Raw genomic sequence first — 124041 nt, 5'->3', positions numbered from 1 at the left:
GGGTTTGGCTCCTGGACGTTCCTTCGAGTACCTACCGCATTTATGGATGTGGATATCTGAGAGGACAACCCTGAGCAACACAGGAAAGAGTTAACATCATCCAGGAAGTGTGAGAGTACCTGGTGATCCCACATGAAGGAGAAGCGGAGGACGTTGTTTGAGAAGAAGTAGCCGTTGTTCTGCTCGCCCTCCTCGCCTTGACCTGAATAAGAAGTAAAACAAATAGACTAACGGATAGTTCTACTGCGGCTGACAAGCATATCACACAATTACCTTGTTTAGTATTTACTGAGCATGTTGCTGAAGTTCATTACACTTTGAGGAAAGTAACTCTTAGATCTCTGATCTGATACTTTTTGACAACTCATTTTTGACAACAACTCATTGTTGCAGATTAATACTATTAACAACAAAAGTCTGTAATGAAAGGTTTTACATGTTACGAGTTTAACACTTAAGCAGTTCCCTCACTTCCAGAAAGAAATCCTCTACTTCCCAGGAAGCAATGTCCCCACGTGTCTTTGTTGTTACAGAAGTATTTAGTTGGTGATTTGCAAATGTCTTGAAACTGGTAGAAATGTGGTTGAAAAGTAAAATATTTTGTCTCAACAGCATTTCAGTGAACATGTTTGTAGTGAGGACCAGCGTCATTGAAGTGCTGTTCAATCAATGGTTACATGCAGGCTAGATGTCTACAAAAGGTTCACTGTTCACCAACACATCGAGACATAAACCTACGAATCACCAAATCAACTCTTGCTGGGTATTTAGGCTAAATTTAGCAAAGAAATGTCTTGATTTTGATCTCTGTTAAAATAAAGCAAAGAATAAAATAAACAGCGGGACAGATTTTCTGTTTTCTAAGAAGCCAGTGGTTAACTTCTCCTGAGGCTACAAGGCTGATGGCAGAGCACTTTCTGCACACCCACTCTCTTTCTTTATCCCCATTCCTGTCCCTTTGATCAAATGAATGCCTATGTCTAACAGGGTATTGTACATTTAACAGAGGTAATCTAGATTCTAATTAATCTTGCCCACTAGAAATGCCACAAGACAAAAAAGGCCCTGCCAAAGGTTACTTCAATTATTGTTCACACTTAAAAGCATTTAGAGGGTTCTCTCACCCAGTGTGACTGAGTGTAAGTGAGACGTCTCAGGCGGGATTCATACGTGGCTGGGACTTTTCTCCAATAAACACTTAATACCTTTTATTGAGACGACACAAAGCCCTCTGCATTGCCAAACAGTGGCTCACTGTGATGTTTTTTTTCCTATGAGCATTATTTCACCAGGAATGTCTCCTGAGGTCAGTGTATGTGTAGCTCTTTTTCAAGTACTTCCTGGCCAAAACAGTAGTCTGCAGGCGGTTTACATAGCACACCGATAGAAAACAGCAAAGACACAGTAAAACAACTTCTTCACACTGTGGCTTTACACCAAAGAAGTCTGCAAACCACAGCTAAAACAGTTCCTGCCTAGGAAAGCCTAAAGGTATGATGCAAGAAATAGAAAAGAGAGAAATAAATGCTCCAGATACACGTTTGGTTTTGTGCTTGGTGTACTGTAAACCAATGATCTATTTATATAACAGCTAAATGTTTACAGTGCGCTGTACGCTGTTATCAGAGCATGACGATCCTGATTGTAGCCTATTATTTACAAGCAGGTCATGTGACCCTCACGCTATTATATGCATAGGTCTATAACTTTTGGCAATAACCTGTAACTTGTAGTCTAGTTTATTTTGAACAAATACGCAGTTTGCTACTTAAATGTACTGTGATACCTTCATGCTACTGTTTAGATTTACCCAGTGGCTGTGCGTATAATATATTCTATTCATTTCTAGGAGCAGACAGGAGTTCTGCTGGTTCTGTGGATGTTTGAAGAGGATTAAAACACTCATTTAAATAACAATACATAAGGAGACAGAATTGTAGAGAAGCCCTGCAATACATAAGCAAGTGAGCGTGGTCAATTATTACTCAAGCAATTTAGAGAAGGAACTTTATAATAAATTACAGACGAAGCACTTTTATCCGGAATGGGTTTCATATGTGCCTCATGGAGCGAACACAGTGAGCTATTCTGATCTGTTTCTTTCATACAGACTTCTACACACATACAAACACACCATGTGTCACATATCCAATCTGTGCTCCGTTCCTTCACCAGTCCAGCCTCAGAAAACTCATCACCATGAGCCGTGTGTGTGTGTGTGTGTGTGTGTGTGTGTGTGTGTGTGTGGGTGTGTGTGTGTGTGTGTGTGTGCGTGTGTGTGTGTGTGTGTGTGTGTTCCTGATGGAATGACTCATGGTGTCTCTGTTCCTGCTGTGACTTCATCTAACTTTTTTTAGATTAGGGAATCTAATGAGTCAATAAGTATGTTCTGGATTTGCTGCACTGACATTAAAGTCCTCACTGATACGACAGCTGCTCAGGACCACAACGCTTCTGGCTGTTGAATATCTTTGCTGGGGACAAATAGAAAGATCTTCTTTTTTTTAAACTGAACCAACACCACTGTGATGCTTACACACACATTAAATGATTATTGTCAAAGCTGTGAACCTGGCTGGATTATTAATTGGATTAAATAACAGGTAACCTTCAAGGCAAAGTGAAAAATGTAATAAATAAGTTAAGAAGCCTTTGCCAAGGATAATGTATAACTATAATGAAATGGTAATTATGCAGAAAAAATATAAATCGGAGAAATGCAAAATCTATCTTTTTGCAAAGCAAAATTAAAATCAGAATGAACCAATATCAAGCAAAAGACAGTACCAAGTCAATCCATCCTAAAATGCTGGTAGAATAGTAGATAGTGAGTTAATGTTGATCAAAAGCATTACTACAACAATATGGATGTCACTTTATTCCCATTTAAGGCCATGGAGCAGGGTTCCTAGAGCTAAAGGAAAGTTAGATTTCAGGCTTTATTACTTACTTATATTACTTACTTATATTCACTATTTTAAAGCCGCTCGGCTCACTCAGTATCAGACATGGCTGAGGTGCTGGATTTATAGGCTATCTAACTTAACCCCCTGAGACCCCCCGGGATTGCCAGCGGCCCCAGCCGACTTTGCTGTCTTTAAGAGGCAGTAGCGGGCTCGTCTCGAAAGCTGAAGATACTGGTATCCTATGAAACTAGAAGAAAAAAAACTACCATTGGCACCGGCCGTGTCATGCAAGCTTGTCGGGAAGAACGTTACATATCGCTCCAAAGTTAGGCTAAATTCTGCCAAGGGGAAAACTGTCATGCACATATTCGCAGGGTCCCTCCCCTCCAGATGTCTGAATAGCAATTGGTTTTATGGATACCCACAAGTCTCCCCTTTTCAGACATGACCACTATGATAACCCTATGCCATTTTGGACAACAAATCATGCAGTTCTTTGCATGTAGTATTATTGTGTTATTTTTGCCTATTCTAAAAATGATGTCTGCATGCTGGGGTTCCTAATCAGTCTTGGAAGCTGAGACTCTTGTGGATTTAATGAGCCCAATTGTATTCATGTGTGATGATGTTAGTCCCCTCTAGGATAATCACAGCCTCATGAATCTTTACAAGCACCAACTAGAGACTCGAAGGATCTATGGCTTTTCTAGGTCTATTGACAATAAGGCGGTGTCGGAGCCGTTTCCAGGACAGAAGTGCTCATCATCCAATCTCCAAATAATGCAATTATTGGAGAAATGTCAAAATGTCAAATGTTTTTAAAACCAAATCACAGCGTGAATCTCTATATGGTGTTTTAAAGGCATTTTGATCAATTCTTGAGTGATCAAATGTATTTAAAATCTTGCACCAAAGCATGGGAATGGGCATTATATATTTATATTATAATGTTGTAAGCCCTTATACACAGTACACTTTTTACATTTTAATATAACCAAAACACAATGTCTATAACACATTTATGACAAGAAGAAGAATTGACACAGTGCTGAGCCACATCTCAACTTCATCTTCAGGTTCCTAGCTTTCAGACGACATACATCACTTCTATGGGCCTATACTCCCCACCTTATACAAGACAAAAAGGGTCTATGTAGGTCTCTAAGGGTTAATGAAAAAGAGCATCCGCACACTCAAGTCTGTGCAAAAATCTTTTCAGAGAGAAACCTTTCGGTCAGACCACTTGGATTGACATTCAAGACCAATTTTAGAATAAACCCCCGAAGCCGCTCTGAGCTCTCCAGCCCGGAGGTGTTGGTTCCGCTATAGCAGACTTGCGTGATGAGGAATTATTAAAAAAAATAGATGTTACCAATTATTTTGAGATTTTACTATCCAACGTCAGAAAAAGAAAGGTTAATAAAATCCTACTTCCCCTGTCTTAGCATTTCTAAGACATTTAAAAGAATGATTGATTCTTTCAAATGCTGAAATGATGATGACATTTTAATACCAATTAAGGCCTTATTTTAAGAATAATGAAATGCCTCTAAAGACTTTGCAGGGACCCTGTGGACGCTAAAGCCTTTCCCAGCATGTATTGGCAAAAGGCAGGCAACACCCAGGACAAGTCGCTGGTCCATTAAACACAGACAATCCAACACTTTCACATTAAGACTCACACCTATGAGCAGCTTAAAGTGTGCAGCTCAGTTTCCTCCCACAGTCCAAAGACGAGTTAACTGGCATCTCTAAACTGCCTGCTTTGAGATTCTTGCATAGTCTTTCAAATATAGTGACTGTCACTGACATATAGAGACAACATCATCACTGCATGTGTGTAGTGAGAGCAGTGTGGAGAACAACCTTTACAGGTGGACTAGTATTTACAGTACCACCACTACTATGCTGGACTGGAGAACAAAACAATTCTGTACAATAGTCGGCAAAAGTTAAAAAGGTTATTTTGTCCGTCAAGATGATTCAAAGTTCCTGCATGCCTCGAGAAGATAAAATGAGATATGATATCCACTATCTAAAACAAAAACTTAAAACTAGTACTAAAGATGGTAGAAGTTGTTCAGAGGTTTCATCTTCTATACAGACTCAGGTGACTGGTTTTATTGGACTATAGAAAAATCTTCTTAATAACACCACGAAGTCAGGATCAAAGTCAAATAAGAGTTTTAATCTATATTCCTGCAAGAAGGAGCTTGAGTTTATACATACAAAGGATGATCAAACTCACACGCACAGGTTGTAATGCTGTCGTGTTGCTCAGAGAAGCAACTGTCCCTGCTTCAGTATATATATATATATATATATATATATATATATATATATATATATATATATATATATACAGAGATTAAAGGTTTATTGCTTGTTTACAGTAAGTAACAGACGTGCTGATCAATCACCTGAGGAACGTTCTTTGATTGATCTATAGTTCATCAGCAGTTCACCCTCCTGTCCCCTGCTGTGCTAAGTACTCAGTATCTGTATTTTCCCATCAACCGTCCTCACACGCTACGTTCAAGTTACAAACCAACATGTTGTTTTTCAAAGTAAATGTAGGAGCCAGTAGATAAGATGCACTCAGCACTACAGCAGCTTCAGGACAGAAAGAAAATAAAAGGTCTTCTCAGGCAGTCACGTGAAGCTGCTCCTGCTGGCTCAGTAGCCCACGGCACTGACATACATAGACGTTTCTAAAAAAAACTTTAGTCCAAAATATTGGACTATTCTTTTTGTTATAGTGGTGTGTTATTATTTTCACCTGTCACTTAATGACAGGAAAACTGCTAAATAGATCCAGAAATGCAAAGGTTACAAAAACATTTTTCATAAATATTTTCATTTATGACTATATTCATTTTATAATTTGCTGAGCAGCAGAAGAAACCCGGGCTTAGCTGTGCAGACAAAGAGGTACAGGTGCGTTCTGACCGAAATGACACAAATAAGATTGCAATTAAAATGACAAAAGCCTCCTGGTTTGCAGCATTTCAAGCATTTGGGAGCAGACATGCTGTTGGATTCTTCCATGGACCAACATCATAGGACTCTATTATATTTTACTTATTTAGTTGGTTGCTCTGTGTTACAGAAACCAACTAAATATGTATTGTCCTGAAGTTTAAGGTGTTTTTTGTGCAGTTTTCTGTGTGTCTGATTGCTGGCTGGGCCGCGAGTGCTGCTGCTGTAAGATAAGATAGGAAGAGATAAAAAGTGGGAAGAGTGAAAATATAAATGTCAAATATAAAAGTCTAAGATAACAAGTGTGGATAAAGTCCAGTCTATTCCACTACAGACACCCTGTCTTCATCCAGATACACTTAATTGACTGAGGATAGATAATCTATTACTTTAGTAGAAAAGTACTGCAAAACAAAAATATCACCATACAGTACCTGAGTCTGGGCTAAGCCCCAGAGGTCACTCGCTGACAATACGCAAAGCAGGAAGAAATATGCTGCCTACTCCTTTCGTCATTTCTCATAAGAGCTGTGCTTTTCATTCTGCATGATGACCTTCATCCTATGGTGAATTGCACTGCCTAGAGAAGTGATGTGTTTCTAGATTGATTGCAGCTTTTCAACATGTTGCAATAGCCCAGAATAGGTTTGGCAGAAAGTGTCAGCGACTTCATTTGTATGCTGCAACAATCACAATCCACACTGAAATATTTCAGAGGAGGTTGTGATGGTATCTGAGATAGCTTTGCCTGCTGACAGCACCAGAAGCCTTCACTATATTGACATTTCCTGTACTCTTATCACGCCTGGTGAATTGCCCTCATAAATCACACAATCCTCCAGCTCCTATATTTGGTCAATCATATGTCTGCCAAGCTCGCTGCTCACAGACTGAGAGCGTACAGTACGCACAGTTTCTCCGGACAACAACCAAATGTGAGGCATCTGTGTTCTGTGACTCGTCGTGTGTTTAACACTCAGTCAACACTTGTTTAACACTCACTCAGTGCAGAGACAAGAGCTTCACAGTTGGAGACTGACGCCTATCTACAAACTATACACGCACACAAAAGCTCTCATGATCACTCTTTCCATTTAAATTCAATTTGTATTTGAATATAATAATAAATCACAGCATTTCAAATGACAGGTTGTTGCTCCAGTGGAAAACAAATGACTAAATCTACAGTGGCAGTCAGAGCCACACATTCAGGAAACAAAAAGGTGTCAAGCACCTGATTGATCCCAAAAGGAAACTTAATCTCAGCAGAAACAAAGAAAAGAAAGCAGATACATTTGCAGCAGAGAACACTGAAGATTAAAGACGGATTCATTATACTACCCTTTGCTTGTACTAGATTGAAATAAATGTTCTTATGCTGACTAATGCCTTCTTTTGTAGATTATCAAATGCTTTCTGTTCACATATTTGCATTGTAATGATGTACGTACATAAACTACACACATATGCATCACTGGCTCTCTTTATTATGTGCAAACTTACTTATTAAAGTAACATATAAAGCTTCTTTAGTGATGACATTACTCAATTTAATGCATATAACTTCCCTTTTCAAAAGCACACACATCTGACCAGGCTTTGCTCCTGGCAACAATAATGATCTGATGGGAGCTATTCCATGTTTTTGTTTGCCCCCACAAATAGATCTGTTTAAGCCCTGAGTGAGAGCTGTGAGGATATTTTCCAGTTTGAATAAAACCCTTTGGGCTGTTGCCAATCCACACAGCGAAGCAAAGACAGAGCTCAGCTTGTTTAAGACGAGTTCAGGAAGAGGTGAGCAGGAATACCGGTAGTTCCCATGTGTAGCCTTCTCTCTTCAGCTTCCCCATCCATAGCATGATGTGAAACATGAATACTGCAGTAATTGTAACATATTGACATAAACAGTTGTACTTCTAATGCAATGAGGCATAACACTACTATCGCAGCATTACCCAGCCGACCTGCACATTCTTACCTTAGTGGCATCGACAATTCTGTCACATGTCAGTAAGTTAAGTTAGCGCTTACATCACCCAATTATTGCCTAGTCAATTGTGACAAGGAATATATATTTATTTAGTTGTTTTATGGAATTGATCAGCAGAGTGTGATTCAGCTCTAAGGGCTGGCTTTCTGCTTGGCGAGCTGGCTGACATCCATATTCAGTCATGTACTGAAGACAGTCTGCCAAACCACAGACAGCAGGAAACAATAATGTTAGAGGTAAATAATCTTCAGTCCAAATGTCCATGACTTTTAACAGCTGGAGATCAATATATTTGGGGCATGTTCGACTGGGAGGAGACCCCCAGAGCAGACAAAGAACCCAGTGGAGGGACAACATTTCCCATCTGGCCTGGGTGGGATCCCTAGGAGGAGCTGGAGTACGTGGCTGGGGGAAAAGGAAAGGGAGGCATTGCCTACTCTGCTCAGCCTGCTGCCACTTCTACATGGATCAGATAAGAACTAACAGATGAATGGATGGAGGTCTTTATGCACACTCATGAAGTTAAACAGCCATGCCTTAAATGACAGCAGCAGCAGCAGCGAGAATAATAATGTAGTATAAAGTCACTACATATGGGTAGTTAAGTAGCATGTAAACGCTACACTGCTGACACTGCTAATACAAGTGTAAGAACCTCACACAGAGCTAATAAACAGTTAACTTTTTACACGTCCAGCAGACACGTTTGCATTAATTTGAAGTTGTGTTTCTGTCCATCTGATTAATGAAAGTCAGGAGAAAAATGTATAAGATATATAAAAATATCGTTAGCTGCAAAATGCTCCACTTATTTCACCAGCTAGCTAGCTACCTATGATTGTCGTACAGACACACCAAACAATACTTTCATAAGTAATCTGATGATACGGCTTTAATATCTCTGTTAAGTAACTCTGACAACCCTGGGCTGCACCAACATAGCACAAACAACGTGGTCGAGTGAAGAGATAATAACGCTATCAGCTAAAATAATCTGCTAACCTTGAAAGACCACATTGAATATGTCTGCAAAAGGACAACACAAAGAAATGATTTTCTACACCACCTTAGGTCTGATGGAGCGAGTACTCAAATTCTTCTTCTGTGATTATGAGTGTTGTACAGTAATATAATACTACATGGTCCAAGAGTCCATGAATCCGCCTACCATAATAACTTATTAAAGCTGGCCAACATCGTTGTCTCTGACCCCAACCATGTCCGGAACAGCGAATATGAATTGTTACCATCAAATCGGAGATAGATGGGTTCCAAGATTGAACAAGGTTAGACTGAATAACTCTATTGTGCACCAGTCACTCCTAAAATATAAATACAGAATATATAAATATAGAGCTACATCCAGATCAAATGTTGACGAGTCTTGAATGTATTATCTTTGGTTATTGTGATGTTATGTTGAATGTATGTTTCCTTGTTTGTGGTCTTTAATGTTTGTCTTTGCTGTGATGCAAGAACAATTTCAGACTTGATCTGACACTGAAGCCTAATCCCCATCATCATTACAAGCAACTCCTTATAGTTACAAGCTTTCTTCTGATTCATGATGAGTGGTGTTTTTAACTAATCAAATGATACAGTATGTTCCCACTGTACCTCTGAAACCTCTTGGACCCTGAGAGCCTAACAATGTGAGGATGAGGTGTGCTTTTCATTGTATTTCCCTCTGACTGACTGACCAGAGCCAGGAAACAGCTTTGATCACTGAAAATGTGCAGAACAAACAGTTCATATAGCAATAACCTTCCATGCTCTGTTACATTGTGTTATAGATGTACTTTATACGAGACATTGAGTGCAGAAATCATCACACACCTGTGCATCACACGATCTTTGTAATACACATGTGGCGTCAAAAGCTTTTCAGTTTCAGGGTCAATAAACAAATCTCTCACCTAGAGCTGATTTAAGTGTCACACGTCTTTATTTCAGTCCGTCTTTGTGATGGATAATAATCAGCTCAGTGTGATTCAGCTCACAGGACGACCTGGCTTCATTCCAGCTAACCTGTCTGTGTTCACTCATCAATCAAACACTCTGCCTCAACAGCACACTGCAGACCACAGGACATAAAGGTTACAGGGAAATATGCTTTACCTGATACCCACCAATGATCCCCTGAACACATGCGCACACATGCACCAGTAACATCCACAGATTTAAGAAGTGAGTAGTCAGAAGAGTTTCAATCTCAATCTTTACCTTAATTGGTTTTTATTCACCACTTGGTGACATCTGCAAGGTTTATATTTTTTTGGTCTTCTCTTTCTCTCTAAATGTTTCATTTCCAACAAATGTGTTAGAAGAGAAAGATCCTAGTGAACATGATCAAGTTCTGATGTCATTACCAATACACCCTGTTTACACTAAAGCAGTGCATTACTTCTTATTTTAAATCAAATCAATTATAATCTAGTGAAGAAGCGTAATTACATTCACATCACTTATAAGTGCGGGACTATTGGAAACCAACATTTATGTTTATACCAAAACTTGGTCATCAGTGCGCATATTTATAACCAACAACTAGTAGTAAACACAATAAACATATCTTCTCAGTACTCTTTCAGCTTGCCATCTTTTCAACAGTGCAGCCAATACCAACATCCCACTTTACAGCCTTAAGATGTCACTAGAACTGATTCAACACCTAAACAACTACGGTCATGTTTCATTCTGGTTCAGGTGCGGTTTATTGTGAGATTTTAGTGCTGTGTGCTTTTCACATTAAAAAAAGAGTTAAAAGCATGAATTTTAAGTGGAATATCTTCTTTTTTATAAGGTCAACATCAATACTGTCAGTTTAGCCACCTGGGAAATGTAGTCATCTGAATAAAACTGGTTGTTAACAAAAAAAAGAAGATGATACACAGAAGATAGTGAAGGCCTAAATCTTTAAAATGATATTTTAATTGCTTTTGATGGTGCTATACTTTTGCATGGACTGTTCCCCTTTATTCACGGAGTTGAGAAACACACCATATGACAGCTGAGCCTGAGGAGAGAAAGAATGATCCAGGACACACAGCAGGCAATTAGCACATATCTCTTCTAATCGCTCTGCACCCCAAACGCATTTCAACACTCATTATTGAGACAGATTTTCTATGATTCATCGCAATGCTGTGTGATTTACCACCAGTGAATTGTCAGGCGAGAATTCAGTACGCCATTAGAATGCAAATCCTCCTTAGAAAATAAAGCATCAATATGCACACATTGTTAGACGGACATTTGGTTAATTGAGTCACTTTGTTTAAAGAGGGAATTAGCATGAGCTAATCAAGGTCATTCCCCATACAGTAGCACCTGTCGCACACAGCGGCGGCACTCGCAGAAAAACAATGCTGCAGCCAGACACTTCTGGGGGATAATGTCACTTTTTAGCCAGTTGCATTTTTGAACCAGATGATAAGTGACAGAAGTGAGTGAGCAAAATTAATGAAGTGAACTTCCAAAACACAAGAGGTCAGGTGTGTTTGTCTGTTGACAGCACATTTGTGTTGCTGGCTTGTAGTCACAGCTGAGCTCCACTGATGCTTCAAGTGAGGTGAAAAATGACTGGACAAATAAGCATCAATACAGCTGGAGCAGAAACATTAAGATTACAAACACGAGGTGATTGCTTTTATTACACTGTATCAATTATTTACCACTTTATTGTATCGGGAAAATCTTATTAGCATTGAAGCGTAAATTAGTTTATGTATCCACCAGATTCAGATCCGCTCCAAAATGTAAATGGTTCATGTCACACCCTTTCACCACGTTTCATGAAAATCAGGCCAGTAGATTTTGCATAATCCTACTGACAGACAAACCGAGTCATAAACATAACCTCCTTGGCTGGAGTAATCATATTATATAATATAATATAGAAGATTGAATATAAAACAACAAAAGCGTGAAATATCCACGGCATCCACATTTCACAATGACCAATAAAGCTCTCTGTCTCTGCAGTATGGCACTGGACAAGGATGTTCATTGTGTTCTAATTTGGTTTGGGCTGTTGATGTCATTTTCAGCAATTTCCTCTTTGGCATAGGCAGCTTAACATTTGGCTCCTGCTCCCCTCAAATCTGTTGGTTTGAATGCAGTCATATACAGACAGAGAGGCGAAGCTGCACCCGCATTCACACTGGCATCTGGACGAACAGGAACACACATAAACACATGTGGGAGCGGGCAGTTTGTCACACGCACACACACACACACACACACACACACTACATCCAGTTTTGCATGAGAGGCCCACTTCAAAGATGCCTGTTAGGTCTCATGTAAAGCCCCATTCAGCAGAAACTGGTGCTGACAGGACGGTTAAAATCCAACATAATAACCTACTAACTAGAGACCATCTTGCAAGGAGAACACACCAGCCACGATGCCTAATCGGGTGTAAAGTGGGGGTGCCCTTCTTCCTACCCCCCTACTTCCGAGGCCCTTGCTCGGATGACACCCGTCTTCGCACTCGACCTTCATTTTGAACTAAAATACATACCTGCAAAGGTTTGTGACAAAATCTGTCCATAGACATACAGACAGAAAGACAGACTATCATAGATATGAATATCACAAATGATACATTTGTCTCAGTGTGCTTTACAGACTGTACAGGATTACGACACCCTCTGTCCTTAGACCCTCGCACAAGTGAAACCTTCCTAAAAGAAACCCCATAATTAAAGGGGGAAAATGGAAGAAACCTCAGGGAGAGCAACTGAGGAGGGATCCCTCTCCCAGGACGGACAGACGTGCAATAGATGTCGTATGTACAGGATAAACAACATAGTACAAATACAACATTTGAAAGAAAATGATGTTGTGTTGAAAAAGAGAAAGTTTGGATGAATCCAGGAAAATGTCAAAAAGGCTTCCCGGTGTCCAGCAGGACCAGGGCAGCAGGCGCAGCCACGATTCCTGATCCTGACGTAAACTTTATCAGTGGCAACCTGCCACATGAGACACAGACACTCCGGGATGATGAGTTAGTAACATACATTTACATAAATGCATACAGATAGAGAGGGAGAAGAAGAGAGAGGGAGGGGAGAAGAGAGGAAGAGAAGGAAGAGAGCAGGGAGGTGTCCCCCGGCAGTCTAAGCCTATGAACACCAAGATTCCTTACAGTGGTGCTGGAGTCCAAATTAATGCCATCCAGAGCTTCTATGTCATTAGAAAATGCGTTTCGGAGACGTTTGGGGCCAAGTATAATAACTTCAGTTTTGTCTGTTTAACATCAAGAAGTTGCTAGACATCCAAGTTTTTATGTCCTTAAGGCATGCTTGAAGTTTAACCAATTGATTGGTTTCGTCTGGTTTAATTGATAGATATAATTAAGATTAACACCTGGCAAAGTACTCAAAACCTCTTCTGTGGTACTTGCCGCTGCAGCAGGTGTCTCTGGGAGTACATTTGGCCATGATGGATGTTTGTGCCAAATTTAAAGAAATTCCCTCAAGGTGTTCCTGAGATATCTTGTTCACGAGAGGGACGTAGGGACAGATGGACGGACAACCCAGAGTCGCCGGCGCGGAGGGTTGTTATGAAAAATGAATAAAAGATCAATCAAAAGAATATATTAAATAATCCAATTGCTGTCCCTCTGATATGCTTAACATAAGAAAACTCCTCTGATTTTTGGAAAATGAGCACGATATCATCCTATTGTCACAATACAATCCCACAGACAACAAATACACAAGAGATCCGATCAAAGGCTCAATGGAGAAAAGCCACGTCAGCCCGGAGGGTGCTGGGTTACAGATGGACACCGACAGGATGAGTTGAGGAATGGACGACTGCAAGGAGAGCAGACTCTCTGGACATCTGGCCCAAAATTATAGATGCACATGAACACGCACGCATGCACGCACGCACACGCACGCACACGGGAAGAAGAGGCATGAAGCTGCTGGTGTTGCAGAGCAGTGTGCCTTTATTTCCTCCACACAAATTCTTACAAATAACCTCCTCCAACACATTGACCAGCCATGTTAAAGAACCATTATCACTTTCACATACCCTTGAGTTTTGGGCACATTATTATTAGGCTCGCATTCAGACATCACCTTCAAAAATAAATGAACAAATCATCCCAGAGTCCGAGTGCTGAGCGGAAGCTGAGAGCAGCAGGACACATGGACTTGCAGCTAAAAAATGGATGAGAAAGCCTCTGGAACAAGAGCAGGGAAACATCACCAGCTACAGCTTTTCTCCAACAGTCTCCATCGGGGCTTAGGGGGACTCACTGCTTTTCTGAGGACCAAAGAGCCCAGCAACATATCCACCTGTGAGTATTAGGGGGACGTTGTGGGCACATGTCCAGATTGTAATTGATATATCCTGTTAAAAGGAAAAAGGTAGGCCTCCAGAGAGTTATCTTGGACTACAAACTTAATCAAAATAGAAGCCAAAAAATATATCCTTTGTTTTTAAATTGCATTTTACACTGCAGCAAATTCAGTAATGAACTAAAGCCATTTAATTCTCCGTCTGTTTGTTTGGGCAAAGTCACAGTGTGTGTGTGTGTGTGTGTGTGTGTGTGTGTGTGTGTGTGTGTGTGTGTGTGTGTGTGTGTGTGTGTTTTTAGCTTCACATATGTTTTAGCTGAATGCTAATTAAGAGGGTTTGGGGCTTGGGATCCAGTTCTTCATGTGTGGGATAAAAAAATAAAATGTGTTTGTGTGATATATACTTGTATGAACAGAATTACTAAAATGTACAAAAGACAACACAATGTGATGTTGTCCCCTTTCTGTTTCTCCATCAGTCGTCCTACAAAGCATGCACACTCCTTCTGTTGGAAAACAATTACTGTAATCTTTTCTGTTACAGTTGGTCTTAATTATTAATTATTTGTCTCTGGTGTTAAGGGAGGAGTGCTGGAGGACAATAAAAACACATTTCTCATTCAAAAACTATCACTGCATGGATTCATATTATCAAACATTCATCTGACACTTCTGGGGACGGCGGTGTGCGCCCAGAAAAATGTGCAGATGATAAAGCCATATTGTGTAACCGTGTCGTGCACTAGTAAGGGACAACAAGAGAGAATAGTGAGGCCAGCAACATGTGATGCTCGTCTCTCCTTTGTCCTGTGTTTTACTTAATACTTTTGACCCGGACAGACTTTTATTCCTTAGACTTGTACTTCAATGGCCTCAATGCAAAACAAATGCTTAATCTCTAGACTTTCTTTGACAAGGTTAAAGAGACATTTATATATTTACTGAATGGTAAAAGAAGCTATTGCATAACCTATGAAATATTTGATCAGACATTTGGTCTAAATGTGTCGTATAGAGCCGAGTTGATAAATACAGTAAAAAGCACCACTGAGTTTATTCATCATTTACATATTCTGGTCATTTGGCTAAAGTGCAGCGGTTAGATAAGCGCACCAAACATTGCAAACATACAACAGTGCAGATGTCAGAGTTATGGGGCAATGATCATTTTGAATTCTTCACACATATTTTTCATTATTCCACTGTGGACAGAAATAACACATTAAAAAAATGTGTTCCTCATGCCATTAACACGTCACCCTTCCCTAAACACAGACAGGAAAAAGGCCTTGTTACATTTCCCAAATGGGCTGATACTTATTTTTGTTGTGCTGTGTTGTGCTGTGTGTACTCTTCTAAGGCAGTGACAGACATTAAATGATTGGTGACAGACATTAATATTTCAGTGAACCAAGACAAGACAGAATTAACAACAGATGGTAAAACATGCATCAAGTACCGTGTGAAAGAAAAATCAAAAGGTGCGATCCAAGGGTGTGGGGTGTGCATACTACAGAAGGTTCAGGTGCGTGTGCATGCATCGTTCTATTTATTTACATATTCATTTTTTTATGTATTCTTTTTCTTATCAGGACATCGGGCCAACCCAGCCAAGGGAAGAGAGAGAGAAAACAATAATGATGATAACGATTAAAACATATATATATATATAAACACATACAGTACACATGAGTATATACTTTATGTTCACTTCTAGGTGTTTTGTAAAACACTGTCTGAAAATGTTTTTGAAGTGGGACTTCAACATCTAATGAGGCAAAAGACCTAATAAATAAATAAATAAATCCTGGCCTACGATGCCCTAGCATCTCTGCAACCTGTTACCCAGTGTTCCCTGGGGCACTAGAGCCATTACCCATCATCCCCTAGGGCCTTCTCCCCCTTTCCAGGGAAGATTTCTCTCCCGAGTCGTGCAACCTGCTCCTGGCATTTATCTCACTACACAAGCTCGGAAGTAGAAATACCTGTGTGTAATAAAGTCAATTTCCTTTTACATTTATTTACTTAAGGAGACACAATTATTATTATTATTATTATTATTATTATTATTATTATAATAATAATAATAATAATTATTATTATTATTAGGATAGAAACAGAAGTAGACTATTATAGAACAGAGTAAAAATATATCGTTTTGTGCAGCTTAGCCATCCAGCGACTGTCCCACGGAGGCAGCCAAGCAGTGTTGTTTTAATGCTTCATTATTTATGGATTTCTTTAATAGAACTGGAAAATCATTTTGTGTGAGACTTCCTATAACTACTTCAAATCAAACCATCAAAAACATTGTCCATACAAAATAAGCCGACATTACATTTATCAGAATAGACCATTTCAAATAAGTTTCAAAATATATTTTTTGAAGCATCCAGCGTTGCATTTCGGAAACAATGAAGTGCAATGTACGTTTATCCATTGAGGGTTTGACAGAATTAGGATGTCGAGTGCGAGAGTAGTTAAGTAAGTTACATGAACCAATTATATCTAAAACTGGAACAAACCTCACCACCGTTAAAGACGCCGTTTAAAGTAATCAGAGAACTTGTAGACCCGTGTTTTCACTTCAGCAGATGTGAATGGTTTATGCCTCCACCGCTCTGCCCCCAGCTGTGTGTGCCATATGACTTTGTGATACAGAAAACCCAAGCAAAGCTCAAACCTACAAAGATTTCCAGGGGAGGCAGAGCACTCCGCTACCTTATGGACAAAGAAATATTTTGATAATACAATTTGAATTTGCAGTCACAGTATGAAACAGTTTGTGCCTTACCCAGATATGACGCTATTGTTAAAATGAGATAATACAAGTCCTCTCTACAATGTGTATTCTATGGGATTTGTAATTCTATATTGCAATCACGACTTATTAGAATTTACTGCATTAACATATTTCTACACTACAACAGTATCAACATTTAAAAAAGTAATGGCAGCTGCTGTACTGCATCTCCTTTGTACCTCACCTCTGCCTCCTAACAATACGATGTCTTCCAGAAATACAGTAGGACACGTGTTCCTTAATGCACCTGTGTGCTCATATGAAATTCACAAATGCCAAGCAGATTACTCCACATACATTTATTATAGTGCAATATCCCCCCACACCTGCAGTTTCTCCCAACAGGGAGTCACCGCAACATTGGACATCGTAAAAAAAATAATCAAAACAGACTTGACATCTTGATTTACATTCAAATAAAACAAATACAAATGGACTTAAACATTTAATTAAAATGTACTTTACATCTGGATTCACTACAATATCAGTAAAGGCTTTTGACACGACCATCACTACCCATGATGCTTTTCTTCATACTCATGCCTTATTCTGGTTGGTGGCTGAATGTAGATCATACATTTGGATTCATATTTTAAATGTGCTGCACATTTGCAGTTGATTTATCTTTGTGCCCAGTGTTTTCCCTGTTGAACTAAGAGCTGGAAGATGCTTTGACATAATGATAGGATGCTTGACATTGGCTATATGATGATCACGCTTCTGTGTAACTGCTTTCTTGAACTGCAATTATATTTTTATATTTTACTTTATTATATTAGAACTACTGATAACTTTTTATTTTACCATGTTATCCATCTATAATTTAGCTCAAATATGTCGATATGTTGTCATCTTTTTTATATAAAGTTATAAAAAATATATTGTGATGTTTTTGAGACATTGTCCACTTGTGTTCCCTTATCTACAGCAAACCTGTCAGAACTATCTGTCAAAAGCTGCAATATTGTCAACCATCCCAGCTCAGAGCACTTAAACCAAGCAGAGCTGACCCTGTCTGGACTCTGCAACCGAGCAAAACACCCACAAAGAGAGCAGCAAGAAGCTGGACTCTCCCAGTGGAGACGCAGCCTCAATGTCTTTCTCTCACTGCTCGAGTTCTCACCACTGAGTGAAAACAACCACTGTCCTAATGATTAGCAAAGGTGTCTGGGAAAGTGCTGCTCGCACAGATGACATGAAGAGCAGAGCTACTCTTAATATTCTAATCATGTCCTGAGCTGTACAGCTGCCTAACTAGAAGCTGGATCATAACCAAATGTCAGAAATGATGATGATGAAACCATACCCAGGATCAACTTTAACAGTGTAAACCTTCCCAAGTGCTGCCAGATGGTTTAAAAGATCAAAGCCATTGACATTTATAATAATGACCCAATCAAAAAAAGAGGGACTTATCAAAGATCTATGTACATAAAGGAAGCAAGAGAAGCACTCAAAGTGAACGTGAAGGGGAATGTCTAGGAAATGAGATTAGTGGAATTAAATCGGACAGCTTTTGGCTGATCTTGAAGCTCAAGCCAATAAAATGAAAGATCCAAATGGAAGAGAAATGAAAAGAGGGAAGAAAAGGTTTAAGTGAGAAAGAGGGCAGCTCGGGACATTAAAAAAGCTGCCTGGCCAGGATCTGGAGAGGATTGGAATAAAAACATTGAACTCTAGTTTTTTTTTTGTTATTATTGTTTTTTCTATGGATTGGTCCTCTTTCGTTCTCTTTCTCTCTCCCTCACATCTTTCAACATCCTGAAATATCTTTGGTTTTGTTGCGTCGTTGGAAGCGTGTGTCGGTGGGGTCAAAACCTTGCTCATTGGCTCCGAACAGAGCCCAGTTGGGAGTCTTGGCCATGTAGTCCAAGGCTGAGAAGCCCTGCTGTCCCCCACTCTCCTCGTGAGCCTGGACCAGCTCCTGGAAACGCTCGTAGTCAATCCATGTCCACCACTCGCCATCCACCTTGAACTGAAAGCACAAACAAAGAAGAGAGAGAGACACAAGGAGGTAGATGAGATAGCAGCAGTAATCCAAGCAGTGCTTATGGATCTGTAGGTGTGGCCATTAAGACTTTTTTCAAAGACCATAACCAATCCGACTGGAGGTGCCAGTAATGTAACACAAAGTAACACAATGGAAAGATACCACTCTGGTTTTATTCTCCAATTACATTTTGCTACAACTAAAAGTAATTTCTGCACTGATTAACCAACTTATTGTTTTTTCTATCTATAAATGATTTGAAACATATCCACTTCTCGCCATGACCCACAATGTGGTCTTAAAGCAGAAAAGTCATGACCTCTGTCTAATGTCTAATGTGATGTATTCATCTGTTGAGGAATGATGGGGAAATGTATTTGAAACATTGGGAGAATTTTGTAGCCTGAAATGTAGATCATTTCATTTGACACACTTTAGATCAGGGGTCGGGAACCTATGGCTCGCGAGCCATATATGGCTCTTTCGATAACGCGATATGGCTCGCAGACAATTTTGAGCTGACATTTTTTAACTTAACAAGTAATAAATAATTATACTTGTGTCATTTTAAAGTAAAACATTTAGCAGCGGATTTGTTTTTAGTTCTCCCCTCTCCTTTCCTCCGCTGTGTGTGTGTGTGTGTGTGCGTGTGTGTGTGTGTAGGGGGCGGAGCCCCGCCCGTCGCGACACTGCGCAAAGCAAGCAGTAGACCGGGGGGGGGGGTCAAACTCATTCACAGAGGGCCAACATTAAAAACTGGGACTACGTCGAGGGCCAAACACGGTCCACATTTATTGAACAGGGTACACATAAAGTGCAAAAAGATATGGAACATATTTAAGTCAACTGCAAACGGGATTGCTGAGCAGTTCAATTAAAATATCTGAGCAGCAAAGTCGGCAAATGCTCTCAGTGCATCAGCATAATGCTGTCGGGAACACAGAGGTGCAGATGTTTGTCAGTGTTTGGAAACACGTAGTGACCAAAGTTTCCTTCTGCATTAGAGTCTCTCACAGGCAGCTTGGCATCACACATGTCCGTGATCACACGGCCCTGAAGCTGCAGGTTTAACAGTGAGATGCTTCGTTATGTCGCACAAACAGTCCAGCTCACATCGTCCCAGAGATCTGTGGTGTGTTTCCCTTTGCTTTCCACAAACTTTCATTTCATTCACACATTTAGATTATTCCTCAAATGTCTTTTCCCGTAGTGCCATACATTGATTTAATTACCAAAACTGGCGGGCCAGTTATGACATATATTTTCTCGCTGGTCGGATATAATTGCCTTGAGTTTGACACCCGTGCAGTAAACACTGAAACGTGCACATAAATGAGATAAATAACGTAAGCGTTTAGTTTATTTAATAAAAGAGCACCTGTTCAATGCAACACTGATACCTCTATTAGTACTCGGAGACGTGTTATTCTTAAAAAATGCACGCATAAAGTTGCATTCAAATTTATATGGCTCTCAAGGAAATACATAAAAATTTTTTGGGGCTTTTATGACTCTCCCAGCCAAAAAGGTTCCCGACCCCTGCTTTAGAAGGACCTGCACATTTCATACAAATGGAAGCAAATGCTCAGACACAGAGAAATAAATAAATGGACAATCACTGAGGGAAGTAAGTAACGCTCATGTAGAAACGTGTTCGGAATTTACACAACAAAGTATTTCTTCACACATCTCGCCCTTTATCAATAACTGCTACTCCTCCACCCAACTCTACATCTTACTGAAGAGAAGCAAAACATGAAACAAATGGACAGAAGGAGAGCGAGGAGCCGAAAAATAGTGTGTGTGTGTGTGTGTGTGTGTGTGTGTGTGTGTGTGTGTGTGTGTGTGTGTGTGCGCAGAACAGATTGAGTGTTTGACAGTGAGTGAAACGCCTCTGACGACATTCGGCCTCTCTAATCCTGCTTGTTTTCCCAAACCAACGCACGGTGTGAAAAGTGTGACCTCTACTTTCCCAGCATGCAACAGTGCTCCCCAGTTGATACACTACCATGTTTGCTTTGTGGTCTGCAAAGGTGGAACAGACTCCGAAGAAACAGAGAGCAAGCGAAGCGGGAACTACACAACCTTTTCTCTGAAGGTTGATGGCAGCGTGCAGAACATTCTCATCTTTAAAATGGTCCTTCAACTCACTCTTGGGTTTTGTTTAGATGAGCTGTGACTGGATGCAAAATGGTGCATAGTTGTCACTGGGGACGACTGTTGCGCTTTTAGCTCTCAACATTTAGCATTTAAAAGCTCTTTCAGGTTCATGGCTGCTTTGGCCAGACCCCCGTGTGTGCACCGCAGCTTGCTTCTTTTAAATTCTCCAGACTTACTGTAGAGCATCTACAACTGTTGTAAATCACACGGGAGGGGAACAAGCGTTTAGCATTACATCACTGACTTTCTTAGAAAAACAGCAACTCAAAATGTACTCATGAAGGACTAACATTTATTTGCCAAGTTAAAGACTTTCCTGCCAGAGATGATGGCCCACTGAGGAACTCACAGCATTAGGCGCTTGAGCGTTAGCCTTAAGATGGCGTGCGCCTGCCTAAGCCATTAGAGGAAAGCTACCCACCATATTGCTAATGAGGCCTGAGAAACGGGGGAGAAATGAAAGCAACGTCTATTGGGAGTTAATGTTTCTGGTAATGAGAAGGAACGATATTTGTTCAGCCGGCATCTCGGCAAACAATTTCAGTCTCTAAGCAACAAAGCTGTGCTGTCTGGGATCAGAACAAGACGGCCTGTTGTTTTTACTAACAGCGTCTTTGCTGAGGATCACTGAGGACAGCTAATTCACTGAGCCCTACAGGAGGTGCCTTCATGTATGTGCACATGCCAATGGGCTGTGCAGTACTTTCACACACATTCACAGAGAACTAATGGAGGATCATCACATCTTATCTCTGTCCTCAGAACATTAAATGAAAGACATTCCACTGTGGTATCTGTTCTGTAAAGCAGATTTCCCAACCTCTCCAGTGATGATAAAATAGTGCCAAAAAGGGAGAATTTTATATTTAAGCATATCAAATAATTAGACTTTAAACTGCAACCCAACATGTTTTTCAAGACAATTCCTTCTTCTTATAGAAAGAAACAGGCTATAAGCGTTGAGCAGGGACATATGCTGTGTTGACCATTGGCTTTCTGAACCGGCCACAAAACAGACATCCACCCGGGAAGAAATGCTGCCTTCCTGCCATGTTGTACAGACGTGTGAAAAGCTCTTCACATATGCCATCTAGTTGTAATTACATGTCAGGGGAGAATATTCTGACGGCTACAATTTCTCCCACTTGATAAAAAGGACGTACACAACTGTCAGCAAAGTGGTGACTAAATGGCAGCAAAACCACACAATTAAATGAATGAGAAGCAGCTATACACTGTAACTGGTTTCACTAGTCAACAAACCACTATACATATTGTAGGTCTCATGATAAAAACAGCACATTTAGGCTTCATTTTCATATCTGATGCGACTATGAAGATAAAAGCAATCATCTTAAAATAATGCATGTATGATCCTCTTTGTGATGACGAGAGACCTTCCTGCTTTCCCATTCTACTGACATGGTGCAGCTAAAAGTGCAGATGCTCTTGTGGGGTGTAGCACAGCTTAAAACTCAGTGTCATGATCTGTCAGCTAGAAGAGTGTTTCTGATGCATCTTTAAAGACATGTTCCTTGTGGTAAGAACATTGATAGATCTGACGGGATGTTTGATAGCAAAAAGAGTTGACTTCACTTCACACAAACACAACAGGTCTACGGATTTGTGAGCAAACAGAAGGATTATTTCTGGGAGGATTGTGACTGTGCTGCTTTCATTACAGCGTCCTCAGAGAGAAATGGGACTGAGATGGATGGAAGAGGATGGAGAATAAGGGAAATACAGATGGGGAACAAAGACGGGAGATTAAAGAGAGAAAAAGGCTGGCAGAGAAAGTAGAACGAGGGGTGAGAGAGGTAGAGGAATGCCCATCAATGGGAAGATCCCAGGGGTTGAAAAGGAACTAATGATGATGTGCAGGGAGGATCTATCGCTACTTGCTGCTAAAGAGTGATCTCACTCACATACCCACACACACACCCTCACACACACCCTCACACACAGCTCTGATGTCTTTTAAAGGACTACATCAAACAGTGATATCATCCAACTGGAACTCGAAGATCTGAGGACTGTGCAGTAAGCATGCATATGCACACACACACACACACACACACACACACACAAAATGAGACTGATGTGCTTTCCTGTGATGTATTTTAAACTCTGCTGTTATGTAAGTTAACAAAAAACTAAGAGGACTTCGTATTCTGGATCCTCCATCTACTGGGACTGTGCTGCACGAAGACATTCAGGACGTGCAACAGTTTACACGAGGAACCTGAAACTGTGTGTTTGAAACTGAAGCTCCTCTGATCTGGTTCCTCTCGAACAAGCTTTTTTTGGATTCTAAAAAGGCCTCAAAAGATGCAGTGAGTGCAAAACGCTGTTCACTCTTCTCACGGAGGCTCAGCCAGAGCTACTAGTTAACAGATGGAGATAATACTGCGATCTGCGTGACTGAAGGCAGGAAGTGGGAATATGTGAAGAGAGAGTGTGCATGTTAAGAAAAACTGACGGTAGTAGGCGAGGAGGTGCAAATTAATTAAGGTGTCTAAAGCAGTTGTACGAATGGCCTATGGTTATATTTGTGTCAGTGAGAGAAGGACAGAGATGGAAAAGGAAGCGAAAGAGGAGAGAGAGAGAGAGAGAGGGGTGGAGGAAGAGAGGAAGGTGGTAATCAATTCTGTGAAATATTGATTGTGTCCTTGCTGGCGTGTGAGGAATGAAAGGAGTTAAGTCAACACCTGGGTTTTTAAACACTTCTTTTGTCTTCTGGCGAGTTTGTGTGTCGTCACAAAGAAGGTAATAATAGTGATGATGATCTTTGTTTGCGTTTATACATCGACCTGCATGTCATTGTATCCTTGTAACCAGAACTGAATTTCTAAATTGCATTTTAGAATGAAAACCTTACAGGACGTGAGTGCATCATTATTAACAGAGCTGGCAGCTGTATTGAAAGCTAATGTCGGCGTGCTAACATGCTCACAATGACTATGTTAAGCAGGTGTAATGTTTAGTTTAGTCGGTCAGCATGACTGTTTTGCAGGTATTGAACCAAAGTATTGGACAAATGAAAATGTTGACCGTAAGGGGATGCTAGATAAAAAGTCAGACGATCACGAAAGTTGTGACAATTCATCCTGAGAGACATGAATGTCTACTCGTCGCTGAGACCAATTACAGCCTGCATTAACTGAAAAGGAGTTGTGCATTATAATATTTATACTCATAACATGTGATTTGTTTTATTTTGTGCTCAGACACATTTCCAGTCTCCACATTTTAGATTGTTTTTGTTCAAGAGGTATTTACTCAAGTTTCATTAGTGTGTCTTTACTCAAGAGGCTTAAACTCTCTCTCTATATCCAGCAGAGAGCGACTCCTCTGGTCTCAAGAAATAAGTCAGATTGTATAGAAGTCAATGAGAAAATTACCTTATTTCTCAGTTTGATTTCTTACCACAGTAAACATTGTCCTGCTGAGTTTATGGTCTCAATCGCTAGTTTCAAGTCTTTTTCGTTACAGCACATGTTCATTTTGTAAATGGCCGTGCCGTTTAGAGTGAAGTAGACGATAAAGCAGGGCGTGCTTTAGGGTGGAGCTACCTTGGGATTGACTGGGACGTTACCACGGTGTTGTCCGGTCTGGGAGTGCTCCGTAGTTTTCGTCTTAAGATTTCAACCCTTTCACAGTGTGTTCAGTGGATGAAAGTTAATTGTAACATTTTGGTCTTACTCTGCGTTCCATTGTACTTTGCTCGACCCTCTTGTGTCACTTATGGTTGCAAAAACTAAGCAAAATGAAAATTCAGATCCAGATTTCTTGAACAACTTCCCTCTGTCGCAGCCATCAAAGGACACCTAAAACTTCATATGACTTGTGCCGTCAACATCCTGTTTGAAATGACTTTTTGTTTCTCATAGAAGTAACTTTCTCTTCCCTGCTATCGCTCCAGGCACTGAGGACAGACAGACGCCACAGAAGTAAATACATCTGTAAGAAGTCCCATGAAAACAAAGGAGGATTAGGAGTTTGGGTACTTAAATAAACTGTGATTATTAAATATCTAAGCACGCTGTGGGTGCGTGGTTGGCTGGCTTGGCTTTCAACACAGAAAGCCAAGATGGCAATTAATCATCATTCATTCATTATTGCTTTATTGCTTTGGCAGAACCCACCACTGACTGATACTCTCAGAATAAACTACTCAGATGGTTTCAAGTTTTGAAAGGAAAGCAGATGGGAGACTAAATTAAATGCATTAAAATGAAAAATGAAAAATAATATATGTATAAATAATAAAACAAGACTAAATTAAAACACCAATTTAAAAACTAGGAAGCTGCAGTGAGTTTCTGAGTCGTCTGGAAAGCTACTTTGGAAGAAAGTGGAGATGAAGAATGTGCGTTTGTGTCTGGAGAGAACTGCTGCAGAATCCCAACAGATGCAAAGCAGGTCACCAGGAACACATTATTCATTAGTAGGGACTCTAATGCAGCATCCACTCATAATGTTGATCATTAAAAATTGCTAATATGCAAAAAACAGCAGTAGCCAGTAAGTGTATAGATCTAACAGACTATTGCACTTGTGTGTATTACTTGCAAGACACATTAATTGCATTAATTTATACGTCCACACCAGGGCTGCAACTAACGATTATTTCATTAGGAATAACCTGTTGATTATGTTCTTGCTTAATTATTTGGTCTTTAAAATGTGAGAAAATAGTGTAAAAGGCCAATCACTATATCAGTCTCAGAGTCCAATATGACAACTTCAACTTACGAGCATAGAGGCCCAAACAAATCAGAAAATATTTACATTTGAGAAGCCGGAACCAATACATTTGTTGCACTTATAAATGTGCTGGACGAGAAAAAGTCTTGTAATTTAATAAACTAATGCTTCATGCCAAAGAAAATGTTATGGAGGATGTAACACCCAACAGAGGAATGTTTAAGCGCTACGTTGTGACCTGAACAAGTGTTCCAGATCAGTTTTCAGTACGTGCAAGAGCTACAATTTGAGGGCTCACTGCGTTTAATTAGTTCAGGCAGCATATTTGTTACGTTGAGTTATGGATGACCTTGTGAAGCAGAGTTCTTACCTTGGTGTGTGCGATGAGCAAACAGTTGGAGTGCTCGTGTTCGCAGGCGATCTCATACTGAGGCAACATGTCAGCCAGCTGCTGGACGAAGGCGACCACTTCCTGGTGCCAGGGGACGTTAGCCATGGTGAGAGTGCTAGCAGCGCTTTCCCCGCAGTACGTCACTCCCTGCACACACGATCAGAAACAAAAGCACAGAAAAGATCAGGCTTTACAATTCATTCAACCATGGAAAAGAGAAACCCTGCAAGTACTAGGCCTGACCTATACTGGACCTTTGGGGCTAACACCAACATATATAACATTACTACTTGAAGTGCTTATTTTTACTATGAAAGATAACGGTAATCAAAATAGCAGTTATTGAACAGTGTTGGTGCCTCGTCATCAAGCTTAATTTTTCTTTGAATGTAAAACACAATGTTTAGGTCCAGCGACTGACAGAAAGTTATTTTGCACTTCATTGCTCTCGAGGGTTTTATAGCTCACTCCGAGATACAGCATGGTGATTATTTGGTCTGCTATCTGACGTAACCTTCCATAAATATTTATGGAAGGCTAACAGGCCACTGCAGCATGATGAGGGTAAATGAATGAAATGATCGAATCAGGTCAACTGATTTGCTTTCATGAGACCATGAGACTACCTCTACAGTAAAATATATATATTTTTTTCTAGTCTGGAGTGTATGATTGAAAGAAAAGAAAAAAAGGCTTCATGCACAGCAGCAACTGCTGACAATCCAGTAAGTATTTTCCGTACGTTTTCCCATTCAGCGGGTGTGGGAAATAGAGTAGGAAGCGCCAGAAAAATAAATCAAAAACAGCAGGCTGGACGCTGTGTCTTATCAATAGTGGGAAATGTGTGTTATAGTTACAAGAGATGAGGAGGGAGAAGTTCTGAGAGGACAACAACAGAGACAAACTATCGACGAGGTGTGAGGGAGCCAGTAAGAGAGCTCCTCTTTGATGCTCATTCTGCACTGAGGGGAATTTGCATCAGGACCCTCCAATACAGGATCTGCATCAGTAATCAGATTGATCGATCCAAGAGTATTTGAAGTTCTAATGATCAGTTTCTAAAGTAGAATTACAGCCTCACGGTGGTATTCATCCGCCAACCAGTCAAGTTGCATTTTACATCCATGTCTTTTTTATCCTGTTGGACATGGCCATGTTTTTGAGGTTACAGTGACCTTGACCTTTGACCACTAAATCTAATCTAAGTTTATCAAAATTGAAGTAATTCCCTCCAGGCGTTCCTGAGTAATTGCGTTCACAAAAATGGGACTGCGGACGTGCGCATGAACCACCCGAAAACATAATGCCTCCGTCCTCGGCATGTTGGAGATACAACCCGTACGGACCTTAGTGTTAATAAATCGCTCTCATTGGCGGAGCTCTTTATTATTATATCAAATATATCGTAGAAGTAACAGATGCAACTCATTTGGCATCTGCAGAAGTAGAATGCATTTACTTTTTTAGTACTTCTGTGAGCATCAACATTGAATCAGCCTCAGAATCTCCTAACCCTGGGAGGAGCAACTACGGAGGGTAATGGAGAGCAGGACAGAGGGAGACATCAGCAGTACTTAGGCCTTCAGGAGTGTTAAGTAATAATTATGAGGCAGATGAGGGCAGAGGACACACACCTTTTTGAAAATACCAAAAAGGGGTTCTTACGGATGCATCACAGCAGTTTCCCTTCCCCCCCCCCCCCATTTCATTTTTGTCTCGACAATGTTCAGTGATGAGAAAGACGCTAACATTTAGGAACCCGTGAGAAGTATGACATGCGAGCACATGTGTACCTTTACAAACACAAGATGGTCCCTGAAACTCTTCAACTAAAAATGGTTTTGAATGGAGGTAAAACCAAGAACGTAAAGCATATCCAATAGAGCTGGGGAAATCTCTCCACAAAGTGTTGGATTTGCTACAGAGAACTCTTAAATTCACAAAATGTATGACACCAGACTAACCGTGGAGAAATACGTTTCTTAAGAATTACACTGAAGTATTAAAAGTTAGTTCATATATATTGCTTTCTGCAATATAGACTACTCTACTACTAATTATAGTGGGCTTCTTCCGGCTCAAAGTTTCCCTACATAACAACAACAACAATAGGGTCTGACCTTGTAGACCAGGCAGCATTGCAGTCGTCTCATCAGCATGTTTTGTTTGGGGTTTTTAGTCACACTGTCCTATCACATCCCGTTGGTGCAAACATGCTGAATTTAAATGATTCAAAATTGTTTTAATCTTTACACACACACACACACACACACACACACACACACACACACACACACACACACACACACACACACACACACACACACACACACACACACACACACACACACACACACACACACACACACACACACACACACACACACACACACACTGTGTGTCAGTGTGCTGTATAAAGCCCAGGCAGCAGCTGCTACAGTGCGGTCTGAAGCTCACCCAGGAATCTCATGGACGAAAAACTAGTGTAATCGTCTGTGCGTGTGTTTATGTGTGTGTCTGTATGTTTGAGGAAGAACATGTTTGTGAGAATGTTAAAAATGAAGTTGAATATTGAGCCATTCTCCCTGACTTTATGGTAAAGTTATAGTCGGTGAGCAGAGTAGATGCTGACCCCACCTGTTACACCCGTTGGTTAACCTTCTGATTCATCACCAGGCCTTGGCATGTAGTTTATATTATTACATAAGGAATTGGACATTCTCATCCCCAGCCATATGGGGTGTTCTTCCTGTGGATGCTTTAAATTCTGAGGATGTTGGAGTTTACTATTGCAAGATTTTGTGCAAGGAAGTTTGTATTATGAGCCAGGTCTCTGGAAGGCAGCAGAGATTCATTGACACAGTTGGGCTTCCAACCTGGTGGGCCAAGCTGCAGAAGCACAGAACTCGTTGGTTCAGAATAGGAGCGCACAGTCTGTTCATGTTCAGTGGATTTCTTTGAGCCTCTCACAAATGGCTGTATTTCAAATTCACTGTGGACTTCAGGATGCATTGGCCCCTGATTCACTGGCTTTTCTGTTAGATAGTTGTAGTTCATTGGAAAAGTGTATAAAATGTAAAAATATATTGGGTTCATTATGAAACGGTGGCAGGCCTATTAGACTGTAAGTAATTAAATCGGAAACACAGGTTTAGTTTTGGAAAATAAGAACAGTGAAAGTTTTCCTTTTGTATCAAGCAGGAACAAAGTTGTAGCACGATGTGTTCGAGAAAATTTGTTGACATTGCACGATGCTGAACCTATGTATCGTAAAGACCTACTGTCCAGTCAGCAGCCGTAGGGGATTTGTGCCTCCAGTTTCTTAAGTAATGTAACCACATACATCTTGTAGGGCTGCTTGAGAATTCACCGCACAAAGAAAACTGACAGAAACTGAACAGTACCTTTAGGGCCTTAGTGAGGGAAAGGGTGCTGCTGGGGGGCAAGGCAAGGCAAGGCAGGGGCGATGGACATAACTGATGAGGGACCTTGCTGTTATCAGCTTTGCCTGGAGGCCCACTGAATAAAGATGAACTATACAGGACTCAGTATAAATCACCAGGAATGGGCCAGTCATGAGGAGGGAGTAATAGGAGAAGATGGGAAAAGATCTTTGAGATATACAAAGGGAATGAATGAACTGTATCATTGAAGTTATGAGAGTTGTGGAGGGAAAAAGGGAGAGCACTTCGCCCTTTAATGGGAATCATAAATGCTGATGCTCAAGACCCCCCTAACTATACGTATAACTGTGTGCGTTAGACCAAATGTATCTCTGAACATTCACACCCTTGCCCAATCTCTCTCTCCTCTCTCAGTCATCCATTTAAGTGTTATTGATGCAACACCGAGATATAAATCACACATTGGACAACAATTGGACAGTGGACAGTAAATTGCACATGCAGAATGTGTTGCACCGCATAAGATGATGGACTAATAATTAATGAGTCAATCACAAAGGTCCTGCTGATAGCAAAGGTGGACACATAAACCCCCCCCCCCCCCCCATGCAATACATAACTTTTAAAGATCCACGCTTCATCTTGTTTTACAACACTCATATGGCGGTAGGTATGCCGGTCGGTCGATAGATAGACGTTTGACAAATCGAAGGAAAAACCTGAATAAATGAGCGGAAAACATTGCAAATTCAAATGCTTCCATATAAGTGAGAAGCATTTCCCTGGCTTGCTTTGTGTATATCTGTCACCTTAGAGGGTGATTTGATGATTTATACTTCCAATGAAACATTTCAATCCTCAAGGGAAAGGTCTCTTCCAGGAGGAGCATGCCTGCATCAACAGGGCGGGAGGGCTCACTGAATAGTTTGAGTGTGAAAATAATGTGAATCATGAGTCATCAGAGCAGGTATCAGGAAAGTGCTCTCCACCGACATCTTTAAAACAAAAATGAGGTAATATCTTTTGGAAGAATGTTATTTATCAATCCATAGTTCAGGAGACTTGGAGAATGTATGGCAATGAACACTGACGCTATTCTGGTGGCCCAACATCTTACTAAGACACTTTATGTAGGTTTTCCTACATCTGTATATACAGAGTTAGTTGCTTTCATCTCCAGATAAATTAAACCCAGCAGATAGACTTAACTACACCAATGAAAGAAAGATCACAGCCCCTCCATTTTAGCATTCCTGCATTAGCTTCGGGGGGATTTTCTAATTGTTTTTAAATCCTTCTTTATAAACATATATTTGTCCCACTTCTAATTAAATGACTGAGCGTCTTTGTCCCTAATCTTTTTTCCCTAGAGTTAGACTAAAGACCAAGACGTCTGTGAATTTAAAGTTCCAGACCCAAATTCCTGGAATACACAATGCTTGAATACCTTCCCATTTGAGATTCATTACCATAACTGGGCCTTTCCTAATTGCCAAGTGTATCGTTTAACTCGTCTGATCTTTTGTGTTTCCGAAGCACTTCTAAAGCACTATTAAAACCTGTCGCTATTGCTCTGGTGGTTCGAGAGCTGTTGATATGATAGAGCAGCTCCCTCCATCATGCTGCCACCAGTCCATCCTGGGGTGCAGTAATTACTGAGCTCATGATGCTGCAGTTGATAGCTCGCCCAAAGCTCAGCAGCCAGAGGGGTTCATCTCTTCAGTGAAGGACAAAGTGCTGCTCAAAGGCAGGAGTACTGGAAGTGGGGAGCAGAGAGACGGAGGACATCATTTAGAGATGAAAGACAAGAGAGAGACGAGGGAGAGAGGGAGAGTTCACACCGACAGGTGACCCTTTCCCTGTTCCCAGCGAGCATGGTTAAATAATTGATTGGCAGGATCAGGGGAATATTTGACTGTGATTTCCATTGTCTTGAAGGTCAAAAGAGGAAATGGTTTGAGGAAATTAAACACTTAATACAATTCATAAAGATAGGGAGATTAATCATTACCAACTGTAGACATAGGTTTTGGACAAATGCCAGGTCAAAGGTCGGTAGGAAATATGAAAATCAAATACATTGCCAAAACCACCACCAACTTATCATTTGTGAGGGAGCATCGCTTAAACTAATGCTGTTATACAATTGTGTCTATAAAATGTAAAGAAAATTGTAAAAAGAAAAACAAAGGTTAAATTCTCAAATCGTTTTTCTCCAACAAACAGTGCAGACTCCAGAAACATTCACAATGATGTACGAACAGGGAAGCAGTAACCAGAGGATCCGATTCATCACCATTAGTTGGTTATCTCAATTGTTGTCGAAGCTATTGGTCTCTAACAAAAGTGTCTACAGTATGTGACATTCATAGATGTTTTTGTGTGCGTTTGCATATTGGCATCAATCTTCATATCCTCCAGACAGACAGAATAGAGCTGAACTTATGTTTTCTGATTTAGTGCTCTTTGTGACAAAAGGAAGCAGTGCACGCACAAAGTGGGAAGTCTGAGTCTCTCTCCCTCCCTGTCTCTCTCTCCCTCCCTGTCTCTCTCTCCCTCCCTGTCTCTCCCTATCTGTCTCTCCCTGTCTCTCCCTCGCCTCTCTCCCTCTCCCTTCCTCTCACCCTCTTCCTTCCTCTCACCCTCTTCCTCTCGCCCTCTCCCTTCCTCTCACCCTCTCCCTTCCTCTCCCCCTCTCCCTTCCTCTCGCCCTCTTCCTCTCGCCCTCTTCCTTCCTCTCGCCCTCTTCCTCTCCCCCTCTCCCTCCCTCTCGCCCTCTCCTCCCTCCCTCTCCTCCCTCTTGCCCTCTTCCTCTCCCTCCCTCCCTCTCACTTTCTCCCTCTCTCTCTCTCTCCCTCTCTCCCTCTCTCTCCCTCCCTGTCCAATGCTCCCTGCTGTCTTGTGATCTCTGATATAATGAAATGCCATGTAGTGGTGGATCAATACACACTCCTACGTGAAACCATTAATAGAAAATCAAACCTACTCTCAGGGGACAAGTTAGATTCAGAAGTGTGTTTTCACTCATTAACAGCACATCATAAACCCCGTCATGAAGCCAAGACTTGCTTGAAGCAAGTTGCTGATTCATTAGCAGCAATAGCACATGCTATGTAAGTAGGAAAGACCATCTTAATGTAGAGTAAATAAAGAGAGGAGATATAGATGGGGGATTCTTTAACTGTCACACAGCTGGTCAAATTCAGTTGTGCACAAATTGCAAAATAATTGCTTTGACATTTATGTCACATGACACATTTGACTGAATTGAACACTATGAACAGAATCAAAAGAGAAAAAGATGGAGGGAAGCAGGGACCAGGTACCACAAATGAAAAAATAAAGGATAAAAAAAACAAACAATAGTAAATAATAACTAAGAGGAAACTCTTTGGAGAGTCTGGATGTACTTGAGGACTGACGAGGATACATGTGTGTTTCTGAGCCTGCATACTGTACAATGTCTATGGTTTGTATGCTGACAACACAGTGAGTCTGGTTGCATCCTGCTGCTCCCTCGCAGCAGTACTGTACATGACTAGAGTTTAAAAGATGCTGAGAAGGCTCAAAGACAAAGGCTGAATTAGCCTGTCAGACTGACAACCTATAAAATCATAAAAAATATGAAGACATGCTTTTAAAGATTATTTTAAATTGCCAGCTTGCCTCTTGTTTACAGCAACTCATTGCAGATATTGTGTCACTAGTGTCTCTGTGCCATACACTGCCCAACCTGAGCCCCAAATCAAAATGTAATATACAATTTAAATTGCATCTCCAGGCTGCACACATACAAACCTTTGTGTAGGTTTGCAGAGACATTTATGAATATCTCCCAGAAGCATAATTCCAGTTTGAACTGTCACAGGAGTTTTGTGTTACTTGAATGAGTGCAAAGATATTTCACTAGCAGGACAATGGGCGGAAGATGACAAGACGAACAGAAGAGGCAAACACAGAGCGTCTCGGTACACACAAGAGGCACAAGGGGGAGGATTGATGGGAGGAGTGTGAGCTTCTTATGCTTCTACACCAGTGACAGCTGACGAGAGCATTGTGAACGCAATATCTCAGGAACGCATTGAGGGAATCTCTTCAGATTTGTGAGAACTTGGACTCAAGGATGGATTGATTGGAATCAAAAAGGTCAAGGTCACTGTGACCTCAAAAGACACATGTTGGTTATAATGCAAAAGTTCATATGCTTATTATGACAATTTAACAGAAATGTCTAAAAGAATAAAACTAGAGACCATCTTGCGATGGAATCACATCAGCTTTCCCTGTCTTGGATCACGACTATCTTCAAACTCAACCTTCTCTCCTGGTAATCATGAAGTGATGACACTTTGGATGAACATGGATGTAAACTGGTTGGTGGGGGAATACAACTGCACGGCGACGATATTAGTTTTAATATTGAAACAGGCTGCAGGCCAGCAAGATTCCAAAAAACACTTCATTAGGGGGAAAATGAAAAGCACCTTTTCACATAACCCGCCACACGCAACCACAAACACAAACACATTTCCGTAGCCCGTCGACCCTTCAGAAAGTTTAGTTTGGTTTCCACACCACATGCTTCAACCCTCCAACTGAGCAACCCCTCATTACAGCACCGGCTTACGCATCTCATTATTTTGAGTAGGAGACCTGTGTACTGCAGTAGTTTTCCAGCAACAGCCACCACAGAAGGCCTCCTCTCAAGTCATCCTATTGGACAATGGGAAAAAACTCCAATGACGTGGGGAGCTTTTTCGCTCTGAGTTGAAGTTTTTTTGAACTCGAGGCATTCAGGGTGCTCCTGCTGTGAGTAAAACCCTTCGCTCTTATTGAAAACAATTCCAAAAAGCCACCCTGATCAGGGACTTACAGATACTTAGTGATTGGCAATTATGTTGCATATTGTTATTAACGTAAGTGCAAAAGTACAACGTGTTATTTAAACATGCTAACAGTAAGCCACAACAGTTACAGTTTCAGTTGTTAAAAACATTAGTTCCAAAATAATCGAAAACAAAAAAGTTCCTGTTCTGATTAAAGACGAAGAAAACCCTGCTCTGATGCTTTAAAACACGTTTTATCAGTGTGAACTGATTGCTAAAGTGGGCATCACTAGCTTGAGGGGAGTGTGATCCATCTTCATTGGTCTGCCTTTCTGTTTACAGTTCTGCAAGGTTTACTAAGTTGGCAGATACTAAAAGTGTCTAGTGTGAAAAGTTTAATCAATAGGCTGCCCGAGGCAACAACATTATTACTTCCAGTCTTGGATGCGCCTGCTCATTTTTAAACACAATAAGTTGGCTCATAACTAATTCTGCTGTGCTCTTATTTCTGCACCATCAGCACAATGATGCAACACCAGAGGAAAATAACATAGATAGGGAGAGTACATGAACACGTTTCATCTGATGCTTCACAGAAGAAACTGTCGCCCAATTAAAAACATATTTTCAATGGAAATATTGTGTAACTACATTTCATCATTATTCTCTCTCTGCCACGCAGAGATGATGAGACGTGAGGAACATAGCAAATGTAAATGCTTCCATACATGGCACAAGGGAATGATTTCATGAGTGTGAAAACGATGAACTGTGCCCTATACAATCACCACATCTCAAACTGACTTAACTACTATTGAACAATTTGGACTGCTGTGTTAAGCAGAGCTCTCCCCCACAATTATCAAAACACCAAATGAAGAAAGTATTTTGTCTTCCCTCCTGATGTTGTTTTTTATTTGTCACTGATCTGAGATAAGGTAATGTTGGCTGAACATATCAGCCACACTGATGGATCATTTGGACTCCACTGCTCCCCCTCATTCCTCTGTGTTAGGTTGTCTACAGCACTTAACACTGAAATGCTCCTTTCTGCAGCTGGATAGACTGTGTTTGCACTGGGCAGTGTGAGCGGGCTGCTGAAAAAGACCATTCAGCTTGGTACATAACTGCAGCAGCTGAGAGCAGTGGGATCCCAATGGAGACTGGTCAGTGATGGAACTCTGTAACGAGGAACAAGATCTGGATTATGAATGAGCGGATGTGGGGAGGTATTCCCATGTGGTGGCTCCATGAGGGAAAAGATGCTTCATGAATGCTAAGTTTGTCCATAGGAAGCTTTTTGTCTGTTATTTTGTCTTTATATCTGGCTGTTTAGGATGAAGGACGCATGCAATGGAACACACAAGGGAGTAGATGACATGTGTATCAGTATGAGTATCATGTGTGTGTGTGTGGGGGGGAGGCAGCGTGAGGCCTGACAAGGGAACAGATCACCTGTTCAAACCAATTAGCTTGCACCCCTGCAGTGCAATACAACCAGAAATCCCAACTTCAGTGGACTTCAAAGGTCAGGGCTCTCTCTTATCTCTGCTATCTGAGGTGGAGACAATTAATTGTGCTGGCCTATTTTTATAGAGTCTAGGCACTGTTTAAAAGGAACAGAGAATAAAATGCACCCCACAGCAAATTCAAGTGCATTTCTACTGTGAGGAGGCAGAATACATCATCAAAATAAAAAACTAAAGTTCATAGTCTGACTGTTTCCCTAGAACAGTGTGTAATGCTTAAAGGCAACATAAACTAAAAATGGGAATGAAGTGTACAATATGCAATAATAAAGAAAAGCACCCTAAACAAAGGGTTACCAAGTGCTTTAAAAAAAGAAGAAGTTAATTGATCAACAGACTTAGTAGCTATATAGGAAGAGATGCACTGCTGAGTCCCTTAATGCCCACAGCTCATGTAGCCAAGCTCATCATTATTGAACAAAACATGTTGAACCCACAACAAACAAATTAATATTCACATTAAAGCATGATGAGCCACGAGAGACGGAGAAGAAAACACTGACACATACGCAGTATGGCTACTTAAATTAGATTTTTGTGTTCTTGAATAATCTATTTCATGTAACACATGAAGCCACGTACTCTGCGAGTGGCGAATCAAAAAACAAGCAGGAGAGGAGATCACCACAGAGAGCCATGAATAAAAACAACAAAACTGGGAAAGTCACCACAGCGGGGCTACTGCTGAAAATCCAGCCACTGAGGAAACCGCAAACAAATACAGACAGAATGGAAAACAACGCTCCGTGAAGGTTATGCCTGTAAACGACAAAACCTCCTCTGCAGCCGGAGGAACTACTTCCGATCTAGACGACGATAGTAAGGCACTAAATTTCTCTAGAAACGATATGCTTAACGATTCAGTTACATCATCAATTGCAAGCGAACTCACTTGTCAGGTATGTGAAATTGTATTCTCTGATCCAAAAGATAAATTAATGTCCTGTGAGCGATGTGAGACATTGTGGTGTACAAAATGTATTACTTTCTCGGACAAAAAATATGAAGTCATGAAATCTAGCCCAGATCTACATTGGTTCCGTTTGTCCTGCGATACCAAAGTCCTCAGTACTATTACCACTGAGAAACTCATAGAAGATAGATGTAAGTTCTATTTTGGACAGTTCCGCTCTGAGATTGAGGACATAAACAAGAAGATTGATACCAAAGTCGACAAAAGCGACATTAGCAAATTACACAAAGAAGTGTCCAAACTGAAAAATGATCTAACGACACAGACAGCTGAGTGTATTAAACTTTACGAAGACTTGAATAAACAAAAAACATCAGCCAGCCGCCAATTCAGCATCTCTAAAAAGTGAGATAGAAACTTCCATCACCCGATCGCTATCGAATCGAATAATTTGCGAAAGATCTCGATGAGTGTGGCTTCAGAGACAACAACGTCATTGTGTTCAATCTCGAGGAAAGCGCCCATAACGTTTCACAGGAAAGTAAAGACGATGACCACACTAGGTTTTTACACGTCTGGGAATCTGTCCGGATCTTCTACAAGATTTCGTAGGATGCGATAAAGCCACGTCCATTGAGAAACTTAATTCATCAGAACAGAGAGAACTACTGAAACTAGCACCACGACTTTCGGTTTCCGACAACGACTCAGCAAAAAACTTGTACTTGAAGCGGGACTTGACACCACTTCAACAATCTGTCGACAAGCAACTCAGAGACGAGGCGAGAAGAAGGAACGCCCAGGCGGAGGCTCAGGGCGAGGATGCCCGCTGGCAGGTGAGAAGGTGGGAGGTGGTTCGACGCCCTACCCGAGCGGCCGAGCCAGTCAACATCCAGTAAATAGGAGCCTGAAAGATGTAAATAGTGTAAATAAATTAACTTGTATGTATACGAACGAAGACTGTCTGGAGCGTCAGGAATTCCATACTACGGTGACAATTCATCAGCCCTTGATAATTTGTGTAACGGAGGTATTACCAAAAAACTGTAGATATAAAGTCACACAAAATGAGCTTGAAATTTATTCAAATATCTACACCCTGTATACAAATGTTGGAAATAATAGTACGAGGAATATGCGTTAACGTTCATCAATCTTTAACATCTACCGAGACAACAGTCAAACTTGTCCAAGTAAATAAGTTCTCCGAAATGATCTGGCTAGAAATAAACAATACGCTATTGTTTGGTTGCATCTACAGAAGCCCTCATAGCGACGACGAAAACAACACAAATTTGTGCTCATTGATGAGTCATCTTGGAGACATTACAAACAAGCAAATCCTTATATGCTGTGATTTTAACTTCAAAGAAATTAACTGGTGTACAAACACATGCACAGGCGACACTGAAGGCGCCCCGGCCCGTTTCCTGCAAAGCGTGAATGACGCTTTTTTGAAACAGTATGTTACAGAACCAACTTGACATTGTCAAGGACAAAAGGAGAATATCTTAGACCTAATTTTGACTGACGACGACTCTTAGGTAGAAAACATACATATTCTGTCATCACTGGGCAAGAGTGACCACGTAGTTATCATCTACGACGTTAGCCTACACAACGATAAAAGGTATGACATACCGACACAGAAGAGACAATATTATAGAGGAGACTATGATAAAATGAGAGATGACGTTGACTTGGACTGGACATTGATCTTCAATGACACATCGATTGACGAGTGTTGGACGACACTAAGGGATCACATAATTTCAACTGTCCAAAGAAACATACCTCTGAGTAAATCCGGCCCTCAAAAGAAGCTGAAACCTTTGTGGATGAATCAGCAAGCCCTACAAAAAGTTAAAAAGAAACATCGTGCATGGCAAAAGTATCTGAAAACCAGACAGGGAGCTGATTATGAAAAATTCGCCAAAGCTAGAAACCAAGCAAAATGGGCCACTAGAAAAGCTGTTCGGGACTTTGAGAGGAACCTAGCCCAAGAAACGGCAGTGAACCTTAAAGCTTTCTGGAGGTATACCAAGACCAAAGCCATGTTCTAACCATATACCAGATTTAGAGACTCGTCTTCCAGACGGCACAACTATTATGGCAAAGACAGAAAAGGACAAAGGGAACACCCTGAATGCCAGATTTGGAGATGTTTTCACTGTGGAAAAGGACAATATTCCTGACATTCCCCGACTAGATAATGTCCTTGACATGCAACCACTGAAGATAGACAGAGAGACGGTGCTGAAATTGTTGAAGAATACGCAGCCCAACAAATCGCAAGGTCCGGACGGGATACACCAGAGAATACTCAATGAACTCTGCAATGAACTTGCAACACCACTACATATGATATACCAAAAAATCGGTCGACAATGGTGAAGTTCCCGAAGACTGGAAAGTTGGAACTATCAGTCCTATCTACAAGAAGGGCGGCAAATTTGAACCACTGAACTACCGACCAGTAAACCTCACATCTGTGGCATGCAAGATCCTGGAGACTATTATCTGTGACCACATCATGTCTCACCTCTCCCAGTATGATATAATAACACCACACCAACATGGTTTTGTACCGGGACGCTCAACATCGACACACCTACTGGAGACATTAAATGCATGGACTGACATCATAGACCAGGGATCACGTATTGATGCAATTTTACTAGACTTTCAAAAGGCCTTTGACAAAGTGCCGCATCAGCGTCTAGTCAAGAAAATGGAAAGCTATGGTATTACAGGACAGTGGGTGACATCATTCCTGAGAGATAGGAAACAGAGAGTTTCTGTAAATGGTACTCTCTCAAACTGGATAGAGGTGACTAGCGGTGTGCCTCAGGGCAGTGTCATCGGTCCGCTATTGCTTGTGATCTTCATAAACGACCTACCACTTGCTTTAAAAAGCCAGATCCAGATTTACGTGGACGACACCATCATCTACAGAAAGATTGTATCGATGAACGACTGCAGAGAGCTACAGAATGACCTCGACAACCTGGACAAGTGGGCCCACCAGTGGCAAATGAAATTTCACCGGCAGAAATGTATACTCATCCGGTTAGGCACAGGACATCCAGACTTCACCTATCATATGACAGACGACACTGGCAGTGTAGTCAAACTACTCGAAAAGGACGAAGAACGAGTCCTCGGTGTCATCATCAACAAAAACCTCAACTTCAAGGCACACGTCGACAATATTGCACAGAAGGCTAACAAAGTCCTTGGGATAATGCGACGATCTTTTACGCATCTGGAAAAAAAAACCCTCGTATTGCTATACAAGAGCCTTGTCCGACCAATTTTGGAGTATGCGGAACCAGTTTGGAATCCAAGCAAGCAGTACCAGATAAACGCCTTGGAACAGGTCCAACGTAGAGCCACACGACTGATACCTGACCTCGCAGACAAAGACTACTCGCTTCGATTGAAGTTGCTAGGCTTGCCATCACTAAAATACAGACGCCGCAGTGGAGACATGATTGTCACGTATCAACTCCTGAACAACAAATACAAGGTGGACACGGATACGTTACTCCCCAGATACAGCAGTGACAGGACTCGAAGACACTCTCTGAAGTTGATCAAACCCAGAGCAAACAGATAGATAAGACAACAGTTCTTTAGTAACCGAATCATAAACGACTGGAACTCTCTACCAAACCACGTTGTGACAGCACCGTCCCCTGACGCTTTTAAATCTGGACTAGACAAACACTGGAGGGACTATCTCTACAACTACTAGCGTACACCCAAAAATCTATGTTAAGACCAGTAGTATACATAGGCATCTTGCCTTCACACTACTGTAACCATGATGATGATGATGATGATGATGATGATGATGATGATGAAGTGTCAAATAAGATGAAGAAAAACATGTGAGGTGAAATAATAAATGAATATGACAGGACCCAAAGAGAGCGCCACTTTCCAGAGCATTCCAATGTGACTTACATTAAAAACAAAGCAATGTAATGTTCCAACAGCCAATTAAAAACACATCTATGATAAACTTGAGCTCAAATTTAAGAACTTGAACAGTTTAAAAGGTAATTTTTCACTTGAGCCACACATGACTATACAACAGAGTCGGGTCGAATATCAGTGTCAACACATGTAGATAGACAGGAAAGATTAGGATAAGACTGTGTTACTGTCAAACACTCTCACTGTCATTCACAAAACTAGCTAAAACCTCCTTTGTTATGCAGGTGCTGCAATGGATGTGTTTGGTTTTGCACTTTATTCCCTATCGTCATGCATCATGTCAGGCATGATGCTTACTTGCTGCAGGTTATGAACCCTTTAGTTTGGGTATAACCAAGACAATGGCTCTCTGAAGGGCCCCCAAAAGTGTAATATAATAAAATCTAAGTGAATTAGATGAAGATGGTTCCGTCACTTACAGGCAGGAAAGGCTGGCTCTACCACTGCTGTCACAGCTGTCACTGCTACAACTACCACTGCTCCTGTCCTTATTACTGGGATCACGCCTTGATGTGAGACACTGAATAATGACCACAGGCTGAGGCGACAACAGCTCAGACTGCCACCAGGAGCCCCTTCCCGTACTATTAATACATCTGCCAGATGTGACAAGGTTGATGTGGTACATGTGAATTATGACATCTATCTACGTATATGGACACACATACTGGCTACATAAATCCTGCAGGGGTGTTAGCATAACAGCAGTGTTTGACAGAAAATAACTGTAGATGTCATTGTGATCAATGTTCTTCTTCAAAGCTGAATAATCAGGTTTGAACTCATTTACTAGGTGTAAAACTAACTCTGTTTCAAAGTTAGTTTTTGCTCGCAATCTAACTAAATCAATGGCAAACTCAGACTAAATCCCTCACCGACAAAAGGCACCCAGAAACACATAAAACAGACCATTTACTGACAACGTCAATAATTCATAAAGTTAGACAAACCTAAATTTGCTTGCACGCAAAAGGACCCTGAAGTTATTAAATAATAAAAGCTTTACGTTACTAACAAAAGTCTTTTTTGGCTCTTAGTGAGAGTAATTATGATATTTAAAAAGGATCAGTTGTGGCTCTTTCATTTTTACAAAAATTGCAAATGATACATGACTTGAAGAAAGTTCAGCTTTCAGTTTGAATGTCAGGTTGTTTGTTCAGCCCGTTTCCTTGATGTATGAATTGGTGGCGTGCCAGAGAGACGAGCGAGGGAAATGGAAGGAGGAGATGCTGATATTCATTTCAAATATTTAGGTACATCTGGGGCTGTTGAACTTATTCAGTACAACTGTTTCCCATTAAATTGCCATATAATTCTACTGGTTTACTTTCAACAAGAATTTAAGGGCAGTCCCTTAAAGGTTGTCCTAACTTGGTAGACTTAAGGGATCGCAGATGATGTGTATATTGTAAGAGATATCAAAAATAATTGTTTCTTCAAAAACCAGCCTTGTGGCCAGTGATACTTGCTTTTCGAAAACCCCATTAATGACGAGCAGTGTGAAATGCTTTGCTATCACAAGGGTTTAAATCCAGACATGCATCAAACCTCAGGTCAAGAAAAAATAATGTGAAAACAGAAACACCAACAGGGAAACAAACTGATAAATAAGACATCAACTGAGAGGGGAAATAGAAGATATAAAGCACATGCTGCTGAACCCTACCTTGACCTCAATAAAGTCTGGCTGGCCCAGAGAAATGAGCTCCGAGTAGGCCTGCATCTCCTCCACGTTCCAGGCCTTCACCAGCGTCAGTCTGTACACCGTCCTCTGTCTCTGAAAGGACAAACGGGGGTTGGGTATTGATGAAAAAGGGTTAAAAGTGAGATTGTTGTAGTAATAGTGTGTTTTTCTATGCTCCTCTTATTCAACCACATTCAGCAGAGACATTTCATTTATTTATTAAGCAAATTGGTCACCAATTATGTACACAAACACCCTAATGCAAGTAGTGTTCAACAGCTTGGTATTGCTCGACAGAGTGTGAGCCAACAACACGCCTCATCTTTAAAACTGAATTCACAGTTTACTGGTCACTGTTATAAAACACAATTAGATTGGGTGTTAAAAAAAGCGAGTGCTTCCATAAGCTAGGTGTTTGTTTGCTGGATGAGGTGGTCTGGTCAACTGTAACAATTCAACACACTGAGCGTAGAAACAAAATTCATAACACACTTGATTGACGCTCATACTCTGCTTGGAAAGGAAAAAGGTCAAAAAGCATCTCACTAAAATGGAAGTCTGAAATGCCTGTATGTATGTCTGTCCTTCGATTGTCTCGACAACTGTTCATCCAATCCACTTCACACTTGGCGGGTATAATACCGAGGACCCAATGACGTGCACTGTCGAGTGTGAGAGAGAGCGAGAGAGAGAGGTGAAACTCTGACAGCGAACAGCTGTTAGGGAAAGTAGGAGCAGGTGAAAACCTGCGGTCCAGGGCACATTATGTATTGTGAGATATTTTATTCATACAGATTTGTATCGAGGTCATGGTAAAAAATAAAAAAATAAAAACATGATCTGGAAATCACCCTTATACTTGCTCAGTTAACTTTCCCTGGGTAAATAAAGGACTGCACAAAAGCCCTGCTCACAGTTCATGGGTGTAGATTCAGGCTATTGTTGTTGCTGTATAGCAGGAGAAAGAGGATTATTGAGAATGTGATGGAGAGGAAGAAAGACACGGAAAGACTGAGAGATAAAAAAAGAGGAATAGTGAGGACTTAGGACTTGGGAAACAGATAATACAAAGAAACAAGTAATTGACAATGGCAGAAGAGGGAGCACTCTTATCCTCACGCTCTCCCTCTCTCACTGGGAAGTTATCTATAACACTAGGTCCTTTATGCCTAGTAGAGAAGGGGATAATTGGCCAGTGGAAGCAGGGAGGTGGGGTATTTCAAGCTTCCCCTTTTCCAAATCCGACAGTAAGGCACAACTCTATCAATTTCCCAGTGCCCTGTCAGGGGGGGCCAGGTAGAGGAGAAAAGAGAGGGATGAGCACTAAAGAAGGATGAAGATAGAGTCCACCATGAAAGGGGGACTTAGAATTTTATGGAGCTGAGACAGGGAGACGGGGAGACGGGGGGGGTGAAAGAGAGTTTATTTTTGGAAACTGGGCACACTGCACACAGGCAAACCATATCGTCACTGATGTATATGTGCAAACACACCGGGGCAGTTCAAAATAATACCAATATAAATATAAATATAAATATATATATATAGTATATATATATATATATATATATATATATATATATATATATATATATATATATATATATATATATATATATATATATATATATATATATATATACTGAGTCAGGAAACCTTCATTAGACTTTTGTTTGACACCAATTATAAAAGGAATCCTTCAGATTGATGCTCTTTAAACTGTCTTTAACTGTCAGGCTGTGAAGCAGTATTAGAAATAATGAGATTCCAGTGCATGAATGTACCAGTGGTGCAAAAGTGCCAGCGTCTGGTCCAGCAGGACTTTGCCATCTGCCGTCACCCATCTGCCCTACACTGGATTAATCTTTAGTCACTTAGCGGGTGGGAAACCAGTGATACCATTATGTCCATAATCACCAGAACCCTATATGAGATAGTGTGTCTGGTGTCCACAGGTTGTTGGTTTGAATGAAGGTTTTTCATAATACGGTCAGATAGAGAACTTGACCAAGTAAAACAAAATGCCAAACACTGTAAGGTGTTGGCTTTGAATTTATTCAGTGTTTAAAAATGTCACTAGACATCTTATAGTGTGATAATAGTCCAGCTTGAGGAGGCTGTGTGTGGATGTATGCAAACACTTCAGGGGTCTATAACATGTGATGACTGGATCCCTTAGTGTAATGATCTTAAAAATGACCAAGACGTGACAGTTATTCAATTCCAAGATGTTGCCTGTTATTTTGCCCACCCCTGCAGTTAACTCACAATGATACTTGTTTGTTGGCGTGCAGAATGAAGATGTTGATCTAGATACCATCAGTGCGCAGTGATCCATCGCCAGTGATTTGCCTCGAGCAGTGCGTTCACCAGCACCTCAAATAAAGTGTTAATTTATTTGTTTGCATTTCGATTTGGAAGTTCGGTCCATTAAGATGAGGCGTAATAGAGGCTGCCTATGAGAAACTGCACAGCCTATATCTTTCAATAAGTCATTATGCTGATGCACCAAAGCACCATTTCTTCCCCCTCACATTGAACAGGGAGGATCAATATACACAAGGGGTCTGTGTGGTGGCTGACGCAGGATGTGAGAATGGACTTTCCCTCTGCTCAGGAATGCTGAAAAGGTGTGCAAGGTTTTGGGATGCACTTTTTGTGGACATTGATCACACATTTAATAGAAGTGTACATTCTTTCATTCTTACAGTGATGGCAGTGGCATTAAAAAGCCAAAGTGTTAAAAGTCTCAGGAATCAATAAGAAATTACTATTCCCCACTTGAGTGAAGCGTTAAAAGGTTTGAAGTGCTCTCTATCATTTACTGCCATCTTGCTGTGCTTGCAAAGGAATTTAGTAAAAATAGAGGACATCTCAACCTGGGGTTTCTGAGAGGACTCAGGCTTTTCATCAGCTGCTCCGATTCACTCAAAACTAAGAAGATGAGCCTGCACAGGAGGTACGAATCTGACACTTCCAATAGTCTAACAGTTTGTTGGAGATAAGAGATTACTTTTGTTAAAAATCACCACATATTTTTGCTCACAGTTTACCAAGAAATTAAATTGTGTCGTCAAGATCTTCAGTTGTCGTGGAGCTTCAGTACGTTTGAAATATAATCTCTGTGCATTCATAGAGTTGATTCAGGTTTTTTTGTTTTACGTCCGACAAGCACTTCGATGAGAAACTGGTGGTGATGAGCAGCATGCCTCGTCTGCTTATCAACCACCATATACAACACAATCCCTCTAACAAAGACATTCTCTGTGATTCTCCTAAACGTACATTTCCCTAACGGCAATCATGCGATTAGACATTTACTTGATCAATTTTATGGAATGTTTTAATCAAACGAAACCATCAAATTCATAAAATACAATTAACGCAAGTAATGAAGCGGGGACACATTTCCAGGGGATAATTAGCTATACACTTTTAATTATAGACAAAACATTGTGTGTACTTGTGATGCAGAATTACTATGGCATAGTAATTAACCTTGTCATATTCTGCCTGCAGACTTTATTGTCTTTCAGAGGGTGCAGCCGGCATGAACACTCAGTGAAGGTATCAAAACTTGACAACCTAAGTAATCCATTGGTATTGGTAATCTATTTCATGATAGCTTGTCGCTATTAGGCAAAATGTTGCGATAGAAAAACTGGCACGGCCATATGGTCAGAGGTCCCTTGAACTCTAACCTCAAGATATCTGAATGAAAATGTTTTCTATGGCTAAGTCTCCCCTTCACAGTGAATGCCCACTTTATGCTAATCCCTCGCAATTCGGGGCAGAAAACCAGGTTGTTTCTTTACATGCAGTACAAATGTGTTATTTATAGGTGGTATTCTAAAACAGTGTATTTGAATATTTCTCCTTAAACAGTCTTGGAATTGAATACATTGGATATGACTGGAAAGCTGAGACTCTTGAGGATCAAATGAGCTCAATTGTATTCATGTGTGATGAAGTTAGTCCCCATAGTAGACATTTCATTGTAGTGAAACTTGACCACACTGTATAAAATGAGCTGTTTTTCACTGACTCATGAAACTTTACAACCTTAAACTACAGTCTGAGAGCATTTAGAGGATATATGGCTTTCTATCTACATTGATAACACAGGGGTTTCTGAGCAGTATCCAGAACAGCAGTGCTCGCCATCCACAGATGCCAAATCACAGCATAGATTTTTATACTGTATATAAAGTGTTGGTGTTTTAATTTGATATTTTTGACCATTTGTATTACTTCTCCAGTGGTAATATCTTTTCAAATTTAGCACCAAATCTGTGTAACCAATGGTCTCAACCCGACAAACAACTTATGAGACATAATAGAGCATGGTAATGTTCATTATATACTATCATCATAATGTGCAAAGCCCTTATACATTACAAACTTTCAAATTTGAATAGGCGCTAACCAAAACAATTTTATTACAGATTTATGACTAGACAATCTTGACACACAATGCTGAGCTGCATCTCCCAGCTTTCAGATGATGTATATCACTTCTATGTGGCATATACTGTTGACTTTCTACCTACCAATGAGTATCGCCTGTCCCCCAACCCTACCCTTCTAGAACAAAGTAAAGAAACTGATCAAGCTTGAAGTATTAAGCTGATGTGATCAGGGAGAACAAGTTTCATTGGCACTAAAAACAATCACTGCGTTCTTATTTATAGCGATGTTGACGTTAGTTTGTAACATTACCGCCATTCAGGAAAAATAGTTATTATTAGCTTGTACAGTGCTAAGCTGCCAATGACCATCACAAGTGCGCTAACAGCGAGAGAGGTAACAAAACCTTCAAACTCTCATCTCATCTCGTCCTGTAAATATTCAGACCTGCGTTTTGCACCAAATTTCCCAGCTACCTCTACCGGACACAAGAACAACAAATGCTGTATGTTTACATTTTTATGCAAATTGGGCCAACTCTGAGGGGGATTGAGTAATGTATGAACAATCTATTTCAAACTCTTAATCCAAGCCAAGTCCAATGCTATTATAAAAACCTGCTGATAAAACATTGTTTGTATATTATTAATTATGATTGTGAAGCCAACCGCAAACGTATAGAAATCCAATGAGCAATTTAACTTGTGGAGAATGTGTGCAGTTGCAAAGTGTGAATATATCCACACCCTACAGTACAGGCAACACGGGTTTGTTGAACACAATGCAGCATAATCAGGGAGTATAGGGCGGGTCCGGACGCCCGGGTAAGATCTCTGTTCGTCCCAACCACATTTTCTATCATACCCGAGACGACGGGACGTCGTTAGTCTCGAGTACCAGCATCTTACTTCACAGTAACTTTCAAAAAGCTCACCCCTTACACTCTCTGGCTGGAAAACAAACTAGCTCAATGGGCAGCTTACCTTCTCTCCCAGGGCCCTGAGACTGCCCAGGAAGCGAGGCCAGAAGTCCTTGAAAAGTGGTCGGTCAATCTTCTTCAGACTGTCTTTGGTGCTGGCGTCCACACTAACATACAGCTGGGTAACTGGCACCAGGCTCCTGGAAATGATAGAAAATATGGAGGAGAAATGAGCATAAGAATGATCCAGTTTGAGACTGAAAGAGTCTGATAAGAAAAGTAGTACAAAACCTCGGGGGCATTTGAAAAGAAACAACAAAACAAAACAAATATATTTAAATTATAATTCAAGAAGTTAGTCCCCCTTAATGTCATCAAACCTTTAAATATTACCAAAACAGATGAGCGTATAACTCTCAGCACAGAGTTGTAGTTGACATAAATGCAACAACATGAAGTCAAACACTCCGTGTAGCTGTGCTAAACGCAACACATTCATTGCACAGGCAAAATGAGGGGGCAGAGGAGGAAGACGCTGTGAAAAACTAGAAGTGCTTCTCATTAATATTAAATGAGGAAAGACATTAACTTGTGTGTATGTAGCTGCATTGAGGCACAATCAGCAAGAGCAGGAGGACGTACCACAGTATTAAACAGAACCAGAAATCTAAAAAGATTCCCAGGACTGAAACAAGAAGAGCACTATTCTTTCATGTGTTTTCATTTAGATGGGAGTGCTGTGCATTAAGAGAGGCAATTATGTAAAGATGCAAAAACAACCAATTAGCCAAACGAGCAATGAGACAGAAAGTCAGCTCTTTCTACGTTGGGTTCATTTCACAAAGTAGAAAGCAGAACTGGAATAGAGAGTCAATAAACTGCAACAGCTCACCTACAACCAGGCGGCTCTGACAGGCAGGAAATAAATGGCTGATGTCTGATGTCCTTGCAATCAACCTGCTCGATGAGTTTATGATAACTCCGCAGCATGTGACGGGCAAGTTAGCCAATATATTATGGGCTATGTCAGTGTACGTCTGACAACCTGCAAGGCTTCAGGACAGAGTGGCCGCTCAAGATTTGAGGTCAAAGAGTATGTGGAGACAGAAACCAAGGCAAACACCTCAACATGTTTGTTTCAAACAGGCTAATGCAGTCTAGGTTATTTTGTGTTCGTCAATATGTTTCTATATTATTTTTGCCACTTAATATTTATGTGGAGCACATGCATGAAACCACAATTCATCCCAGATAGTTTAATTTATACATTTTTGTCTATATCAATCAAATACATTTTTATAATATAAAGATAGTTCACTAGGCTACTAGAAGAAATTGCACTTTGCAATGTATTGTAGGGTTAGGGTCTATTGTATTGTCTTCACAGATATATTGCACACATTGTTTTTCAGATTTGTACAGTAATTTTCTTCTATTCTATAGTTATGTTTTTTTGATTTTTGTACTTTTTTAATTAATTAATTAATTTTACTATGTTTAAAACTACTTAATAATAAACCGGATTCGGATTAAATTGAATCCAAAACGCCAAAACTCAGACATAATTACCTCGTCTGTGTGGAAGTGAGTTCAATAAAATGAAAGCACATAAAATGTCATTCTGTACGTGTTGATCTGCAGAAAACAAAACACGTTTTTAGAATGATTTAACGCACAATTAATTCCTGATGAAACCTAAGTGCAAAGTATTCATTTGTGTCAGCGAACATCATCAATAATACAATAGATGTCCGCTTGTTGTTTATTGGTGCCTGGCAATGTTGCCTCGAAAACGCATTTGCCAAGTTCTTCTTGCACGTCACACTATAAACTGTACATGTGATGAAGGCTTTGTTTTATTGTTTCAAACAAAGGGACGTCAGAGGGTACAGTGCTGTGTTAAACGAGTGCTGAGTAAAAGCCGTGGTGCAGGGAGTCATGACACTCTGAGGTCACTTCAGTACGTAAAACTTATCCTGTTGATGCTCATAAACCCTGCTGCATCTAAAGTACAAAGCAAAGAAATGTGTGTGTGTGTGAATTATTTATCGGTTGAAAATAAAACCATCGGAGGTTAACTTTTCATAGAGTTGCTGTAGGTGCATAGCATGCGTGTCTCTAGGAACTGTGCCTGTGGTGAAGTCCTGCAGAAGGTGGAGACCTGCACTGTCGTCACAAAAGAGAAGTCATTCTGGGCATTGTTTACCTAACAAACAGCATCACCTGCAGGTTCGCTCTTGGTTAGAGGTTCCCCGGGCTTCTTGTGGGAAAAGTGTACATTATGAAATATATATTTCCCAATTCCGTAAGTACAGTAAGAGCCTTTGTGGAGCCAGAAGCAAGTGGTCCTTAAAGGAAATGCATGTTTCAGTACTCAAGCAAAGGCTTCATCGTTCATTATGATAGTTTTAAAAAGGGCCAGAAGAAGCTCACTTTATCCTCAGTGGCATCTGGTCATGCAGACAGTTTCAGTTTGATGCACAAAGGTTTTGATATGCCCGCTTCTGAAACTTCTCATAATACAACGGAAGTTAATGGAATTTTTTTTGTACCAATTTCTTTAATGTTTTGAGCAAACCTCTCCATTCAACACAACTGTATTGGACCCTCCTTGTTAAAGAACACACAGCACTCATTATTGTGGAGACCAAAGCTTTGATCCTCTCTGCTCGAGAACAATATAACTGCTGCGACACACTCCTGCTGCTCCCTACAGATTCATCCCCCCAGACTTCAAAAGAGCTTGGCAAGGCAGGAAATACAAATATACCGTAGGAACATAATGAGCCAAAGCAGATTGGCTGGAATGTTTATTTTGAGAGAAGTAAATAGTAACACCCACACAAACAACAAAGTGTGTGTCCGTGTTGCCCCTACCCGATTTCCTTTGGGAACTGTGCATTGGTAACCAGGAAGCTGGAGATGTGGTGGGAGTGGAGGAGGCGGATGAAGGTGTTGATTTCGGGGTACATGATTGGCTCACCCACCAAGGAGAGGGCACAGTGCTTGACTGCCAAGCCCTCCTCGTACCGCTCGGGCTTCACTCCAGGGACACCTGGAGGGAGAGAGGGCAGAGGTTGAACAGACGATAGTTTTTATGTCGTCACATGTGGAAGCATTAATCAAAACAGGGGGAGATAACAGCATGAGGTCATTCTTTGAAGTGCGGTCCAACTGAGTAATTACTAAAAGGCACAAGAGAGACGTGTGGTACTCTTGAAAAATGAGCAGAAGAGAGGAGAGACGGGGAAAGTTGGAGCTTTGGGAGTCGGGCGCGAAGCCCAGTCTAACTCTCTCCCACTCCCCCTCTCCTTCTTCCCACTGGGTGGTCTTGGACTCTCCCAATGTTCAGTGGATCTACCAGCACAGACTACAGGGTGCTGTAAGAATATGCTCAACATAGGTTTCTGAGAGGATAAATGTTATAAAGATTAATAGACGAGTGCCATTAAACTTTAAGATGACTACATACAATAAAATGACTTTAAGAGTGACACTCATGTCTTTGTTTCCATTGGGTAAAGGAAATGATGATTTTGGGGTTTGGAGGGGAGTGGGGGAGGTAGAGCGTGTCAAGTAAAGTAACAGCAACGGATCATATAATCCAGCCGTCTGAAGAAAGTATAAAGTATTAAATGTGGCAACATTTAAGGGAGAAAGGGAATAAACAAATAGTAAAAGCTTAGAGGGAAAGAGTTTCATACACTGTCGTGGGGATTTAATGCAATAATGCTAAAGCTACAGCAGATGCCATTTAATTTAGGAGTACATGCAGTGAATCTTAATTAAATAAAGGTTGGGACAGTTGCCGTCATATGCTGTATAGCACCATCTATGAATTATTGATAATTTTGAAACATTGTGTAGAGTTGAACTACAGAAAGCAACCGTTAGCGTGCCACCCTTCAAGGACAAATCACATCTCGCAACAGCTGCTAAGACAAAACCACAAACTGTGCTTTCAGAGAAATCCTCTGAAAGTACTGAAGGATGGCGCACGTGTGTGAAACCTCATTAAATGCATATATCTTATGTTATTAGTAATGTGAAATTCCATTACATTCTCACATAATCCCCTCCCTTGGGGTCATTTGAGGGGGCTCTCTGTTTCTGAGGTGGATCACTACGATGAAATGAAGCCTTTCAGCGAGGACGTGGGGATCTATTACACATTGATATAATTAAGCAGCATAATTGAATACGACTATTATCAAAGACCTTCGATGTGCTCTCGACTATCCTGCCATTATCTTTGTTTCAAGACTCACTGAAGGTGGTCAAGAAGTCATTGTGGTGGTGGTCTCGTGATTAGGCTTCCAAAATTGAACTCCTGGTATTGTGAGTTCAATACCAGGGTGTCACCATTGTGCCCCTGAGCAAGGCACTTTACCCAGAGTTGCTCCGGGGGGCCCTGTCATTACTCACTGTAAGTCGCTCTGGATAAGAGCGTCTGCTAAATGACGTGTAATTATCCTTTGCTCGGCACACTTCTTCTCACTGTTTAATGTGTTTATGCCGTGTGAGTAAGGAAACACACTGAACACTCTCTGGTGGTAATGTTTGATGTCTACTAGAATGTAACAAGGACATGGGTGCTTGGATGGAAGGGCGCAGTGTACAAGTACAGTATGCATCACTAGAGCGAGTCGTTTTAAAAATTAAAAGTGCAGAGTTGTTGTAGCTAAGAAAATCAGAGAACAAAATATTTAATTCATAAGTTGACTCAGCGAAAGTTCTTCTTCCTGTACATATGCAAATGTACTGACATAAAAGTAGACTCATGCTCATGTGGATTTTAACATATTGCCTCGAGCACACACACAAGCAGGACAGTTAGAGTTAGCTGCCAACCAAAGAGCATAATACTGCATCATATTTAGAACAACTGATGAATGTAAAATATAAGATCAAATAAACAAACCAATCGAACCGAAACATATTTATAATCATTCCTACAGTGTTGCATCCCGCCACAACATCATGTCAACACAAGTTCAATCACAATAAAGTAGAATACGTTTTCGTGTTAACAAAAAACACTGACAAGAAGACACATCGACTTGTCTTTGCATGTTGAGCCCAACATCAGGCCTGGCCCCCGAGCTCCTTCCCCTCAGGTAGCAGGATTCCAATGTTTATTTATACTGTCTGCCATCAAGATCCCCCTTCTCTCTGTAAATACTTAAAGTGACAGCTGGCGGGGCAATAAACTGCATTTGTTTTCCTTCATTTAAAGCGTGACTAATAACTTCTCATTATAAACGCCTGCATGCCGTTTAAAACTGCTATTTGATGACACATTTTACGCTGTAGATCAGGTAGTCAGAGTAGAAACCAACCTGTTTAAATCACCGTGTAGGTTTTCAGAGTGTCTGGATAGTTCATCGCGCTACACATTAAGAAACAGCTCACGTCAATGGTAAATGAAATTGAAGGCTGCTTAATGTCATTTTGTGGTGCAACCGGAAAGAAAATGATGGATAATAATGACAATTAAGGCTTGCGCTTTGCTCTAGTATGTTTCTCATTAGAAATGCAAAGCATCTGAAGATGTGCTTATCTCTATTTTCAGGACAAAGCGGCGAAACTGTAATCTCTTTTTACTTCAAGTGAACTAAGAAGCCGTCAACGTAAGCTTGTATACACTATTGTACCATTATATTAACATCAGGTATTTACATTCTCTATGGTGACATGCATCATAATACATCATGAATAACTGCTGAGAATGATATTAGTTATAAAGTAGCCCTCTGAAGAAGACACATCTCAAAAGCTTTCAGCATTTGGCATCAATATCATATCCTGAGTACAATTGCGTCTCTGTTTTATAATGGGATCAGCAGTGGCTTTGAGGTTAGAGAGGCAGCCTTCTGAGTGTGCGATCGCAGGATGAAGCCAGGCCTTGGCTGGAGATACAATCATACACGTCAGCTAGGAAATCTTTGATGTAATGTACTGTACATTTTGTTCAAGCTAAGAATCTGCATTATAGGGGAAATCTTTAAAGTAGGCCACAGTGCCTGCCAGTGTAAACTATGGATGGTGGTTCTGGCTTCTTTAAGAGTTGAGAGTGGAAAAGAAGTCAGACTGAGTTTGGGCTTGAGGGGAATTGTGTGCGTGCGTGTGTGTGTGTGTGTGTGTGTGTGTGTGTGTGTGTGTGTGTGTGTGTGTGTGTGTGTGTGTAGCTGTGCTAATAGGGGGTCTGCAGGATACATTAGTTCAGAATCTCAACAGGCTGCACAGCCACTGTCTTGTCACAAAAGTAAAGCGTTAACTTTGCAGCATACCTGTGAAATAATGAACAAGATGTAGTTTGGGCTGGAGCAGTGCAAGAGCGAACTGCTGCACTGCAGCTGATCCTCAAGTGACAGAATCTCAAAATACAACACTGCTATGAAAGCAAATTGTGTGTGGTTACTAATTATGGCTTTTACACTATCAGTGACCCTTTGTGCAGGTCACAACAAAACATCAAAATGCACACAACAAAGACTTAGGTGAAGAACAACCATTTAGTGTTGAAAGGATCAGACAATTGACAAATAAATAAATCATCAAAAGTTACAGATCACACGAAAATACTACATATTTGTATGTAACGGCTTCAATTGTGAGGATTTACAGCTTTTTCTATTTTGGATCATTGTTAATTGAATGTCTTTGGCAAAAAAAATGCGACGTGAAGACATTGCATGAGTTTGGTGAAGACCTTTTATAGCTTAAATGTTGTTTAACTGAAAACCTTAGAACAATACTATAAACATAAGCTAATAAACCTTTACAACACGTGTTCCAATCAGTACTTGTGATGCGCCACCACCATGTGTTGACATCATCTCTCAGAAAACCTTCTCAGGGAATATTCACAGGACGATCACAAAATTAATGTTTTGACTGAGCTTTGGGCGTCCGACTAGCCGTCCTCAGCCAATGCTGGTAGCAGCCAGAGAATTAATTATAATAAGAAGTATTAGTAATAGTAACACAAATGGAGCCCAGAAACGTGGGAGCAGAGCATATTACAAAACATTATATACTTCTAATTCCAATTTAGCTGCTATTCTTTAATGTGTTTTGGTTAAAAGTTTGTCCATTTAATTGAATTGTAACTGCAGTTCATTCAGCAGTGCACTCTTCTATCACATGTACAGCCCACACACATTACTGCACTACATGCTTGATTATATTACTGGAGTTTATACATTAAAAAAAATATTTCAGCTAACAAGAAGGTAGCCTAAAGCAAAGTACACCGTTTATAACTTCTTAACACCTTTTGCTAGTTTTAGCTACCCAGCTGTTGCCACGTTGGGAGTAACTTGATGGAGCATGCTCATTTAGGAATTTCAATGAATCTATTTCTATTAACTCTTTATAGTAAAACATGTCTTTTATAAATGAGTTGTTCAATTTAAAACCTAAGTTTGCACACACACCATATAGTCGGCTCAAATTTTCAAAGTACCTTTAATGGATTTATTTGGCACATTAATGAATTATGTCTGCTTATGATATGTATGTAAACGGTTAGTTTTCCTATCTGCATATGACATGGTGAATAAACAGATAACACTTGGGTGTGAGGAAACATCAGCATTTTGAGTTTCACTACGCTTCACTACACATAGGTTTACAAAAGGTCACATGAGCGGTAAAATAAAGAGGCCAAGTGTGCATGACGAAGACGTTGTGTTGTATATGCTACAGTGTCTGTGTTTATTTCTAGAAGAGGGATTACATTAATATTAATGCTGTGTACTTTTGTACTTTGATGCTTCGGCAACACTGTTTCCAGAAACTCAACAGTGCAACTGATGGATGGATAAACAAATAGCCAGACAGACTGCGAGAGAAACAAGTTATACCAAGAGACGGAACCGGAGAGATACGCTCATGTTTGCATGTGCTGCTGCAGTACGAACCTCGGAACTGTCGAATCATGCTCTGGTGGTTCTCCAAGGCATCCAGCAGGATCTTCTCAGCGGGGTCCATCTTCCAGCGCCACTCTGTGCCCACAGGGTTGGTGTGGTGTCTGTTAGTGGGGCACAAAGATAAGCATAAGAAATAACAGCAGACGACTCAGTTAGGAATGCTACTTTACTAGATGTCAGCTGATTGGCCGTGACCGGTGAACAGCCAATTGGTCTCTTAACGTTTTGCTGGTCAAATATACACACGTGCCACATGACGGTTTTACTTTGCACACACACACAGTAACGTCGCAGCCACACACACAACATGCATGTCGGCACACAGGGGTAGCAGCGGCACTCATTCTAGCCACACACACACACACACACACTCACACACACACACACACACACACACACACACTGTTGTCGGTGTGCAAGTTCTTCTGTGTGAGTGAAAAAGACATACAACATTTTTACACAAGTCTGAAATAAGCTGTAGGGGCAACATCCTTGATTGGAAACTTTGTAGCCGGCTTTGCAATGCGGGTGGTATGTGCAAATGAACAATGTTTAGCTTCCCTCCGTGCGTCGAGGGCCGACAGATGACGTGAAATGTGCGTCAAATCACTCACATTGCAACTATGCAAAGCTGGTTGAATTTTTATTTATTTAATAATTGCAATAGGTGCACTATCCAGTATCCAGCCAGTATCCCTGCAAGGCATTACTCTGCTTTAGAACAGGGGTCGGGAACCTATGGCTCGCGAGCCATATATGGCTCTTTCGATAACGCGATATGGCTCACAGACAATTTTGAGCTGACATTTTTTAACTTAACAAGTAATAAATAATTATACGGTGTCATTTTAAAGTAAAACATTTAGCAGCGGATTTGTTTTTAGTTCTCCCCTCTCTATTCCTCCGCTGTGTGTGTGTGTGTGTGTGTGTGTGTGTGTGTGTGTGTGTGTGTGTGTGTGTGTGTGTAGGGGGCGGAGCCCCGCCCGTCGCGAAGCTGCGCAAAGCAAGCAGTAGACCGCGGGGGGGGGGGGGGGGGGTCAAACTCATTCACAGAGGGCCAACATTAAAAACTGGGACTACGTCAAGGGCCAAACATGGTCCACATTTATTGAACAGGGTACACATAAAGTGCAAAAAGATATGGAACATATTTAAGTCAACTGCAAACGGATTGCTGAGCAGTTCAATTAAAATATCTGAGCAGCAAAGTCGGCACATGCTCTCAGTTGATCAGCAGAATGCTGTCGGGAACACAGCGGTGGAGATGTTTGTCAGTGTTTGGAAACACGTAGTGACCAAAGTTTCCTTCTGCATTAGAGTCTCCCACAGGCAGCTCGGCATCACACATGTCCGTGATCACACGGCCCTGAAGCTGCAGGTTTAACAGTGAGATGCTTCGTTATGTCGCACAAACAGTCCAGCTCACATCGTCCCAGAGATCTGTGGTGTGGTTCCCTTTGCTTTCCACAAACTTTCATTTCATTCACACATTTAGATTCTTCCTCAAATGTCTTTTCCCGTGGTGTGCCATAGCATTGATGCAATTACCAAAACCATGCGGGCCAGTTATGACGGACATATGATATTTTCTCGCTGGTCGGATATAATTGCCTTGAGTTTGACACCCGTGCGGTAAACACTGAAACGTGCACATAAATGAGATAAATAACGTAAGCGTTTAGTTTATTTAATAAAAGAGCTCCTGTTCAATGCAACACTGATACCTCTATTAGTACTCGGAGACGTGTTATTCTTAATCAAATGCACGCATAAAGTTGTATTCAAATTTATATGGCTCTCAAGGAAATACATAAAAAAAATATTTGGCTTTTATGGCTCTCCCAGCCAAAAAGGTTCCCGACCCCTGCTTTAGATGATGTAGGCCATCAGGCTTTGGACACAAATGAAGTTAAAAACACATTTTATTAGATTCACATGAGAATCCTTCTAGAAATCAAGACCAAAGAAGTGTATTCACAAACTTAAAGTGAGTTATGAGGGCCATGCGTATTCTCACCCTATGAAAACATATAAAGTGAAAATATGCATCATAGTGTAAAACATTGCACCTCCTGTGGGTGTTAATAACACTCTAGGTGCAACAACAAATCCTTAAGCTTCACAAATGTCAGACAGTCTGTCAGATGCATATGCACACACTGACACCACTCATACTGACCACGCACATCAAATTAAAACTTACTTTTTGCTACAAAGAGGTGGATGGCGCGGGTGGCTGCAACAATACATTTGTGCCCTTAAATTGCTTACTTCTTGTCATTCCACATAGCTGCCTTAAGGGAGACTGGCATATCTGTGGTGACAGGGAAGCAGTTCAACGCGGTGCATTCTGACAGCGACCTTTCAGCGCTCAACACTGTTGCCTTTGTAAATGCTATCAGAGTGAAGTCAAAGGCCCAGTCTCTCGCCAGTGTCATAATGAATCAGTGTCCACCTTTAGGCTTTCAGTTATACTGGCCATTAGTCTTCTGCTTATAAATCATCAACTTGTTTGCCACCAAGAGATCACCGCTTAATGCGTTAGGTACACAAGTTAGGTAAGGTAAACAAAACTAGGAGAAAACTAAGCATGCATGCAATAATCCCAAAATGCTATTACAACTCTGAGTCCCTTCTTGTGGTTGATTCCACTGTGGTCCAAGAAGCCATATGTTGCACTCTTAAAAAAACCATAATCTTTAACAACCTATTAAAGTGTTTTAGTTAGTGTGACAGCAGCACACTTTAAATGTATTATTTATATAAAGTGATTATAAAATCAGTAAAGGAATATAGCCAAGTGGTTTGGGGTAAGTCTGTGCTGAACCCAGACCTGAAGTGCAGAGTGATCATTCGCAGAAATGGACAAATTAAGGGACGGTTAGCCTCTGGTTGGCACCCAGAGGGCTGAGCCACTATGATAAATCACAGTTTAAGCATGCCTGCTTTTACTTTCGCTGAACAGCAGCTACTTTTGCAGCAAGTGACATTGATGGGATAAAATTCAAATTATATTTCCCAACAACCTGACGGGGAGGGAGGATAAGACCAAAAACAGCCCACACATATGTTTAAGCAAGGTATGTAAACCTGGGGCCGGTTTCACAAAGATATTTTAGAATGGTACTTGTGTCTTAATTTTGCTCTCACATTAATCTTTTTGTATTATTACACTCTTTGCTTTAACAGTAAAATGTCCTTGGAAGACAAACATTTCCTGCAGGAGCTGAGCGATTTGATGCAGTTGCTCAATCGCCATTTTTGTTTCTTTGCAAAAAGTCTTCCATTACCCACAATTCATAGAAGATTAGTCTTACTCAAGATAGTCAAGAACTAGACTTTATGCAACATATTGATTTAGACTTCTATCTGAAATCTGACTATTAGTTTAATCTAAGTCATAGTCATAGTCTCTGTGAAACTAGCCCCTGAACTTTGCAGTAACTTGATTCTTTGGGTACATACCTCCAGCAGAAGACACACTTGTTAGCACAGGCAAGGCTGGGGGTAGTTTCCATGCATCGGTGAGACTCAATCCCATAGAAAGTGTGCTTGTAACAGCCTCCTCTCCCTCGCAACATGGACTGACCAACAGAAACCACAACTTTAAAGTAATTGATGCATTCAGTTAGTCAAAAAGTCAAACACTTTATTGAAAGGAGTAAATCCCATTACCTTAGTCCATCGACAAAGCTTCACTCCTGAGTGACTTCCAATTAGTTTGTACCCTGCACAGAAAGAGAAAGAAACAACATAAGAATAAGGCTCTCAATCAGTAAACACCTCTTTGACACAGAACCACATAGGCCAAATTCAGCAAATAATTAATACATAGAAAGGTTGAGATCCCATTTTCTTTGAGTGGTACATCATCAAAGACCTGCTCAATATTCACAAAGTCATATTCATTCAGAGTCCTCCGCTAGGCTACTGAACATCTCCAATAAAGCGACTAGCTGCAACTCAAAGGCACGTCAGCAGTAGGAAGGAGGGGATATCGTTTTAAATTCTCTTTCAGCACAAAAGGAGGATAAAGCGTTACAAATCCCCTTTCTTCACAAGTCTGCCTCTCTATCCTCGTATCACCATGGCCTAATACCACTGGCTATGAATGGCCTTGCTTGAGTGAGCCCTTGCAGGCTTCTTTGGTGTTTTTTCTTTCTTACACATCCTCCTCTGTGATGTCTGTCAAAGAGAAAAGCTTAATCTGTATCACTTAATCTGCTCAAGAAATACCAGAACAAGATATTGGGATTGCTTTCATGAGAATCAGGAAGGGCTTTTAAAGTCTGAACATTTAGTGATTTCTAGTTAAGCCATTAGTGGCAGAACAGCCTGATGTGGAATTCTTAAGATTTATTTTGAAATCCTCCGTTTTAAATCCTTGTAGTGGAAATGTCTAATTAAAACACAGCAGGAAATGTGTGTCAGTGGGAGTATGAGCTCTCATTACTGTCACAGATGTTAAGTTTGATGCAAGATGAGTCAAATACAAATGTTATTCATAAAGGCTGTTTATAATATATTTGTAGAAAAGGCTGAATGGTGAAAATAATCATTTTTAATTTACCCCCTATAAAACTGCATGCCATTGATCAAATATGTTCTTTTGATCACTATGAGAGCACAAACACCTAATTCCATTTCTTTTTTTGCTCCAACACCTTCATGTGTGCTTTGTCTTTTCCTCTTTGTGGCAGAAACATACTGACCAGCATGACATTGTTTTCTATCTAACCTCGCTCCTAGCAACTGCAAGACACATACAAATATATCCTAGGTCAACATGACTGTGGAAACCAGGGTACTGAACTAGACCCGCTGGCAGTTTATTTAACCATCAATGATCCATAAACAACGTTACGGCACTGGTCTACTGATCTCCCCAAAATGGTGTTTTTCTTTCTATCCATCTATACTGAAAATATCCCTCCACTTAACCAACTTACTACTTATGCTAACCTCCTTTGCTCTCTCACAGTCTCCGTCCCTACCTACTCACAAAACTGGCAACCACCTTGATCTCATAGTCACTAGAAACTGCTCTACCTCTAAGTAACCCCGCTTCACATCTCTGATCACTTTTTCATATATCCTACTCTCTACCCTTCTCCGAATCTTAGAAACCTTCTCGAACGCTGTACCTGTCCGCCGTAACCTTTGCTCCCTCTTTCCCTCCTCTCTTGCCTCATCTGTCCTCTCAGCCCTCCCTTCATCTGACTCTTTCTCACTCATGCTTGCCAACTCTGCCACAGACACTCTCCTCTCTATTCTGTTCTCATCTCTGGACTCTCTGTCTTCTCACTTCACGGCAGGTTCGCCAGTCCCCTCCAGCTCCTTGGTTGGATGACTCAGTGTGTGCTGACAGATCCATCCTACAGGCAGCTGAAAGGAAATGGTGGAAATCAAAAAACCCTCCTTACCTATCAATCTCTTCTCTCCTCTTCCTCAAGTTCTGCAGGAAAAAGTGCTTTATTTGAATCAAAAATGTAATCCTCCTTCTCCAAACCCAAAACCCCTCTCTATGTTCTCCACACTGTTCTAACCCCCAGTCTCCCACCTCCTCCTTATTTTCTAGCAAGCTACTTTGTCAATTACTCATAGACACTGCTAGATTAGCCTCTCCTCTGTTGTCATCCTTCTGGACCTTTCTGCTGTGTTCGACTCAAGTGAACCACCAGATCCTCCTTTACACCCTCCAAGAATCGTGAGTCTCAGGCTCTGCTCCCTCCCTGCTCAAATCCTACCTCAAAGACCGTAACACCTATAGGGTAACTTGGAAATAACCTTTCAGAACCCTGACAGCTCACCACTGGGGTTCCTCAGGGGTCCATCCTGTGTCCCCTCCTCTTTACACCAATTTACTTGGCTCCGTCATTCACTCTCATGGCTTTTCCTACAACAGCTACGCAGAAGACACTGAACTTATTTATTTTATTTATTTTATATGGTCCGAAACCCAGGTGGCCGCACAAATCTTTGCTTGTCTGGCTGATATCTCTCAGTGGATGTCTGCACACCACTTGAAGCTCAACCTCAATAAGACCAAACTGCTTTTTCTTCCAGGTAAGGGCTCTCCCATTCAAGACCTTACTACCAACATCGAACTGCAAGGAATCTGGATGTGACACTGGACGACCAACTGTCCTTCAGTGCCAAGCATTGCTGCCAACAACCTGCTCCTGCAGACACACTCTGTACAACATCAGGAGGATACGTCCCTTACTGACTCAGAAGGCGACACAGGTTCTTGTCCAGGCTCTTGTCATCTCACGCCTTGATTACTGCAACTCCCTACTTGCTGGACTCTCTACATGTCCCTTCCGACCTCTACATCTCATCCTGAATGCAGCAGCCCAACTGGTCTTCAACTTACTCAAGTTCTCCCACACTACACCGCTCCTCCGCTCCTTCACTGGCTACCAGAGGTGGCCCGAATCTGCTTTAAGACTCTGGTGCTGGCCTACCTTGCCGTGAATGGATCAGCCCCTTCCTACATCCAGGCCATGGTCAAACCATACACCTCAGCACGTTCACTTCACTCTGCATCGGACAATCGGCTCATTACTCCCTCACCGTGGGACTCAGATTGCCCTCAACAAAAACCCGCCTGTTTGCAATCCTGGCTCCAAACTAGTGGAACGGGCTCCCCATTGATGTCAGGTCAGCAGACAGTCTTCACATCATCCTTCGGAGACTGAAAACCCATCTGTTTTTCGACTGCACCGTGGCCAATAATAATAATATTTTAAAAAATAAAAGCACTTTAGTAGCAGTAAAATTAGTTTGGCCTATTTGAAGCTAATGTACTTGCAAGATTCTTGTATCCTCATGATTGTTTGCACATATTGTAAGTCTCTATGGACAAAATGTAAAAACATTTCTCCTCTTGTGTTTTCTAATGCTGCCATGTCCTTCAACGTGTCAGAGGAGAGGCTCGAGCCAAAGTGAGGGGGAGGTAGATCTATTTCCCCTTTCTCTGTTATCGCTGAGAAATTGCATCCGTTGAATAAGTACAATATGTGCTATGAATATGTGTACTTCTATGTGTCATCAATATTTATGACAAGGGGAAATTTAATAACATGCTGAGTTATTAAAGGAGACATAGCATGCTAATTTTCAGGTTCATATTTCTATTTTGGGTTTCTACTAGAACATGTTTTTATGTTAAAAAAACCACAATATTTTTGTTATGCTGTATGTCTCTTTAAGTCTTTAAGAAATAAAATGAGCAGGGAGAGGATGTGTTTTATTAAAGAGTTGGAAAATCTGCCTAATTTGATTGGAGAAGGCATCTTCTTTTTTTAGCACTAGTTTACCAAGAAGTAATCAAAGTGAAGACACTGGACATAATACTTTTTAATATTTCAAAGGTACTTTGGACTGTTAGTGAATACTCTGATGATGAATAAAATGTTTTTAATGTTTAGTGCCACACTTTCTTGTGAAAGCTTATTAAGTTAACCTCATTTAAAACTCAATGAGATTGTTGCTGCAGTTCCCATTTCAAAATTGTAGTCTACTGAATCTTGTTGCGGCAAACTATTTTCTTTTTCTTAAAAGCACTGTGTTAAAACTTTCTTGGACATTACACAAGAGTTTTATTAGATGTGTGACTTTTGCAACCATGCCATGTCAGAAAAAGGCTATAGAGGAAATGCAGCCTTCCAAGACGAAGAAAACAATGCCAAAACTTTCATCCTTCATCCTTTTATTGCAAATAAAACAAACTGCCTACCGAGACCGACTGTTGCCAACATAAACATGAAACCGGTCAACCTTTGGTCAAATAAAGTGAAGTCTTGCTCACAGAGTCCTATTTATAGAGTGTTGCTTAAGCCAACGGTGGGGGGTTACTGGCTGAAAATGTTATATTAGTGAATGGACAAAATAGAGAAGAGATAGTAAAAGGTTTCAAACAGAACTAATGAGTCACAATAACCCAGACTCTGAGGCTTTATCATAGGCAAACATCTACACAGAGACCATATGGTTACACTACATGTAGCTTATTTTACCAAAACACAATATTATAAATATTGAGCCATACTCAATGTAAAGCATTCAGACAGAGCCCCTCTCAGATTTAATTTCAATAAATCCAAACCTTTCACACAGGCAGCACTATTCTTATATTTCCACCAGATATACATCCTATGTTCTTCATCCAATGTGTTTTACTGGGTGAAAAGTGATGGTCTGTACACTGGGTATCATGTGTACATGTTTAATCAGAGATACTTCAGTGAGTTGAAGTCCTCATAATGGCGACAACCATTTACACAATAAGACTTTCTTAGGCTGACTGCAGTAGGTAAGTCTGGACGTTGAAGTAGGATATTTATGAGCACTAACATGTGTAACAGCTAGGAGCAGTTTTAGTGTGGGAGGAGAGAGAAGTGGTACTCTTGGGACTGCACCCTGAGGACAGTAGGAGGTAGAGATGGTAATTGGACTGCAATGCATCATTAAGTGCCATTAGACAACACACATTCCACAGCTCTACACTTCTCCTCAAGTAGCACCAGCTTTGATTTACCAAATTCTCCGTTGGTGAGTTCATTCTCCCCCTATATTCATTCTTGGGAATCATTAGTGGCGCTGCAAAAATTATACACAATCATTTATATCGTCTGCTGTCGTGTTTCACCGCGTACAGGGCTTCACCCCCACACACGCATGCACATAGGGACGCACGCACAGCAGAGCTAAGGAGAGACCAGTGAAGTGAAGATAATGTTGTCGGTACTGGTAACAAACAGGCTCGCCCATTGACGACATGCGGAACGTGCTGATGGACTTGTTTTGTGTTTTAGCTGAGAATAAATGGGTTAAAACAGATCAGTGATGCTGGAAAGAAAATAACGGAGGTATCTTCTTTTCTTTAAGTGCAGTAATTTAAGAGTGAATCTTGTGGATTTAAAAAAAGTAACTGATAAATATTTGGAAAAGTAACTGACAAATATATAAAGAAACCTTTTTGGTCGGTGCCAAAATGAGTGTTTAATTGGGTTTTCAGCAGCTGACTAACAGTAACATAATTCAACCAGCGGTTTCAATGTGTTACTGCTTTCTGTGCGGTATGCCAAAGTCATTAGCATTCGAGGCCAGTAAGGATACTTGATGAATTACACAAAACATCTAAATTGACTTCTTCGCTGGCAATTTGTGTACGTTTGTTAGAATTATCGCTGAAATTCAAAAAATGGCATGGCTCATAATTCATGTTTAAAAGTGACTTACAAGTTTGCTTCCCTTGCGGAAAGAGAAAGGTTAAGCATATGCTGATAAGCAGCTGGTTGGTAATGTGATTATTTTTGATGCAAAGCAGTGCAGGTAGATAATATGAATATATTATCCACAGTCACAAGTGACACCAGCAGATGTTCTTGTGGAAATGAGACAATTTTACACGAGTCAAAGTTTCATAAAAGTCAACCATCACCATAAGCAGCGCCAGTTCTGGACCACTTTGGTTTCTAATTTGTTGCATCTCCTGTTAACTTTCTAATCTATGACTTTTACTCAAAATCCCCATTATCCTCACCTTGTTTTGTCAGTGCTTTTCTTAGAGCAGGGGTGATCATCTCTCTTCTTTCCCCTTCATCTTCCATCTTCTTCACTCCGTTCAACTTGGATGGCTTCACCAACAGGCCGCCTTCTCGACCTTCCTGTTTGCTCTGTGGCAGAAACAAAACTCAGAGTCACTTATTGTTTATGACCACGATGGCATCTATGAAAAATCAGGCTCTGTTGTGTTGCAACCGCCGTCTGTCACAACTATAAAGTTATAGACCATAACGTTGTACATTTTATGTTGAGGACAAAACAAAGTCAAGTCAGACCAACCAGATATCAATCATTTGCTTCACAAGGACACTTGGGGACCCCCCCCCTAAAGACATCATTTCCCATATGCATTTTCTCCACACAGCTCTCAACAGATAGCAGTGAACGGTGCTAAAAGCGAAAACAGTGGAAACATCAACAACAGGGCTAACAGTGTTAACCTGGGGGGGACCGACGCTGTGGGTCAGGGCGCCGTTATCAGCGGTAATTGCTGTATGAGCGCAGTGCAGAGCACCGGCCATTAGTAAGCCAGTACGACACACAAACAAGAACTCACATGCACCAATATGCACATGGGGCCGGCGCTGCAACGTAAAGAAAGTACAGAGAAGCTTGGATTACAACACACACAGAGGGAGCCTGACTTCCTTCTCTGCAGACATAACTCCACTGTATCTTTAGAAAGCAAATAGTTGTTTGCTCTGTATTTCAAATTGAGAACCTTTAAGTGATACCGATACTAATAGAGTACTACATTTAAGACCTTACTTTCTTCTGCTTCATTTGATACTCATCAGCGACCAAGCTCAACTTCACCACACCACAAAATGTGTGGGTTGTAAATGCTGCTGCGGTAGTGGGCCAATAACGCGTCTAAATCAAAGAACGCTTGAGGCGGTGGGTTGCAAACAAAAAAGTACAAATAGTCATTTTAGTCTTTTTTCTTTCCTAGATCTGGGTACAAAAAGGATCAAATATGGTCGATGCTCTAAAAGGTGTATTGACCACACTTACAAAAGAAGATTGATTAAGTCCTGCTAGAAAAGTTGCCTGGTCCATGGGAACAGGTATTACTTTTCAGAAAGGCGTGATGGACGAGGTGCCTTTGGGATTACCAATGTTAAGTGACAGCTCCACCCAATTACTGTGCTGCTGCCACTGCTTTGGACTGTCTATAAGGGTTGATTTGTCACCTTCTCAGCACAGCAATGCTCATAAGGGGCTGATACTCTGTCAGCAAAGGTTGACGAATGTTCGTACGTGTGTATTCCTGAAGAAGTGAGACTTCAGTTCACTGCTTCCTGACCCTAGTTCACAGGGCGCTCTAAAGGCTATAGACGTGTGCCACGAGTCTTAAAGGTGCAGTCAACAATTCAGCAATAGGAGGCTTTGCGATTCAGAACGTTACAATGTGCGATATATACCGTCACTCACGCCCCGTCACACAATAGTGTTGTGTGGCTCGTAGGGCTGTACCAAAAGGTTTGAAGGTTCATTGATAACTTTGTCGTTGAAATTATTTTTTATCGGTGATGACGTCATAAAATATGACGACAGATGTTCAAAGCGTCAATTGAAAACACCAATAAAGCTTCAAGCTTCGCAGACTGCACCTTCAAATGTGCCAGAAATATAAACTGGGGTGAACATTCTGTAGCCTTCAATTTAAACTTCAAAATATAATTCATCCCTCTTGGCCAGCACAAACGCCCAGCTTCACTTACTGCATCCGTCAAATGCATGTAGCCAACAGTGCAACAATCTGTCCCTGTGGTGTTTGCGAGCAGCCCGAGCAATTCATCTGGCCCCAGTCTCTGGTTCCCACTGCTCGGCCTTACCCTCGCTTGAGAGCTCACAGACATCCAGTCTGGTTCAGCAGAACTGGGACACCTCACAGCACTGAGTTCTGCTCTGGAGCCATGACACAACATGGGGCTGAAGCAGACAGACAGTGCAGCGATAACACACAGAGCAAGCAGGTGATCACGGGACAATAATAAAGACCTTTATGTTGGAGAGAGCATAAAAGAGGGGGGGGGGGGGGGGGGATCAGGTAGAAAGAAGAATTAAGAACAAAAACAATGTAAAAAACAACCTTAAAAACCAAGATCTAAATATTACCCTTGCACCAGTACTGCCTTAAGGTAATGATTACATTTATCATATTAGTTATGTGAGATCATAAAACTTGTTTTGTGGAAAACCACAAAGACTAGAATCATTATTTATGGATTACATGTCTCTTAAAACATGTCTGGAGGGCAGAATTGCTGAAATGTCGGTGTTACATCATCTATTTACCTGGCCCCTTATAATGTAGATGATATGTTATCAGTAAGGAACCTGACTGATAACTCCTTTACACATAATTGGCAAAGAAAAGATGGGCTAAGCCAATCAGGTTTTCAACAGACTCCAATCATTTTAAACTATGTCAATCCTGTGTTTGAGGTACTACAACAGCCCTTTAAGTCACGTCATCTAAGCTTTCTCCCTCAGGACACTGAGCTGAAAACATCAAAACCAGCCCGGAAAACTGTGAGGACGCTCAGGTTAATGATCCGTTCCACACTAACTCCTATCTGCCAACTGTCTCACGGCATGAAGGGACCACTCTGTGTCAGAATCAAAAACCCTCCTTGGACAAAGTTTATACGCCAATTCAATGAACATCTGTGCAAAATCAATTAGAGAAACAATGGAAATGAAGCTTAGTGGCACTTGGCAGAGTACAAGTAGAACTACAGCCAAAGACTGATATAGATTAAAGTTGGGCAAGAGTAACTCTGGCAGCCAATCTCAGCGTGCCTGGCGATCTGTCATTGGGTACACTTGAAGAAAAACAGTTGTGGGAAAATGGTATCAACAACAAGTTTAGCAGTGATCCAATCATCCTCATTCCTGCCTGGCTAAAAGCACCGCTGACATCAATACAGACAAATCCATCTGTCACACATTTAGTTCTACAGCCTTCTGCTTATTATGGACTGGCCCCAAGTTAGCTTATCCAAGTGAGAGATGACTGGTGAAAAAGGTACACAGCTACTGACAGTTTATTTATTTATGACTCAAGTAGAGACGGATGATTATCGGAGTGTGATGGCTTTGTAAGCATGAAATGCCACAACTAATGAAACTCATTAGTGAGGGAAACGGCCATATCTCTGGACGGCCCAGTTCATAAACACACTGAACAATACTGTGTATGAAACCTGCTGGTCAAGTGTAAGACATTTGATATAAAACCCTTAAAAAGCATTCCTTTATTTATTTTAGATTACTGATATTTCCATAATTAATGCTACAGGCTTCCTGGGACCCCTTTTTGGATGGACATTTAAGAGAATATGTTCAATGTGTTCAGTCGAGATACTTAAAAAGAGGATCAAGAGTGCACAATGTACTAAAGGAACAGAGCCTCAAGATATGATACACATTAGTGCCAGTGAAAGGAAATGTGATGGCTGCATGCAAGCTCATATTATTAGTAAACAGATATGATCAAACATTGCCATGAACATTTTATCAAAACCAAAATATCTTCAAAGCAGCCACATAGTACTTTCAGTAACCTTCAGTGCACGAAAGTAATCTATACCAGTGACATACACATAATTACTTGTTTGACTGTTTGTAAACCACCTGGACATAATCCTCCACGGTTCATTTTTACCAACATTTACCAACCGTGACTCAAAGCACTCGAGTACAGACTCGGATCGTCCATAAGGTTTAGCTTCAGTGACAAGAAAGGCCAAGAAGGTAATAAACCAGACAATTCATGCTAATATCTTTGGAAATGAAATAACAGTGTGGCGTTAAAGTGGTTCATTCAGAGGTATGAGCTTCATGCAACTGAGTCTCTGCCATCACCTAGTGGTCAAACGCAGGTAAAGTGAGCTCCCACCTGCAGTTAAACATGTTGCTCTGCAGCTCCTTTTCTGCTCCACCAAGGAGGTGGAGTTGCAGCCATCTTCGACTGAAGCCTATCAAATCAACCATAAAACAAATCATAAATCTTAAATCTTTCGAACGCCTTGTTCTTAGTCTTTCACACCCAGCCTGGAAAACACTACAGCCAATTGTGTTTGTTAAAGTGTTACGTTCTTCTAGTCTGTTTTCTTAAATTGGACTTTGAATTCTCAGAGTTTTTATGGAGTAATTGTTGTACAGACAACAATTATTATTATTATTATTATTATTATTATTATTATTATTATTATTATTACAGACAGTCAGAATGTGCATGAACCCACTCACTGTTTTGTCCACACCCTGGACGTTCGTCTGGTTTGTGGCATTGAAATTGAACATTTATTGGTTTCTCCAGATAATCCTCTTTTATTGGACCATTATTTAATAACTTTTGAAGTCCTGTTACAGGACGACAAACTATTAGGCAAAGATTCCTACACCAGATGTCTATCTGAAAGTGCTGTATCTAAATTGAAGGAAGTGATGACATCAACATTTAATTCAACGCCACATCTCAATATAACTCCTATGCTAACGTTACGCCCCCTAAATGGATCATCTTGTTGATAGTGCTGCAGGCTCACTGCGAAAGACACTAAACTCCGTCACTCCTCTAAAACAGAAGTAAATAAAACAAAGAAGGCTAGCTCCATGGTATAACCCTCAAAACCCTCAACTAAAGCAAACGTTGAGAAAACTTGAAAGGAAACGGCGTTCTACCAAACTAGAATAATCTCGATTAGTCTGGCTAGATAATCTTAAAGCATATAGAAGGGCTCCCCATAATGCCAGAGCATCATACTTCTCATCATAAATAGAAGAAAATAAGAACCCCAGGTTTATTTTCAGCGCTGCAGCGAGGCTGACGGGGCGCCGCAGCTCTACTGAGCCTTCTATTCCACTTCATGAGCTGATCAAATTAATCACCTCCTTCAACCGGTACCTTTAGACTGCTTTACTCCCATCAACCTTCACCAACTAACGTCAACGATTTCTCCTTCTAAGCCATAAACACATGTCTTAGATCCCATTCCAACTAAGCTGCTTAAAGAAGTATTACCCTTAATCAACACTTCTTTATTAAATATGTCTTTATTATCGGGCTATGTACCACAGTCCTTTAAAGTATCTGTAATAAAACCTCTTCTTAAACAGTCCAGTCTTAAAACAGGTTTTAGTCAACTATAGAACCATATCTAAACGTCCCTCTCTCACCAAGATCCTTGAGAAAGCAGTCGCGAAACAGCTGTGGGACTTTCTGCATAACAATAGTTATTTGAGGAATTTATTTGTGAAGAACTAGTCGCCACTAACTCGGCTTCACTCAACGTCTTTGTGTCTCTCAGCTTGCAGGTTGCGCCTATATCATGAATCGTGGCTGCGCCTGTTGCCGTGGTCCTGCTTGATGATGCGTTATTATTTTGTCATGTGGAATGTATATGATGTCATTTGATTGTGTTGTTTATTCTGTAAAGGGGCCGAGGACAGAGGCTGCCGCATGCTGTACAGCCTGTAAAGCCCCCTGAGGGGTTTGTGATTCTGGGATATATAAATGGAATTTGATTGATTGATTAATTATACTGCAACACCAACAGTACTTAACTCCAGCCTTTATAACCCCTCTATAACGTTCTAAAAAACCTACAACACATCCAGCCTATTAATAGTCACACAAAACAGATGCTTAACTTCTGGACCTCAGCAGTAAATTAGCCAACTAACATTCCACTCAGGGGAACTTCCTTGTTCACACTTAATTTGCAGCTTGGCTAAATACTTAATAGTCGTCTCTTGACAATAGCAAATGTTTAATCTACAAACTAATTGCATCTTTACTGTCTGCTCTATCTGATCAAATGATGCAAAAACAACAAATGTTACGACACAAATACAGTGAAGAGTGTGATGATGCAAGTCATCCCAGCAGATCATTACAATTATTATACCTAAATGTTACAAGACAACTTAGACTAAATACTGTTACAATATATTAGCAGGAACACTTGCCTTCTTCATACAAATACAAAAACATTCAATGAAAAGATGAAGATTTAAAAAAAGAGCGGTGCGGCTCCGTCAGCTGCAGCAGATATAACTGATGTCTCTTCAACTTTCCCAGAGGTGATGTGTAAAACACATTCATGCAAGGCTTACAGAGGCCTGTCCAACCCTCACAGAGCTTACACACAATATACTGTAATATTTATGTCACACGAGAAGAGACAAGCCTGCTGCTGAAGTCATGTTTCACATCTGTGTGAGACGTGGACGCTCACAAAAGCTTGGACAGAAGACAAGTTTACTTTCTGCCACAACAACAAATCATTTTGTGAGCATCAACCAGCATTTCTGGTTGAGGCAGGAGTTTGTCGCTGGACATAATGCAGGCAGATGGCCTGTGGTCTAAAGTAATGGGACATGCATAACATCACAGATGTGGATGGGCTTTTGCTACAACTGCTATAATACATACACGTTGTACAGAAATTAAAATGTATTCATCTACAAGAACACATGCCTTCCGTCTTCCCTCTCCTCTCGGCAGTCTCTCCCTCTCACTGCAAAAGACACGACTACTAAGCTTTGTGCAAATCAAATGCGTGATGACATCATCTGCCCACTGTTAGCAACCCTTTGAGCTGTTGTGCTTCATTGGAAAAGAGTTGACAACCCGGGAGATCGTACCCGGTTGCAGACAGAATTGCATTAAGACGGCGAGGCATATAGGGAAACAATCTAAACGCAGATGGAGTCATTATTTTACAGCCGTTACATTGTAAAATGAATATTTACTTCATAATGACAAGTTCACGCAGACATCTTGTCTATTGCCACTTAAAGTAAGAAGACTTCCCCACACTGATCTGCCATTTAAAAGCACAGGCACATTAAATACCTTCATTTATTTCCCATCCTCCTCCCCTCACTCTCAGAGCTCACATCTTTACGCTACACACAGAGCACACTGATGATGCCTCTTCCTTCGCTTTTTTTTTCTTTTACTGCTTTTCTTGAGTCACTCGTTCCTCACAAGTCTGCAAGGTGGGCGTCCTCGCTCTTACGCAAGCCTCCGCTTCTCGCCTGCCGGGGTCTGGTGTCTATCAAACCATCTGCCACTTCTTCTGTGGCACCACTTTGTCTCCTTACTCAACACCCTTAGATTGGACTGAGGTGGTGGAAGCTTAATGCCAGGATGGCGCCCGCTCACAGACCTTAGCGCAGAAACGCTTAAAATAACCCTGCTGGATGATGAGCTCCAGTTTCCTGTGATTCAACGACACCCTGACTGTAGAATTATTATATTATGAAGCAGGCAACTGTAAAAGTACAGTACATGTTTTCTGTATTTCGTTTCATTCTTTAATGTTGGCTGACTGGTAGGGGTTTACTGGGTTTACTGGGTTTACTGGGTTTACTGGGTTTACTGGGTTTACTAAAAGTGGCGTCAGTGCGTCGGAGGACAGTCTGACCTTTGCTTTCTTGGCACTGTTCATGATGTTGCCCAGATCCTCCATGTCAACCACTGAACCCGACTGTGTCTCATCTTGCAGGCCAGACTCCTCATCACTGCTGGATTCCATCAGATCCTCCTGCAAAAGAGAAGAGATCAGAAAGCCCACAATATGTCAAAACTATAACTATATGAGACCATGTGCATGAGTAAGCGAGGGAGCCCACATGGATGACATTCATTGTACATCATTATCTCCTCTTGGGTCGCCTGATTAAATAAAATAAAAAACATTTTCAGGATTTATCACAGTGGGGGCCGGTGTCGCAGCTTCTGCCCACATGTGCGGTGGATGAAATGCATGAGCGGAACAGAGGGTAGATAAATCATTGTGATGGTCCCCTCGCCACACTTCTCAGCTACTCTTGGTTCCGGTTGAATGTCACCTCTGTCAGTGTTTATAAAAGGACTGCATTTATATAGCGCTTTTATCCCAAATCACTTCACAGTTGTTGCCTTTGCTGACCGGCTCTCCTTGGCCTCCTTGTGAAATGTGTTATTTCCAGATGTTCAGATTATTTCCTCCCCGATACCTGAACTTGCGCATCGTAGCGGTCTGATACCAGTGCATAAAAAATAAAATAATAAGTAAAAGTAAATATTCTTCTAACAACTCATTAATTCAGTGATTGGTGGAAAGGATAAACGCTATTTTCATATTTTGACACGATGGAAAGCATTAACATTTCACAACATCTGTGCTGCTAAATGAGGACCTGATAAACAGAGTAACACCTGTCTTCACATCTTAACCACATTACTGAAGTGCAACATGAGGCCGTTAGCTCAGCCGGTCCTCTCCAGTCTCCTGTGATAATATCTAAAGGGGCCTTGAAATGTTGAAACGACCTCATCTTAAGCCAGAGGACATGTTCCTCATGAGACATCAGCTACTCGCTGTCTCAGCTTTTCTTCTTTTTATACATTTGCTCGTCTTCACCTGCTTACGTGTGTTATGCAAAATAAGAAGGAAGGTTGCAGCCGTCTGTTGGGTGTTTTGTATTGTATTGCTACTGAGAAGCCACTCAGAGAGTCACGACGTGCACGTCCTGTTCTGTGGTAACACAAGGCATGTTCTCAGGCATTTAAAAGGAGAGCATTTCAGGTTCTTTATTCAAAGATAACACGGACAGAAAACTCACTGACGCCCTCAGTTTTACAAAGTCTTCTTCCACCTGACGCTTAGAAACAGGAGACTGAGAGGAAACTACATGAAAACAACTAACTGTGAGAGCAATAGTGGCTAACGGTTCTGAAAGCACGACCGAAACACAAACGCCTGCGTCTCGGGTCACCCTTCTGTCTTCCTTGACGTTGTTGTACTGCCTAAAGAGTAAGAGAGTTCACAGGGTGCCATTAAAAACTTTTCTGCCATTACCTCAGAGCTGTTATTCTGCAGAGCTGCCTCCGCCTCCTCCTCGTCCTCCTCCTCTTTCTTCTCGTCCTTACAGGAGCCTCCAGTCTTACAGTTCCCAGTGCAGCTCTTCTTGTCGCCCTTGGCCAGGGCCTGCAGGCGGATCAGGAACTTGACCTTCCAGGCCAGGAAGTCTGCCTGAATGCTGCCGTTACGGCTCTTCACCACGTTACAGTCGCCCTCTCCCCTGGTCATGATTCTCATGCCACTCAGCATCCAAAGCCACTTGTCAAAGTTTGTACCCACCTGTTGAAGAAAAGAAACAAGTGGGTTTAAAATGGTTTAAACTAATAAAGTCTGGCTGTTCTTGGCTTTGGCAAAAGTTACTGAATGTTTTCCAAGCTGCATGTTAAACTGGACCTGGAATATACTTCTATATATATAATATTATAATAATATAATATAATATACTGAGCTACAGCGGTCAACTTTATAGCTTTGGATATTCTTTGAATGATAGCTGATAATACTTAATATGATATATATATATATATATATATATTAGAATATATTACCGTATTATAGTGGCCAGCATAGACAGAATCGCCCAGACCAAACACTGCATATCTGAGGCCTTTGAGGTAGGTGTTCCCGTATCTGAAGTCAGTGGACGCCTCCTCCAACCACTTGCAGAACCACTCGGCGTTCTCTGTGGGCTGCCCGTCAGTGTAGGTGGCCACGAGAAACACGCACACGGACTTCTTGGTGCACTGAATGGAGAGGTAAACACCGCAGACACACGGAGGACGTAAAACAATGAAGATCATGACATCAAGACATTCTCTTGGATACTTGCAACGACATTAAACACCTTTGTTCATGTGGACCTGAGGAACAAGTGACCACGATGGAGCAACACGGAGACACCAGATAAACCTACAGCTGCTGTGAGTCATATCCAAACAAAGACACATCTTCCAAAGCCCTCGAACAATATGAACAAGCTGCTCCAGGAAAGACGATTATCCAATATGCACTTTTTCTGCAACTATACTTTTGGAAGATATGTGATAAAAGATTACACTGTTGACTCCTCGTCAGCTGAGCAGGGTTTGTGCAACACATTTGTCTTCGAATCAGTACAAGAAAGTGAAGGAAAGTCTGCGCAGGAAGGTGACAGAACGGTTTGTTGTCAAGCTTAAATTAAAAAAACCCAGTTGTGATTTATTTTACTTTGATTCATTGTAGTCTAATTAAGCCTTTCCTGTAAGTAACCATTGCTGAGTCTTACATTTTACAGATTTAATTACCACCCGGGAGCAACGTCTCAGTACATACAGCATACTGCAATAATTAATAGAGGCATTAATTACTCACTTAAATTATACAAGGTCGAAATTAAGGGAAACGTTTGGAGCAGCCGCTCTGAAACTGGCAGCTGCTTAGGTTCCTGTTCAAGGACACGATCTCTTAGACTGACATCCTGACGTTAAGGGTCTACACGTCTCTACACGTCTCTGCACACGGCTGTCTCACGGTCCTCCACTGGACGAGGAAGATGCATCTTCTTTTCTGAGCGGGCTTACCTCATCAGCGAGTTGATCGTCTGCATCGTAGTCTTTGAAGTCGATCACCTCTGCTGGTATACCCAAAGTCTTCACCTCCTCCGACAGCTCTTTTGCAAAACCCTAAAACACATGAAGAGTCTCATCAGTCATCTCAGAATGATACTTTTAGTATGCGTGCTGCCAGTCTGCCCTTACACTACATCGTATAAACACTAATCATGAGTGGAATGTCCCTTTTGATCAAGCGTTGGTGTACTCAGGTTTGCACATGCTTTACTCCGCCCCCCTGCATTAGCCATGAATTAAATCATAGGTTTGTGACACTTTGTTGTCATTGTATCAACGATTGATTGAAGCATTGGAGGAGACATTTCGTGGTGTTTTGCACTCGATTATATTACAATGTTTTGTCGTTTCTTATATTTTGTCTACGACTGTTTATAAAAAGCAGAGGGGGAGAATATCCTCAACACTGGTGGTCTGTGTCATCACATTATAGCAACATCTTGTCTACAGGTTAACATCAGCGGCGAGAATTCAACATGATCATTTATCCTCTTTCAAAGGAAACATATTAAGTTATCGTGATTTACAATTACGTTGTCTAAATTGATAATAAAAAGAAACAAACTAACTCAACTGTTTTGCTCACACTTGATCACGCAGTTCAATGCCTTTGACAAACTAGACTCCAACTGGCAACCTTCCAGTCACAAGCTTCTGCAGACTTTAGGCTTCATCATGTCAGAGTACAATAGCGCAGACTAGGATGCACGTGATGGATGAATCTGATATTGAGATACATATTTGTTCTGTAATATTGCAATACGAAAAGAATACAGTGATTTTCCCCAGACGATGATAATGTACCAGTTTCAGGTCAAAATCCTCGTTTCTGTAGCTGAAATATTTCCATAGAACTAACGTTGTGTTTTTTTCTTTTGGGTCTTTTTTCTCCTGTTCTTCGCTCATTTTCAGGTTGTGGACGACTAGCAGGGCCTGCTTTGGCCGTTTGATGAATTGATCAAGAATGACTCTGACTCTGTTTATCTAAGAAGCCTTAAAGCCGTAAACTATATTCTATCAGACAGACTTCTCTTGAGATTAGTCATGGGAAATATTTTCTTTTTGTATCAAGCAGCAAAAACATGTTAATTTGCTTCACTTGAAATGACACGTCCTGCGATGTGACTGATGCACATACGCACAATGCAATGTCAATGATGAAATGATATTTAGTGCATATAGCTCAAGACAGATGTGTAAAGGTTCACTTGGAACCCAAATGTTAGTTCAAATAAATTGTGAGTAACGTTTTCCGACAGCATTCTGCAAGATTTTCTTCATTCAGCTGTGTTGTTCAACTCCTGTGTACCTGCACCCAAGACCTCTGCTTAAAGGAATACCCCAGTGTACTTAAATCCAACGATTGTCTTAATCTTATTACTCTGAATTTGTGTGCATGCATTACATAGTCGGTGTAAAGCTGGACATTTGATTTTTTCTCTGGAACTTCACTTGAAACTGTTAATATTTCACTGAAGTTCTAAATTAAATGAGGAAATGCTTTTCCTTTGTCAGGTATTTAATTCACACAGGAGAATACAACAGCAACTTTACCGTGTGCTTATTTCATAAAGATTTGATTAAATGACCAGAAAACATGCTATATCATTATAGAGATATGAAATGACTCATATCAGGGGAGAAGATTTTGGCCATATCGGCCAGCCCTATTTTCAGAACTAACAGCATCTGTACCTTTGCTGTTCCAGTTTGTGAGCCGTAGAAGATTTTAACTCCTGACACGTGAACCACAGTGTCTCCATCAGAGCTGTCATTGCTCTTCACTGCTTTGTAAACCCAGGGGCCGATTTCCTTGGAGAAGCTTTTCTAAAAAGCAAACAGACAGAGACAGATTAATGCAAAGACAAATACATGTGTTGCACGTGGAGCTTCATGTTTATGCGAAGACAAAGATCCTAAATGTGTGGAAACAGGAGCAGTGCCTAAACACTTGAACTGAGAGCCGCTGACTTAACTGCTTTAAACAACAAACAGGTCCACACATAGGTTAGAGTGAGATATCCGAGAGTAACAACTCACCTTCTTCAGTGCCACCTTCAGGGAGAACCAGATCCCAAAGACGAGAGCAGCAGCTGAATACAAGTACAACCTGTTGTGCCATATCGACATGAGATAGCTCTCACTGGGACTGTGGGCATCCTGTGAGCCTGGGTGGAGAAAATACATTAAATTGAGTCCTCTGTTTCCATATGAAGTCATATGAAGTCATATGAATAATAAAGGTTAGCTAACTTCACTACGTGCCCAAATTCAACGCAGTCAAAGGGGCTAATCCCAAAGCAGCGGCAACAAGACAACCCCGACCTCAGAACACCTGCAGCAAATAAAAGGCGGGTGGCTAGCAATACATGCTAGTTTACAATGTTAATAACTTAAGTTGAGACATCACGCTAAATGCGGTACCTGTTCCGTTTACATTTTAAATAAGCTCACCTTTAGCATCCGAGGTAGAGACACCACTTATACAAAGCATAATAATCACAAAGAAACTCAGCATCGTTGCAAGTGGGGTAATAAAATACAAAGTCCTGTGCAGCTGATGTTATGTGCAACCATATTGTACGGCCGATGAGAATGCTGGGAAGTGTAGTTATTTGTATTGATGACGCTTATCGCTTCAGTTTGGTCACTGTATTTTAAAATATTCACCGGAAGTGATCCAATGCTTTAACGTCTACAGTAACGTAACTTGACTAATTTAATGCTGCAATTTCTCTCTGTGGCCACGTGAGGGCAGGAAACACTCATAATTCAACATCACCACCTGGCTTCAACTTTAATAGAGATGTCAGCCTTTATTAAAGTTGAAACATCACAATAAATATTCCGGTGAACACTTTCAAAATAAAAATATTCTAAATAGACACGTAGACGTAAAGGCAAGACAATAGGGGAATACTTCTAAATACATTTTTAAAAGTTAGGGACAGGTATAGAGTACAACATTCATCAGTGGGGATAATACATCTATTAATACAGAAATGTTAATATTGTTACGTAAGTACTCTTGTATTACTATTTAATAATGTACACGTTGATTGTAACACTTCCGGTTAAGACATTACAAAATAAAACATTTTAACTAGACAGACGTGCGAAGTTATGATTATACATTATCTCGTCTCAACCATAAGCTCTACCAAGCAGAAACAATATTGTACTAAATCTTGTGGTTTTTAAAAAAAAATTCAATTTCAAAAGTTACGCAATGTGTCTATAAAGTGCACATATGATTGTTTCTGAAACCTTTATATTTCTTTATATTATCTAATCAGTATTTTGTTTAATGAATTACTTCAATTTAGTTTTTATTTATTATTATTATTATTATTATTATTCACTAAATTATTTAAATCGACTGAAGAAACAAAACGGAACTGTTGTTTGTCGTCGATGTTTCACAGCGGACACTCATTGGAAACGCACATTTGGAGCGCATTGACGACGCAGTTATCTGACTAGTATTTGTTTTTGTCGACAGCAGCTTCGGACAGAGCAGTCTGTCTTATTAAATTTTAAATATGTCTATTTTTACGCCAACAAATCAAATACGGCTGACAAATGTGGCGGTGGTGAGGATGAAGAAAGGAGGGAAGCGCTTTGAAATCGCCTGCTACAAGAATACAGTTGTGAGCTGGAGAACAGGAGCGTGAGTAACGTTAACTGTCAACACGCACAATGTTGAAATGATTTGACTGAATAGTTACCAGAATATCTAGTTTATTATCGCATAAAGTCAACGGACATTTACTATTTTTCTTTATAAATGTGCGGTTAATGCCTGTTATCCAACTCTGAATGTCTATTAAACCTTGTGTTTTCTTCCAGAGCGAAAGACCTGGATGAGGTTTTGCAGACCCACTCAGTCTTCGTTAATGTGTCCAAAGGGCAGGTGGCCAAGAAGGATGACTTGACCAGCTGTTTTGGGACAGATGATCTGACAGAAATCTGCAAACAGGTTAGACATACAGGACTGTCTCAGAAAATTAGAATATTGTGATAAAGTTCTTTATTTTCTGTAATGCAATTTAAAAAAACAAAAATGTCATGCATTCTGGATTCATTACAAATCAACTGAAATATTGCAAGCCTTTTATTATTTTAATATTGCTGATTATGGCTTACAGCTTAAGAAAACCCAAAAATCCTATCTCAAAAAATTAGTTCCTCAGACCAAGTAAAAAAAAAGATTTATAACAGCAAAACAAAATCAAACATTTGAAAATGTCCATTAATGCACTCAGTACTTGGTTGGGAATCCTTTTGCACGGATTACTGCATCAATGCGGCGTGGCATGGAGGCAATCAGCCTGTGGCATTGCTGAGGTGTTATGGATGCCCAGGATGCTTCAATAGCGGCCTTTAGCTCATTAGCATTGTTGGGTCTGGTGTCTTTCAGCTTCTTCTTCACAATACCCCACATATTCTCTATGGGGTTCAGGTCAGGGGAATTGGCAGGCCAATCGAGGACAGTAATGCCATGGTCAGTACACCAGTTACTGGTGGTTTTGGCACTGTGGGCAGGTGCCAGATCATGCTGGAAAATGAATTCCTCATCTCCATAGAGCTTTTCAGCAGACGGAAGCATGTAGTGCTCTAAAATCTCTTGGTACACAGCTGCATTTACTCTGGGCTTGATGAAACACAGTGGACCAACACCAGCAGCTGACATGGCTCCCCAAACCATCGCTGACTGTGGGAACTTCACACTGGATTTCAAGCAACTTGGATTTTGCTCCTCTCCAGCCTTTCTCCAGACTCTGGCGCCTTGACTTCCAAATGAAATACAAAACTTGCTTTCGTCTGAAAAGAGGACTTTGGACCACTCTGCAACTGTCCAGTGCTTCTTTTCCATAGCCCAAATCAGACGCTTCTTCCGTTGTCTTGAGTTCAGAAGTGGCTTGACCGTGGGAATACGGCTATTGTAGCCCATTTCCCAGACACGTCTGTGAACAGTGGCTTTTGATACCTGGACTCCAGCTTCAGTCCACTGTCTTTGAAGCTCCCCCAAATTCTGGAAGCGACTCTTCTTCACAATGCTGTTAAGGCTGCGGTCATCTCTCTTGGTTGTGCAGCGTTTCCTGCCACATTTCCCCCTTCCAACAGACTTTTTGTGGATGTGCTTTGAAACTGCACTCTGTGAACAGCTTGCTCTTTGAGACATTTCTTTTTGTGTCTTACCCTCCTGATGGAGGGTGTCAATGATGGTCCTCTGGACAGCAGTCAGATCAGCAGTCTTCCCCATACTTGTGATTTAGTTTACTGAACCAAGCTGAGTGTTTTTCAAGGCTCAGGAAACCCTTGCAGGTGTTTCGAGTTAATTAGACGATTCAAGTGATTCGTTGAACACCAGTATACTTTTTCATGATATTCTAATATTTAGAGATAGGATATTTGAGTTTTCTTAAGCTGTAAGCCATAATCAGCAATATTAAAATAATAAAAGGCTTGCAATATTTCAGTTGATTTGTTATGAATCCAGAATGTATGACCTTTTTGTTTTTTTAATTGCATTACAGAAAATAAAGAACTTTATCACAATATTCTAATTTTCTGAGACAGACCTGTATGTTCCTGCACACCTCACACTGTATTGTCATTAAAGGCTTGTGCAAGAATCACCTTCACTTCCTGGCCTCATCTGCTTTTTCCCGTCTTTCATTTTCTTTTCCTCTCGGACAGATCCTGACCAAAGGAGAGCTCCAAGTGTCTGACAAGGAAAGGCAGTCTCAGCTTGAGACGATGTACAGGGACATTGCAACTATTGTGGCAGAGAAGTGCGTCAACCCTGAGACAAAGAGGCCGTATACAGTCAGTCTCATTGAGCGGGCGATGAAGGACATCCACTACTCCGTTAAGGCCAACAAGAGCACTAAACAGCAGGTGAGGAGACGCATATTGCTTTGTTTGCTTTCTCGTAATTATAGATCACACAAAGCTTCCCACATGTAGAATGTATTTGAGCTGCACAAGGACTTAATGTGTCGTCCTTTCCAACTCCTGAAATGGGTCATTTATGTGTAATGTTGTAGACTGGAATGATGATTTCCTAATCGGGAAGTTGGCTTGTCACTGCTTTTACCATCAAAGGTACATTTCCAGTCTGTAAGAGACACTGCAAATAATGAATCCACACTGGTGGCTATTCCCTGGTCTCACTGTCTATAAATGCACAAATACAATAAAATGTATCTTTGGTCTCACCTGGACAGAGATGTTTCTATCCAGGCAGCTTCGGAGATGTTGGCTGTAGCCCGACTGGATCACACTGGCAAAACTCTTCACTAATATAATGACTATTTTAATTACAAGTGATTAAATGGGACAGAATACTTCTTGGTGTTTCAAACTGAAACTAATCTGATGCTATCGTTTTAGCATTAAGTGAACAATGAGGCATTCATGAAGACCGCTAAATGTTATCTTGTTTGTTGTTTGTATCTTCGATGCTTTTCCTTTTCACTTTTTTTTTTCTGGAATGATGACCCTTCGGTACGACCTTTGACTAACTCAGCCTGTTGTTCCCAGGCTCTGGAAGTGATCCGGCAGCTGAAGGAGTCCATGGAGATCCAGAGAGCCCACATGAGGCTGCGATTGATGCTGCCAACCAAGGAGGCCAAGAGGCTGAAGGAGAAGCTGAAACCGCTCCTGCAGGTTGTGGAGAGTGAAGACTTTGATGAGCAGCTGGAAATGGTGAGAGCTCCAGTTTGGCTGGTGCACATTTTTACTTTCGCTGCCTTCTGTTCTGTAAAAAGTCTGTTCTCTCTGTTTTAATCGCTGCCTGTGCCTCCTTCCATCTCGTCATCCTCAGGTGTGTCTGGTGGATCCCGGCTGCTTCAGGGAGATCGATGAGCTGATCCGCTGTGAGACTAGAGGCCGAGGATCTCTGGAGGTTCTCAGTCTGAAGGATGTGGAGGAGGGTGACGAGAAGTTCTAGTAACCCAACCAGTCTGACTCAGCACCTTCTCCACACTAACGCGCTTCACTACGGCACTCAAACTGCAAACTCTCTAAGAGAATATATGTTTGATGTGATTCATGCTGATTTCAGCTAATCCTGTTTCTGAGTCTCTCTACGTTTTTAAAAGGGATTTCTTCAACTGAAAGGAACGTTTTGCCAGATTTGCATGCTGGGTGGAATGTATTTTGAAAATTAATTTAAGCATTTATCCCTAAACCTGCAGGTCAATAGAAAGTTCTGGCCTGCTTTCACGTATAGATTCAGCTTTGTATTTCCGTACCTCAGTACCATTAACAGAGCTGCCTTCTATCAGACTGTGCCATATAGTCGTGCTCAATATCCCGTAATATAATTACTTTAATCCAAAAACTTATATTTTGTCATAATGAATGAGCTTTCTCTGTAGCAAATAAATATTTAAAAAAAATATTTTTCTTTTTTTGTGTGTACACATGGCGCTTCCTTTTGTATTCACTTCATCTGAAAGCAAATGAAATCCCAGTTTTGAATGTTTCAGTGACTTTTAAAGCACCTCCCTCTGTTGTACCCCTCGTGAAAGAGCTCCACATACAATGATATAGATATTATCCTGAATATTGTATTATGAGTTATAAACGGTGTTTTAGAAAAGGCTACAATACAGTATTTGTAAATATTCCTTTAAAGGAGTACACTGTAAGCTTTACATATTCTTTGTTTTTCTATTTGCAAAACTATAGTACGACACAAACAACAAGGTCCAGGCGGGTGTAACTTCAGGAATATGGTCGCAATAAAATAATTAAAATAAATATTTTGATACTAAAGTAGATTTATAAATGTATGAAATGTAGCTTCTCTGAGTTAAAAAGAAACTAAATATATGTTTTGTCAGTCATTTAATGCAAACATAAGGAAAAACTGTCAGATTTCATCTTTGACTTCCGCTGTAATTATTATTATTATTTTCTTTTTAAAGACTTTGTGGCAGTGAGGCGTGGTTAGGGCGCCGGCTGCTGGGGGAGAGATGGGACTGTCTCAGCTGGAGCTCAAGACAGCTGGACAGAATCAGTCACACAACATAAGCATGATGATGACCTGGTTCTGGTCCTTCTCCCTCCTCATGTCCCTGTTCAGGCGCCAATGTGACACAAACCTGCTCTCATCCAGATAAAATGACGGAAGGAGAAGAATGTTCGGTGAACACAAACCAGTTTAAAGCTGTTCCCGGGAGCCTCTTTAGGCAAAAACAAAACCCCACACCTCCGTCACTTGTGTGACTGATTACCTGATTCTCTCCCATCTCTCCCTCTCTAACCACGTCCCACTGCCACACAAGCATTCAGCATAGATGGCCACGGAATGTTTCAAAATGACTGCTCACCGTATGACCTCCTGGAGGGCTCTGCGTCATGAGTTAAAACTACTCTAATGCACGACCTAAATCAAATCACTTGTAAACAAATATGTGCAATGCTTTATTCCAGTGTCCTTTTGTGAAGAAGAATTCATCTCGGATGTAAACATTTGTCACCGTCACGTAAACAAAACAAATCTGAAAATGACTCTAATTAAATGCAATGCATCTGTGCAATACGTATTTAGTTTGAAGACCAATACTAACTTTCACATTTAAGACATTACAATGAATAAACTATACAATGGCTGTACTTTCTTAATGTCAAATTAGTATCAATAATGAACTAAAGGTGATATTAAAAGGGGGAAATGATTTGCAAGTAAAACAATTCTATAAAGCTTCAATAGAAACAAGAAGCCAAAATGCAAAACAAGATTCAAATTCAAAGTCCTACCAATAAAACTTATGACACGTGACTTTGTAATGTCCGTGCTGAGTGAAGTCAGTGCATCGTTACTCAACATGTGCAGCCAGCATCCTGGTAAATCTCCCACACTCATTTCACATGTTGATGATTTTCTTTGGTTAAGTATGACTTCACAGTCCCCTCAGAGAGGCTCTGATCGGCGCTCAAACTGGCTGTTTGTGAATGTAGTCCTGTTGATCCGGCTCAGTGGGTGACTGGCCTCGGCCTCTGGATTCGGGTGCTGCACCAGCCCCTCAGTAGTGGGGCATCTAGTGGTGAGAAACACTCCTCCTGTCAGCATCAAAGCAAAGGATATCCATCCGAGGTACAGCGCAGGTCCCCAGTCTCTCCTCAGCAGCACAGCACCCTCCAGTGGCTGACTGGTGTGATGGCACGTCCAGGCTGTGGGAACCAGCAGCAGGATTCCAGACAAAACAAAGAGAGCACCAGAAAACACTTTGATCTGGCCACGCAGGGGGAACCACACCGCCCCCGCTGCTCCTATCACCACAGCAAACGCCCCGGCTCCGATGGCTGCCATGATGAGGGCTCTCCACGTCCGAAAACTTCCAGAAAGAGACATGAGAGACTGGTAGAAGGAGCAGTGCAAGCTTCCATCGTGGGCCAAGTCCCAGTGATCCCATTCCAGCCACACCCCGTCCCAGTAGGCAGGCAGAGTCGCCGTGTTGTTGTTCAAGGTGCCGCTCACCTTCCACAGGGCCAGGCAGCGTGTCAGAATGGCACAAAACCACCCTGTGAGGGCCAGACCGAAGGCAGCGAGCTCCAGTTGCCGCTCCATGACTCCGGCCTGCCTGCTCTACACTGCAGGGCCGAATGTCTAACCAGAAACAGCTGGCCGCAGGGTGGGGTGTGTGTTTTGTTTTGTTTTTTTAAACGTGTGTGCATGTGTGGGGCCTAGACCTTCTGTGTAGGTGTGTGTGTGTGCGTGCGTGCGTGTGTGTTTGTGCTCTGTCTGTTTTGCATGTCTCTCCAGAAAGGAGAAACCAGTTCTTTGGTATTCCTGAAAAGAAGGCACGGCCTTGCTGCGGCTGGGTGGAGGAGGGAGATCCCTGTTTGCTTTGCCATGGTTTCAAAACAATCCCTTTCTCCCAGTTTCTACGGAGAGAGAAACAAAGCTCCACTGTGCTCTGATCATGAGAGAACTTGATTTAAAGAGCACAAGTTCTTAATGATGTTGGGATACTCTGTTGCTCTCACGTGTAGCAGTGGAGCTCCTGGGGGAGAACAAAGAACAATGACACTGCAGAATACTGATTATACTGGCACATGTTTACTCCACACTGTTTATTTTGAATTCTAACATACAAACAAGCTTCAAACATGGCAAATGTTCTGTGTTTATAATTTCACTAAAAATGTAATTGTCTGTTTTCTAATATGTCATGGACTACAGGGGAACAACTCACTTCTTTTTGAAAGGAATTGACAACAAAGTCATTCTTCATAAAACCAGGGAAATCCATATTATGATTCATTCTGACAAATTGCAGCTATTTCAAAAGATGTCAGAGAATGTTAGCTGTATCAGACATACACTGATATATATTCTACAATATGGAGGTCTAAGCATTCAACAGCATGTGTCGTGACAACCAAGATTAAGAAACGTCTGCAAATGGCCGGTGTTGACTCTACTGTGGACAGAACTACACTAACTATTAATAATGGTCAAATCCATGTGCGTCACCTTGAAGAAAAAATGACAACATATCAGAATGTATCACAAATCAAACCTTTAGAGTCCTTTCATATCTTTAAACATACAACATATGGTTTTCAATCTATATATGGTCAATTGCATTATATCAATTCATTTATCCTTAAAGGTCCAGTGTGGAGGATTTAGAGGGATCTATTAGCAGAAATGTAATATAATGTCCATACATATATTTTCATTACAATCACCTGAAACTAAGAATGGTTGTGTTTTCATTAGCGTGTAATAAGTCCCCTCATATCTACACAGGGAGTGTGTCCTCTTCCACGGTGTCGAAGTTGTACCACCATGTTTCTACAGTAGCCCAGAACGGACAAATAAAACACTGCCCCCTTCTACACAGATCGTGTAATACTACCGTAAAGAAGATCCGCTACGATGCCAGCTTTGCTTTTTTACACTGAACCAAACAACGAGGCCAAAGAGGCATGTGTGAGCGTTTATTATGTGCGTGTGTGAGCGTGGTCCCGCTGTATCGTGTCAATTTCTGTACGTCACATTGTTTTCTTATATTCTTCTTATCATTGTTGTGCCGCCTTTAAAGCCACTGCTGTTTTGTTTTTGCACCAATACAAATAAAAAAGGAAAGGGAGGGGTGATTGGAGGGGTATTCAGTTGGTTGCAACCTGTAACCTCACCGCTAGATGTTAGTAAATCCTACACACTGGGCCTTTAAGTGGGGACTTGGTGGTGGTGTGTTTTCAGCCCTCAGTCCTCACACATAGTTCTTGATAGCGTAGCTGCTGTGTGTGGGTGTCCTGGCCAGTGTGTACCCACTGGAGGGGAACCTGGCCCTCTGTGGTGGGCAGCTTGTGCACAGAATGGCTCCCCCACAGAACAGCAGCCCAGATGTCACAAAGCCAATATATATGGCTGCTCCGAGCTCCCTCTTCAGCACCTCAGGAACGCGCGGGTTGTGGAAGTCTCTGATGATGGAGTTGGCCGACCAGGAAACAGCAACCATGGTGGTGAGGGCTGCCAGGCAGAAGATGGCCCCAGAGCTCAGCACCACCCGGGCCTTGAACCTCGGGTGGCTCAGGCAGTTGGTGCAGCGTGCTCCTAGGACAAAGATGAGGAATCCCAAACATCCCAGCACCAGGCTGATGCAGATGAGGCCGCGGGCCGCCTGGAGGTCTGGGGACAGGTCCAGCAGGGCATCATAGAGCTTACATTGCAGCTGGCCTGTGTACTCACTGACACAGGTCATCCAAAGGCCTTCCCAAAACACCTGCATGACCACCAGATGGGTGCCGATGAATGCCGTCACCTTCCACATGGGCAGAGCGCAGATCAGGATGGTCCCAGCGACGCCTAACATGGACATGCTGATGCCCAGCTCCTGCACAGCCATGGGACACTGTGCAGCCTCTCACACTCTGGGAAACACAGAGGGTGGAGAGGAACAAAAACAGTTTTTTTATTATTATCTTTTATTCAGAATGGAGACATGTAATATCCCTTTTATCACATCCTAAAATGTTCAACAAGGAATTATGTAAACTAAAGAAGTATAAGGTACAATAAGAGAAGTACAGATAGACAGACTCAAGATCTAAAAACTGTGTTCACTGTTATCAGACGTGATCACAGCAACTGCAGAGATGTTTTTCTGTAAAGTTTAGGTTGTTTCCTGTAACTGATGTCAATAGATTTTCTAGCCATGGAGGCAAATGGCCACTAGGTCGCAGTGTGCCACAAGAGACAAGCACGATGAATAGGCCACATTGGCGAGGCTTCACATTCAGATGGAGAATCTGGGTTTTAATTTAAAAAGATGTATCCAAAAAAAAAAGACATTAAAAGAAAGTGTCATCTTCTGTTAGAGAATAATTTGAAACAATTTGTGTTCAACTGGTTTAAGTGTTGCAGAATTAACTTTCATTTGTCCACATGTTTCATGACCAAAGCTAAAGGGACAGGAATGACTGGCGATACATTCTGCACTAACAGAATCTGCGCAGTTATATTTGTGTATTTTTTGCAATGTATGTTTTATGTGATGAAGTTGTTTAGGAGGGAAACAAATCAAATGTAAGGTATTTCACAGACACCGTAAAAGTCTGACCTCCACAACCCGGCCAGACTGAACCGAACAAATGCAAATATTAATGTGACATTAACACCTGAGGGGTGTTGTCGTGCAAGATATTTCACTTCCCTTAAAGTTACTGGTTTTAGGAATCTACGTAGACCTTATCGATACTCATCAACATCTATCTTTATTCCCTTGTTATGCTCAGAATAAAGAAAGTCGCTGAGGAGAAAAACATGAAAGTAAACATGAGAGAGCAGGAACACTTAGTGGACAAATGAGTCAAAATGAACATTTCAAGCTCTTCAGACACACCCTGAGACATGTGAGTAAATTGAGCATCAGCTTGGTGGGAATGTGAAGTAACAACATCAACACTTCAAACCAAAAGTATCTTTCAAAACCAATTTAAACGTAAAAATGTGAGATTTTCAGGAGGAAAATTAACATTAACAATAGTTTTAACCTTTGTGTCTTTAGATAACCCCCTTTATGTACTTGAATCTATTTCCTCCCAGAGTATTTATGCAGCAAACATTGAAAGAGATGGATGAAACCTTTGAAAGCAGTTCTAAGTACTAAGCAGATTATAAATCCCTGAGTCACCATCTTTGTTCCCTGGCCAGTGATATTTGGTGAGTTCCTGACAAACAGGTTATCTCAGTGTTGGTTTTAAATAACGACAGGTGCATGTTAGTAATATGTATTAACAAGAAGCTTGAGATTCAGCATCATTTATTGTGAAAATAAAAGGACAAAAAAGGTGCACAGTGCAATTACAATATATTTCTTTTTAAACTGATACCACAAACGTGTGAAACACAGAGTTTATATCATTTAGACTACCACCATGTAAATGGATATTAACAAGAGTCCCAGCAATATTCAAACAGAGAGCATCTTCATACATCCAAAGTGTGATTCTCTTATAAAGACAAAGTGCATATTTCCTTCATTGTGTGTTGTCTGTGTGTGTGTCTTTTTGTTTTGTCTAATTAAATTCCAAGTTTCCTTTACTTCTTGTAGACAAAAACATCAATCAGAGTTCTCAAATATACGTCTTGTTCGGTGAATACGATTGGATTGAATCCAGTTTGCTATTTCCTCCAGGCTTGTTTAGGAGGTACTTCACAGAGGGAGTCTCATCGTCCTTTGGGGGACAGCTGGAACACAGAAGTGCTCCTCCCAAGACCAGCAGTGCCCCGGCCCCCCAGCCGATGTAAAGAGAGGTCCCAAGCTCTCTTTTCTGGGCGTCTATCAGCACCGGGTTGTAGAAGTTCCTTATTATAATGCTGGCTGTCCATGAAACAGGGACAAGGCAGAGGATTCCACTGATGATCAGCAAGACGCCTGCTGCCACTGAAGCCCTCGCTTTGGCTCTGTCCTCTGGAATGAAGTTGGTGCACTTTCCACCAGCGAAAGCTATGAGGATCCCTGCGATGCCTGTGACGATCGAAACCACCATCAGAGCCCGGGCCCCCTGCAGGTCAGTGCCCAGAGCCAGCATGGAGTCGTACACCTTACACTGCATCTGGCCCGTACTCTGCACCACGCAGCTCATCCAGATGCCCTCCCAAATGACCTGGGATGTCACTATGTTGTTGCCAATGAACGCTGTGACCCGCCACATGGGTGTGCCGCAGCTAATGATAACCCCGATCCAGCCCAAAAGGGCCATGGTGCAACCCGCCATCTGCATCCCCATGGAAGCCATCGTCTTCACTCCCACAGTGTCTGAGAGAATATAATGAGCTGATCATGCGTCTATGTTCATCTGCAGCAGAATGAGAATGAATAATAGGAGGCGTGAAAGCCGAACCATTTAGAACCCTTGAGGCTCTGCCAAAGAATACCAGCCATGCAGGATTCTTTGTGTGTAGGAACAATAAAGGTTGAGGTTTGTACCTGTTCTATTGGATGGAGATTGTGTTTCACAAGGTGTTGATGATACTCTCAACAAGGAAAAGGATGTATGTCATAGGAAATGCACCAACTTGAAAATGTAGGCAGTTTGAATGCAGGGAGAGTTTGCGAGCACATACAGTACCGTTGACATAAAGGTTAAATTAAATAAAGTTTGCAACATTGAGAATTAAATGAATCCACCCTGCCATTTACTACACAGTGTGATGAAAGCAGGGAATTGTCTGCATACATGTATCTATGTGTGTATCTTTGGGCATCTGTTTATAATATAATCGATTAAGATGTGTTTGCGTTTTTGCTTTCAATTTAATTTAGTTTTAATTGTTAACTTAATAAACATCTTGGATTCTTTTAGTGTCTGATTTGTTTTTAACTTAAAAACAACAAGCCATATTGTCTGAATAGTCCTTGTAAAGATATATTATCCGGCGCCTACCACTATTAATAAGCAGAAAGACAGTAAATAAAGGTTATGATCAGATATAACATACGTACAAGGTTCTGTGGGACAGAGGGTGTCTTTTGCTTTATTATAAAGGCCCCTGAGGCAAATTTGTAATTTGGGCTAATTAAATATAATTTAATTGATTCATTGATAAAAAAGGAATTTTACATTAAAAGTAGAAAAATACTTTTCTACTTTCAATTTTACTGAAACCTATTTTCCAATCCCTGTTGAGTTAGACCGTGATGTATTTGTTCCATTGTATACTCTGACATCAGTGAGTTTGGCACACAATCCATAACAGGTTCAGGGAGATTCTTTCTCAAGTGGCAGAGAGTAAGTTAGGAATGTGAAACCAGAGTAAACGTAGCAGCAGTACAGGGTGTGTTCACACAAGTGAAACACCTAGTAATGCTGTTCTGACATTACCTTTGTTATGAGATGTCTTCGGAACATAATAATAGATTCCTCGATGTCCAAAATCACATGTATTTGTACACAAATCCTCCAAAGAGCTGACAAAATACATTGTTTGTAACTACCCCTTTGAACAACACATGGAAGTGTTTTCTGATCTGACCCCTAATCAGCAGGGAGACAACATTTGTCTGCTCCTTCCAAAACCGTCACACATAACTGTTGAAAAATGTATCTTTTAAATGTCATAATGTTTGGTTCTGGTTTGGTTTGGTTTAGGCACAAACACAACTTAATAACTCAAATAAAATAAAAGAACTTTGTTAAAACCTCATTCTAACCACTTGTATACGGGTCAGGAATGACCACGGTCATGCTTAAAACAAACCAACGTTGACTGTTGGATGGGAACAGCGCTGTCCCCATAGACTGTGTAAGAAGTGGACTTTGTGACATCACCGATCAGTTTGTGGAAGAGGTGCATGGAGAAGGGAAAAAGGTTAAAACCTCCAGCAACACTGTAGAACAACTTTATTGTAGCTGTACCCAGTTAGTAAATCATTTAGCCTTTATTGTAATTAAAGTATACCGTAAATATGTGACCCATATTTTAAGAGTTACGTCATCAGTAGAAACCAATGTGTTCGGGGCTGAGAGACCGATGAGGGAAGTAAGAAGGTATTAAAGGTGGTGTTGGTTTTGGTAAATAACGTAAGCGGATGTATCTTTTTAGATTTGAGTCAGTCCTTAAACCTCATAGTCATTGTTGAACATGAAGATTGTTTATTGCAGGTGATGTATTTAGGGTTAGGCTCTTGATTGATTGAGTGTTGTAACTAACACACTGTAGCCAATTCTGTGAAGACGTTTTGACTGGCGCTCAACACTGTAAATCTGGTTAAACTAGTTTAACGCCTGCATGAAGATTTCAAACATACTGCCAAATGTTTTTGAATGTTGTTGTTACACTCTCTTCTGCTTCAATATACTTTGACATTTGTGACCTTTTCAAATTCTAAACCATGACATTTTTATTTCCCATAAACAGTGTTTCTAAATAGAAATGCAATCAGTCAGAAACATGCGCCTCAGTTTCCTTCATGACCACCAGCATGAGAAGCACTCATTTTAAATTGCTCTGGACTGTCTACTTGAAAACCAAAACGGTGAATGTAAAGCAGCAAAAAAGAGAACAGAAAACCTAAAAACATATTGGCACACAAACAAATATTATTGAAGGAAATATTTTATTAAAAATCAGTGATTTCAGGAAACAAAAACAGTCTTTGGATGTTTAATTTGACAAAGATATTTGTAAAATATTTTATACAGTAAATTCACGACATATCAAGGGTACTGTACAACTTTCCCAGCATTTGTTGACCATTAACATCCTTCTAGCACAGCTTAGATTTACATTCAGAGAAAAATAGGTTTGATACAAGTTTTGTATAGAATAGCTCTCATTCAGTCATCATGCTGTTGGAAGGTTCTCTTGCCACTATAGTAGTTTCACACCACATCTGTACTGTGTTTCTTGTTCCTGCAGAAACACTCTCTCTTGCCTCCACCAAAGAAATCTGAATTTCTCAGAAAATCAGTTCTCCCTATGTCACTTTTGGTGCTATCGGAAACTCACAACGAAAGAGGATTACGCAAGAAAAGTAAAATAATTAGAAGTCTTTTTCAGGAGAATGGTCCTCTCAGACATACGCTCGGCTGGTGGCTGTGGATCTGGCACCGGCGTACTTGACTGGATACTCCGGGCTTTCTTTGGGTGGGCAAGAGCTGCAAAGGAGAGCACCACCCAGGAGGAGTAGCCCAGCTGTGCCCCAGCCGATGTAGAGTGCAGCCCCGAGCTCTCTCCTCTGGGCGTTGGTCATGATGGGGTTGTAGAAATCCCTGATAATAGTGTTGGCAGACCAGCAGACGGGAATGAGGATAGCAACACCGGCACAAATGAAGATGATTCCAGCAGCAATGGCCACCTTAGCTTTGGAAGTTTCGTCCTCCACAAAGTTGGTGCACTTGCCTCCGATAATTCCCAAGATGACCCCAAAGGCAGCAACGATGATGGCGATGACCACGAGAGCTCTGGCAGCCTGAAGGTCCTGGGGTAGAGCCAGCAGAGAATCATAGATCTTGCACTGCATCTGGCCTGTACTCTGCGTCACACAGTTCATCCACAAGCCTTCCCAGATGACCTGCGCTGTCACAATGTTGGCTCCAATGAAGGCTGTGACTTTCCACATGGGCAGAGCACACACAATGATGGTACCCAGGAAGCCAATGATGGCCAGGGCAAAGCCCAGCATCTGTCGTCCCATTGACACCATGATGAGGTCTTGTTAGAGTCACTTGAACAGAAGCAGAAGAGTTGTAGTTTGCAGGAGATCAGCTCAACTCAGGTTGTAAAGTTGAATAAAGCCTCCTGCTTGTTTCCTTTGACTATAAGGATGTCTTTCTTGAAGGTGGAGTCAGAATGTCCGTCCCTCTGACCTGAAACTAGTGCGCTGAATGATTGACTTGTCCAACCAGATTCTTTATATTATCTGTATGCCGATAGGGAGTAGTTTCGATGAGATGATAATGAGCCTTGTAGGACTATGCAAATGAGGCCCCTAAAGAGGCAACGCAACGAAACAATGGTTTGCCAATGGCCATCATTTGATTGGGCACGTTACTGGAAGATCAGGTCCAGTCACTTGTTTCAGGTTTTTTTAAAAACAACATAGGTGGAAGTATCAACGGATGTCAGAAGTTAACGGAAGGAGCCTCCATTTATGGATTTACTCATTACTTCTGTTTAATTATCACCTTATATTATTATATTATATGGTATTTAAATAATTGATTTAGTTATGTTTTTCCTTATCTGAAAGACAGCACTCTCGTTGATCAATGCCACAGTTGATTGTGTCACTTATTACAAGAAACTCTTTATTTTCACAAGTTTATCATGTGTCTTTGTGTATTTCAGAGGTTTTAAGAAACTCTTCACAGTTTACAGTGACATCACACAGCAACTCAATTAAGATCAAATATAAAAAAGATTGTTTTAGAAAATCATTTGTTATAGATTTATAGAGGAAAATCTATAGTGGCTTTTTATTTTTTTAATCATTACTCACTCTCACTCACCCAGAGACAGACAGAAGGCCTCTGACCTTGTAAAATGTGATCATATTTCATAACATTGCATAAAATTAGTAACAAAATGTTGTGATAATGACTCCACAGACAAATTAGTGAATATAGTAAAAACATTTTATTCAAAATCTTTTCAATAATCTCAAAAATAAAGTGGCATTTACAGAAAACAAACATCACAAATCATCACTATTTACAAAATGTGCTCTGCATGACATTAAAATAAATATACCAACAGTGACTTCCTTATGAACATAGCCATGTTGACGCAATATTTCCTTTTATATCAAGAATAAAAAAAAGATTTCTACTTAAATAAATCCAAAACAGAAAACATATGTTTTAAGATTCAACAAGTTCTTGAAGCCATCTTGGTAGAAAGCTCAGTCTTTATCCTCTTTCTGTCCTTTCAGTTTTTAGAGGTATTGTCTAGCAGAGTATGTGGTTGGTGCTGTATAAGGTTTGCTAGGTGCGTATGTCCCTGTGCCTGTGTATGGGCGGCTGGATGGGGGAGCATACACAGGGCCATATGCTGCCGGGTTGGCCACAGGGCCTGGGTAAGGATACATTTGAGCCGGTGGGTAGCCTGGGTATCCATACATGTTTTTTTGAGGAGGGCAGGACGTGGTTAGGATGATCCCACCGATCAGAAGAATAGCAGCAGAGGCCCAGCCGATGTAGATTGAGGCTCCAAGTTCCCTCTTCTGTGTCTCGATTGTCAAGACGCTCCGGAAGTCTGCGATGGTGATGGCTGCAGACCAGCAGACGGGGATCAGGACCAGGATGGCGGAAACAATGAAGAGACAGCCGCCTATGATCACCACCTTGGCCTTTGATGAATCTTTGTCCAGGCAGCCGGTGCACTTGGCTCCAATGAAGGTGACTATGAAGCCGATGAAGCCGAAGATGAGGGAGATGATGACCAGGGCTCGGGCGGCTTGCAGATCATTGGATAGCCTCATAACAGAGTCATTAATCTTGCACTGCATCTGCCCGGTGCTCTGCATAACACAGTTCATCCACAGGCCGTCCCAGATGGTCTGACCTGTCACGATGTTGGCTCCAATGAAGCTGGTCACTCTCCACATGGGGACCCCACAGGTCACCGATACCCCAACAAGGCCTATGAAGCTTATGACCTGTCCTGCCACTTCCTTGCCAATCCTGCCCATGGTGAAGAGGCTTTGTCTGTGGCAGGAGAGAAGATTGTTTCAGCATACAGGTCTAGTCTTCTTTCGGAGTGACACAGCTCTCTCACTTGTTGTTTGTCAGAGAATGTAGAGGAGGAGGGCTGTCGCATTGTCAGGTTAGTTCTTCTGGCCAAACAAGATTCCTCTTCCTAGAGCTGGAGGAGTGGCACAAGACAATGACTTGCTGTTTCACACTTTCATATGTAGATTTTCCTCCAGTAAGGATGGTCTTATTGGATGGAGTTACAAGATGGCAAATGATCAAATAACGTCTTGTTGTTTTGAAAAACAGGCTCTTTGCTTTGCTAATTTAGAATCAAAGTAGGGGTGGGGCACCTTAAGACAATGTTGAGCTATCGAGATTATCTCTTCACTATGAAGGCCATGGCATTATTTAATTTTGGTCTAAACGTCTAAATACACATTGCAAGTTTCTGGTGTCCATAATAGAAAACGACATGGTGACTTTCACACCATTGTGTTTCCTCCCACATTGAGAACATTTTAGAGTAAAGGATTGAAATAAGTTGTGAGCTTCTCTTTTTTCCTTCTGCAAATCTTTCTCACAAGATGGGATTGTTTTCCACTAGATGTTATGGTCAAAAACGATAAGATTAATTGTTGAATCACTTAACTATAGCCCTCAAGCACAGTATCTACAACAGAACCAGAGCAGAAAAACAGTTAGTTGGACAAAAAAATAAAAATGTCTCATGATGCACAAACCAAAAAAAGATATGACACACTGTTGTTGAATGGAAGCTGTTTGTGAGTCTGGCGGGTGCTAAACAGCATGAACAGCAAACAGACCTGTGGCTCGTGCCAAGATCCTCATTGTGAAGACAGATACTCAGCCCTGAGCGGTGGAAGAGAGATCTGTTTCAGATAACACAAACTTTGATGGAGTGATGAGACACAGGAAGCCAGTCAGCTGATGCAGTCACTTCACTTTAAAAAAAAACACCTCCCATGAAAAATACCTCTAAACAAACTGTTGACAGTCCCTGCGTCACACCTTATCCAGTAACGTGATACTGCACAGACATTTCCACACTGCGATCCTGTGATGAAAATGTGTTTTGGGAAAGCTGCTGTTTACGAGAATACTTGATATAACATTTCCAGAACAGACAACCTAAAAGCTCCACAGCTTAAAAAAGACTCTACATTACATTTACATTTTTAGTTTAAACCAACTCACCTCTGAATAAACCTGCTTTAGTAGGACACCCTATACTTTTCAAATGAATGTCATTTCCTTCTAGGCATTTCCTTCTAGGCTTTAAAGAACAGATGGCTGAAAACCCAATTTCCGCTGACCGGGCATGATAGATTGGACAGATGAGGTTTATGGGGACTGCCATGCCTATCTGGTCTGTGCGTAAAGAGCTTTTTTCTTTTGTAAATTAACTTAAAACGACTTTTACTGTTTAAGGAGGGGGTTTCTCTTCTATCCTGTTTCCCATGGAAACTACATCACAGCAGTAACCTCCTTGCATATTATGCTTAATCTTGTCCCTTGCATTGCAGCATAATCATGTGCTTGTTTACCTTGTGAAGTTGATTTTATTACCTTGTCCCTCTTCGTTAATCTCTATAATAGTATCATAAGCTTTTAGTTTCTCAGAAGAAAACAGTTATCATTCAGTGAGTATAGAGTTTATTTACAGAACATGTCAAGATTCAGAAACACAGAAATTGAAATATGGAATTTGCCAGCTGCGTGAAAATAAGCACAGAAAAGATAAAAAAATAAAAAATGCATACATTTTCCCTAACCTACAGTGTTTACGTATTACTAACACCCCCGTGTGTTATCAAGATGGATGTAATCAATGCAAAACTTGTGATACATGAAGGAAGCGGCCTTAATTTGTTGAGATGCCATTACCATCTGAATGAAAATAATTAGAGTGTTACCTTCTTACAACACTCTAACTAAATATTTACACGTTAATTATAACCATGATTTAAATACTAGTTACGCATCGTACAACCACAAAACAACGTGGATTAAAAAATTCTAAATCCATTCCATTTCAATTTAATTCCATTTCCATTTTTTTTTTTGACTGAGACATGAACATAAGCTGTTTTGGTGTTCAAATAGACAGACCACCTTCACAGCAGACATATTGACTCATCATAGCAGGAAAAGCACAATGGTAACATTTACGATGGCTTCCTTCCATCTCGGAGTGACAGTGATACAGCATGCACAATCCCAGGGCGCTGCTGGCACAATGTAGTGGGATTAAGTCATTGTTTATGTTGTTAGTTACACTTGCTTGACAAGACAAGATGTCCGCTGTGGGAAAGGTCACTTTGACATGTACACTCACCGCAATCAAAACTCAGGATTCAGCTCGTGGCAAGCTGTGATTTCATGCTATATTTACATAGCCACTGCATATATTTTTAAAGCAAACTATAATTTCTCTCTGTTGCAATTCCTGTGACCTCAAGAGTCCATGTAGGAAGTTCAAACCATCTTATACGTATTCTCTTGATGTGGAGACCGTCTTCACAGGTCTGAATTTGGGTACGTAGTGGGGGTGTTGATGTTTGGGGGGGCAGTTCCAGCACAGTAGACCCCCTCCTAACAGCAGCAGGGCAGCAGCTGCCCAGCCGATATACAGTGCCGCTCCTAACTCGTACCTCTGGGCTTCGATCAACAGCGGGTTGTAGAAGTTGGTGATGATGGTGTTGGCAGACCAGGAGACTGGAATGATGCAGAGCAACCCCGAGACGATGAACAGAACTCCAGCCAGGATGCAAGCCTTCGCCTTGGATCGCTCCTCCTCGATGCAGTTGGTGCATTTCCCACCAGCGATTGACAAGATCACTCCAAAGATTCCAGTCATGATGGAGATGACGATCATGGCACGAGCGGCCTGCAGGTCCCGGGGCAGAGCCAGCATGGAGTCATACACCTTGCACTGCATCTGGCCTGTACTCTGCACCACACAGTTCATCCACATGCCCTGCCAGATGGTCTGAGCCGTGATGATGTTGGCTCCGATGAAAGCAGTGACCTTCCACATGGGTAAGGCGCACACCACGATGACCATGAACCAGCCAATCACGGCCATCGATATACCAATGATCTGAATCCCCTGAGAAACCATTTCGCCGGCTTTGTTCCTGAATGTACAACGGAAGACAAGTGGAATGATGTGAGCTTGTATTTATAGCTTGTTGTGTGAGAATAGTGTGAGACCACAGTCCTCGTCTCCAATTGGATAGAAGGAGTTTACCCACAAACAAAGATTCAGTGACCTTTAGTAGTGCTGACCTGCTAGAATCCAAAGATTCAAGGTCAGATACAAACAAAAGAAAACTTGTTTTTTATCCACCATTCTCCAATTGACAAATATTGTGTTATTGAAGTAAATTGTTTGGCCAGGAAAATTGACAAATGATGCTTCTTTTAAATTCACAGCTTTACACATCTTTAATCACAGTAACATGACACATGAGTAACTAACCCACTTTTTCAGAAAGTGTTGAATAACTTTGTTTGTTGACACAGTGCAGTAACTGTGGTAAACATCCAACTTGTTCAAGAGGAAAACCTGCTGGATGACGGATTAAAGTTTCAGGTCTGAACATGAATGCACAGGACGTGTTATATTGTTTACAGCAAGGGGCAGTGTTGGACAGGTAATGATTTAGAGGGGCAACAGTAAGTTTCCTGTATTAAATAAACGACTTTCATCTCATAATTCATGAGGATAATACAAATTCAAAGTCAGATTTATAAACAGCCTTGTATTAAATGTACAAATAAACTACAGTGTATGTTATTGCTTATTACATAAATGTCAGCTTTAAGGGAACTGTGAAAAACACCTTTGTTTAAAGATGGTTACTTTGTGTGTTTGAGTTACCCAAGTAATTGTAGTTGTACTTTTCAGGCTACATCAAGTTCTAATTGGTGTTTAAAATGAGACACAGCTAAGATTTCTTCATACTTTGACAATTTGTTTGTTTGTCAAGTTACACCTGTCATTTCCATTTTCCATTTAGTTTGAAGCAAACTTTTTGACTTTAGAGACACTTTTGTCCACAAATGCTCAACTGTACAGACTGTCAACTGTATGAGTGAACATTTATTTTATTCAGAATATATGTAAATGCATCTTCCTACCTTCACAATTTATTTTTCTTAGAATTACATAAATACTAAGTACACAGGGTTAAATAGGATCCACTGTTAGTACCTACTATTGATGTTGCAGCATATTGTTATAAAGTCTATCTTGCACTAAATTTGCACAAAAATGATTAAATGATTGTTTTATTATAAAGTTTATTCGTATAATGTTTCAATTAAGTGCAATCTTTTTTTCACTCTTCTTTTGTCTACTTACACTCCAGAAACGTTTTTAAAAAGAGATTTTTGTGAAATAAGAGTATTTTACATTATATTTTGATTTATTTTGGGGAAATCTTGATAATATAAAGAATTTTCAATTACCTTTATAAAACATTTATCATTGTTTTTAGTTATTAATCCTGTAAAATATATGGGTAGTGTATGGCAGAGTCACGCCTCATGTCTTCTTTCTGAAGCCTCCATTTTTAGCTTGAGATGAAGTAGATTTATTGGCATGTTATACAATCTAAAAGAACAACCAAAACATGATAATTCAATGTTGATAAAAAAAATCTTTATTTACAGTTTCAGACAGTCACGTATAATACACATTGTAAAATGGAATGATATGTAAAAGGGCACAAATTAAATTGGATATGTATTTTCTTTCACTCCCACTGATTAAGTTTGGGTGTGGTCCACATCTCTTCATCTTGGCACTGAAGAAACATGTGCTGTATATCAACATGAAAGTATCAAACAGAACTGTGAGCACAATAAACATGTGAAAACTGTGAAATTCTAATTATGCTGATTGAGGAAACATGAATCAATTTCATGGACCACAAAGCATTTGACTTTAGTCTTTTTTCAGTCTTGTCATTTGGCTTTTCTCTCGTCAGACGTAGTCCTTGACTCCATTTGCACGGGCAGCAGAGTACTTGGCAGAGTAATTATCCTTGGGAGGACAGTTGGCACAGAGGAGTGCTCCACCCAGGATGAGGAGGCCTGCGGATCCCCAGCCGATGAAGAGTGAAGCTCCAAGCTCCTTTTTCTGAGAGCCAATAACCAGTGGGTTGTAGAAGTTCTGTATGATGGTGTTTGCTGTCCAGCACACAGGGATGAGGCACAAAACCCCGGCAATGATGAACATCACACCAGATGCCACGCCAATTTTGGCTTTGGAGCTCTCATCTTCCACACAGTTGGTGCATTTGCCCCCGGCGAGGGAGAGGAGGATGCCGAAGACGCCGACCATGATAGAGATGATGATGAGGGCGCGGGCAGCCTGGAGATCTGATGAAAGGGCCAGCATCGAGTCATAAACCTTGCACTGCATCTGGCCTGTGCTCTGGACCACGCAGGTCATCCAGATGCCCTCCCAAGTGGTTTGGGCAGTGACGATGCTCTGGCCGATGAAGGCTGTCACTTTCCACTGGGGAAGGGCACAGACAACAATGGTCCCAATCCAGCCAATAATACACAGGGCAGTGCCCACCATCTGAAAGCCGGCCGACACCATGTCTCTTCAGTAAGCTTGTTGCACAGTCGTCCAAAATAAAAGGTCCAAAAGTATGTGTCTCTGGAAGTCTTGCTAGAGAGATCCCCAAGAGTAAATGTTTGGGTAAGGTTGAAGCGGCTCTTTTATACACTTAACTCGGGAGGGGCTTGACACACAAACTTTGTCACACAGAGCTGTGACGTGACGACTGCCCCCCAGCCCCAGCCGTGGGCATGTGTCATCATGTCAGTTATTGCTCTCAGTCAGGTGGAGAAAATTTGACTCACCATTATTGAGACCGGTTTAGTAGACTTCAGAAGAAAACATCAGCCGCACCCTCAATATGCCATTAGGTAGCTCACGTGGTGCTGATTTGCTTGTATGTACACGTAACAGTGACTAAAAAATACAACTTTGTTTTTCTGAGTTCTCTCAAGTAGTTCTCAAAATGTTTTCAATATCCAAGCCAAATTTATTTATAAATCCCATTTAAAATAACAACATCTAAAGATTGTACTATTCAGGCTGTAAAGGAGCACATCATTAAAATAGGTTTTTCATAGTTTTAATCAAATATGGACTATTTGTTAGTAAAGGAGTAAATGTGTGCTTTCCACCCTCTGATGCCAAGACACACACACACACACACACAGAAATAAATACTAAGTGCACTGGATTTAAACTTTAAACAGATTAGTTGAACCCAATATCTTGGCCTACTGCTGCTATGTTATTAGTGTTAACGGAGCATATTGTTAAAAATATATGTCTTTAAGAAAAAAGAATACTTTGTATTTTATTATTCATTATTCATTCATAAACTTTGCAGCTGGGTGGGTAAATGCTCAGATCATTATGGTATTACTCAGTCCCACTACCCAGTACTCTATTCATTCAACTTTCAAATACATGTAATAGTATTACAGCCCACACAGAGTTACTCGCACAGAGTAGCAATGTTGGCACAGCCAAAGGACAAACCCATGAAAACGTAGAAGTAGAAAACAAAAACATCATTTCTATATAATTATTTGAACCCTTTTTGTCCAGTAACAAATAAGTACTTTATATGAGAATGCATGAACAGAAAAGGTAGGTAGTTTTTCACAGTAGGTGAAAAGATAAGAGTTTAAAGCTGACCTTGCAGTGATGTCAGTCCTTAAAGGCTGAAGGGTTGCAGCCTTCTTCTGTAGGTTGTCTTGGGAGAAAAATGTGCACTCTTTAGTCCAGGGGTCCCACTTGGTTTATCGTTGGTTTATCGATAGTTTTCCACAGCAGTGAGGGAGAGGAAGATGTTGGGGAAAAGGCCAACACTATGCCAAGTGATTCCTGTTGACACACTGTTGCAAAAAGAGGGAATAGTGAGAGGGGCAAGAGAGGTAGAGAGGGAATCAGATTGTTTCAGAAATGAATAGAGGCAGTGTTTAAGGGCCAAAACTGCCGTTAGGACTATAATGCCTCTATTTTATCCAAGGTAGGATCATTAAAGCTACTTCGGCCTGGCTATGGAGATTGGGTTCCACACACAAGGAAGCAGGGAGGAATTTCCACAATTAAGAATCTGAGGAGAGATGGTTTCAGGGTGAGATTAGTCCTGATGTGCAGACCCTGATAGGCCTCAGAGAGGCTATAATCACACGTCTCATGTTTTTGAAAGATCCACATATTGTAAACATGGTACTCATACACATGCAGCAACTTCAGTACGCTTACAAAGTCAACAAAACAAATCTTTTCAAATCGGACTGATAGTAAAATGGAGTTGTGCTAAATGTAACTTGTTTTGTGAAACTCTGGTTTTGAATGCAAAGGGTGAGAATAAAGTCAACATTTCGGAGTGTTCAGCTGATACAATTTGTTAAAGTAATAAATGTTGCCAGAAAACTGTAATGAAGAGCTCGAGCTTCCTCGTTGAGACAGCTTTGCAAAAGGGCAGAATGCAAACTTTGCAGAACAACAGGTAAAAGACTCGACTCTAACGGCCGTGAGAAAATGCCAGAGGGAGCCGAAGTGACAAAAGGCTGCAGGCAGCTCAAGGCAAGCCCAGACTTCACAGTAACGGCTGTGTTTGGCTGTGTCCAACCCTCCAGTTAAACTGGCTGGGTCATGATGCATATCAATGCAAAGTTGAAAAAGCAATATCAGCCTGCAGTGCAGACAGGTGTCCTCATTTGGCTGTTCAGCTTTTCCACTACAGATATGTTTTTTTCATTTAAAGTTAGTTAAGTTTCGTAAGGATCAATCGAAATAAAGTAATGAACACATCTACATTTAATAAATGTGTTTATATGGAAAACTACAAGTGAGTCACAGTTATAAAATTGGGTTGAAATTAAATTATTGAATTACTTTCAGTTCATTTGTCCTACATTAAAATAAATATGGAAACAAATTTGGTCTTAATGCATTTGGATTTTGTTCATTGAGAAATCTGTAGTAGTAGTACTGAAGGTTGGATAACAGAGCACTGTTGGATACAAATGTTGTGCATCTTGGTGAACAATATGACACTGTGCTCCCCACTCAAGTTTACCTACAAATTCAAAATGGTGCCAAGGTCTAGTGCTGTAGTGGTGCAGTATCTAGTGATGTGTTTGGTTTGTTTGGAGTTAACTGAATAATCTATTATCTTGGAGTTGAACCAGGCATCTTTGATATTTTTGTGTTTCTCTGTGTTTGTGAGATTGAGTTTATTTGTGGACCTTTCTGCAAATATAAGACATAATAATAAGACAAATATTATTGTATATTGTTAACAGTGAGGATGGTATTTTGTTTTGCTCTTAGTTTTACAGAGTATAATCTGAAGAGACTCTGGACATGACAGACTTATATAGACCTATATATGGTGTTTTATTGATATCATATGAGGAAAAATATCATAAACTCACTGTTGAGTAGCCACAAAATAACATATGTTATTATATATGACACATTATTTAAAAAACTAGTATTTACAGTATGTTAAGCTCCAGGCATGAAATATGATGAGTGGATCGCTCTCTATGAAAACGTTATGATTTGTGATGAGATTGTTCCATTGTTTGGATAAAAGAAACTCTGAGAAGTGTCACGTATCAGAGTGGGAGCATGTGTGTGTGTGTATGTGTGGGTGGACCATGTCTGTATTTGGCATGTGATGTCATCACAGCGAGGCCTGAGGCCATTGTCCAGGTAGCAGTCACAGTTTCAGTGGGTAATTTAAGCATGGTAAGTATGTTTGCGGGATCTTCAGTGAGTGTGTGTTTGTGCATGACACATTATCACATGACACCAACAGGAACCTGAAATCTCCCAGAGACTGAAGTGATGAACAAGATTGTTCTCTACATATCTAACAATATAATGTCACTTTCAGTGGAGGAGGAAGTATCCAGACCCTTTACTGACGAGAAAATATTCATGAGAATACTCCACTACAAGTAAAAGTCCTGCATTCAAACCTTACTTAAGTAAAAGTATATAAATATTATCAGTACAATTTATTTAAAGTATGAAAAGTAAAAGTAACCATTGTGCAGTAAAATGGTCTCCACCAGTGTTTCACTTTTATATTTGATCTTTTTGGACTAATATTACTGCTGCATTAATGTGTATGTTACATTTGACTCCTGTATATGTTCATGGTTGTGCTCATTTGAACTCATTTGTATGCTGTTGGCAAGGACGTGCACAGATATTTTGATATATTCTTTATTTTAAAATGACAATATTGAATATAGAATTTAAAAAACAAATCTTTTTATTTTAGCGCAAGCTAAATCTCCATTTCCCTTTTCTTGCTGAGACAAGCTAGCGGGAGCAGCTACGGTGGGGCGCTAGGTGCGTTTTTTATGCTAAACATGGCAGAAAAGCGAAAGAAAACAAACTATTCACAATGATTGGGAGGAAGAATTAAGTTTTACAACAGTGAAAGAAAAGTGTGTATGTCTCATTTGCGGGGCGACGGCAAAGCGGCACATTGTGGAGACACTTCGGTACGTGTCACAGAAGCTACCATGCTAACTAACTAACTAACTCCCCACCTGCAGCACTGCGGGCAGAACAAGCCGTGAGTTAAAGGCAGCTTTGGGCAGCAGCATCTCTTTTCACGAGGCCGGTGAACAAGTCACACAAAGCAACGGAAGCTTCATTTAGAGCTGCATGTTTTAATAAAGTATAAGAAAGCCTTTTCGGACGGAGAGGTCTTGAAAGGTGCAATGATGTTTATTGAAAACACTGTTCAGAGACGATGTGATCTCCTCTCTCTCCGATGTTACAAAGTTAGTGTTTGTACAAACAGGATATGATGTGAAGATGTGACAGTTAATGATTTCCTTAATGTTTTAACAGAAGTGAAACTTTGTACTAAAATATAACTGGTGTGATTTTGAACAAAATGCTACAAATATTCTCATTCATACAAAACTGTGAATAAAGATATTTACAAAAATATCAGAGATGTGATAACTCTGACTTTCAAATGTTGAAATAAATAATGTTTAAATATACCTATTTCCTACCAGAAATCATTGTTAATAATTAACATTAACATGTGATCAGACAGTCTCTTCACATATGAATATTTATTATAATTATTATTATTAATGATAATATTATCATTAAAGGTGAAACGTGCAACTATGTTGTTCAGGAAGTTTGTATCAAACAAGTCCTTCATATTATTCAGCACCCTTGAAGTAGCTCTCAGTGTCAAGAAGGTTGGTGACCCCTGGTCTAAACCATAGTGTCAGGTACACGTGTGAAAGTCACGTAGTTTATATGTAATATTGGTTAATATAAGCAACACACAATAGCTTCTGAGCACATCAGGAAAAAGCCATTTTGGTTGTGAAATAGGGAGTGACTGAAGGTTTGTATTTTGGCCTGGGGCAAAATTGTATTTGCATTTGTATTTACTGTTAGGATGAGGGCATTGTTGGCTTTGTACAAATACATAAACAACTTTTGCTTCCTTCCTTTTTTTGTATTAATTATGAAACTAATACATGTTGTGTTTTTTACATAAACACACAACACAAAGAACAAAGAATAGCACACAAATAAAGGATTGAATGTAGACAGAATTGGTCACAAACAGTATTCTTACAGTAGTTAGTATTTAGGAAAGCTTACTGTGGAAAAATAAAGTTCACAGTTGACACCACAACCTCATTGAAACCGGTCAGACGAGTTCCCATTCCCATGACAGGTGAATGTTCAGCAAGGTGTTCAGCAAGTGGCGACATGTATATTTCTAATCCAGTGGCTGCACCTGCAGAACGAAACGAGAGTGAACTCCCTCAGCAATGGCCATGTTTGTTGTGGATAAAAAAAACGCCCAGAATGGCCTGTTATTAAGAGATACATATCTATAGAGCTCTAATGCATAAATAAGATGTTTTCAGCAAACAACACATCTGTGCATTAGATGTTTCATTTTGTGTTCATTTAGCGCCCCATTAGCTGAACTGAATTTAACTGAAAATGCATGTTCTACTTCGACGCCGTTGCATGAAGGTTAAAAAAACAGAGCACTGCCCCATCCTCCACCAACTGATTTCTAGGATGCATTAGCCAATCACGTCTGCAGTTACAATTCAAACTGTATCTGGTTTTATCTGGTAATCCACAGATTGTGGATGAGTGATCTGACTGCAACTCCCTTATATTGTGCAATGACAGCTGCAAATCTTTTGCTTTTATGCTTTTATAATATAATAATGTTTAAACAGCTCTTTCAAAACCTAACAAAGTGCTTTACACAAGGAAACTACTGAAAATCAACACATCATAATATAGTTAGATTCAAACTAATGCCAGTAATAATACTAAATTATGTTTTAAAAAGAGGTTTAAAGGATGTTACCGACTCAGCCAACAAACATTTTGTAGGGAAAGATCAAAACCTTTTCTTGTAAAGATGTGATCAGAAAGGCACACATGCTAATCCCATATTACTGGAACAATCCGACACAATCCTAATGATGGGTGTTTTCTGCAAAACCAGACAAACACAATGAACACAACACAGAAAGAATGCAATAGTGGCTCCCCCTGCCTGTAAAAACATACATTTACAGTATAATGCACATTGACAGTTACAGTCTCTTGAAATTATTATTTGGAGTCTCCAAAGTCTATCCCAGAGGTAACCTGAGCATCTTTTTTATAATAAATAAAAACAAGAGTATTTCTCAAACCTAGTTCTTAGTTATACTTAATATGGGCTTGTTTTTAAAGGATTTAAACGTTATTGTGCCAAAGCAGCCATCTTTTCTGCGTCGTGCACTGAGGGCTTCTCTAAATTGCACAATAACACCTGTAGAAATGTGCTAGAAGTTGGATTGGATGCAAACTCACTTTGCTAGTAAAATGGTCCAAATGTTAAGATTCCTGTCAGGCGTGTGTCTATGTTTGTGTGGGAATGTGAGGGTGAGTATGTGTGTACATGCGTGTCTGTGGCAGGGGGTTAATCACAATATAACAGAGATACTTATCCTGACCACTGACCCCAGATGACCTCTGTTAATTAATGGAGAGCCTGTAATGACACAGAGCTCATCTGTCAGCCAACCTCAACAGCCCCGGTTGTTGTCTATCAAACAACAAGACATTCTACATGTCTGAGAAGATAGTCCTTCCTGTTGAGGTATTCTTTGATTATTTGGTGTTTGGCATGACAACATGGTGATGTTGACTCACATAAAGTCAGAACAGCTGTGTTAAAGTATTCTGTGAATACTGAGAAAAAAGAGACAATAGACGTCATTCATCAATATCTTCCTACGACTTTTCTTAAATGCGTTCTTGAAGGTCCTTGAGAAAAGTCTACGTCAGATTCATGACGTGTTCTCAAACCGCAGAATTGTTCGTACCTGTGTTCTTACAATGATGATTCCAATTGTCTTCGTAAATTGAAAGCTTGATCCTAAATAGCAGGTAAACACCCGCCAATCTCCATAAAAGGACATGAGACTGCAGGGCAGTGAGCACATAGAGAATTTGAAAAGAAAAGTTGAGAGATTTAAGTCAAGAATCCCAAACGAAAGTCTCGAGACAGTAGAGCACCGGACTCCTAACGGAAAAAAAAACTTAAATAGCTCTGAAGTGGAGGTACTTCAGCAGGAAGTGAACGCCGAACAGGCTTCATATTTAGCAACAGCAGTGGATATAAAATAACATCAAAAAAGATGCGTGAGATGCTAGCACTCGTTCAGCGTTAAGTTCTTTATTTAATTTAAAAGACCATAATGCTTTGTAAAATAATGTTTTAAATGATAAAATTATTATTGTAATTTAAATTGTATATCATACGAATTGAAGCAAAATTACTAACCAATTATTTTGCACAAACATGTCAGCAATGAAATGTGCCTCCATGTGCTCCTGAGGGCTCGTACGTTCTTACCTGAGAACAAATAAGAAAACAGCAGTGAATATCAGAACCTTTATGAAAATGGCATAAGTGTCTTTTGAGAAAACATTTCTGATTAAAGACGGTTGGTGAATAAGGCCCAATACTCAATCCTTTTTAGAAATGGATATTTCTGGGCCTTTTACACGTCACTTTGCCTTTTTTGTTTAGATTTTCAGTTATAACAGTAATTAAAATGAAACATGGAATGTGAAATCACAGTAATATACAGATTTAGTCTTATTGATTTGACTAAATATGCTCTCTGTCCTTTGAGATTCCCCCCAAAAAAGATCATTTACAAAAGAGGTATTTAGTGAAGGGATTAGTTACACACATCATCTACCATTAAGTTCTGGGTGTTTATGCTTTAACGTTCGCAATGGCACGGCCCATAGAGATACTCCGTCAGGTCAAAGACTACCAGGAGGATATTCTCAGTGTTTTTGTGTTAATTACATAAATATCTAACCATATATCCTCCATTTTAAGAAAAACACCTCAAACATGCACACTGACAATGAGGCCTGTTAACTCAAATCCAGTGGCTTTTTTCTCCCAGGAGGGATTATGTAGCTGACCAGCAAAAAAACAAGGTCTGTCATTGTTGCTCTTTTTTCTTGCACAGAGATCTCATTCAGATTGTGATTCAGCAATTTTCTTCAAGGTTGTTGCATGTCACATAAACAGATACATACTCTCATATTCAAACGACTTAAAAGGAACCCTGTTACAAGCATCTGTATATAATATAATATAATCAGAAGTGATTTAATGGTCTGTAAGAATTTCTTCCGTAAATGTGGTTGAGGACAACACCATCCTCCAGAATCCACACGTATTTAATATGTTTACTGATGACAAAGACTGCAGGTATTTGATACAATAGGTTTTCAGGAAGAATACTGATGGTTTTCCCATGTGACATTAATTCAATTCGAAAAATACCAAAGTATTCCCATTTGCAAGTGTAGTTTGAAGATAAACATGATGCCACCTGAAGCTGACTCCACCTTCACTCGTCTAAGCTGTATAAAGAAGGTAGAATCTGTTTCGCCCTCTCCCTTTCTCTCTCACTATAAGTCTTATGCAGGACCTTGAGCCAACGGGATCCGATATCGCCTTCATCTCAGGAGGGTTGAGCTTGCAGAAACAGAGGGCCTTCTATCCCACACAGCCAAGGAAGAGAGTCTTTTTCAGCTGCTTCTTCCTCATCCCCAGCTCCAACTATGTACTCTGCAGGCTTGGAGATCCTCGGGATGATCCTGGCCGTGGCCGGCTGGCTAGGGGTGATGGTGTCCTGCGGCCTGCCCATGTGGCGGGTGGCTGCCTATATCGGTCAGAACATTGTCATCTCCCAGGTGATCTGGGAAGGCTTGTGGATGAACTGTTCAGTGCAGAGTACGGGTCAGATGCACTGCAAGGTGCACGACTCCATGCTGGGGCTGCCAGTGGACTTGCAAGCAGCTCGTGCCTTGGTCATTGTCTCCATGGTACTAAGCATTGTGGGCATCGGTCTTTCCGTGGCTGGTGCCAAGTGCACCAACTGTAGCCGGGATGTGAGCAGTAAACCACGGCTCGTCGTGGCTGCTGGAGTAACCTTCGTGGTGGCTGGACTGCTGCTGCTGGTGGCTGTGTCATGGACAGCGCACGCCATCGTCCTGGGCTTCTACGACCCGATGCTGGAGGAGACGGGGAAGAGGGATTTTGGTAATGCTCTGTACTTTGGCTGGGCTTCCTCCTGCCTCCTCATCCTAGGGGGAGCCTTGCTCTGTTGCTCCTGCCCCCCCACAGCAGCTACAACAGCGAGTGGTGGCGGCTCCATGCCCCATAAAGTGGACTACTCAGCGGTCAAGATTATGTCAGTCAATGGATACCCCAGAAGAGACTATGTATGAACATGTGACATGTGGGGGCATATGAACGTACGATGACTAGTGTTAGCATGTTCGTCCAAAGCACATGGATGTTAATGTTGTATCATGGGCTTGGGCAATAAGAATGAATCACTGAAGCATGTTTCATATGTGTTTTTGCTATGACCATTTTTCTGTAGTGGTGGGCATCTTAAATTGATTTAAATATTTTATTATATTATATTATCATATTTCAAATATGATTACATTGTACTTGTATGTTTTGGCTCTTTCTAAAAACATAAAGATGGTGTCTGGTCATAAATAAATACACACAATGTCTGTCCATATTACTTCTGATTAAAGAAAGTTTTTACAAGATTCTAAATAAAAGAACAAAACTTTTTGCAAGAATCTACTCAAGACTTCTTCTTGGTGGAGATAGTTTGTAACTGTGCACTCGACACTAAATTGATGCTTAAATTAAGTGTATCATAGCAACTATAGCAAATAATCATGACTTCTATGGTATGCAGAAACGGAGGAAGATGACAGCTGTAGAGTTCAACAGAGTCTGACCAATAAGAAGTGCACACTGAAATTAGGTATTTTATTTCAATGTAAATGGAGGAAAGACACAATGGGTGGCTTGTTTCAGAGAAGAACCTTATGCTTGCCTTCCATTGTAGTCTGTCCTCCATTAGCGAGTGAAACTGAGTCAGAGATAAAAGTCTCCTTCTGCAAGGGGAGGTAACCTGCACTGTAATGGAGTCCAAACTGAGCCACAAAGACCCTATTGATCAGATGGTTTCCATCAGTTTACCCGCAGGTGGGATTCACTGTAATGAAAGTGTTTCTAAATGATTAAAGAGTCACTTGAAATCTTCTAAAAATCTAGATGACAAAACTAAAGCAGGTACTGAAAGAAACATAAAAGCTCCTTGACTGCATTTGTTGTAGAAAGTTGGTAACACGGTGTTACTTAGGTGTTACTAACACCTAAGCAGTGGGCCTGCTGCTTTTAGGGTCACCGACAATGTTAATGTTATTGTTATTTTGTACAAGCCTGTGCTACTCATCAAGCCTTGCTTTAATGTCATACGGTACAACATATCTTCATCATATATCATAACGGTTTTATAACTATTATAACTAGCATATTCCTACAACAATGTAAATAATATACAAACTTGCATTGCAATTTTGTGTTTCTGTTTTACAAGCAATACAATTGAAGTAAAAGAAAGAAAGACACAGGTTGAAAACATGTCTTGCTCTCTTTACCTGCTCTGGCTTGAGGAATGAGGTTAATGATCTGAAGTATAGGCTTCTAAATATCCTGACAACTCTCTTTGAGGGATAACGGACCCTGCCTGCAGGATGTTGTTACTGAGCCCAGATATGCAGTCATGTGTTAATGGGAAAGTGCAACAACCCAGTCAGAGGGGAAGACAATATGTACCGTGAGTGCACCAGCTCCCACTTCATAGGACTTTCAACAAAACACAACAAACATGATGTTGGTGCTGAAACGGTGTGCACCAATATGAGCACATCACCTCATGGCGAAGAGAGTGGCTATAAGAAATGAAATGTTACAGCTTGGTAGCTAGTGTTGTGACCCATGTTTCCTTTTTGGCCTAAAGCAGGGGTGTCAAACTCATTTTAGTTCAGGGGCCACATGCAAAAATGCATTCTGAAAATGTTCACATTTAATGAACTATATTTTTACAAAACATTATGAACAACCTGAAATTTCTTGCAATTTCAACAATATTATGCCTCAGTTTATCATTTACACATTATACACGCATTACAACTTACAAAACATTTAGTGGACAAATTTGAAATAGCTTGAAAGATTGCAGTTAATGTCTTCTCTATAAGTTTTACACTTTGCCAGAGTTACCCCGTGAGCCGGACTAGACCTTCTGGCGGGCGGGTTTTGGCACGTGGGCCTTATGTTTGACGCCCCTGGCCTAAAGTAACCATCAGGAAAAAGTAAAGTATTTTCTTGCATAGCATAAATGGACCACAACTCGCAATTTCATTGTGTTGATGACAAAAAATATATGTTGTTGTTGAAATAATGTTGAGTTTTATCATCCAATACATGCTGTGCTTGAAGGCAAAGTAATGCTTTGACTACAGTCACTGCATCACGTTGGTAAAGCAAAAGCACTTTTTTCTATCTCTTTCTTTTTTGTAAACTGATTTTCAAATTGACAAAGGATCTGTGCCAATCAGAGTGTGATCCTGGTATTGGATAAACTGCTGGAGGTCTGAGTGTGTATGCTGAGGAGGGTCTTTTTTTCCCTGTGGAACGTGCAAAAGTTAAATTGAGGTTGAAACCTCTAATGCACTACGACCTTCAGAGCAAGGACACTGATAAGAGCCCCCCACCCTTGTGCACACGCACACAGACAATTGTGTCAACTCCCAAAACACTAGTCCGCTCTCTCTTTGTAGTTCCGGTCATTGGAATCATCTCTAGAAATATGTCCTGAGAGAAATGCACGCTATTCTTAAATGATTTTCTTCTGATGACGTCCTGTGCGCCTTCCACATGCAGATACTGTGTGTTGTAGAGGGTTTGTCTTGTTTGCATTGTAGATCCAGCATGTGGTCTCTGTTATAACTTCCCATGGTAACCTGGGCAGCTGGGAAAAGTTGTTTTTAGCATCTCGCAGCAACACACTCCAACACTGTTCTGCAATATTTCATCATCTTGTGATTTCCAAATGAAATTATTTAAAGTCTTATCTTGTATCAAAACAGTTAGTGGAAATATTCTGGTCGTCATCTCTCTAAAAATGTTTAAATAACTTTTGTATAACTCCTAATCGACTCACTCTAATACGTTGGGTTTCTTAAGTCATTCTAACTTAGTAACTTTACAAAGTGTTGATGTTATGCCCTGTATGGCAAGATTGCTGCTAAAACTCACACACTTGAACATTTCTCCCACACACACTAAGTTAAAAAAAAAAGATTTAGACCTTAAGCCAATAAAATATGATGGTTACAGTAAATGGAAATGGTCAGACTGGCTTCTGGTAATCGGAGCATTCCCACTGCTTTCAGAACTATCCCACCCCATATAAACCCTTTTTCCCATCATGCCTATCCATTCGTTAGCTTCAATCATTGTATACAAATAAGCTATACTTAAGGTACAATATGATTAACAATCCCTTTGTACAACCTGTGGTCTTAATAACACAAACCATAAAGTTATGCAATATTTTTGCTCTGACCAACTGACTGATGTGTCAGAGAGGAGTACAATGACAAACCCGCATGAGTTGATATTATGCCTTCCACTTTCAATCATTCATCCCCCTTTCTTTACCATGTCTGTTATCCTTTAACTACTGCAGACCTGAGATACAGTCCCTCTGTTTACTCTCCCCTTACCCAAAAAGGTGGGGGAGCTACCGGGGCAGAGGGAGTTGAATGATTAAGCTGAGGCCGTTCACATGCCAAGGCTGGGTTTTTGTACATTCAAGCGAGGTGGGACAGAAGATTATTTGAATTCCTCTCCGACCAATAGCCAAGTGACTCCACCCTCCATCTGCGCTAAAGAAATCTACTTATATGAGCAATCAGCACCCCAGAGAACACTTACTCAATCCACGACTGAATACTGAGATAGAGAAGACTTGTGTGCACTTCAACTTACAGAGTTTCGACATGCCTTCGGTGGGACTGGAGATACTTGGAGTGAGTCTAGCTGTCCTAGGATGGATCTCGGCCATTGTGTCCTGCGCCTTGCCCATGTGGAGAGTGTCAGCTTTCATTGGGGTGAACATCGTCACAGCGCAGACCACATGGGAAGGCATCTGGATGAACTGCGTGGTCCAGAGCACAGGTCAGATGCAGTGTAAAATCCACGACTCCATGTTGGCTCTAACCGCAGATCTCCAGGCCGCCCGCGCCCTCACTATCATCTCCATCGTGCTGGGCATCGTTGGAGTCCTGGTGGCCATAATGGGGGCAAAATGCACCAACTGTGTGGATGAAGAGTCAGCCAAGGCTCAGGTGGTGATAGCCGCTGGGGTGGCCTTCATCCTGGCTTCTCTGACCCAGCTGATCCCTGTGTCGTGGTCAGCCCATACTATCATCATAGAGTTCTACAATCCAATTATTCCTGAGTCACAGAAGAGGGAGATAGGTGGGGCTCTGTACCTGGGCTGGGCTGCAGCCGCATTTCTGCTCATTGGAGGTTGCATCCTCTGCTCTAGTTGTCCCCCGCAACCTGAGAAAAGGTATGGGCCACCATCAAAGATGATGTACTCCCAAACCAGGTCGCTCGCTCCAAGTGGTTACGATAGGAGAGACTATGTCTGAACCTGCACCTGCTCTGTTCCCGCCCATTAGCCATCATGAAAAAGACTGCTCAGAGAGAACCAGAGAGGACAGTCATTTGTTTATAACTTATACACACCTGTCTTTATGTTAAGATGGAGAAAACTCCAATATTCATGCCACAAGATAAAGTAAGCCCTTTTGTACCGAGCCTACATCCAAACTTGTTTTTTCTGTTAAATGTTTTGTGTGTAGCTTTGAGGCTGTTGGAAGCACTGAGTGAAACTATATGTTCGTGATGCGGTGTACCCTGTATTTTATATTTTATAAAATAAATGATTGTATAAATTGTGATCAAAATTTACGAAATAGTCAAATCTGCATTTATACTTCTTTCTTCTTCTTTTTTTACTGTATTGGTTGTGTATATGTGTTTTGATTAAGATCAACGAAGCTTGTCATGAAGTCACATCATTTTGTTATCTATACCGTTTGTAAATCACTTAATCTGAAATGTTTGATGTCTGACATTTTAAATTAAAGACTTTTTTTTTTGTTACTGAAGTTTTCTTTTTACAAACATTTATTTCAGGTTTAACATTATTGAAGCGGCTGAAACATTTGGTATTTCCAAGTTTGAGAAGAATCATGAAATACAATAGCTTCTCTGGTCTTCAGCCCTCAGGTTGAGGACCCCTGCCATAGTATACATTTCAATAGGCCCTTAGGTCATGGTAGGTCCTACATTCAGCTACACTTTTCATAACAAAACTGACACCCATAGGGAAATTGAAACAACACATTCAGAAATGGATTCAGAAAAATGTTTGATCTTCATATCAACAGGTGCAAAGAAAATGTCTGATTCCATGTACCCTGCATACCCTGCCATTAGTATGATGACTGGGAGTCTCTATCACAGCACATATATCCACCTGGCTGTCTCCCACATGTCTGTTGGTTCTATGATAACAAGAACCGCTACTTTGTCAGCTTCCCCACACTCGACTATCTGAACTGCCTTCCCAAACAATGGACCTGGTTCATGTCGGGGGGGGGGGGGGGGGGTGGCTTTTCTAGGGAGACAGTCCCGGCCCTAAAGAATTTCAAGGGCATTCTGCAGACAGACAGAGTCATTAGGGCCCATCAAACATAACACTGCTGTCAGGTGAAAGCCTCATAACTCTAAATCCTAAAGTGATCCTTAAACTGAAAGAGTCTGTAAAGTAAAAAAAAAGTATTTATTATCTTATTACATGGTCATTTAAAAACCTCTTTGTATGATTAAAAAAAAATAAACTGCAGTCACGCTGAAAGCAAGATGTTTTTGTTTTTTTAACATCCTGATTTTGGAGATGCAAGGTTTTCTATCGTGATGATAAAAGGGTAAGGGGGAAGTTACTGAGGAATGGAGGTCAAGCATTCTTCATATATTAGCCATTTGAAAAAATAAAAATAAAAAACATCACTAGACCTGCAGAAAGAAGCCTGAGTTTATTATGAGGAAGTAATCTTCGAGTTAAGACTGAAACAAGAGTTTTACAGGTAAAGATAAGATTCCATTTACAACCTGCTTCATCAGAAGGATGAAGACAATCATTTCTGTTACAACAAAGATACATCAGTCAAATGTTCCTGCATCTGCACCATTTCAATCATACAGTAAAGCCTTAATCCAGTTTAGAACAGTTTCTTTGGTTATAACCACAACACATTCAATAGTTGTGTGCCCTTTCAGCTGTAAAAGGCCTCTTTGTGGCCAGGCCCATTGTGAAGCTGGCCATGTAAGCTGATAGCAGAGTCTGACCAACTTCTTCCTCCCCTTTTGGTGATGTCACCTCCTCCCATGACTCCTCCCCTCCACTTGAGCCTTATAAAGGATACTGGTGACGTTGAGGCAACAGATCATCACACACTCACAGATGCAAGGCTTGAAATTTATTTAATTACTAGTTGGGTCTTAGGTTGACTCTTCCCCTCTGCAGATCTTTTCTGTGACCTCCTCTCAGGTGTGACACATTCAGCAGCAGAAGAGGAATCTGTTCAGTATGTCTATCGGGCTGGAGTTGATAGGCATCTCCCTGTGCATTTCGGGATGGATTATTGCCATTGTGGCGTGCGCCCTTCCCATGTGGAGGGTGACGGCCTTCATCGGCAGCAATATTGTCACGGCTCAAATCATCTGGGAGGGCCTGTGGATGACTTGCGTGGTCCAAAGCACAGGCCAGATGCAGTGTAAGGTCTACGATTCCATGCTTGCCCTGTCCCAGGACCTCCAAGCTGCCCGCGCCCTTACCGTTATCTCCATCCTGTTAGCCATCTTGGCAGTGCTCATTGGCATCGCCGGAGCCAAGTGCACCAACTGCATTGACGACGAGGCATCCAAGTCCAAGGTGATGATCATCTCTGGGGTCTTCTTCATTGTTTCTGGGGTCATGCAGCTCATTCCTGTCTCCTGGACGGCCAACACCATAATCAGAGACTTCTACAACCCTTTACTTACCGATGCTCAGCGTAGGGAGCTGGGGGCCGCACTGTACATCGGCTGGGCAGCTGCTGCCCTCCTGATTCTTGGTGGTGGACTGCTCTGCTGCTCCTGTCCGCCACGTGAGACAAGATACAACCCATCACGAATGGCTTACTCTGCCCCACGGTCCGCAGGTGGCCCAGGGTTAGAAAGGAAAGACTATGTCTGAATGAAGGTAAAAGAGGAATAGACATTATTGAACCACAAACCTGCTCTCCTCACCAAACTGAAGGTGTACTGAGGGAAAGAGCTCAAGGATACAAGGAGAGTCCGTAATGAAGGATGTGTTTGATTTTGCCTTTAATGTAAAGTATCTCTGACTTAGACTCGCTGTTTTTCAGAGACTAAAAAAGCATGCAAAGGACATTGGAGTGGAAATCTCCTTTAATTATGTTTAAAAACAAAAAAGCAAAGAAAATGATGTTGTTACTGATCTGTATTTTTTAAGTTCAACATGCTAAATGTTATTGTCACCATCAGTATGCAATCATATACTTTTTTATGTTTACCACTGAACTTTCATTTTTATGAAAAAAATGCCATCACTGCTTCTTATGTCACCGTTATAATAAGGCACTGCTGTCTACAATGTGGAAGAATTGGATGTGTTGAATAGTAAGACAGGGTTATCAACAAGATTACGTTTTGTAAATACTGCTATAAGAGTATCATTAATCACCTGTAACTGACAAGACAGATGAGAACTGTATTCAACGCAGCTTTTAGTGCAGTGTGGTAAGGGGGGGGGGATGGGCTACTTTGAGTGCTTTACAGTACGCAGAAAAGGAGCACAGCACCCGGGTTCATCCATGACGGCATTATATTTGTGTGTTGTATACAGGTGCAGTATATGTATCTAACAATGTTGTTGTTTTTTAATAAACATGACTGTTTTTTAATATACAGCACATCTTGTTTCATTTCCAACAATTACCTTTTAACGAGCTTGTTCTTAATATCCTGCTCCATTTAAGATTTTGCAACAATACATTCACTCCCACATGAGTCAGTGAACCGGTAACACAAATGACGGAGTGCGTTCTATCCAGGTGCCTTCGTAAGAGTATCCTGACATTCAATCCAGAGGGCTACGTTACAAGCAACTGGCAACTTAGCCACACGTGCTCTAAACAATTAGCCACAGGATCAGTTAACGGGCAGAGGTGAGAAGTGTGTGAGCACAGAGAAGTGGAGTCATTCCAGACAGGTTACATGATTTATTCGTTTCCTTAACCTTCAGACTTTAGTTATCATTGGATGCTTGGCTCAGCTTGCACACTTCTTACCAACACCCTTCCACATACTTATACAATTACACATCTCTTAGTGGGAACTGCCCTGTATCACCGCAGACTTCTAATGCTGGCCACTGAATAAGATGTATTCGTAAAATTAGAAGTGCCTTGCAAAAGCGTATCAGTAATTTTTGCTCAAAGTCGATTGCTCCAGCTTGGAGCCTCCGGGCAGTTTCACGGAGATAACTAACCTTCATTACAATATTCCACGGTGCTGCTTTTCCTGCCATCTCTGAGATCTTTATATAATGAGGAGAAGCAGCAAAACAGGGCATAGTTATCTAGACTCTAGCACATTAAAAAGATCGATCAGCCAGAGTTTCTATCATGGACATAAGTCGAGCCCTTCAGCAGACTGGTTTCAAAAACACATGCAGTCACACCTGACAAAGGAAGCGACCTGAAAAATTAATGGACCTCTTATAGTAAATATGGGAGACGTCACTCGGCGCTATATCACATTACTTTCCAACTGTTGTCTCATACTATCAATGACGCCTCCAACAAAAGGACAAGAAACTGCTTGACATCTGGTCATGATTACAGTAAATACAGATTAGAGTTCATTTAAGGTTGTTTTTAAATCAATATTACTTTCCAGAGAAAACTTAATGATCCAGTAACGGCTTTGTGTATTGGTCAGACAGAGCAAATCATTCAGTGACCTGCAGCCTGTAGCTGAGATGGAATGTGTTTACATGCCTCAAAACTCAAATATTTTCTACTGCCAAGATTTTCAGGAAGATATTTTTATGACATTTTATGACATTTGTGTTCAGATGAAGTCAGATTATCTGATGCTGTTATACATGTTATATAATGCTAACTATGGCCTGTTGTTTGCACTTTAATCATAAAATTGCGACATTCTTTCAATTTGTTGCTAGTAATTTAGGATACAACTATTACCTTGCTGATTAAAACTAAACAAAAAAAGAAAAATGTAATCTAAAAACACAAATTCATTTAATTTATATTATGTAAATTAAACAAGTTACAATTCATTTAAAAAACTCTACGGTTGTTGTTTAATATAGTGTATATGATTATTTTTAGAAACAGGCTTCTAAAACACAATTATTTTGTTTTAATCTCCTTTTTTTCTGTGACTAAATGATAAATGATCTGCTACAGTTAACGGGCCTGTGTAGGATCACATGACACGAACCAAATCAGCAAAAGGACACAAATTATAGAGCAAATAGAATCTCTTTCAACAGAAACAGCATCATGATGTCAGAGCATGTTAACCAGTGAGCAGTTTCCTGTGTGCTGTTCCAGTGACTTGTCAAAGAGCCTCAGGCACGTTTGGTCATAGTTAAGATAATCATTGATTCTTTGATATTGATTTTTACTTCGCAGCCACCCAACAATACACAAGTTACCCTTTTGACCTACTAGTGCAGTGCATGTTCAGAACGAGCAGATTGCTTGGTCTGCTGCTGCTTGCTTACAGTTTACAGCTTCACTCCCGACACTGCACTTCCTTGGGTCCTGAGCAACACACCTGCCATTGCTGTAAACTTCTAGCAGTGTTTCCAACAGGACTTTGAGAGACTATGGTGGTTGGACATGACAATTGTACACATCTTAAAGTTAAAGGCTTTAATCTGGTGCACTTTGAGAGCAAAATTAAGAGTTTAGATCAATGAAGAACTTAGTCCTCTTGTAAACAAATACTGTTTAATAATTGTGTGATCTATAAACAATTTAATCATGAACACAATGATTGTATAGCTAGACACTCCACACTGCACATCCTCACACGTTTAGGCTACCCACTCAAGCACAAAGAAGAAGAAGAACCTTATTCTCATTGGTCAAGAAGATACCTAACAGCAGCCGCATATGCTCGTAGCCTAGGTAACAACACTATTCCAGCGGGCGCAGCAGTGCTCCGGACAATGCTTGTGAATGCTTGTGAATGCTTGTGAATGCTTGTGAATGCTTGTGAATGCTTGTGTTCCCCAGAAGCGGTCTCAAGAGATCTCTACCCTACACACTGCACTTCCTTGGGTCCTTTGCAATACACCAATCGTGAAAGTGATCAAATGAACGGTTTTCAAGAAAATTGAAGTATCGGCATACATACATACAGACTCCCTTTCTGTTATCATACAGTATATCAAATGGATAACTTAATTTTCTTTAGAAGTGTGAGTGAGAGAATGGGATTCTCATGTTTTGACAACAAACAACAACCAACAAACTATAAAGCTAACAGCGGCCTCGTAAACCAAAGGTTCCTGAGGCTATGATGAAACTGAATCTCATTAAATACCTAAACCTGGATGACTGTAGAAAGAAAAAGAGAGAAGAAAGGAAAGAGTCTCTCTGGTCGTGCTCTGCTGGCTCTGGACATACTCTGGTCACATGACCGAAACTGGGGAATGTGAAGGGCAGAGAGGTTGCCTGGCACCTGAAGTCAGAAAGAGAAAGCAAACCCCCCCTGAAAACACAGGCTCACTCTGTTCACTCACTGGGAACGGAAACTCACTGAGGTTTCTTACCTGCTATTTAAAGTTATCTAAATCCAACTCTAAACTACAACAGACTCACAAAGGAATTGATTCAACTTTCTCTCTGAATCAAAGAACCTCAGCTTTAACTATGTTTTACCAAAGTCTACTAAACAACGTCTTCCCTCCTGAACGGAGGTATTTTTCAAGGCACAGTCCTCAATATGAAATTAAAATGTATAATGTATATCTGCCTGTCTATGCTGTATGTGTGTTTTTGTTTCCTTGTACACAGGTCACTTGAAAAAGAGATCCTGATCTTAACGAGACTACCTGTTTAAATAAAGGATTAAATAATAAATGTTTAAACCCTGACATTTACTGTTATTCTTACACATTATACTTTGTAATCAGGATTTCCAAACGACTATTTGCACAGCTTCAACTGGTTGTATCTCAAGTACAAATGAATCCCAAACAGTCACATTATACAGTGTGCTGTTGTTGTTTATTTCTACATCTTTTGCTCATGGGTGTTCATTTGCCTCCAAGTTAGTTTTCTTGCAATCTCGGAACTCATCGATCAGTCTGACGATGATTTAGCCTCTGGGGTCAGCAGTGGTCAATTGTTTAACGTCCGATTAGCAATTTGAGACTTGAGAACGGAAGTGGAGTTGAGAGACAACGTCCACGACAAACTAATTTAAAGGGGATAATACGAAGGTCAGAGCATATGATTGAGGGATTACCTCCACAGTCCACAGGGCTCTCAACATGGAGATGGCTGAGTCAGTGGCTAGAAGCTAACGGTGCTAACGGTGCTAACAGTGCAAACAACAGCAACAGTGCAGAGCTAACACTGTTAACCAGAGGGGGAACCGGAGGGTGGATGTTATGTTTCAACAACGCGATCGGAACAAAGTTAGCAGCTGTACTGCATTATGTGCGCCAATGCTTTCGTTTAGCCTATAGAGCAGGGGTGGGGAACCTCCGGTTCCATTTGACCATTTGATCCGGCCCTCGAGGTAATTCATAAACACACACAAAAAAAAAACTAGAAAAAAAATAATAATAATCTAGACAGCAATAGACGGGCGATTGACTGTTTTTCCTGGCCAAGGTCAGGGTCCTTGAACACAACACAAGTGCCATCACATGGTCACGTCATGTCAAAAAACTTCAATATTAAACGAGACTGTCGTTGACATCAGCGAACGCAGCATGGTGAATGTAAAACAGAGAAAGGTGGATGCGGAATGTCGCACTTTCCAGGAGAAATGGACGAACGATTCTTTATTTGAGGAAGTAAAAGGCCAGTGTGTATATTTTGTGCGGACGGGCTTGTGGTGAAACACGAAACATGTCAAACTGGATGAGCTGAAGGGACGAGTGCGTTTGGATAAAGTTAACAGTCTTCGGCGGAGTTTGGCCCAACAAGCAGCTCTCTCCAGATAGTCTGGTCTTTGAAGAGTAAAATTAGGTGCTACCCTGAAAAAAAATGGTATAAAGCTGGTTTTGGTGTCAAACGAAGCAGAATTCTGAGTAGAACAACGTATCCAAAATCCGCAAAAATCCCCTTTTATTAGAATTATTTCTATATGTATTTGAATATTTTTTTATTTTTCGGCATTAATACGTTAGTGTGGGGCATAAAAATGTTTCATCAATATAAGCGTACTTTTAATGAAATATTTTCTGTCTCTGAGCGGATCTAAATGACTTTGCTACTCATTTAAAATAATCATCATTATAAACGTAATGTAGGTATCGCTAGTTTTCGTCAACAAAACTACAATGGGCTGCCTGCGTTATAGGTACAAAGGCCTGGTTACGAGTGCATATAAAAAAATGGCGTCCCGTTTGGAGTGTCATCCACGTTCGGCAAGTTCGAGCACAATTTATGTCGAATTTCCCGGAAATCTCGACAAGATCTTTCGACCATAATTATCATTGAATACTATAACACACGGTAAGTCAGTAACAATACCCTCTCATTGTATTAATTATTAAGTATTCATTTTGTGGTAAATCTGCAGCAGTCAATACTCGCCATCCTGAGAGAGCGCCGGTATGCGCAGTGGCAACCCTCCCATTCCGTGAAAAGCTTCTAGAGTGCTGTGACAAGAGAAGGGACTCATGGGCAGCTGAAGTTCAAAATCGTTTTCATGGATGTATTGACTGAGGCCATCTATCACGTCAACTGTTATTCACGATTCATGCTATTTAAAGACCACAGCGCAGCATCAACAGATAAAAAGGGTCAAGGGAGACCAGCAGATCAAGGAATGATGCAATGGTTTGAAATGCTATGTCACTGGCTGGAATCAGAAGGTGATGCAGATTTGTACACACTTGCAGAATTGCATGCTAAGATGATTGAATTTAGTGGCGAATCAGAGGTTTACACAATCAAGAGACTCAAACAAAAGCTGCAAGAGCAATATAAAGAATTCATATTATTTGCAGAGGATGAAAGGCGCAGTAACGTTGTCTGCTTTAGAAAGATGGCGAAGTATATCATAAATGACAAATGGTAAAAGAAATGGTAAAAGAAAGAAGACATCGACGATGAAGCAGAACGAATAGTAACTGCTGTAGCAAATATCATAAAAGCTGAAATCAGAGAAAGGAAATAGGATTCCGAATCATATCCAACTAATCCCTGCATGGAGTGGTTGCGACACCACCTCTGCAACATATAGGCATGGCAAAACCAGTATTTTGAAGAAGATAAAACAATCAGAAGTATTGCAGCAGATATCCTTCTTGATGACCAATCCTGAGGCGACAGTGGAACAGATTGGCAAAGCTGGTATCTGGTTAAATGTTATCTTATATGGAGGCAGAGCAGATGATTCTTTGAACAGTCTAAGGTACGCTAAATACATGGAGATGGTGTCGACAAGCAAAACACCAATTGATCCACAGAAGCTTCCCCCTACAGAAAGAGCAGCATAGTTTGCGGTTTTGTTCATTTGCAAGTCATACTTTGGTTGAAGCTCACAAG

General features: G+C 40.8%; 12 protein-coding genes across 12 annotated transcripts; 4 read left to right on the top strand and 8 right to left on the bottom strand.

The window, feature by feature from the left end:
• Nucleotides 1–17275: 17275 nt before the first annotated feature.
• Nucleotides 17276–78519, bottom strand: tyw1 (tRNA-yW synthesizing protein 1 homolog (S. cerevisiae)). Its single transcript, XM_029446953.1, has 16 exons — nt 78363–78519; nt 77949–78076; nt 77604–77735; nt 75861–75962; nt 74850–75044; nt 74299–74580; nt 72880–72999; nt 65412–65544; nt 59537–59589; nt 59327–59445; nt 55853–55962; nt 50805–50982; nt 47992–48127; nt 42584–42694; nt 26223–26390; nt 17276–18970 (listed from the first exon to the last, which is right to left on the bottom strand). Exons 1-16 carry the CDS (start codon nt 78424–78426, stop codon nt 18749–18751), a joined length of 2253 nt encoding a protein of 750 aa, XP_029302813.1. The 5' UTR covers nt 78427–78519; the 3' UTR covers nt 17276–18748.
• An 800-nt stretch (nt 78520–79319) lies between these two features.
• sbds (SBDS ribosome maturation factor) lies at nt 79320–83317 on the top strand. Its single transcript, XM_029447187.1, has 5 exons — nt 79320–79578; nt 79758–79887; nt 81612–81812; nt 82458–82622; nt 82741–83317. The coding sequence occupies exons 1-5, from the start codon at nt 79451–79453 to the stop codon at nt 82864–82866; spliced, it is 750 nt and encodes a 249-aa protein (XP_029303047.1). The 5' UTR covers nt 79320–79450; the 3' UTR covers nt 82867–83317.
• A 1017-nt stretch (nt 83318–84334) lies between these two features.
• On the bottom strand, nt 84335–85611 carry LOC115018262 (claudin-4-like). Its single transcript, XM_029447188.1, has one exon. It carries the CDS (start codon nt 85492–85494, stop codon nt 84838–84840), a length of 657 nt encoding a protein of 218 aa, XP_029303048.1. The 5' UTR covers nt 85495–85611; the 3' UTR covers nt 84335–84837.
• Nucleotides 85612–85981: 370 nt separating this feature from the next.
• On the bottom strand, nt 85982–102519 carry cldnj (claudin j). Its single transcript, XM_029446249.1, has 2 exons — nt 102334–102519; nt 85982–87809 (listed from the first exon to the last, which is right to left on the bottom strand). The coding sequence occupies exon 2, from the start codon at nt 87782–87784 to the stop codon at nt 87149–87151; it is 636 nt and encodes a 211-aa protein (XP_029302109.1). The 5' UTR covers nt 87785–87809; nt 102334–102519; the 3' UTR covers nt 85982–87148.
• On the bottom strand, nt 89514–90179 carry LOC115017617 (claudin-4-like). Its single transcript, XM_029446247.1, has one exon. The coding sequence runs from the start codon at nt 90177–90179 to the stop codon at nt 89514–89516; it is 666 nt and encodes a 221-aa protein (XP_029302107.1).
• On the bottom strand, nt 92650–93589 carry LOC115017620 (claudin-4-like). The gene has a single exon (XM_029446251.1). The coding sequence runs from the start codon at nt 93587–93589 to the stop codon at nt 92957–92959; it is 633 nt and encodes a 210-aa protein (XP_029302111.1). The 3' UTR covers nt 92650–92956.
• Nucleotides 94820–95575, bottom strand: cldnf (claudin f). Its single transcript, XM_029446246.1, has one exon. The coding sequence runs from the start codon at nt 95573–95575 to the stop codon at nt 94820–94822; it is 756 nt and encodes a 251-aa protein (XP_029302106.1).
• LOC115017618 (claudin-4-like) lies at nt 98086–98721 on the bottom strand. Its single transcript, XM_029446248.1, has one exon. The coding sequence runs from the start codon at nt 98719–98721 to the stop codon at nt 98086–98088; it is 636 nt and encodes a 211-aa protein (XP_029302108.1).
• On the bottom strand, nt 100251–101265 carry cldna (claudin a). The gene has a single exon (XM_029446252.1). The coding sequence runs from the start codon at nt 101212–101214 to the stop codon at nt 100591–100593; it is 624 nt and encodes a 207-aa protein (XP_029302112.1). The 5' UTR covers nt 101215–101265; the 3' UTR covers nt 100251–100590.
• Nucleotides 102520–109818: 7299 nt separating the features above from the next.
• LOC115017652 (claudin-4) lies at nt 109819–110487 on the top strand. Its single transcript, XM_029446292.1, has one exon. The coding sequence runs from the start codon at nt 109819–109821 to the stop codon at nt 110485–110487; it is 669 nt and encodes a 222-aa protein (XP_029302152.1).
• A 3581-nt stretch (nt 110488–114068) lies between these two features.
• Nucleotides 114069–115051, top strand: LOC115017560 (claudin-3-like). Its single transcript, XM_029446126.1, has one exon. It carries the CDS (start codon nt 114139–114141, stop codon nt 114793–114795), a length of 657 nt encoding a protein of 218 aa, XP_029301986.1. The 5' UTR covers nt 114069–114138; the 3' UTR covers nt 114796–115051.
• Nucleotides 115052–116668: 1617 nt separating this feature from the next.
• Nucleotides 116669–118117, top strand: LOC115018128 (claudin-3-like). The gene has a single exon (XM_029446957.1). The coding sequence runs from the start codon at nt 116802–116804 to the stop codon at nt 117447–117449; it is 648 nt and encodes a 215-aa protein (XP_029302817.1). The 5' UTR covers nt 116669–116801; the 3' UTR covers nt 117450–118117.
• The last annotated feature ends 5924 nt before the right edge of the window (nt 118118–124041 follow it).

Source organism: Cottoperca gobio, chromosome 13 (assembly GCF_900634415.1).
Source record: "Cottoperca gobio chromosome 13, fCotGob3.1, whole genome shotgun sequence".
NCBI lineage: Eukaryota > Metazoa > Chordata > Actinopteri > Perciformes > Bovichtidae > Cottoperca > Cottoperca gobio.
This window is presented reverse-complemented; position numbering and strand designations above follow the sequence as displayed.

Excerpts from the sequence above, each read along its gene's own strand:
- tyw1 (XM_029446953.1), bottom strand. The coding sequence starts at position 78,426 with ATGCTGAGTTTCTTTGTGATTATTATGCTTTGTATAAGTGGTGTCTCT. Across the intron at positions 74,581-74,849 it reads ATGCTGGCCACTATAATACG|GTGGGTACAAACTTTGACAA; the intron begins GTAATATATTCT and ends TTTCTTCAACAG. Across the intron at positions 50,983-55,852 it reads CATGATTCGACAGTTCCGAG|GTGTCCCTGGAGTGAAGCCC; the intron begins GTTCGTACTGCA and ends CTCTCCCTCCAG.
- sbds (XM_029447187.1), top strand. The coding sequence starts at position 79,451 with ATGTCTATTTTTACGCCAACAAATCAAATACGGCTGACAAATGTGGCG. Across the intron at positions 81,813-82,457 it reads ACAAGAGCACTAAACAGCAG|GCTCTGGAAGTGATCCGGCA; the intron begins GTGAGGAGACGC and ends TGTTGTTCCCAG. Across the intron at positions 82,623-82,740 it reads TTGATGAGCAGCTGGAAATG|GTGTGTCTGGTGGATCCCGG; the intron begins GTGAGAGCTCCA and ends CGTCATCCTCAG.
- LOC115018262 (XM_029447188.1), bottom strand. The coding sequence starts at position 85,494 with ATGGAGCGGCAACTGGAGCTCGCTGCCTTCGGTCTGGCCCTCACAGGG.
- cldnj (XM_029446249.1), bottom strand. The coding sequence starts at position 87,784 with ATGGCTGTGCAGGAGCTGGGCATCAGCATGTCCATGTTAGGCGTCGCT.
- LOC115017617 (XM_029446247.1), bottom strand. The coding sequence starts at position 90,179 with ATGGCTTCCATGGGGATGCAGATGGCGGGTTGCACCATGGCCCTTTTG.
- LOC115017620 (XM_029446251.1), bottom strand. The coding sequence starts at position 93,589 with ATGGTGTCAATGGGACGACAGATGCTGGGCTTTGCCCTGGCCATCATT.
- cldnf (XM_029446246.1), bottom strand. The coding sequence starts at position 95,575 with ATGGGCAGGATTGGCAAGGAAGTGGCAGGACAGGTCATAAGCTTCATA.
- LOC115017618 (XM_029446248.1), bottom strand. The coding sequence starts at position 98,721 with ATGGTTTCTCAGGGGATTCAGATCATTGGTATATCGATGGCCGTGATT.
- cldna (XM_029446252.1), bottom strand. The coding sequence starts at position 101,214 with ATGGTGTCGGCCGGCTTTCAGATGGTGGGCACTGCCCTGTGTATTATT.
- LOC115017652 (XM_029446292.1), top strand. The coding sequence starts at position 109,819 with ATGTACTCTGCAGGCTTGGAGATCCTCGGGATGATCCTGGCCGTGGCC.
- LOC115017560 (XM_029446126.1), top strand. The coding sequence starts at position 114,139 with ATGCCTTCGGTGGGACTGGAGATACTTGGAGTGAGTCTAGCTGTCCTA.
- LOC115018128 (XM_029446957.1), top strand. The coding sequence starts at position 116,802 with ATGTCTATCGGGCTGGAGTTGATAGGCATCTCCCTGTGCATTTCGGGA.